Genomic DNA, 144,179 nt, shown 5'->3' with positions numbered 1-144,179 from the left:
CAGGTCATGAAAGTCAGTTTTAGGAAAAAGTCTATATGGAAGTTAAGGACCTGGAAAGTTATTCTCCTATTCCCTAGGAGTGTGTGTGTCATAATTTGAAAATCCCTACGTGATTCTATATTGACCTCTGAATAATTTGAGATGAATGAATGTATTAAGAACTAAACTCAATGGATTCACTAGAAATTTTTTTTTTTTTTTTTTTTTGTGGTACGCAGGCCTCTCCTGTTGTGGCCTCTCCCGTTGTGGAGCACAGGCTCCGGACGCGCAGGCTCAGCGGCCATGGCTCACGGGCCCAGCCGCTCCGTGGCATGTGGGATCTTCCCAAACCGGGTCACGAACCCGTGTCCCCTGCATCGGCAGGCGGACTCTCGACCGCTGCGCCACCAGGGAAGCCCGAAATTTTGTTTTTAACTCCATTTAATGTAACAGTGCAATGGTGTTAGTAACTCGAAATGGATTATGATTACTAGTATAACAAAAAAAATTAAGTTTTTAAAAACAAGTTTACACATTATTTTAATGTTTAGTTTAATGTTTTCTAGGAGTAGTTAATTTTATTTCAAAAGAAAGTAGAAAGAAAATATAAGGCAGTTTGCAGTTGAATTCAAATGATGCTTAGTTTTAAGAAAGGAAGCTATATCAATAGCAGAAGTTTTTCTGGAGAAAAAGTCAATTTATGAGTCACTATATGTATCATTGTTTCATTACTGAAATCAAATGCATGTAACCATTTATTCTCTGTCTGTTTAGAACTACAAAGAGGGATATAACTCATAACATATTTAAAATAAAGTGAATTCATATAGTCACATAGTCATTAAATAGACTAGTCAGTAGTAAAATTTTAAAAATATAGTTGTATGCATGAAATAGCCACAGCCTCTTTTCTTTATTGTATATTTGATCTTGTTACATCAAGATAAATTTTAAGAGCATATACATTATTATAGCCATCCCTTTTCTTTAGGAGAAAATTTAGAATTATCATGAAAAAATATAATAACATGTTGAAGATCTTGACACGAAGCAGAAGGCTAAAGGGTATATTCATTGTGATTTTCATTTAAATGGAAGCTCATACAAAGCTGACAGTACAAAAACAATAGCAACAGTGAAAACAGAACCCCAAGGGTTTGCTTCTAAACACTGTTTATCTAGTTTTAATTTACTTTGATGTAATTTTTGTGGTCACTCATGAAAATATTAATCACATCTAATTTAAAACTGAAATCACATTTAAATAATTCACAAACATACTTTTTAAGTTCTTTTGAAAGATAATCAAGTTTAAATGCCAGTTTAAGTGCCTTCCTGTCCCTTAAGAAACCTCAGTATCAGTCTAAACTGTTCCTAGCAACAGAAACAGAAAAATAAATGGTGTATCACTGGTTTGATGAAGATTCAGCAGAGAAAATAGATGGAGGTCTTCTTTCCCACAACAAAAATAATTATTAACTCTCTCATAGCCGTAGGTATCTAATAGCTCAAATTTCTCAGGTTTTTAAAGGTTTTCTCATAAATGGAGTCAATTGAAAAAGTAAGTGGAATCTGCTTTTTCCGTTGAAACCATTGTGTCTTCAGCTCATAGTTTTTCCACAGAGAAGTGTGCAAAATGACCTCTGAACTATGTAAAATATTGTTGTATTCTCTTAATCAATTTCATTTAAAATGTGGTTTAGCTTGAGAGGCTTTTGAAAACTTTTAAGATAAAATCAGGTCACTTGAGAATTTAACATGGAAATGTAAGTTATAACAATAAAAAACTATATATAATAGAATAAAGTTAATATTTTGGTCAGCCTATTTGTTCAAACTAAAAGTATATTATTTTCACTCTCTTTTCAATAACTGGTTCTCCCTTTTTATCCTTTTTTTTTGCAAACTCGGGTGAGTGACTATTTAATTTCAAAAACAAAATGATCTAAATATTTGGTACATTGCTTATTTGGATGTTAAGCGTATTCTCCATGGAAAAGGTTTATAGCCTTCACTTTATAGGTTCCTTTCAGTTATAATTATTATAATTATATTATAATTATTAAGCTTTCATTACCTCCTCTTTATTGATTTATATTTGTTTTTTAAACTGTTATATGGCTTCCCAACTAAAATCCATTTTGTAGTCTGAGAAAGCATCAATTTAAAAATATTCTTTACACCTTTACTCTGAGCATTTAATCTATTGAAATTTTATCTCCTTTAATTCATTATTTTCCAGTTTTTGGAAAGTTCAGGTCCTTCTTGTTTTAATTTGCCTTATAGGCTTTGAAACACTCAACCATACCTAAAATATATGATGCTTAAGAAATATTCAGTATGTAATTGCTGCTTTATACAAATCTTGATGTGAGTTATCACGTACTGAAGTTGCGATGGTTAAATTTTACATGTCAGTGTGGCTAGGTTATGGTGCCCAGTTGTATTTGGTCAAACACTAGACGTTGTTTTGGTGGTATTTGTAGATGGAATTAACATCTACGACTGGTTTACTTTAGGTAAAGGTGATTATCATTGGCAATGCAGGTGGGCCTCATCCAATCAGTTGAAAACCTTAATCACAAAAACTGAGGTTTCTCTGAGAAGAAGGAACTCTGCCTTACAACTGTATCGTAGAATTCTTGCCTGAATTTCCAACCTGCCTGCCCATTCTACAGATTGCAGACTCAAGAGTACAACATCAACCCTTGCCTGACTTTCCATCCTGCTGATTTGTCCTATGAATTTCACACTTGCCAGCCCCAACAATCAAGTGAACCAATTTCCAAAATAATGTATTTTTAAAATAAAATAATTCATTATATGTACATGCATCCTATTGGTTATGTTTTTCTGGAGGATCCTGATGGATACAGAAGTATGTTAAAGTATGTTTAATATCTGTATTTGTATGCATTTCTATCATCCTTGTTACCTAAGTTCCTTATAAATTACTATATATCACAGGCTAAACTATGATATGGATTTTACTTCCATGTAAAATAGGTGGTCTGCATTCAAATCCTCCATCACCTTTTACTTCCCCCTCCCCTAAGATGTTTTATTAGCTCAGTTACCTTCTAGTTGAGATGGGTCAGCACACAATTTCCTGTTAACAGTAAAGATTGAATGAACACATCTTACCTGTCAGGCACAGCTTTGATCTCATTCTTCATGGTGAGGTAAAAGCCACTGCAAGAAGACATCATTTGCCATATTTCTCGTATGAAACTGTAGGCACACATGGATGGAATGCTTTAAGCTTTTTCCAAGAAAACAGAAAGAGTCAAAAAAGAAAATCGAAGTGTTCTTGAAAGCAGTGAGAGATTCTGGATTCCTAATATTAGATTGGGGTCTTTTTTTTTTTTAATTCACATAACACCAAAGGAACTCTGTAGAAGATGTATGCATTTTTTTCATTCCTGCTATAATATAAAGCATGTACTACACCTGAAAAAAAAAAAACCATAAAGAACATACTTTTACTGTACTGACTAAATCAATATTGGTGAAACTCATTCTAAGACTACTTAGAAGAAGCTAAATGCCCATGTTATTCTTTAACTGTACAGGAGTAAAAACTGAATATAAATTGCTTTTACAAAGGATTTAAAGCTTCTCTGTAACTATCTTGTCAATTTTATTGGCAGAGATACCTACTTAAGGCATTTTATTCAAAATTTCTCTGTGAGCAAAAGACTAATTACGGCAAGAATATTGAAACCCTATCTTAGGAGATCCTAGTCTGTTTTTCCCCAGTGCTGTGAACATTGATTTGTTTGTTGTTTGTTTGTTTAGTACTATCAAAGCTTTCTCTTTATATGGATTAAAATGAATTTTGATGTCCTTTTGTATTCTTTCAGATTTTCTTTATACTGTAACAATGCTTCACTGGGTTCATTACCATTATGTCTAATTACTATTTAGAATTTTTCCTATTTACATAGGCCAGAAGAAAACCAATAATGAGTTCTACAAAATGTGCACAACATTTTACCCTTTATAAAACAATTATTAGAATAAAAGAAAGCTGATTTTTATGACTGGCTTGAATTAATAAATGTAACTCAAATTATTATTGGTATAGTCAAGAAAGAAATGGAAAATCACAAGTACTTTAGGAATATAGGATTAATCTCTTTAATTGTATAAAAAAGAATGTGGAATTAATTTCTTTAATCATATAAATAATTTTCTATGAAATAAAAAATATGTAAGCAGGCATTTCATAGAAAAATAAATACGTACGGCCAATAGCAATGTTTAAAACAATGAAAAATCTTCATTATTAATAAAACATTTAGCAACAAATATTAAATTATATAGCCTGTCTTCCAAAATAGCAAAATTTGATAAATACATAAGAACCACTGTGGTCTATTAGGTAGGCAAAGAGACACTCTTAAATGTTTCTTTTTTTTTTTTTGAATTGAAGTATAGTTGATTTACAATGTTAATTTCTGCTGTACAGCAAAGTGATTCAGTTATACATATATACATTCTTTTTTAAAATATATTCTTCTCATCATGGTTTATCACAGGATATTGAATATAGCTCCCTGTGCTATACAGTAGGACCTTGCTGTTTATCCATTCTATAAACAACATAGTTTGCATCTGCTAACCTCAAACTCCCACTCATTCCCTCCCCCAGCCCACCTCCCCCTTGGCAACCACAAGTCTGTTATCTGTCTGTGAGTCTGTTTCTGTTTCATAGATAAGTTCATTTGTGTCATATTTTAGACTCCACATAAAAGTGACATCATATGGTATTTTTCTTTCTCTTTCTGACTTAGTATGATAATCTCTAGTTCCATGCATGTTGCTGCAAATGGCATTATTTCATTCTTATTTATGGCTGAGTAGTATTCCATCGTATAAATGTACCACATCTTCTTTATCCATTCCTCTGTCAATAGCCATTTAGGTTGTTTTCATGTCTTGGCTATTGTAAATAGTGCTGCTGTGAACATAGGGGTGCATGTATCTTTTTTACTTATAATTTTGTCCAGATATGTGACCAGGAGTGGGATTGCTGGGTCATATGGTAGTTCTATTTTTAGTTTTTTGAGGAACCTCCATACTGTTCTCCATAGTGGCTGCACCAACTTACATTCCCACCAACAGTGTAGGAGGATTTCCTTTTTTCCACACCATCTCCAGAATTTGTTATTTGTAGACTTTTCAGTGATGGCCATTCTGACCAGTGTGAGGTGGTACCTCATTGTAGTTTTGATTTGCATTTCTCTAATAATTAGTGATGTTGAGCATCTTTTCATGTGCCTGTCAGCCATCTGTATGTCTTCTTTGGAAAAATGTCTATTTAGTTCTTCTGCCCATTTTTTGATTGGGTGGTTTGTTTTGTTTTTGTTATTGAGTTGTGTGTGAGCTGTTTGTATATTTTGGAAATTAAGCCCTTGTCCCTTGCATCATTTGCAAATATTTTCTCCCAGTTGTCTTTTCTTTTTGTTTATGGTTTTCTTTGCTATACAAAAACTTGTAAGCTTGATTAGGTCCCATTTGTTTATTTTTGCTTTTATTTCTATTGCCTTGGGAGACTGATGTAAGAAAATATTTGTATGATTTATATCAAAGAATGTTTTGCGTATGTTCTCTTCTAGGAGTTTTATGGCGTCATGTCTTATGTTTAAGTCTTTAAGCCATTAAAATGTTTCTTATGGCAATGTAAATTGATTCTACACTCTGATATGTTGATAGTAACAGAGAAAATTCCTTAATTTTTTCTATATCTTGAGAAAATAATTTAAAATGATAGAGTTAGATACAAGCATGTGTGATATAGAGTTTATCCACTCTTTTATTTCAGTATGTTCTGAACGGAGAATAAGTACAGGCACTGATGCTGTGGATCTTGTGGTCAAATAACAAACTTTCCTCATCCTCACCAAGATTCAACTCAGCTAAGGAACAGTTGCCTTTTAAAAAGTAATTATACATAGTAATTTCTGTTTTATTTAAGCTCCATTACTTATCTCTTGAGTGACTTTGGGCAAGTTATGTATTCTCTACATGCTTCAGGTTCCTCAAGTATGTGTGTGTGTGTATATATATATATATATATATATATATATATGTCAGACAGATGAACACAGAGAATCACAAGCAGAAACCTCTGCAGGAACCAGTGCCGGGTTAGGAAAAGCTGACCTGCAATTGACAAATTGCTGAAGGCTCAGTGAAGCTGGAGTTCTGAAGGTTAAAAACTTAAGGAAGAACCAGTCATAGGTGGCCTCCCATACATTTTGTGAGCTTTACCTCCAGAAGCCCAACCTGGTTCTCATAATGAAGATTAGAGAAAAATCCCCTCATGCTTCCAGAACAGAGGGAGAGAAAAAAGGAACCATTTTAAAATACACCAGAGCATTCTGTTCTCCTAACAAGGCTTCCCTTTGAAAGAAAACTATTTTACCAGAGCCTAAACTGCTGGGATTTTGTCAAAGCTTAACTGACTTGGGAGAAGGCAAGTACCCAACTCCAGCCAACTCTAGCCATCCCGTTCCACCTACAGGGAGGGAGAGGGAATAAAAAACTGTGAGGCTCGAAGGCAGAGGCATAGATTCTCCAAAGGACAGTGACCTAATCTTGAGACTGTGAAATGCTTCCCCTTTCCAACACATTACTAATGGCCTATTTACTGTAGTTCCTTTTACCAATACATCATGTCTGGCTATCAAGAAAAATTACAAGCATGCTATAAGGTAAAAAAAAAAACCTTGAAGAGACAGAGCAAGTATCAGGGTCAGACTCAGTTATGGCAGAAATGTAGGAATTATCAGACTGGGAATTTGAAACAACTATGATTAATATGGTAAGGATAATAATGGAGAAAGTAGAAAGCATGCAAGAACAGGTCAACAATATAAGGAGAGATATGGAAATTCTAAGAAAGAATGAAAAAGATGTCCTGGAAATCAAATTAAGAATGTTTTTGATGGGCTCACGAGTAGACTGGAGTTGGCTGACGGAAGAATCTCTGAGTGTGAACATATCTCAATAGAAATTTCTCAAATGAAAAATGAAAGAAGAAAGATGGAGGGAAAAAAAAAAGAAAGAAACAATATCTAAGCACTATAGACAACTACAAAAGGTGTAACATGCATGTATTGGGGATACCAGAAAGAGAAGAACAAAAGCAAGAGAATAAATATTTCAAGCAATAATGACTGAGAGCTAATTAATGACATTAATATCAGACACTAAACCACAAATCCAGGTAGATCAGACAACAGAAAGTGGAAAAATACCAAAACAAGTACACCTAGGCATATGATTTTCAAACTGCAGGGAAATAAATAAATAAATAAATAAAACTTTAAAGAAACCAGAGGAAAAAAGCACCTTATCTAATGGAGGAACAAAGATAAAATTCTCCTCTGATTTCTGCTCAGAAACCATGTAAGCAAGAAAAGAGAGAAGTTATACTTAAAGTTCTGAGAGAAAAAGAAAATAACCCGAGAGTTCTGTACCCTGCAAAATGATCCTCCCTAAATCAAGTCTTTCTCAGACTAACAAAAATTGGGAGAATTTGTTGCCAGTAGACTTGCCTTGCAAGAGATGTTGAAAGAAGTTCTTCAGGGAATTCCCTGGCGGTCCAGTGGTTAGGGCTCGGCACTTCCACTGCTCTGGGCCCTGCTTCCATCCCTGTTAGGGGAACTAAGATCCCACAAGATGTGTGGCGCGACCACAAAAAAAAAGTTCTTCAGAAAGAAAGCGCTATGGGTTGAATTGTGTCCTCCTAAAATTCATGTGTTGAAGCCTTAACCCTCAGCGTGACTCTATTTGAAGGTAGGGTTTAGGAGGTAATTGAGACTTAAAAAAATCATAAGCATGGGGCCCTAATCCGATAGGAATACTGACCTTATAAGAAAAGGAAGAGAGGAAGATCTCTCTCTCTCTCTCTCTCTCTCTCTCTCTCTCTATCTCTATCTATCTATCTATCTATCTTTGTGTGCTCAGAAGGACATGTTAGGAAAAAGTGGCCGTCTGCAATCCAGTTCTCACCAAAAACCAAACACTGCCAGAACCTAAGTCTTGGACTTTCTTATCTCTAGAACTCTGAGAAAATAAATTTCTGTTTTTTAAGTCATCCAGTCTGTGGTATTTAGTTATGACAGCCTGAGTGGACTCATAGAATTTGGAACGTAGAAGTAAGGTACTGCTGTAACAAATACAATGAGAAAGTAGCTTTGGCATTGGGAATTAGGCAGAGGCTAGGGGAGTTTGAGATGAGTGCTAGAAAAAGCCCACATTGCTCTGAAGGGACTGTTGGGAGAAATATGGATATTAAATTTGATTCTCCTTAGGGGTGTAAAAGAAATAAGAGCTGAAGAGCAAGCCTCTATTGTCTTAGAGAATACATCATATATGATCATGAACAAAATGTTGGTAGAAATGAATTTTAAAGGCAAATCTGATGAGATCTCAAATGGTGATGGGGAACATATTATTGGAAACTGGAGGAAAGACAATCCTTATCATAAAGTGACAAGGAATTTGACAGAACTATGTTGTAATGTTTTGTGGAAGTGGAACTTGAAAGAGATGAAACTGATATGTAACTGAGGGGATTTCTAAGCAAAGTGTTGAAAGTGGGGCCTTTTTCTCCTTTCTGCTGATATTAAAATGTGAGGAGAGAAAGATAAATGGAAGGAATTGTTAAGCAAAAAGTAACCAGAACTTGAAGATTTAGAAAATTCTCAGCATATCCATGTTGTAAAAAATGAGAAAGATTTTTCTGAAGAAAACACTAAGGGCATTGACTGAACAATGTGTTGATAAGGAGATTAGTATGGGTGTGAATCCCAGATCTAATCAGCCATTTCAGTAGAAGGCAACATGAGAGATGGGATTATAGCAGCAGAGACACTGCCAGGTTAAATCAAAGAGAACACAGATGGGATACATAAAAGGGAAAGCTTTCATACTTCTGGGATTCCACAACACTGGATGACAGAGCTATTTGGCTGCAATAGCGCACTATACTTTGAGAAAAGGAAGAAAGACACCAAAGGTAATTCAGAGGTCATCAGGCTGTCTCCTCAGTTTCAAAGAGTGGGACTACCACCTCCACTTTGGCAGGCCAGGCTGCCACCAAGAGAAGCCTGAGGGTTGGGTTGCCCAGCACTTCCATAAGGACTGGAACTTCCAGCAGAGCCATGGGAGTGAGGCCGTCACATAGGGCCCTGGGGTAATGCTGCCATCCCACTAGGACTGTAGGGCAGAGCGTCTAATCAAAGAGGATTATTTTCCAGTTTTAAGATTCAGTTTAATTTTCACTGCTTGTTTTGGATTTGCATAGGACTCATCCATTATCACTTTCTTTTTTCCATTTTCTCCCTTCTGGAATGGGAATGTCTATTTTATGCCTGTCCCACCATTTTGTTTTGGAAGCACATGACTTGTCTGATTTCATAGGTTCACAGCTAGAGAGGAATTTTGTCTCAGATGAATTGTACCTCAAATCTCACCTGATTTAGATGATATTTAGAAAGACTTTGCACTTTAGACTTTAGAGTTGATGCTGGGATGAGTTAAGACTTTTGTGACTTTTGGAATAGAATCTTGTGTGAGGTAAGAACATGGATTTTGGGAGATCAGGGATGGAATGCCATGAACTGAATTGTGACCCCTCCAGAGTAATATGTCGAAGCCTTAACCTTCAGTGCATACTGTATTTGGACCTAGGGTTTAGGAGGTGATGAAGGTTAAATGTAGTCATACGGGTGAGTCCAATAAGGCCAATAAGACTATTGGCCTTATAAGAGGAAAAGAAAGAGATTTCTCTCTCTCTCTCCCTCCCTTGCTTTCTCTCCATGCGCACTCAGAGGAAAGACCATGTGAGGACAAAGTATCCATCTCCAAGCCAGTAATAGAGTCCTCCTAAGAAACTGAGTCCTGCTAGAACTCCAGTATTGGACTTCCTGGTCTCCAGAACTGTGAGAAAATAAATTTATATTGTTTAAGCCATGCAATATGTGATATTTGTTATGGCAGATTGAGCAGATAGTGCAGAAGGAAAATGATACTAGTCAGAAACTCAGATCTAAATAAAGAACAGAAAATCATTAGAACAGGAATAAGTAAAGGTAAAATAAAAATGTTTACCTTTCTTATTCTTTTTTTTACTGAGTTATATAGTTGATGTACAATATTATATAGGTTACAGGTATTCAATGCAGTGATTCACAATTTTTGAAGGTTATACTCCATTTACAGTTATTATGAAATATTGGCTGTATTTCCTGTGTTGTACATTTTATCCTTATAGTTTATTTTATACATAAAGTTTGTACCTCGTAATCCCCTACCCCTCTATTGCCCCTCCCCTCTTCCCTCTTCCTACTGGTAACCACTAGTATGTTCTCTATGTCTGTGAGTCTGCTTCTTTTCTGGTATATTCACTGGTTTGTTGTATTCTTTAGAGTCTACATATAAAGTGAGATCATACAGTATTTGTGTTTCTCTAACTTATTTTACTTAGCATAATACCCTCCAAATCCATCCATGTTCTTGCAAGTGGCAAAATTTCCTTCTTTTTTATGGCTGAGTGGTACTCCATTGTATATATATACCATATCTTCTTTATCCATTTATCTGTTGGGTACTTAGGTTGCTTCCATGCGTTGGCTGTTGTAAATAGTGCTTCTTTGAACATTGGGGTGCATGTATCTTTTAGAATTAGTGGTTTTTAAAGCCAAAGGAATTTATCTATATGACAATGTTTTCAACATAGAGTGCCAAGTAGGAATGTGTTTGTAGATCAGGATTCAATTAGTTGTGAACAAGAGACAAAGCATTTCAGCAAACTAGGATTAAAGGGATTTTTACACATTAGAATATGCAGAAATGCTATTTAATTGATATAAAAACAGAGTGCAGTCAGTGTAGGAAGCAATCCTATTTTATTGAGGGAGCAAAGGCTGACCATATCAGTGACACTGTTACTGAGCATACTTTTATAGGCTTTGAAAATGCATAGCACTCTACTAGATCATTTTGCAATTAATATAGACTGTTGCTGTTTTGAGTTTTGTTTTTGTCATGTATTGGAGAATAAAAAAAAAGTTTTGTAAGTTGAGTTCTATTTCCAGGATGACAGAGTTAGTAGCTCAGCAGACTCATTCCCCAGCAAAACAAACAACATGGAAAAAACTATTAAAACAAAACCAAAAGGAAAAAAACTCCACTATTCTAAATCTCTGGAAATTGTACTAAGGGCATAGAATAAATAAAGTGTTTCTCTAGGATAATCTACTAAAACTCAGTAAGATCAGTGAGATTCTGACATTTGAGCCACCACCCACTTTTTCTTCTGCCTCTTCCTACCTACTAGCCATAGATCAGCTGGATGGAAGTTTCACTTAGGGTGAAAATATCTAAGATGAAGACAGCCCTTTTCTACTCTCATGTCTCAGTCAAGGCTTACTCTATATCTCCAAGAGGGACAGACCACCAGCATTTCTCATCCCTTCTGACTCAAAGTTGAAGAGGCTAAATTCCTGGTGAGTATAGCAGAGGTCGGGGGCTCCCATCTTCAATTAGCCCCTTACTATCAGGACAAAATCTCTTCTCCAGGCACAGCAGACCAACAATACTGGGGCCTCAAATGCTCTCTTCCCAGCTTATTCACAGGGTGGAGGCACTGCACCTGGAGAAATGGGGAGAGGAAAGCCAGGAAGAACAGAGGCTACTCTTGGCCCAGAACACAGACTAGAGGCTCAGATAGTTTGCCTAGGACAAGAAGCCATGCATAAAATAAAAGAGCCCTGAAGCTCTCCTCAAGGCACTAACTTTATTTGAAACAGAGTGTGAAAATTACAGCCTAAGAGCACTCTTAAAACAAGAGTTCCTTTTAATTAAGAGCAACACACTAAACCACAGGCCATTGAATTCACCACAGAAAACCAGGGCAAGAGACAGAGAGAAGAGCCCTCCTTGAGTTTAAACCTGAAAGGCTGGCCTCAAAAACTACTCATGCCAAATATAATTTGATCAGACTACTGAATATTTTTCATGTCATAAGGCACTGTCACTAAAGAAATCAGTGATAATTAGTAGAGCCTAAGAAGCAGGTGTGTAATACCAAATAAAGTAGACAGTTTACCAGAGAGATCAGAAAAAAAGGAAGTGAAAAGCTGCCTTGCTAAAATCACTGTCATATCAGTGTGGTCATAGCACACCCAAGACTGCTTTCTTTAAGAAGCCACATCAAAGTCTTCAGACTACAGGGGAAGTAGACTTCAGTAAAATAGCCTAGCTAAGTCACAAAACAAATAAACAAAGAGCAACACAAACAAATCCCAGAGAATGGCAGAGGGAAATTAGTATGAAGAGTTGCTATAATGTATTACCTAAAATGTCCAGTTTTCAACAACAACAACAAAAAATATAAGACATACAAATACATATCAACATGAACCATTACAGGAAAAAATGAACAAAGAAACAACAGGCCAAAAAAAAAAAAAAAAGCAGACAAAAGAAATTGCCAGTAAGAGGGTACAGATATCACATTTAACAAACAAAATTTCAAGTTAGCTTTATAAATATGTTCAAATTGGAATATACCCAAATGGAAATTCTGTAGTAAAAAGTACAATAACTGACTCAAAAATTTTTATTAGAGGGACTAACAGTGGACTTGAACTGCCAGAAGATAAAATATGTGAATTGGGAGATAGATCAATAGAAAATACGCAACCTGGAAAAATAGAGAGAAAATAGAATGAAGAAAAATAAACAGAGCCTCAAAGAAATGTGGGACATTTTTAAGTGCACCAATGTACACATAATGAGAGTACCAGAAGGAGAGGAGGAAAAGAAAATATCAAAAACAAATATTAGAAGAAATAATGGCTGATGAAAAACATTAACTTACACATCCAATAAGCTCAATAAACTCCAAGTAGGATAAATGCAAAATGATTCACACTCAGACATATTATAGTAAAATTGCTAAAACCCAAAAACAAAAATAAAGTAATGAAAATAGCAAGAGAAAAACAGCTTATTGTGTATGAAGGAAGCCCAGTAAGATTAAAACCTGACTTTTCATCAGAAACACTAGAGGCCAGACAGCAGTGGGATGACATAGTTAAAGTGCTGAAAGAACAAATGTCAACCAAAAAACTTATATACAGCAAAATACTTTTCAAAACTTAATGCAAAATAAATACTCAGATAAACAAAAACTGAGAGAATTTGGTGCTATCATTCCTGCCTTACAAAAAGCACCAAAGGAAGTTCTCCAGGCCATTAACAAGTATATCTGGATGGAATTCAAGTCTACAGAAAAATCAAAGAATACTTTTAAAGGGAATTATATAATTACAAAGACAGTATATATGAATTTTTTATTCACCATTTTCTTATCTTATTTAAACAGGAATTGTATAAACATACGTGTAGAATTATACTGTTGGCTCTATAACATAATGAAATGTAATAGTATCTGACAAGCTCACGAGGGAAGTCAGTGGGAGCAGAGCTGTAATTGGAGTAAAGATATGATACTAGATGGTATTTTGAACGATGAGAACAAATAAATAGAATCAGAAATGATAAATAAGTTAAACAGAACAAAGTTTATGAAGATATACTTAATTTCATTTCTTTTTCAATTACTTTAATAGACATAAAATATACAAAGTAAAAATTTATAACAGTATATTTAGGAATTGTAACGTATGTAAATATATACGTATGCATATACTCATGTATAGGTACAGAGACAAATTATATATATATATTATTTTATATGTAACATAATTATATATGTGATATACAAACAAATAGCACTGAAAGGGAGAAGAGGAAACAGGGTTATAAAGGAGTGACATTTCTATATCTCACTGTAATCAAGTTAGTATAAATCTGAAGTAGTTTGTGATAAATTGAGAGGTATAGAATAAGCTCTGGAGCAAAACATATAATCGAAAATTGGAAAAGAGATCAGGATTGAGTAGTTTCTTCAAAAATGTCCATTCATTTTTCATAATACATATCATATAAAATATTCACTTTTAAAATTTAAATAGAATTAACTAAAGTGTTAATCTTTTCAAGAACGAATTTTGTTTTAAAATATTTTAAAACTCAGATGAAGTTTTGTGCCTAAAATGTCTAGTTCTGCACTCTTTATTATATGTTAAACTGATCTGGTGGCCTTCAACTGTCAGTTCCTCTATAATTTTCTTATCACAAAATTTTATTTTAATTAATTTCTTGTTTCTGGTTTACATCTCCAATAGAATTTGTGGGAAGTCATATGACTTTTGGCATGAACTTGAGCCCTTATGTATTTGAGAATGTCTTTTTGTTTTGTTTTCATGGTGGTGATGGTGGTAGTTTTTGTTTTGTTTCATATTTCTCAAGTAAATACATAGGACTGAAATGATCAAATCATAGGGTAAATGTATGTTTTATTCTATTAGAAACTTCTAGTTTTCAGTGGAGAGGGCTTGTTCATCTTTCATTAAATTTATTCATATGAATGTTATATTTCATGATGCTGTTATAAATGTTTTAATTTCATTTTCAAATTATTTATTTTTGGCTATGGACTTGGCTTTTCTGTAGTGACCACGTCTTGTGTAGTTATAAAATGTACTTATTATTTTTAATATAATCACTATAAATTTTTAAGGATTTCTTAGAATTTTCTGCATACAACATCACAAAGAGACATTAGAGACAGTTTATAGAAATGTTTTTAAACTTCCAAATATTTGAATATTTAAAAGTACTTGCTGTCAATTTCTGCTTTATTTTAATCTTAAAACATAGGAAGTTTTCTTTGATTTTATAGTGGTTTTGTCTGGTTTTGATATCAGGGTAATGATAATATCATAATATAAAGTGAGAAATAATTCCTCCTCATCAATTTTCTGAAAGAGATTGTGTAGAATTTATGTTAATTCTTAAATGTTTGTTCATAGTCTTGTGAAAAACCATATGGGCCTCCTGATTTCTGTTTCGAGTGTTTTCATTAAAGACTCAATTTACTTAAAAGTCGTAGGACTACTCACTGTATCCATTTATTATTGAATGAATTGTGGTAGTTTGTATTCAATGAATTGCCCCATTTTTTGTCTAATTTATCAAATTCATGTGTGTAGCATTTTTTGTATTATTCCCATATTCCTGTCATGTATGCAGGGTATGTAATGGTACCCCTGTTTCTCTCCTGATAGTGGGAATTTGTCTTCTCTCTTTTCTTCTTTGTTAGTCTTGCTAGAGGTTTCTCAATTTTATTAACCTTTTTAAAAATATAACTCTGTTTTATTGATTTTATCTATTGTATTTCTGTTTTTAATTTCAGTAATTTCTGCTCTTATGTTTATTTTTGCCTTCCTTCTTCTTGATTTGGGCTTATTTTGCCCCTCTTTTGTTAGGTTCTTGAGGTGGGAGCTTCAATTATTGATTCAATTATTTGATATTTTTTTCTAACATAGGCATTTAGTGCTACACATTTTCCTGTCAGCATCTCTTAAGCTATGTTCCATAGATTTGTTCTCCTGTATTTTCATTTTTATTCAGTTCAATGAATTATTTGATATTCCTGAGACTTTCTCTTTGACCCATAGGTCAACTAGATATGTGCTATTTAGAACCCATGTGTTTGGATATTTTCATGTTATCGATAATAACAGATTTCTTTGTTTCCATGGTGGTTGGACAACACACTCCACATGATTTTATTTATTTATTTTTTTACATTTGTTGAGGTTTGCTCTATGGTCCAGAACATGGTCTATCTTGTTGCATGTTTCATAGGCAATTGAAATGAGTATTGTTCTCCTCTTCATTGGAATGTTCTATAAACATAAATAAGTATTCTATACATATCAATTGGATTCTCCTTTTTTGATAGTGGTGTTGAGTTCTTACACATTTTTGCTGATTTTCTGTCTAGCTGTTCTAGGAACTGTTCAGAGAGGAGTGTTGATGTCTACAATCATAATTGTATATTTGTCCATTTCTTTCAATTCAATCAGTATTTGTTTCACATATTTTGCAGCTCTGTTGTTTGGTATATATTCACTTAGAATTTCCATTTCTTTTTCATGGCTTTACCCTTCTATCATTATATGTTATCCATTTCTGTCTCAGGTATTTTATTTGCTCTGTTTCTACTTTATCTGACATTAACATACCCACTCTTATTTTCCTTTGATCACTATTTATATATTTGTTCCATCCCTTTACTTTCAACTTGCCTATACCATTATATTTGAAGCAAATTGCTGTGGATAACATATAGTTCAGTCATATTGTTTAATCTGCCTTGACATATGTGTCTTTAATAGGTGTATTTTGATAATTTGCTTTTAAAAAGTCAAACAGAACATTAAAAATAAAATATGAAAAGGTAGTGTTCAATAATTTAAAAATCAATTTTACATTAATCCTTTAATATTTTTCACATAAGAACACTATGAGGTAGTTGTTTGTTTTTTGTTAATATCATACAATTTTAATGTGTTTGGAAACAAAGTCCCTGACTTGATTTGAATGAGGCAGTGTTCTATCATTGAAAATACATGGGATAAGGAGCCAGACCTGAATTCTATTGAATATTTTGCTAATGTTTTATAATGTTTATATATATTATTTAATATTCTAAATCTCAGTTTGTTCTTTCTTAACTAGTGTTTTGCGAGGACCTAATGCAATGTTTGAAAGAGTTTCTAAACTATAAAATGCTTTGAATATATTACTAATTATTATTAAGCTTAATAATACTGTGTATTACTGTGACACAGAATACTGTGACACAGAATGTCACAGTAGCTCAGTCTGGCCAGAACATGGGGTTTTGCCTTCCTAGATTTTTCTATAAAAACTCTTTTCCTAATTAAAAGCATGAAACACCTCTGCAGTTGTTTCAAGGTACATTTTAGAAATTGAATACTTTCAATTTCCCAGTATGTAACTTTAAAAAATAATTTATAATGGACTAATTTTACTTAAGTTTTCTTATATTTTCATAGAATTAGTAAAAATATCATACAAAATAGCATTGCTTATTACTTTTAAAACATCAAAAAGACATAAAAAAGCACATCAGGTCAGTTGTTTATAACCTTATAATTTTTATTAAAACCCAATTCAACTTAATTAATCAGATTTTTTCAAGTGAATAAATACAACTCTATGGAAATAAATGTGCATTATATGTGCAATATTATATATACAAGTATTAAAGATAAAAGACAGGTTAGCAAGTGGAAAACTTGAAATTGAGGAGAAAAAATAATAATGTCCCATGATAACGTAAAGAAGACAAAAAATGACAATCTAGTTTAGTAATAAGATATTTCATTTTCTCCACAAAAGCTGTGAAACTTTTGAGAGGTGTAGGACAATAAAATATAAAATTATGGATGAAATAAAGAATTATTGACCTCCTGTGTCAGAAATCCTAATAGGACTGGTCCTATCCAATCTCAGAGAAAATGTGCAGTTAGTAGATTAGAAACAGCATAACTACTTGGTTCAAGTGACCCCATGATTAAATTCAATATAGCTTAGAACAGTGACCTAAATGCTCTATCAGTCTAGAGTTTGAATTCTCAAAGACATATTTTCAAGGTGTAAGAAAAGGAATGGAGAAAGTAGTCTAGGAAATAATAAAGTAAAGCTAGAGCAGGAGAGGATAGGTGAAAAAAAATCAGCATTACCCAAAGAGGATAAAATTTTTTAAAAAGAAAACAATATAGGTACAGTAACTTTACTTGGGCAGCTGCTTTCAGCATACATATTACTTTACTTTAAGGTAGATGAAGTGTTCCTATGTTATTCTTTTCTGTTCTTTTTTTTTTTTTCCTGCAATGATTTATTCTCTTAGTGGTCATCACATATTAATGCTAGTAATAATTAAATTTCATGTTAAGCCAGGCTGTATGCTCTTTCCCTGAAGAATGAATGCAGGTTAGCAATAATTCTTGTTGGATCATAAAACTGTTCCTTAGGAAATGGATCAAAGAAATTATTCCCTAAAGCCTATCCAAAGGAAAAACCTCACAAGTTTTGTTAAGTTGTTAAATAAAACAGTAGGCAGAATTGGGAAACTCAGTAAATGAAATAAAGAAATTTAGAAATGTAAAAATATTAACTTTGTATTGAAGGTAAAATTGCATTATGATGTACAATGATACCTGACTTAACCAATACCTGTCCAAGCAAGTCTCCATCAAATAGCTGGTGTTGCCACGTAACTAGAAGCCCTAAGTATAAATGAGGATAGCTGTAGACTGCTCAGAAGTTCCACAAATCAGAGCTTTATACTAAAGTAAAAGGTATGTGCTCATAAAGTTACATAATCTACTTCATCAAAGATCAAACAGTAAGGAACCTATAACAAGGAGATCTTTTTCAACAGACCAACAAGGTCTAAACTAACAACTGAATTCACCTGATTATCTGCCATTTCCTAAAAACTGCTGAAAGGTTTTTTTGTTTGTTTGTTTTTTTAACTCTAGTGCACCAAAGTAATGAAAGCCTGTTTTAGCAATTTGATTCTCGTTGCTTTAACATCTATGTTCAAATGCCAGCATTCAACTTCAGAAGGATCTTGATTCTCTATTAAAACCCGTTTTGTAATTTCTGTTGAATTTCTTTTTTTTTTAACCTTTCATAACTAAATTTTGGGGACAGTTTATATTTTTCTCTACAGTTTTATGCTCTTCAGGAGTAGTAAAGAGCAACTCATGATTATGTAGTTTTATATACTTTTTTCAAATTCCATTGAAGTTGCCCTTGATTTCCTGAGCTAACGTAACTGTGAAGGACTGTGTTATAGATTAATTAGTGATAATTGATGTACAAATGAAAGTTGATATTATTGTTTTAGGGCTCTGTATCATCAGAGATGTTCTTGTCAGAGGCGGTTTCACTACATAAATAATAGAATCTGAATTTATGGGGAATTTTGGTAATCAGAACACATGGTTCTACATCATGCTATATGAATACTCACTATTCAGAAACTGTTTTTTGAAATTTCAGAACAAATCTAATTTCATCCACATTACACTCTTATTGGATTGGAATGATTATTATGTTTTCCCATAGCTTAAGAATCTGAGAATATTACCCACAGAACTAAACCGAGAGATGGAGTCTAAGTAAATTGTGCAGAATCACACAGCCTTGGCAGAGAATATAGATCTTATTCTTTCAAGGTACTTCTTGTTATGAATCATTAACATTTTAAAAGTGTTTTTTGTGGTGTCACTTATATGCCATCTTCATGATTTTTGCCATATCCATGTATCATCCATATGGTTATTTATTCAATATTGTTATTTAGGTTGACCCACTTTTTACTCCAAAAAAATCTAAGTTTGAATTTTTTTTTTTTTTTTTTTTTTTTTTTTTGTGGTACGTGGGCCTCTCACTGCTGTGGCCTCTCCCATTGCAGAGCACAGGCTCCGGACGCGCAGGCTCAGCGGCCATGGCTCACGGGCCCAGCCGCTCCGCGGCATGTGGGATCTTCCCGGACCGGGGCACGAACCCGTGTCCCCTGCATTGGCAGGCGGACTCTCAACCACTGCGCCACCAGGGAAGTCCTAAGTATGAATATTTTACATCACCATCATGAAGGAAAAAGCAACATACCTTGGTATAATATGAGGGTAACTATAAAACATAAGCATAATGAAAACTGTTATTAAATTAAAAATTATAAATTTGTATTTTAAAACATGATAATAAAAGTAACTTGTTTTTTAAAAATCACTCACTGTCACTATTTATAATATAAAAATAAGAGCATTTCTGATTATTTATTATCAGCTTTATGCTACTAAATTAGAAATAATATGAGGATTTTTGTATTATTAGAGTACTGCCTAAACTGTGTTATTAGAAAATAAGACATTAGAATATAATGACTTCAAAACAGAGAAGTTTATCTCTCTCATAGAAGAGTCTGAGGGTGCACGTAAAGGGCTGAGAGTACAGTTGGCTTCTATCTTTGACTCCACGGTGGCCAATACAGTTGTCACTCAAGCAGTGAGACATAACAGGAATGGAGAACATCCATATGCCTTTAAGTTCATGACCTTAAAGTGGCACACGTCATTTCAGAATTTTACATGCTATTGGGTAGAACTTAAATTCCAATGAAACATGGGAAGTGTAATTCTAGTTTGATGACCACATGCCCAGCTAAAACTCAGAAGGAGAACCACTGATAATCAGCTAGCAGTGCTATCACAAGTTTAAGTAAGGCAACTGAACTCTGTAATTTTGTTGCTATTGGGATGCACAATCCAAACTCACATACATGTGACCAGAAAGGGTAAAATATAATAAATGCCTTCTCGAAAAATATTGCATATTGAGAACTACCTCCTAAACATAAAGTTATGGTAAAAATGCATTCCATTATGTTTTTTTTCAATAATTTATCTGAATCAATCTCCAAAACCTGTTCTTTTGAATGTGTTTATTTAGTTATATTTTCAAAGTGGTAAAAATGGCATTCTTTCACTAACTGTTGCCATCAGGTTTGGAAAACATTTTAGAATACCTTTTAGGCACTCTCAAGTATTTCTTCATAATATTCAAAAATTCTTCAGATGAAAATAACCTTGCCATTTAGATAATGAAAGAGACTAACTTAACATAATCAGGGTCTATAAGCTGTGGTTCCATATTTTTATCATGTTCATTCTTCCTTGGAGAGTCAATACAGAGAGATTGCTTTGTATGGACACATTAAGATTTTCAAATGAGCAACTATATTTACCAAATATGCAGTTTTCAAAGGCAGTTCTACTTATGCATATATTCTTGCATAATGAAGATTTTTTTCCCCAGGAAGAATTGAAGTGCCTCTCTCATTAGAAAATATGAGTGAAGAATTTGGAATACCACAGATAGTAGCCTCAGTTTGAAAAACAGATGTTTGTAGTCACTGGCCCAGTCTTTACAAATAGAGAAAAGGTTCAAGAATGCTATGACCTGCACCAAATTTAAAAGCTGGAAAGATTTATCTGCCTAATTGAAGACAGTGATATGAAAGCAGCAGAAAAACATATACATACACTACCTGTAGGAAATTAGATGTACTGAATGTTCATATTAATTTACATATTACCTATCATATACTTCTGGGTTACATAACAGGGACAGAGTAAAACTCTTAAAAACTCGTTCCTGGACTGAGAGATGGTAGTCTTTGTGGGCGAGTGACAGTAATTAAATAAGCACACTAACTTTTGTAAAATTGCATTCATGACAAATGCAAAGAAAAAAAGGCTGATAGTGCTGAAAGAGACTGTATTATTTTGAGGAACAGTTGACGTAGGCAGGACAAGGAGATATCTCTCATTGCGTGATGAATGGGGTTAGACATGAAGAATAAAATAAATATCTAGGTGAAGAGGGAAGATAAGAACACCTCAGGCATAATAATACACAATTTTATACACATAGACATACACATATATATATGTATAAGTTTAGATATATATGTGGTTGCCTATATTTGGCTTTCAAGTCCTATACTCTAGAGGTAGGTAAAATTTATGATTAGACAAAAGTTCTGCTTGGAAAAATCTGGACCAACCACTTTGGCTGGATAGATGAGATCCCACCAGTCAGGCTCCATTGCTGCACAGGGATCAATAGCACAGAAAATTCATCAATGCTATGTACTAATTAATGGATAGTTCTGCTAAAGATGATCTGGGCATGTTAGGAATAGAAAAAGAGGAAGAATGAATGCTGCCTGAGAAACCATTCATTCATTAATATAGTTTTCTCTAGTCTTTTAAGAAATTGGACGCTTTTCCTGCTCTGTTACCACTTTGGACATTCTGTAGCAGTTGCGCCTTGCTAAAATTACTTGCATCCTGTTTTGTCCCTTACATTAGAATGTGGATTTCTTGAGTGTAGGAAACTGTATTTATATTGTTTTTATGATTTATTTCATTTATTTTTTAATTTGTAAATAACAGGTTTTTGTGCATGTGATATGTAGACATCAAATGTTAATTAAAGACTATTATTAAAGGAATGGAGGGCTTCCCTGGTGGAGCAGTGGTTAAGAATCCACCTGCCAATACAGGGGACACAGGTTTGATCCCTGGTCCGGGAAGATGCCACAGAGCAACTAAGCCCATGTGCCACAACTACTAAGCCGGCACTCTAGAGTCCATGAGCCACAACTACTGAGCCCTCATGCCTAGAGCTCATGCTCAGAAACAAGAGAAGCCACCACAATGAGAAGCCCACGCACTGCATGGAAGAGTAGCCCCCGCTCACCACAACTAGAGAAAGCCTGCCCCACGCGCAGCAACAAAGTCCCAACTCAGCCAAAAATAAATAAATAAACAAATTAATTAATTAATTAAAGGAATGGAATATTTCACTAAACTGGGTAAGATTGTGACTGGCAAAATCAAATGTAAATAATTTACTTAGAAAAAAAAGATGTTTATAGGGACTGGGCAGCATGTATACAGTATTTTTTACACTGAAATATAGATCATTAAAATCTGAATTTAAGATTTTCTCAATGTATTATACTTTACTTAGACTCTATCAGCTAGCTGGAAATCATGAAAATTACCTTATAAACTGCAATGTATTAATTCAAAAATTTTCATCAATATGCTAATATATTAGCTCTTTTCTAAAACACTAAGAAATTGTTACAGACACACATCTCAGTGCCATAACTTTCTCAAGGACTACTTGTTGGCTTATATTTCTGATTTGGATCATGGATAACGAAGACATGTTTAAAAACTACCAGGCACTGTAAATTGAACCTATGCAAATACATACGATTCACTGAATTTAATGGACTTTCTGTTAAAAAAATAAAAAGAGAGACAACTATCTTTTACAGCTCACTAGAAATTATGTAATACTCTATGATATTAATAGTCACAAATATAATGTACCTCAGGAAATACAGTCAGAAAAAAAAAGAATGATAATAACACTTTTATGATTATGTAGAATAGAAGGTAACACTTTTCAAATTAGAAAATGGTTTCTTTTTTATTTTTTGAACTAGGACATTTACACCTTAGAAAATCATACTTCCCTCAAAGAAAAACCAAATAATTATTTACATATATAGAAATGTTTTCTCTGTCCTTCAACCTGTTAAAATTTCTTTAAATCTATAGATATTAACATATGCTTTAAATATAATATTATATTGAAATATAGAAATTAACTATAGGAAATTGATACCTTAAAATTAATCTTCCAATTCTATTTGTGCTAATATGCCTTAGTTTTTGGTTTGCTTTGTTTTGTTTTTCATGTGTGTGTGTGGTATGTGTGTGTTTTGTCATCCTTGTAGTAACTCAAGAACCATGAGGTCACGAATAGATATGGATATATAGATATATAGGGTTTGGTATTTGATTAGATAGATGTAGATAGGTATATATATAGATAGGTAGATGGATAAATAGGTGTAGATGTAGCGACACACATATACGCATAAACATACATACATCTCTATATAAACACCTATGTATATACACACATAAATCTTTTTCTCAGTGTCATTGCAATTAGTGATTAATTTCTCTGCTTTACACTGATCAAATATATGCTGTTTAGCAATAGTAAAACCTAAAAAAAAAAACTTTACTGTTTATAAGACAACTCAAAAATTTATTCTAACTCAGTGCTCTAGCATCAAGTAAAACGATTTCTTTCATTTTTGTATTTCAGTAAGATATAATTTTTAAAATTTTCTGAGGCTAGAGAGTTACAATACCATAAACCATCACAGGACCATTTTCCCACAATAGCTATGCCAAAATTGCATGAAAACTGAGGCTTAGGATAATGCATGCATTCTGAAAGGTGACATGAGAAATCTGGTCATTTAATCAAGACCATCCCCCAGAGTTGATTTCATAACTAGCTTTCTGTTTGCTCTAAAACGTCTTGGGTAAAAGAGCAAGAAAAAATAAGGGATATCTGCTACCACCATAGCAACTTAGTAGGAACTCAATTTCTGTTGGCATGTGACTTGATCTGCAACTTGAATATAGGTATTGGAATGGTAAGGAATGAGCAAGAGAAAAGTAAAGAAAAGGTGAGTTTTCAGGATACAAAAATAAGTATAAATACATAAAAGTAGACTGTTTTAATGTTTTCATAGTATGACAATCAAAGGGCAGGGTTAGGGGTCAGAAAGGTGAGACCTTCAGCCATACACAGTGAAGGTAGAGCTGGACCACATACACACTTTGCTCGAGTCCTAATATTTACATTATGTTATTTATGTTGTATTAAAACCACTTCACTCTCCTAATTTTCTTCTGAGAAAAATCAGTCCTGAACCGGAATATCAGATTTAGCAATGCCAAGTAGGCACAAGGAAAGTGAATTTAATCACCTAAAGAAACAGAGAAAAGGCAGGTTCTTCACAGATGTGAGAAGCTATGAAGCTCATTTTGCTGGCCTTGTACACCTACCTCCTCATTTCCTGTATTTTTCTCAAAGACACTGACCACTTGTACTGTTCCATAGTTTTGCTTCCAGCATTGCCACACTCAAAGGCATTTCCAACGCTTTTCAAATCCATTACTTTGTTCCTGATTTCTTTTTCTTTTCTCTCACCACGGCTTTGTTAGGTTAGTGTGACTAAAAATATCACAGTATTTTGGATATTTCCATTTTACCAGAGTACTCCTTAAAAAGTAGAAGTATAATTTGTCTTGTTACAGGTTGAAAAATATTTGTAGAAGGTAGCTTTGTACATACTTCCCATTGTTTATCAAGCACATTATGAAATGCTAGAAGCCCCTCTAACACTAAGCCATCCCCCTGCTAAAATTGCTGGTCACGGTGTTTGAAGTATCTGCTTGACAGTCTTCACAGGTATCTTTTATGTGTACTTGTGCCTAACATTATTCTTATCACCACAATATCAGACTAAGCTAATTTACTTCATTGTTGAATATGTTCCCTATATCCTTGTATAGTTATAATTGAAGTGAGACTTCACCAGTCATGACTGTCAAATTTAAGAAAAGGACATTAAAAGAGAGCTTTCTCTTCTAGCCTTCATATAATTATTTCATTCAGTTGACATCACAGTAATGGAAAAGCATTAGAGAGTTTTAATTAAAGGAATAATATGGCATAATTTTATGCTTAAAACTATCTCTCAGGCTAGTTTATAGATATGAACAAAGATCAGACTGTAAGAGAAAGTGGGGGTGGGTATATAATTTAGGCGCTTAAGAAAATAGCCCAAGGAAATAGTTATAGTAGCTTGAAATAAGGTTATATCAATGGCAGTACTGAGAGGGTCTATACTTGGGGATATATTTAAGTGGTAGGACCAATAGATCTTTCAAGTTAACTTTATATCGTTTATTTGGGGAGATGACAAGGATGATTTCTAAGTCTGGGTAGCTGGATAGATAAATCTAGCATTTAGTAATAGGAGGAAGAATTGGGTAGAAGCAAATTTAGCAGTGGACTATAAAAATCCATGGCTCTGTTCATATCATGTTAAGTTTGAGATGCCTTTTAGACACCCAAATGGAGATTTCACATGGGTTTATAAGTCAGGTACTGCAGTCAATATCTGTGTTAAAAAGAGAGATTTTGGAGTTAATATTTATAAAACTGGTATGTTAATTCATGGGAAAAATGAACTATCCCAGGGAAAAAATGTGGAATAAAAAAATAATGAAGACGGAGATTCACCCATACCAAGGTTACTGAAGGCTGACTTAGATACAAACTGAACATAAGTCATGGGTGTTGGTGAGTTTAGTGTGAGAATTTTCAGTGGAATTATGAGAAGGCACACCTGCTTGGAAACTAGAGAAGAGAATATCAGGTACAGTTGGAGACAATTAAGGCAGATGACTTTTTGTTTTAAGCAAAATATGATGCTACGGGGAGTAGATAAAGGAGTTAAAATGAAATGAATGGAAAATTTACTTACATTAAAGTGTATTCAGTGTAATATAACCAATAATAATACATGTTTTTATATAAAAGTTACTGATAAAATAGATGAGAAAATAATTGAAAAGAAATGAGATAATTATGAAGCAAAATTATTTATATGTTTAAGAACAGTGAAGAGGAAATGAGGAAGAATTTAGTCTAGCTAGAGTCGTCTTCAACTACGGTAATTGCAGTAGAGATGGCGGCAACTGGATTTACTGAAGATCAATTTTAGAGTTAGAGGCAATACAACTTGTAGAAATATACATTACGAGGTGTGATGGTAAGGCAGAAATTCAGGATGAGCCAGAATGACTTTACAAAGGAGAGAGGTTACTTGTTGCAAAGAATATGGCTTTGGCTCCATGATGCTTTCCATCCTCACAGAATTTTAAAATTGCCTCTGATAGTCAGAGGAGTTGACCCTAATGATCTCAGCTTGAAGCACTGAAGAGAGTGGTTTTCAAGGTCTTTCTAGAAACTTCTGTAGTTACCAAAAATCTGAGATTGTAACAGCCTTCATTGGCAGTGTCAGGGTTCACTTGAGCCTCGTCCACACAAAGGGCTCCAGCCACCCTCAACGAACCAATGGCTTCTGCTTCACTGCCACATTCTAAAACTTGCAGGACTTGCTCTCCTTGGCTAAGTCTAGCACAAAACCATTCAGAGAAAAGGATTCTGTAGCATTTGAAGCCAAAGAAAAGAATGGTAGTATTATGGAGTTGACTATAGAAAATCCAGCACATAATTAAATAATTTAAACATCTGTTTAAATTGTTAAACATAATTTAAACATCTGTTTCTGAGGTAGCATTTAGGCCATGAGAATGAGAGATTTCTAGGAAGAGAGAGAACAGCAGTAAAGAATGAGCCTTGAGATAGAAGAGACTAGGAATAGCCAGCAAATTAGCTTAAAATAAGTAGCCAGTGAGTTGGGAAGAAATTAATAATTTAATTGATTACACAAAATACAAGAGAAAATGTTTGTTTCTTGATGGAGGAGTAGACTGTCATTTCTAAAACTACTGGAAGTTATTAAGACAAGGATAGAGAAGTGTTGATTATTTTGAGCAATAGCGAAATAGTGACCTAAAAAAATAATTTCAGTGATGGAATTAGGACATAAGCCAGAGAGCACTGGAATTAGAAAATTGATTATGAGTAAGTGTAGTCACAAAATATGAAGTGGTTGTTTGATTTTTTTCTAGGAGAAAACTGGGAAAGAAGCTATAGTTGCATAGAGGGTCAGAAAGATTGTTATTACTTATTAGATCTTAGATGACTCAAATATGTTTGTATGTTATTAGGAATAAGACCTTTGAAAGAAAGAAAATTGATGCCAAAGGAATGGGATAGAATATTATAAATGGATTCCTTGAGAAATTGAGAATTGAAGGGCTTAGCTACAAATTTTATAAACTTAGGTTCAATGAGCAATTGCTGTGTGAATGACATGACCTAGAGAAATCTATTCAAGTTCAAATATTCAGTAAGCCTGACCTCTCCTTCCTGCATGTGGATATGGGAGATGCCTGCAAAGATAGCTCAGAATAATGGAACGATTTCTACTCACTCTAATATATTCAGTCCCTTTTTAACTCTTTTATTTACAGTAGAGTTTCGCAGTGAGGATATTGCACAAAATTGCATGAGTTTTAGCTAGAGACTTTGTGAGAGATGATGACTGAAAAATAAATTTTTTTTTAGTTTTACATACTGCAAAATATAAGAGCTTGCCCTAGTGGACTTTGACTAAGCAGGCTTTTTAGCAATTCTGATGAAAATCTTTCAGTTTCCTTTGGCAGTGCACAGTAAGTAGGGACCATGTTCATTTGCTGAGTCAATTCTCAGAATTTGACCTGAGAAAGATGTGGCAGCTGATTTTTGTTAAACTCTGTCTTGAACAGAGGGGAAAACAAGTCAGCTGATGATGTCATGCCCTCCCTCCTTCCCCTGACCTCTTTTATTTGCCACCAACTGACTCACAAGAGCAAACAAACTCTACTGTGGTCATAGGAAATTAAAGTATGGTTTCATTATAAAAAATGACTTGTTTTACATTCCTCAACTCAGCTCTCCCATAGTGCTTTGCTGTTATTAATGTTGGAAAGTGTGGATTGTATAAGTTAGACATATAAGCTAAAACTCTCATATGTATGTGGGTTTCTCATTTAGTTTCATATAATGCTAATGCCCTTCTGTTTTTTGTTTGATTACTGTTTGTGTTTTACAAAGACCTCTGATGGTTCAATGTTGCAATTTTTGAAGATGAGGTAGATTTTAGAAGAGGAAGATTCTAAGCCTAGGCTTACGGGTAATACTGATGAGGTTAGCGGTGAAGGACTACAATCTTCTGAGTTATTTCTATAGAACAAAAAGGGATACATACAGAGATAGATCTTTACAATGAAAGCAAATGATCAGTGAATTTTATGTATGCTCTGAATCTAAGTTATCCTTTTCTATTTTGCAAAATTGAAAGCACATTTACCTAAAATCACTGTCATTTAACAAGCAAATGTACAGATTATTATTTTAATTATAATTTTATTATTATTGCATAATAATAATAATAACCTCACAAATATATGATTATACCTTGTGGTAGCAACTATAGGGAAAGGAATCTTCCTTTGAGAATAGATTACAGAAGTTCTGTTTGACATGCAAGTGTCAGAGAAGGTTCAGGGAAGTCCAAAAAGTGGCTTTTCAGTAAAGATCTGCAGAATGAATAGGAGTGTGTGGGCAAATTTTGGATGGAAGGGTTTTTAGTGTACAAAATGCCCGGTGGAATAAAAACACTTTATGCATTAGAGAAATCTGAGAGAAGAGTGGCATTCCCAGAGAATATTTGTCCTATATACAAATATTTGTTGAGACCTTGTCATTTTTGTTGTTTGGGAAAGAAATCTTTCTCATCATAATGAAGCTTATGATGAAGGTGGACTAGAAGATTAGAGATGGCAAGGGAGGAAATATAAAGTGGAAAAGGAAATATGAAGTGGTTATAGCCGTTGTCTTGATAAAAGACAATCTTGAATTATGAGTGTATAGGCAGTAGAAAAGGAGAGGAATGGATGAATTTGAGATATATTTTATAAGCTCAGTTTGATATTTTTTATATTTAAGATAAAAGAAGTGAAAATGTAACAGAGAAGAAAAATGTTATGGGTGAAATACAGGTCACAGGCTTAAATAACTTAAGCAATGCATATGCCAAGCTGGTTACCAGAGGATGTTCAGTTTGGAGTTTTTTAAGGTTGATATAGCTAAAGGTAGTCAAGAGTGAACCTTAAGCAAGTATTAGGTTATAAATCCTTGATCTCTGAAGAAAGATTTAGATCATATTTTTAAATTTAGAATTGCTGAAATAGGGAAATTAGTTAAAGCCATTTGAATGAGTGAGTTTTGCAAATGAAAAGTGTATAAAGAGTGAGAAAAGAAGAAAGTCCAAGACACAGCTTTGAAGAACAGATGTAACGGTTTGATTAGAGAAGTAAATTGATAAAACTCAAGTAGCCAGAGAGTAAGAAGAAGCCAGAACTGTGTGTTGTCATTAAATAAGGAGAAGAAAGAGAGCATGTGTTGTTCAGAATGCTGTTGAAAGACTTAAAGCAGAACTAAAATTAAACATTGTAAAGATCAGTGTGAAGATCGTGTTGGCAGTGTAAAGACAATGGTAAACTTAGCAAGAAAAATGTTGAAATACTCAAGTACAGAATCCCAACATAAGTGAATGGAATAAAGTAGCAGATATGAACATTTTCTTTCTCAGTTCCTCCATAACCACCTTATTTTGTGTTAAGTAGCTATTTCCTAGGGTATCTTTTCTATTCTCTTGTCATTTTTTTTTTGTACTACATATTTTGAATTTGTTTCTTCGTGGTTTCCCTGGGAATTATTACAGTAAACTATTTGGTACATAATAATATAGTTTATATTAGTAACAACTTAATTACAAAAACATAAAAATATTTGTTTCTACATAATTCCACTCCTCTTTATGCTGTTATATTCACAAATTACATCTTTATACATTGTGTGTCCATTAACATATATTCACAAGCATTTCTTTATGCAGTTTTCTTTTAAATAAGATAGGAAAAAAACCAAAAAAGTACAGTCATACTATCTTTTTTTTTTACACATGTAGTTACCTATACTACAATTCCTTATTTTTTTCTTAGTTTCAAGTTACTGCCTAATTTCTCAGCATTTTTTGTAGAGTAGGTAAGCTGGCAATAAAAGTATCCCTTTTTTTTTTTTTAAATCTCAGAATGTCTTAATTCCTCCCTCATTTTGAAAGATATTTTTTACAAATATAGAATTTAGGTTTTGCAGTTTTTTACTTTTCTTTAAGCAGTTTGAATATGTCTTCTCTTTGACATCTGGCCTTCATGATTTCTCATGAGAAATCAGGTGTAATTTGATAAAATCAAATCTTACTATGGATCCCCTAGCATGTGAGGAGTCACTTCTTCCTTGCTGCTTTCAAGATTCCCTCATTGTTTTGGCTTTCATCAGTTGATTTTTTTTTTCATCAGTTGATTTTGATGTGTTTGAGCATAGCTTCTTTTTAGTTTATTCCACTTGAAGTTTGTTGAGCGTCTAGGATCTATTGGTTAATGAATCTCTTTCATCAAATTTGGAACGTTTTCTGCCATTATTTCTTCAAATACTCTTCTGCTCCTTTCTCTCTCTGAACTCCTTCAGGACTTCCATTATGCATATGTTAGTATGCTTTAAGTTGTGACACAGGTCTTTGAGGTTATGTTCATTTTTCTTCAGATGAAAATCTCAGCTGACTCATCTCCAAGTACAATAATTCTTTCTTCTGCATGCTTACAGAATATTAGTCCCTCTAGTGGATTTTTCATTTTAGTTGTATTTTTCAACTCCACTATTTGTGTTCAATTTCTCTTTAAACTTTATATGTCTTTATTAATATTCTTTATTTAATGAGGCAACATTTTAATGCATTCTGTTAGTACTTTTAACAAGGTTTCTTTTAGCTCTTTGCACATACTAGAAATAACTGAGTTTGTCTACTAAATATGATGTCTGTGGTTCCTCAGATTGTTTTTATCACTACTATTTTTGTGTATGTGCCACAACACTGGTTTCTTTGTGTGCCTCATAATTTTTGGTTAAATTTTAGACATTTTGAATATTATAATGTGGCAACTCTGGAAATCAGAGTTTCCTTCCTCTGCATAGTTTGTTGTTGCTGCTTGTTGTACTTGTTGGTTGTTTGTTTGTTTAATGAATTCTCTACATTAATTTTATAAAGTGTATATTCTTTCTCATATACAGCCACTGAAGTCTCTCCTCTGTTAGCTTATTGTCTAATGATTGAACAGAGTACTCCTCAAATGCTTTAAACCAAAAGTTCTCCCAGTTCTGTGTGTGGGTTTGCAGAGGGGTTCTGTGTTTGTTAGGGAACACCTTTAAGACTCGGCCAAGAAGTTTATAACTTTACCTTAGCCTTCAAATTCTGCACATGCAGAGTCTCAAGGTCAACCAGATATGAGAGGTCAGGGGGTTTTTAGGTCTTTCCCAAGCATGTGCACAGCCCTGGGCATGTGTATGTCCTTCTAGTTGCCCAAAAATATGTCAAGCCTTTTCAGAGGCCTTATTCCCCAAGGAATCTCACTCTCCAGCCTTTCCTTCCAAGCTTTTTGGCTGGTTAAGTATCTGCCTCTACTACTAACCATTGACTCAGCAGCAGTGACTAAAACATTTTTCTCTAAGCATTTTGAACAAATGTCCCTAGGCAGCAGCTTTAAAAAAGGCAAGTTCTGGTTTGGTGAAATAAAGACAAGCCTTTTGAGTGGGTTTTCCAGGAAATCACCAGACATATCAAATAAGGACAATTTGTGAATGAGTTTCATTCTTCTCTTACATGTCCCAGTTCTGGGAATATGGCCTGTTATTTTCAAGGTTACCACTGAACTGAGGAGCAAAACGGGAATCTAGGGTTAGTTAAAACACCACAAAGCTCACTGTTCTTAAAAATATTCAATGTTTTGTTTTGTTCCAAAGGAAGTGCTCCCCACAAGCTTTTGATTAGTTTCCAAGGCTCTGATCATGTTGATTCTGACAGTTTTGCCAGGTTTTTAAAATTACTTTTGTATATGAGATGGCTTTTGGATTTCTTACTCAGAAATAAGGATATCAACAAAAACCACATGATCACATCAATAGATGCAAAAAATGCATTTGATAAAATTCAATGTCCATTCATGATAAAAACTCTTACCAAAGTGATATAGAGGGAACATATCTCAACAATAAAAGCTATTTATGACAAGCCCATTGCCAACATAATACTCCATGGTAAAAAACTGAAAGCCTTCCCACTAAGATCTGGAACAAGACAAGGATGCCTACTGTCACCACTTCTATTCAACATAGTATTGAAAGCCCTAGCCACAGCAATCACACAAGAAAAAGCAATAAAATATATCCAAATTGGATGAGAAGAGGGAAAGTTGTCATTAAATGCTGATGACATGACAATATGTATATAGAAAACCCTAAAGCATTCACACAAAAACTACTAGAACTGATAAACGAATTTAGCAAGGTAACAGGATACACGATTAACATACAGAAATCTGTTGCATATCTTTACACTAACAATGAAATATCAGAAAGGGAAAGTGAAAAAACAACCCCTTTTACAATCACATCCAAAAAAAAACCAAATTACTTAAGAATAAACTTGACCAAGCAGGTTTATAAAACATTGATCAAGGAAACTGAAGGTGATTCAAAGAAATGGAAAGATATCCCATGCTCTTGATTTGGAAGAATTAATGTTGTTAAAATGGTCATACTATCCAAAGCAATCTGCAGATTTAATGTGATCCCTATCAAATTACCTATGACATTTTTCACAGAGCTAGAACAAATACTGCTAAAATTTATATGGAACCATAAAAGACCCAGGATCACCAAAGCACTCCTGAGGAAAAAGAACAAATCTAGAGGCATAACCCTCTCCCACTTCAGACAATACTACAAGGCTACAGGAATCAAAACTTCATGGTACTGGCACAAAAACAGACATATGGTTCAATGGAACAGAATAGAGAGCCCAGAAATAAACCCACACATCTACGGTCTATTAATCATTGACAAAGAAGGCAAGAATATACAATGGAGAAAAGACAGTCTCTTCAGCAAGTGGTGTTGGAGAATTTGAACAGCTGCATGTAAATCAACAAAGTTAGAACACACCCTCTCACAATACACAAAAATAAACACAAAATGGCTTAAAGACTTAAATATAGGACATGACCCCATAAAACTCCTAGAAAAGAACATAAGCAAAACATTTTCTGACATAAATCATACCAATGTTTTCTTAGGCCAATCTCCCAAGGCAATAGAAAGAAAAGCAACAATAAACAAATGAGACCTTATCAAACTAATAAACTTTTGCACAACAAAGGAAACAAAACAAAAAGACAATCTATGGACTGGGAGAAAATATCTGCAAACAATGTGACTGACAAGGGCTTAATTTCCAAATTATACAATCAGCTCATACAATTCAATAACAAAAAAAGCAACCTAATCAAACAATGGGCAGAAGACCTAAATAGACATTTCTCCAAAGAAGACATACAGATGGCCAACAGGCACATGAAAAAATGCTCAACATCACTAATTATTAGAGAAATATAAATCAAAACTACAATGAGGTATCACCTCACACCAGTCAAAATAGTCATCATTGAAAGGTCTACAAACAACAAATGCTGGAGAGGGTGTAGAGAAATGGAACCCTCCTAACCTGTTGGTGAGAATGTAAATTGGTACAGCCACTATGGAAAACGGTATGGAGGTTCCTTAAAAACCCAAAAATAGAGCTACCATATGATCCAGCAATCCCACTCCTGGGCATATAGCTGGAGAAAACTTTAATTTGAAAAGATACATGCAACCCAATGTTCATAGCAGCACTATTCACAGTAGCCAAGACATGGAAGCAACCTAAAAGTCCATCAACAGATGAATGGATAAAGAAGATGTGGTATGTTTATGCAATGGAATATTACTCAGCCATAAAAAAATGAAATAATGCCATTTGCAGCAACATGAATGAACCTAGAGATTATCATACTAAGTGAAGTAAGTCAGAAAGAGAAAGATACCATATGATATCACTTATATGTGGACTGTAAAATGTGACACAAATGAACTTATTTATGAGCCAAAATAGACCCACAGACATAGGAAACAAACTTATGGTTACCAAAGGGGAAAGGGGGTGAGGGAGGGATAAATTAGGAGTTTCGGATTAGCAGATACAAACTACTCTATATAAAATAAATAAATGATATGGTCCTAAATTTTTTTTTTAAAATAGGGACATCACTGACATCACTCTATTAATACATTAGTGTTAAAGAAATGTTAAAGATGAGTAATATAGAGGATTATTATTATTATTATTATGTCTACTAATCTTTTATTTTTTTCCACACAGAAACAATCTTACTGAAATAAATTACACAGAGCATCTTAACTATTCTTATTTTTTTTTTGGCCATACCACACGACCTGTGGGATCTTAGTTCCCCTACCAGGGATTGAACCCAGGCCACGGCAGTGAAAGTGCCAAATCCTAACCACTGGACCACCAGGGAATTCCCTTAACTATACTTGAAATAAGTGTTATTATTATTATTTATGACTGAGCATTTAAATGGCTGGCTACTATCATAGTTTATGAGCTAAACTGACCTTTCTTCTTTTCTTTTCTTTTAACTTGCACAACTTATTTTCAAACTGGTTTGGGGACAGAGACAGGTTTACCATAGTTAGGCTGTGAAAATTGTACTCGTGATAACTGTACTGAGATCTTAAAAGCCATACTGGTGTTATTGGCAGCCATGTACTGCATTTATATGGATGGTTCCACTCCAAATAACTCTGAGCCCAATTTGGGGAAATTATGTAAAATTGATAATAAAATTATGAGAAGTTATGTGTATAGACATAACACATTATTATATTTTCATCAAGAAATCATTCTTACAAGTATTAGGTGTGTGAGAGAATTCAATAAATGCTACAGTATTTTTATTTTATGTTTGGAAAATAATTAGATTCCATGTTTTTACCAAAATTGTGTAGAGTTTCAGGAAGAACGAATCATCACATATTTAACAGAAGACAAAATACAATGATTCTTTTAAACTTTTAATACAATAGCCACAAGTTATAAGAAACATTTTAATGGTTATTTCTTTCTTTCTTTTTTTTTTTTTTTTTTTGCGGTACACGGGCGTCTCTCTGTTGTGGCCTCTCCCGTTGTGGAGCACAGGCTCCGGACGCGCAGGCTCAGAGGCCATGGCTCACGGGCCCAGCCTCTCCGCGGTGTGTGGGATCCTCCCAGACCGGGGCGCGAACCCGTGTCCCTTTCATCGGCAGGTGGACTCTCAACCACTGCACCACCAGGGAAGCCCCCTAATGGTTATTTCTTGAAGGTAATTTATCAGTTATTATAAAATATATTGCTTCCTTTATCATCATCGTTATATTAATCATATTCATCTTCATCGTTACATTACTAAAAATTTTAAAGACAACACTAGAAATTTGTTTCCTCAAACCTTTGTCCAAGATTCACTTTAATGCTCTACATGGCACTGATATTCCTAAATTTTGTATTGCACTGCAAAACGGTGCATATGAACATCAATTCATGGACTGAATTATACAGAAAAGGAGAATGAATTATTTAGTGATTAGAACACGAATAAGTCTACAAAATGCTGGACTATCCTCAGTAAAACGTGAACTTTTACTTATCTAATCTCATTCTCTTGCCAATATTTCCAGCTGTGAAATGGATGTACCTGTTTCTGACTATGAAAATATTTTCCCTGAGAACAGTATTTTCCCATTTATTTTTAATTGCCTTGAGAGACTCTGATGAGATGCAGTATAGAAAGAGCTATATTGTCGTTTCAGGAGATGTTATCACACTTTCTTCACACTGAAACTTCACAGCTTACTACTATGTAGAAATGGGGATTTATCTTTGGTGATGATGAAAGGCATCATATTCAATAGAAATAGCGATGTTAAAAAGATTCTCAAGAATACTACAAGGAGGAAAACTATTATAATATAACTTAAGATAAAAATACATTCTTGTTCTTTATGTACATTTTCTACTAAAATATTATTTAACATAAACTTGAGACTGTTGAGAGCATTAAAGGGAAAAATATGTATAATGAAAACATTAGTTATCTTTTTCCTTTATATTTTTTAATGGTAATAAATATTTCCTGACTCAGTTCAGAAAATTTGATTAACTCAAAAATCAAAATGCTTGGAGAATAAAAATGTCCAGAAGTAGTTTAAACAGGGAGCTTCATGTGGAAAGAGATGGTCTATTGACAGTTTTTTAGGTTGACACACTGCCATTCACACACCTTTCAGTGGAAAAACAGCTGCCACGTTTTAACTTATTCTATTAAAAAAAAAATAAGGAAAGTCAAAAATAAGCAAGCTGCCCTACTGAAAAGAAATCTTATCACATTTATTGCTTTAAAATGACAGATAAGAGTAAAGGTCTATTTTCTCTGTTCACAGATAAGTGAACTTCTGATGATTCAAGGGTGAAAACTCTAAAGTTTGATAAGAAATGGTAATTCCTATAGGTTTCTGGCACTTGTGTTGCTAATATAAAAAGATGCTGGGATATCAGAGAAGTTTCTGATTCATCACAAAACAATATCTATGTTTGCTGACTTATCAGAAAGCAGCATTGCATAGTGCTTACCAATGCAGGGTGCCTAGGCTGGGAATTCAGCTCTGCCACCCACTGATTTTACACAACTTGAGAGCAGTTTTAATAACATCTGTGTCTCAGTTTCTTCACTTGTATAATGAAAAAATAACCTATTTCATAATACTGTGATACAAATTAAATTAGTTAGTACATGTTAATTGTTTAGAACAATGCCTATAAGTCAGGATAGTTATTTGAAACCCTATAGACTATAGTAGCTTGAAATTGTATTTTACTTCTTTTATGTATGTAATTCTTATTTCACCAACTCCTAAGTGTTGACGTATGGCTTTTAGTCAGAATCACATCTTTGTTGTTGTTGTTTAACTTTTATTTTATTTATTTTTGTACAGCGGGTTCTTACTAGTTATCTATTTTACACATATTAGTGTATACATGTCAATCCCCATCTCCCAATTCATCCCACCACCACCACCCCACTGCTTTCCCCCCTTGGTGTCCATACATTTGTTCTCTACATTTGCATCTCTATTTCTGCCTTGCAAACCGGTTCATCTCTACCATTTTTTCTAGACAGAATCACATTTTATGTAAGAAAAATAAATGGCTGCCTTAAGGATTTCATGTCCAGGAAACCTGAAGGTCTCAAATACCCAATAGTTAACAACTCTCCCTCAATGGAAATATATTAGTTGGAGTAAAAGTACTGTCGATTTTTTTTTTAATTTTTGAATTTTATTTTATTTATTTTTTATACAGCAGGTTCTTATTAGTTATCCATTTTATACATATTAGTGTATATCAATTTTCTAATTCATAGAATTCAGTATTAAATATTCATTTTTTAAGATAAGTTTTTCTTCTCTGATAAAATGCAAATATTTCAGGAAGCTATTGAGTCAAGGATGCTTTAATGTAAATAAACATATCACCTCCTGTTTATATACCAGAATTTATGTATTTATTATTTATTCAATTGTATTTAGAGAGAGATTCTCTTTTTTCTTCTTTTCTTTTCCATTTTCTTTGTGAACAATAAAGTCCTAAGATCACTAGATTTGGGACAACACAAGGTTGGCTCATTTCTGGTAGTGGATAGGGAAAATGGTGTTGCCCAGAGTAGAGTATGAGAGCCCCAGCAGGATAAGGAAGGCATCCAGTTAATTTTTCAAGGAGATGAGACAACATGTTGGCAGTTTACTACCATTAGTAATGATTTTACTTAGTTATTCATGGGACTTTATGGAATAAGAGTGAAGAAATATGAAAAGTGAAGATATGAGTGAGAAAACAAATTTTAAGATTTTATTAATTCATATATTGTTGCCCATCTTTCTATTTCTTTAGTCCACATAACTTGGACTTCCATGTCTTATAGATTGACTACTCAATGTTAATAATCAATATGTACATACAATGCATAGATTACATTGTCTAATGTCATCCTCTCCAATAATTGAAAGATCAATATTATTTTCCAAAAGTTAAAAAAAAAAATTCAAGCTTAGAAAGATGGGGGAATGCCAGAAAATCCTGATTTCTCACCTGAACACTTTCTGTCACACCGTTTGGCCTTATGTCACTATTTAAATCACCATTATATAGTACAATAAATAGGCACAAGGAGTTAAATAATACCTCATGATATGATAAAGGCATTATTTAAGAAATCACTTCAGTATGTCATATTATTGACCCATTTAAGATGAAAGGGTAATATTTATAAATTTGTGATCTGAAGTAAAACTACCTGAATTTACATTTCAATTCTAATGTTTTCTCATTGTACAATTTGGGATGATCAATTTAAACTTTCTAAGACTCAGTCATTACATCTGTAAAAGGAAAATAATAGTAGTATTCCATTCATAGGATTGTGGTAAGGATCAAATGAGTTAATACAGTTAACAAATTTAGCTCAAAATCCAGCAAATGGTATATGCCAAAAAAATATAGAAATTAGTACCATTATTAGTGTTATAATTAAGATAGACATTTATGTAATAATAACTGTTGGTGTATTTCTTGTAAAGTGAGTTATTCCAAAGGAGAAACACTATGAGGCAATTAATAAGTGGACTGATATAGAGGGGAAATTTGCAAAAGTAATTACATGCTTGCCTCTGCATAAATGAGAACAGAATGAGTAACATAACCAAATTTTAAGATTAATTTGTAATTTAGACTGTCTAGATTTCAATTACTTAAACTTTTATTATATTTCAGGAGCAGAAATGAATTTGAATGTAGTACATTCATAAATTTTCCATAAAATTCTATAGGTGCAGCTTCTAATCATTCTTGAGAATTCTTTCATAGTAAGACTTTATAAAATTATTATTGTATCAGTAATTTTTCATACCTTTAAAGTTTCTTTAATGTTTTGACTGTAGAGTTATTGACATGGTGACTTAAGAAACAGTAAAAGCACAAAAAAGGATATTCTCACCAAGAAACTACACTATGTTATGAGAGCCACATTCAAATGTGATGAGAGTTTGAGACATATCTCATAGAGAAAAGGCCATTGAGAGAGAAATTAATCCAAATTTGTACAAAGATGCTAATGATGGGGTGAAGAATCAAGATATACTTTTCTATGGTGGTATCATGGCTACTAGAAACCAGATCAAAACGTAGAGAAAACTGAGATGAGTGTTTTTGTTAATTCTGTAAACATCTTTGATGACGTACTATAGGAAGCATTGTTACTGTATGGGAGCTGAATTAAGCTCTTCCATGAATCTGTACCACTCTATGGACCTTAATTTTCTCTGCTTATGTGCTAACGAGAACTCTAGCACTATCTAGTTAGTAAAAGAATAGTTCACTTTCTTTCCGGCTCAGGGAATTTATGTGTTTTATCTTTCCTAAATTTATCTTTACTGGGTCTTTTACTCTAATTGTGTAAAGGTGTATTTTGTAACCTGATAAAGAATTATCAGGCATCTTTGAACAGAGTGGAGTGGATATTTCCTGGTCAGAAGCCAAAGATCAAACAGTTATTTTAGGAATAAAAAGAAAAAGAGAACCTAGGAAATTTGAATTTTACTTCTGTTTCTTGCATTGCATCACCTTGCTAGACTCTAGTGATTCATTCTATAGTATGTAATTCTAATACTCAAAACAAACTCAATATACAAAACACATTGGTAATAGAAAGTATTTCATAATTATTCTATAGAAAGAACGAGATATGGTATATTTATATGATGTGTAGATAGATTTAAGGGATACTAATTTAGAAACAGATAAATACCAAGAAAGTTGTTGAAAACTAATTAATTTAACATTGCTGTAAAAAACTAAATAGTCATTTTAAAGAAAAGAATTAAACTCACACATTTTGAAGTTACCTACTAAACATAGTTACCATTTATTTATTAAAAAAAATATCAGCCATACTCAAAATTTGCTACAAATAAGATCACTTTATTTTGATTTTTTTAAAAGGATTGGAGCATAATAGCTAAAGGATTTCAGTAGTTCAGGAAAAATTCTCTTCTGGAAAACAATAAACACAGAATATTAAAAAATACATTAAACATAGCATGAATATTTATTTCAATCTGGAGAACTTTAATGCTATTTTTCTATATTAATAATATACATTGTATATTTTTATACTTACATTTTAAACCAATTTATACTTTGCAGTATTTTAAACACCAAAATATGGGAGGAGGTGTATTTTGTGACCATCATGATAGACAACATTGATTTTCAAATAAAATTATCTATGGATAATTCTCAACAAATTATCTATGGATAATTCTCAACAAATTCTCAACAAATGCTTTGGGGGTTGAAAAATTTAAAAAAGAACTTGTATATTTACTCATCATCTTCCCCCAAAGTTTTCCTTTAATACATTCCGTTTAAAATAAATGGATAAGGTAGAAATTGTTCATGCTTTTAAGTTTGGTGCTTGGTGCTTTTTGCATGTAGATTATCCTTAATTTTTGTGAGTTTAAATCCATTTTACCAGACATAGGTAGAAACTGACACCAAGTAAATGGGACTTTATCCCCACCCAACACTTTGGAAACAATGTAAATTTTTCAGCGTCCAAAACTCTTCAATAAGACTCTTTATGTAGTTTTGAAAATACCTCACCAAATCAGCAAGGCTGCGGACAGAGCAAAATGCCAGCCCCTGTCAGGCCTGACTGGCTGGGCAGCCACTTAGAATCACTCTTCACAGCCTGCTGGTTTCCATCCCTGAAGATCAAAGGAAAATGAGATTCTAGCCACAGCTGAATTCAGAGTAACCTGTTTATACCATCTAAAGATCACTGAAATGTGTTAGCCTGACAAATAGCTAAGTACGTCAAGACTGTCTTGCTCATTTCCTTAGTCTCAACACAAATTTCAAGCCCTCACTCTCCACTCTGATCATCTTATCCTCTCTCTGGTCATCACCAATTATTTTACTCTTCCATTTTCTTTGACCAAAATCCTTAGTCTCTCTCTCTCTCCAACATGCCCTCTTAAGCTTCTTATTAATGAAACATAAACTCACTTCTCTAAACTTTCGCTGCTCAAAATGAAATCTAGTTTTCACTAAGGACTTTGTTTCCCTAAGAGCTTCCACAAAAGGAGACTGCCCTTTGACCACACAAAAAATAGCTCAAGTTTACCACACAAATGTATCTCAGGTTCTGGTGATGAATTCTGTGTCATTCAGTCACCCTTCCCCTTGCTCCAAGACCCCAGGCTGACAATTTGATAACTATTTTCTTTAAAAACAAAATAAAATAATAATCAAGAAAAATTATGATGTTGGGCTTGTTTCATTTAGTTTACTATTCTCTACTTTTAAAACTTATTTTGTTATCTACTGATAATCTCTTCAAATCTACCAATAAGATTAAAGATCTTGAAATCTGAATCACAATATCTCTTTCTCCACCCCCAAACTATAGAATTGATTTGTATGAATGACCAATTCCTTAACAGCGATGATCATTTCCTAGATCTGCTTATTTCTTCTATTCTACATCTATCTGCTATGCCCAGTCATCACTCCAAACTGCTAAACTTCTAAAAGTTTCAATAAGTTCTGGACCAGCAGTCTTTTAATGCTATTACATTTTTTTTTTCCCATCTGTCAACCTCCTTTTGGCTTGATGTTCCACTCTCTGCAGTTTGAAGTCCCTGGTCAATCTACTAACTCTCATTTGACTAAGACACCTGTCATTTCACTTGGATTCTCATAGTATTCTTATATTTCAAACAAAATCCTTCTATAAATAAGCTAGGATTCCAGACTACTTGACACTTCTGCAGAGGATCAATGAAAGTAGTAGACTGATTTCATTATAATGCATACCAATCTACCATATATAATGTACATCACTGTATACTTTTCAATAAGTCTACTTTTGCCTATTCAGCTCTTTTAATTTTCTACAACTGTTTCAATTATCTTACACTTTACTTAAAAGTTTGATTTTCCAACTCCCAGCTAATTCTAAGGCTATGATTACATTGTCAAAGTAGGCAGAGAACAAAAGAAACTTTCAAATGATAAATTTCTCAACATCTAGCCACTAAATCTATAAACTACATATATCCATAAACATCCTTTTTTTCCATCCTCTTATTAAAATGGGAGTATGGTCCTTCCTTCTGATGTCATCTCTCTACCAATGCTCTGCAAGTAACAATTTTTCATATTCCCAGATATCTTAACATATCCTCCCTTTCTTTTCATCCTTTTCCAGTCTATTGGTACCATTTCAGTAACATTTTGTTTATTATCTTAAACACATAATCATTAATATCAACAAAAACCTTGGCCACATATTCATTTACTCAAAAAAAACTCATTTGGTAGTTATTATTTGTCAAAGAATAATCTATATCATGCAGATACAGCAGTAGACACAGTAAATAACAATCTCTGCCTTCTTTGAAAAAGAAGCAAAATAAAAAATTAATTCTGTAGCAATTTAGAAGGTGATGAATTAGGTTTTATTTAAGGAACCTCCATACTGTTCTCCATAATGGCTGTACCGATTAATTGTACCAGTACATTCCCACCAATAGTGTAGGAGGATTCCCTTTTCTCCACACCCTCTCCAGCATTTGTTGTTTGTAGATTTTTTGATGATGGCCATTTTGGCCAGTGTGAGGTGATACCTCATTGCACTTTTGATTTTCATTTCACTAATAATTAGTCATGTTGAGCATCTTTTCATGTGCCTATTGGCCATTTGTATGTCTTCTTTGGAGAAATGTCTTTTTGGTCTTCTGCCCATTTTTTGATTGGGTTGTTTGTTTTTTTGATATAGGGCTGCATGAGCTGTTTGTATATTTTGGAGATTAATCCCTTGTCAGTTGTCTCATTTGCAAATATTTTCTCCCATTCTGTGGGTTGTCTTTTCATTTTGTTTATGGTTTCCTTTGCTGTGCAAAAGCTTTTAAGTTTCATTAGGTCCCATTTGTTTATTTTTGTTTTTACTTTCATTACTCTAGATGGTGGATCGTAAAAGATCTTGCTGTGATTATGTCAAAGAGTGTTCTGCCTATGTTTTCCTCTAAGAGTTTTATAGTATCCAGCCTTACATTTAGGTAAAAATAGAGCTGCCATATGACCCAGGAATCCCACTCCTGGACATATATCTGGAGAACACCATAATTCTAAAGGATGCATGCACGCTGGTGTTCATTGCAACACTATTTACAATAGCCAGGACATAGAAGCAACCTAAATGTCCATCAACAGAGGAATGGATAAAGAAGATGTGGTACATATATACTATGGAATATTACTGAGACATAAAAAGGAACAAAATAATGTCATTTGCAGCAACTTGGGTGGACCTAGAGATTGTCCTACAGAGTTAAGTAAGTCTGAAAGAGAAAGACAAAATCATATAATATTGCTTATCTGTGGAATCTAGAAAAATGGTACAGATGAACTTATTTGCAAAGGAGAAATAGAGTCACAGATGTAGAAAACAAACTTATGGTTACCAAGGGGGGAAGTGGGGGATGGGATGGATTGGAAGATTGAGATTGACATATATACACTAATATGTGTAAAATAGGTAACTAATAAGAACCTACTGTTTAAAAAAATAAAATAAAATTCAAAAAAAATGTTCATAGTCCAAGGAAAAATTTTAAATATATTAAATTTCAATTTACATATTTTTAAATAAAGTGGTGTGATAGAGTGGTCAGAAAATGACAAGAAAAAATATATATATTATATGAGGATTAAATACTGCAGGTTAGAAGAATATAATTAGGAGTTTATACTGTACATAATATCACCTGGCATTTTTTAGTTAACAATCACCTTTTTGCATGCCAATACTTTTTCATTTTCCAATACCTAATCCATATTCATATTTCCCCATTGTCTTAAAAATATTCTTAACAGCTATTTTTGTCCCAAACGGGATGCAATTCAATATCATATTTTATATTTTTAGGTTTCTTTAAGTCTCCAGCAAATACACCTCCTCCAATAAGATTGTCAGGTACAATTAGGATGCCTACTTAAATTTTAATTTCCAGTGAACAATGATTATTATTTTGATAGTATAAGTGTGTCCCAAACATAAAAAATGGATTATGAAAGCATTTAGAAGGTTAGGTTTTTGGTTTTGTTTTTGTTATCATTTGTGACTATCATTATTACTACAATTATTTTGCTGCTTAATAAGTACAGAAAGCATGCTTATGTCTGTTTTACATCTCTTAGCTCAAAATTGTGTTATTTATATTGTCAAAACAATTATATCTTATATCCAGGCCCACAATTGTTTTCTCTCTTTAGTACTTGAATGTCTTAAATGCCAATACTAGTCAATTTAGTAAGGTCCCCCATTTCCATATTTTTTGTTACGATTCCCCTCTTGTTATGTTGGATTTTGTCATTACCATCCTTTTTTTAATTAAAATCAAGATTGACTCAAGGCTGACATATTTCCTAAATTCTTACGTGATTTAAAATTTCCATCAGTTCCTTTTGTGACCTTTTATTTGGATGACAATTTGACTGGGAACCAAAGTCATGTGTCATGTTTGTTCTCCCTCAAAATTTTGTAGAATTTGCTCGACAATTTTCTGGACTTGAATGTGCTCTGGGATGTTTTCCCATTTATTTAATAACAAATATCTCCAGGATTCTTCCCTTTACATCAAAATTCAGTAAATACTCTAGGTGTTTCTTTGTTGCTTACAGGTTAAGTCATAAGTATCCATCAAAGAAAGTAATCAATGTGTAGTGGGTGGAGGAGACCAGAGGTAGTCTGAAACTTCACCAGTTTTAATTTTCTGCCCTACCCACTAGGTAACCCATCCATTATATCCTCCATTCCAGATAGACCATCTTCCCTCATTTTCCCCTCTTTCATTAGGTCAATATAGTTCACAGAAAAAACCTTTGCTCTGAATTCTCAATACTGTGTTGTGATCAATGCTTTCTCCTCCTTTTATACTGCCTTCAGATAAGAGAAATGTCAATATACTCAGAGTGTTTTCTTCTTAGACAATGAAAGCTAGCTGGTCTTTCAGGTTCCCTCTTGCAATTCAGCCGTGGGCTATTTTGCATCTCTATGAGAACAGTCTCTTTTTTTTTTTTTTTTCTGTTCCCTAGGTCATTCACCTGAAAATTAAATTTTGAGAAAGTTTGCATCATCTCTCAGTTTTCACCCAAGATTTGGTCCAAACTTTCTAGGTTTTAGAAAAAAATTTTGTTAGTAGGGGTTATTTCACTTTTTGATTGAAGTAAGTATTTCTAGACCTTTAAAAATTTCTTGTAAGAATATTTGCAATGATTTTTAAAGAAATAAAATGGTGTAAAATATCTTCATACCAAATTTTCACTGCAAGTTCTTTTTGTATTGTTATTATTGTTCTTCTTCTTCTTCTTAATTATACAAGCAATGCAGGCTAGTTTGACAAGATAAATAAATGTTGTGTAAAAATTAATAATCTTATCTTCAATCCAGTTCTTCTGACCCACCATCACCACTATTTCCTTTTTCATATAAACCAAAATTAAAGTTTGGTTCTTTTCTATACCTATAATTCTTAGTACTCATACACATTCAAAACACATATACATACAAATATTTTTCACACATTTTTAAAAGAAAGGTCAGAATTTAGAGACTACTCTTAAGTTGCACATTATAATTACACACACACATGCACACATACAAATACATATATTGTCATATCTCTTTGTTACTATATATCATATGTCTACTTATTTCAATAGGTTTAGAATATGTCATTGTAGGATTGTTAGCCTTTGGGACAAAAGCAAATAACCACCGAATCTCTGTGTCTTACAGCAACAAAATCTTATTTCTAACTCACTTTATATGAAAGCTACAGTCAACTGAAATTCTGCTCCAGGCTGTAGGTCACTTGGCATTTAGTGTCCATGTGTTCTTATTCTGTGACCTAGGCTGAATGCTGAGTCCCTGCGCTACACTGTCCTCATATATGAGCAAAGGGCATATCGTAAGACACTGAGCCATATCACAGGTGGTCAAGTCCAACAATGGGGCACATGTGAATACAGCATGATTACTCTAACCATTTCTCTATTATCATGCATTCAAGTTGCTTTTGAGTTTTGTCCTTTCTCTCCTTCTTTCTCTCTCTCTTCATTTTATTTGTCTATTTTTTTTTATCAGTACAGACTGTAGTAAAAATCCTTAAATATATCTCTTATGGAGACATGTTTAATTCCAAATAGATTCTCAAGGGCGTGGTTACTTGGTCAAAGTCTTTAGCAAGCATAAAATTGAATAGAAACTTCCAAATTCCAAAAATGTTGTAGAAATTCCAGTCTTTAATGTTGTCAATCTAATCAAAGAGAATTTTCTCGGTTCTATGTTTCCTTATCTCTTAATTGCATTCTTATATGCCCTTTGCTCACTTTTCCAAGATGTTTTTCTTAATGATTTGTAAGAATTCTAAAAGCTAACACATAAGTAATAAGATTAACAAGTATTAAACATTTACCATCTGCCATGCATAATACTGACATACAATTTCAAACAGAGCTCTAAGTTATATATATATGTGAATTATTATCCTCATTCTCAAATGAGAAACCTGACAGGCTAATTAACTTGTATATATCACAAAACAAATAAATTGAATCATTATATAAACTTATGCAGCCAATCCTAGAGTCTGTTCTTTTAAATTCAATGTTATCCTATATGTTAGTATATAACTTTAATGGTAAAGCAATCCAACTTCAGACATACATTTTCTCCCACCTTAGAGGGGATTTTTTGTTTTAACTTATTAAATGTTTACTTTCCAGAAAATATACTATTTTCTTAAAAAGTGTACAACCTACACATCTTGATTTTACACAGTTCTTATATTTATTGAATAGATTGTTAGTTTGTTTACACTAAAGTTAACAATTTTAAATTTACTTTAGTACTTTTGTGGTTATGTTCTATGTTTTATTCCAGATATATATGCAATTAGTCTGAGGCATTTTTATATATGATCTCATTTTTCAATTAAATTGAAAGGTAATTTTTGTCATTTGTTATAATTTTTTAATATTTATTGAGTTATTTCATGATATAGTTTAATGAATTAGATCATGCTTTTCATTTTTCACTCTATTTAAATATTTTTCATAGAAATAAGCATGTTCCTTCATATGAACTATAAACTATTTGGCACTTTTTTGTCATATTTTCTCAAAATTTTGTGCAGACACACTTACGTTAATTTGAGGAAACTAGACATTTTTATGAAAGGAAGTAATGTGATTCAAGAACATGATGTATTTCTGCATTTATTCATATCTTGTTATCTGTCTCTCAGTATAATGGTTTAGGGTGATTTTAATTTATTTGTCTATTTTTTTACAAATCATGTCTTGGTATTTTATAATCTGTAGACAAAACTAGGAATTTAACCACCATTAACATACTCTATAGAAATTTCTGCAACAACAAAAAATATGGTTAATTAGTTCAGTTTGCCTTTCTATATTTGGTCAGAAGAATGTAGTTTACTATCTATAAATCCTTCTTTATTCACTACTCATTCTTTTTTTGTTTTAATTGGAGTATAATTGCTTTACAATGTTGTGTTAGTTTCTGCTGTACAATAAAGTGAATCAGCTATATGTATACATATATCCCCTCCCTCTTGGACCTCCCTCTCCCCATGCCACCCATCTAGGTCATCACAGAGCACCAAGCTGAGCTCCCTGTGCTATACAGCACGTTCCCACTAGCTATCTATTTTACACGTGGTAGTGTATTGTATCACACTTTTCCTCATCCAGTACCACAGCTGCTTAGAGCTTTTTTAACTGTAACTCGAAAAACTGAGTATTTTGGAAATTATTCAAATATTTTGAGAAATACTGTGACTATAATTATTTATTTTATTTTTCTATTTGGTAATTTTTGTTAATTAATACAAATAGATTTGTACATATATGTGATTCATTAGTACTCACATTTTCGTTTTTAATTGATAGTAATTGCAAGCAGTAATGTACTTTCTTTGTAAGTAAAGCATATTCAATTTAAAAACAGAATCAACTTTTGTTCCTAAGTAGTATTTTTCTATGACTGTTGGAATTTTTACAGATTATATTTTTTCTATAGAATGAAGGTAAACTGTGGCTCTGGCCTTCCCAGGCAGTAATGAAGAGACAAGCGAGAAGAGGGATTTAGGAGAGAAGTTTTGGGTAGAGTAGATACAACATTTTTCTTCCTTTTTCTTTTTTCTAATCAATTTTTTAAAAATTACACAGTTTGATTCTTTGCATATCTCAGAGAATGCTGTTGACAACAGTGCTGACCAAACTGCTTCTTCACAAAGGAAAACAAATCATAAAAATGCAGGAATACACTAAGTAGTACAAAATAAGGTGGATCAGCAGTGGGGAAACTGGGAAACAGGCTTGGGCTAAAGTAATTAAATTCACTGGGTATGCATTATTTTTTTTAACCTGAGAGAGAAGGATAATAATTTTGCCAAAGTACTTTTTTATTTTATTTCCTTGAGTAGTTTATGAAATAAAAATACAGGAATAGATTAGACACTCAGAAATCTGATTTTATTTTTAGTTAAATTTTTTCAATTAATCAAAGAAGAAAAAGATTATTTCAATTTTCAGGCACCTTTGTGAATTATTTAATTGTATATTTTATATAGGTACTCCAAAAATATAATATAAAAATATCAAGATAAACAATTTCCTCTACTTTTCCTCAATAAATACTCATATGTCATATCTGTATTCCTGTCATTTGAATTTTAATAAGAAGTGTTATTATAACCTCATTTCTCATTTGAGTTGTGTTTTCTAAGCTACAATGCATATATACAAACACACACGTGCACAAACACATACAGAAATATGGTGCTGTCAAATGTGGATGACCTCCATTAATAAGCCATTAAATTACTTTATCCATACTAAATTAACCAAAAACTACAGACTATTCTGATTATTAGTTTTGATCTAGATTACAATACTACATGTATACTGTTCAAAGTAGTGCAGTTTTGAATGGGAAAACGCATATGATAAAGTTTACTCTAAAGTACATTTATTTTAAATTATCCAGTGACCTAATAGTGAGTTCATGTACTTCAGATGGTTTAGTTTAGCTTTTGCATCATTTACACAATTAAATATGGGTGGCCTTGGATAATATTTGAAGAGAATATATGTTTATATATAAATTTGACATTATTATAAATGAATAAGAAAGTTGCATTATATGCATCTAGCTATTGAATGAAAGACAGTTAGTTGTTACTATAATAATTGATAAAATTTTACTATTTTTGACTCAGTGAGGCCACCAAGAAAAGCAATGATACAAAAGAATGTGAACAGTTTAGTTTTTATATTGATTTTTTCTATTTATGTCTATAGATAGAAATCTATTACTTCCTTCCTATTTAAACAAGGTGATGTGAAAATTAAGTGCCATGATTAATAAGCTCTGATTTTTTTGGCCACAAAAGTAAATGATAGGATGGTATGAAATTCTATTGATGTAGAATTTCTTTTGAAATTTATTTCTGTTGTTAAGTAACTTTCTATAGTAAGTTGCTTTTCTTTAGAAGATAACTCTATAAAAAATTCTCAGTTCTTCACAGTGTTGTAAAATTGTTTCAGTTACTTTTAAACAGCAAGTGATACCTTTTCTGTTTGAGTCATTAAAATACTTCTCTGAATTCCCTAACATAACTCTGAGTTATCTTGGAAATAGTTAAAATTGCTTTTAACACTTTTAAATTGTTTGATTGATATTTCAAAAATGTGTTCCAATACTCTGTAGTTGTATTGTTTTTAATTAGTGCAAGTTTTTCCACGATTTCTGGTCTGGATATTTTCATGGTTGTGCTGCTGGATATACATCCTTTAATTAATGCAGCCTGTGTTCCCCATTTCAAAATGTTTGACGTTAGTAATCTGCTTTAATGTGAATTATCTGTATTGCACCTCAAATTTTAACCCTACGGACAATTTTAGAACAGATATAATTTGAATTTAATAATTTTAAATGATTGATTATTCTGACCTTTGAAAATTGACCGTACCAAAATTTATTCATAAGCATTTATTTTCATTATATCAAGACGGCACCAGTTACTAGTGATTTTATGTACTTGTAAACTCCAAGGATGGACATTGATCAATGATGAATTTCTTTTATGTTGTTTTTTACAGCAAGTATTAAATTCCAAAACTATCAGTAAGTCTTCAGTTTGTTGTACAGCTTAAAAGCATAGTACTATCTATAAATGATGATTTGTTTTTGTTGTTTCACATTCCGTTTATTACATTTCTAAAGCTTTCTCTAAAATAACACGGTAAAAATCCTATGATAATGTTTTAAATGATTTTTAGATGTTTAATAAGCAGTGATTTTTTTTTTTCAGACAGTGATTGCTTTTGAAAAACATCCTGAATATGTTTTTATTTTAAAGCCATTTTTAAGAATGCTTTTGTTTGGCAAAAAATAGAGCTTTCAAGATGATTTTGTGGGCTTCCCTGGTGGCGCAGTGGTTGAGGGTCCACCTGCCGGTGCAGGGGACACGGGTTCGTGCCCCGGTCCGGGAAGATCCTACATGCCGCGGAGCGGCTGGGCCCATGAGCCATGGCTGCTGAGCCTGCGCGTCCGAAGCCTGTCCTCCGCAACGGCAGAGGCCACAACAGTGAGAGGCCCGCGTACCACAAAAAAAAAAAAAGATGGTTTTCTGCTTACAAAATTAAAACATATGCATGCCCGTATTGTTTTTGTGGCATGAGCTTTGTCCACCTGGTCACCACAGCTGACTCTGCCAAGGACTCTATTTTCACTAAATAGACTCTTTGTGAAACTGACGGCACTCGTGTATGCTTCCTATCTGGGTCTGAGCCTCTGTCCATATCCAAAATGCATTTAAGTTTGTTTCCGTCTACATCCTTATTTTTTATTATCCTGAAAGTTGTATTATTTCAACATATCAAGATTAAATATGGAAGGCACTTAACTAAGATACCGGAAATGAATGGCTTTAAAATGGAATCCCACCTTACTATCATTGGCAAAAAATTGCCCATTCGGTAAAATGAATCTAGATTTTTAAAGATTTCTGTCAAGATTAAGATGTAGAAAAATATACAAGGTAATTAATAAATTGATCCTTTAGAAATTGAATAAGGTGGGACTTCCCTGGTGGTCCAGTGGTTAAGACAACGTGCTCCCAATGTAGGAGGGCACGGGTTTGACCCCTGGTCATGGAGGTTCCCCGACCTCATGCCATGGAGCATGGCCAAAGGAAAAAAAAAAAAAATTGAACAAGGCAAGGAAACAAATCCTCCCCTAGAACCTCTAGAAGGAACAAATCTGGATTAGTAAATTCAGGATGCCATAACAAACCATAGACTGAGTGGCTTAAACAACAGAATTTCTTCTCTCACAATCTGGAGACTGGGAAGTCCCAGATCAAGAGTTATTTTAGCCCAATGAGACCTATTTTAGATTTGTGACCTTCAGAATTATAAAATAATAAATTTGTGTTATTGTTACCCACTATAAATAAATAAAATAAATTGATAAATGTTCTAAGATAAGAGAAATCTAGTAGTGCACAATCTTTACTAGACTCGACCGAAATTATTCATTCATATTTAATAACATAATATTAAATAAGAGATACTATTGTTTATTAAGTTATCTTGAAGAAAATGTGGAACATGTATTTTAAATTATAACATGAATGTAATTTGTAATATAATAGGTGAGGAGCACAAAATCATGAGAGCATAATCTTTTGCATAATTGTTCAATATATAATAAAAATAAAATATCATAATTTTACACTAAAATCACAATAAGAGCTAACATCTCAAGGCTTACTGTGTTCTCTTCAGTTTGTAAAGATTAACTATTTTATTCTGAAATAACGTTATGAGATAGATATTAATGTCATTCTCTTACAAATGAAGAAATAGAGACACAACAAATGCTAAGTAACTTGCTGGAGCCAACCTATTAAATATTGGAAGTAGGAGCTGAAATGAGGCAGTTTTTCTCCAGTACAGAACCTCTTAACCATGTGACGATGGGTGCTGAATATTAAAAATGACGATGACACTGAAAAATATACATAAACTAATTTCAAATTAAATAAAATTTAAATTAATTGATTAAAGTGAGCAGTCTGGATGACATGGAAAATTTAAAAATACTTGTTGACATTTTATGACTAGACTGGTCAATCAGATATGCCCTTGGGTCCAGAAAGGGTCAATTCAGCCTGTTTGTAAAGTTAACACAAAGTAGGAAATATGAGGGCTGACATCTGGGTTGCAGCAGGAATACTCAACAATCTGTAAATTTAGAGAGACAGAATACAATTAAATTTCAAATCCATGATCAAGATTTACATCTCAATTCCATACTCTGAAAAAGCTGAGATGAAAAGGTAAATCATATTACAGAGCATTGCCAGGTTTCCAGTACTTATTTTTATTTTTAACAAATAAGGTCTTAATTTTCCTTACTGACTATTTCACCCAGCAGAAAGGAGAAATAATTGTGGGGTTCACTATGTTCATAAACAAAGAGAATTGTTGACCAAGAAGAGCTGTTGGGGACTAGACAAAAACCATCTGTCATTTTAGAATTTCTAATGGCCAGAGAGAGATCTGGGCAGACCAGATACAATCCTCCCTCAATATCCTCAGAAGATTGGTTCCAGGATTCACCACCTCCACACACACCTGGTACAGATACCAAAATCCACAGATGCTCAAGTCCCTTATGTAAAGTGGCATAGTACTCGCATAGAACCTAAGCACATCCTCCCATATACTTTAAGTCATCTCTAGATTACTTATAATACCTAATACAGTGCAAATGCTATGTAAGTAGTTGGTGGTGCACAGCAAATTCAAGTTTGACTTTTGGAACTTTCTAGAATTTTTTTTCCTAGTATTTTCAATCCTTGGTTGGTTGAATTTGAGGATGCAGAACCCGCAGAAGTGAAACCTGTGGATGTGGAGGGCCCACTGTATGTAGACTTTTATAAGGCTTGGTGCTATAAAGTTTATCCTAATGAGAGAGGTGTCATTCCATGGCTGATGGAGTGCTCTGACTAAAGTGGTGAGAGACTGTCATCAAAGGCATAAAGGGATTTTCTGAAAATTTAAATATATAAGTCTTAGGTAACTGAAATAGTCAAATTTCAACCTATTCTGTTTCCCAGTAATAGCAGTTGCAGGTTGAACTGGTTCAACTTTTCCTACTGCAAACAAGGAAGAACGATCAGTAAAATAGCTTTTAAAGAATCTTAAAAGCATTGAAGATTGGAAAACTAATTTCCTCCTGAACACTTGTAACCACAGATAAGTTTTACATACATGAAAGAACTTGACGAATGCCCTGAGGGCATGTGCTGATATTAATTAGGAGTAGGGCCTAAATCTTCCTTCAGTTTCATATTCTGGCCTCTTAGGCTTAAGGAAGAGAATTCAATGCCCAGATTGAGGAAATGGGCGCTCTTCTAAGGGATCCCTTGATACCCGTAACAGGGCCCTGCTCCCCTCTGCAGGCCCTGGGGCAGCTTGCCTGTGCACCAAGCTGATCTCCAGCCTCTGCTCCCTCTGTATCCCTATGAGCTCCCCTGCTGACCCCCAGGCTTTCCAAAGCCTCTGTGGCCCACACCAGTTGCTGACTGGCAGCTACCCTTTTGAATTCCAGAGAATTAATTACATTCGTAGGAATCACTTACTGTTATTATATTAACTTTTATTCCTCTTCCTGTATGTATATTTTAAAACTTTTTTTTGTACTGGAAATTTCTCTTCAGTTTATGAATAGGTTAAACTGTTTTTCATTCTAAAGAAGCTCTTCCATTATCCACTAATCCTCTTAATCTACCTTCTATCACTTTTCCATTTCTCATGTAAACTTCTTGTCACTAGTTCTTTTTTCTCACTTACTTGTCAATACACTTAGATCTGATTTTTACCTGCTAAATTTAGTTCTAAGAAGATCACTAATGTTCTCCTGTTTTTCAGAATCCAATGGGGCATTTAAAATTCCTTATTTTAATTAATCTCTTTGCCAATTTTAAGTCTCTTTATCACATCTTTTTGAAATGTTTTATTCTGTTTGGTTTTTTGAAACTGTATTATGCTCCTGGTTGCTTTGGTAATAGTTTTTCATGTTTCAAAAGCTTATTTCTGGGCTTCCCTGGTGGCGCGGTGGTTGAGAGTCCGCCTGCCGATGCAGGGGACACGGGTTCGTGCCCCGGTCTGGGAGGATCCCACGTGCCGCGGAGTGGCTGGGCCCATGAGCCATGGCCGCTGGGCCTGCGCGTCCGGAGCCTGTGCTCTGCGATGGGAGAGGCCACAGCAGTGAGAGGCCCGCGTACCAAAAAAAAAAAAAAAAAAAGCTTATTTCTTGTCCAGACTCTGTTAATAAACTGCTCTAAAGTAATTTTTTAAGTCTGTCTTCTTTAAATCCATTTCCAAGTTTGTGGTCATATTTTCCCATCTCAAAGACAAATATAAAAATTTAGGACCATTGCTTTAAAGCCTTTAATACCCTGGCTCAGGTATTAGTGTTCTCTTTATCAATGATCGTTTATTATTTATTCATCAGAGTAAAATAAATTGGAACACATTATCGCAACAGAATTTTACTGGCAACTTGAACTTTATTTCCTCTCAAACAAAAAGTAATTGTCTTACCTCCAGGAGATGGTAAAAAGAAGAAATTTCAAAGTAATATGGTTCAACATGATTGACGTTTCTCCTACTCCTGCATGTGTAGGAGAGTGACACTTTGCTTTCATCAGAACCTTGTTCTGTGTATTAACAAAAAATGAAAATCAAAGAGTATGGGAGAATACAGAGCTGGGGAAGAGTTTGCTATGTTTGGTGTATTCGTTTTGTTTTCTCTTTTTTTAAAATTTTTATTGGAGTACAGTTGATTTACAATGTTGTGTCAGGTTCAGGGGTACAGCAAAGTGACTCAGTTATACATATACATATATCCACTCTTTTTTAGATCCGTTTCCTATATAAGTCATTACAGAGTGTTGAGTAGAGTTCCCTGTGCTCTACCGTAGGTTGTTATTATTGGATTGGCAAAAAGATTCATTCGTTTTTTTCTGTAAGATGGCTCTAGTAGCGCTTAGTTGTCTTTAATTCATTCGAAACAATTTTGTTAGATTGTATTGTGACAGCTGTCATATCAGTGTGCATTTTTTTAATAACTTATCAAAATTGGTGAATTTTTGTGTAGCCATTTTAATATTTAAGATGGAAGAAAAAGAGTAACATTTTCGGCATATTATGTTTTATTATTTCAAGAAAGGTAAAACACAACTGAAAAGCAAAAAAAGATTTGTGCAGTGTATGGAGAAGGTGCTGTGATGGATCAAACATGTCAAAAGTGGCTTGTGAAGTTTTATGCCGGAGATTTCTCGCTGGACGATGCTCCATGGTCGGGTAGACCAGTTGAAGTTGATAGTGATCAAATCGAGACATTAATTGAGAACAATCAACGTTATACCACGAGGGAGGTAGCCGACATACTTAAAATATCCAAATCAAGTTTGAAAATCATTTGCACCAACTTGGTTATGTTCATCGCTTTGATGTTTGAGTTCCACATAAGTTAAGCAAAAAAACCCTTCTTAACAGTACTTCCGCATGTGATTCTCTGCTGAAACATAATGAAAATATTCAGTTTTTAAAACAAATTGTGACGGACAATGAAAAGTGGATACTGTACAATAACATGGAATGGAAGACCTCATGGGGCAAGCGGAATGAACCACTGCCAACCACACCAAAGGCCGGTCTTCATCCAAAGAAGGTGATGTATATATGGTGGGATTCGAAGGGAGTCCTCTATTATGAGCTCTGTCCCGAAAACCAAATGATTAATTCTAAGAAGTACTGCTCCCAATTAGACCAACTGAAAGCAGCACTCGACGAAAAGTGTCTGGAATTAGTCAACAGAAAACGCATAATCTTCCATCAGGATAACGCAAGACCGCATGCTTCTTTTTTTTTTTTTTAATTGGAGTATAGTTGCTTTACAATGTTGTATTAGTTTCTACTGTACAGCAAAGTGAATCAGCTATACGTATACATATATCTCCTCTTTTTTGGATTTCCTTCCCATTTAGGTCACCACAGAGCACTGAGTAGAGTTCCCTGTGCTATACACTATGTTCTCATTAGTTATCTATTTTATACATAGTATCAATGGTGTATATATGTCAATCCCAATCTTCCAATTCATCCCACCACTCCCCTTTCCCCTTTGGTATCCATACGCTTGTTCTCTACATCTGTGTCTCTATTTCTGCTTTGTAAATAAGACTGTCTATACCAATTTTTTCAGATTCCACATATATGCGTTAATATTTGATATTTGTTTTTCTCTTTCTGACTTACGTCACTCTGTATAACAGTCTCTAGGTCCATCCACGTCTCTACAAATGACCCAATTTTGTTCCTTTTTATGGCTGAGTAATATTTATCCATTCCTCTGTTGATGAACATTGATTACCAGGCAAAAACTGTTACAGCTTGTCTGGGAAGTTCTGATTCACCAGACATCGCACCTTCAGATTTCCATTTATTTCGGTCTTTACAAAATTCTCTCAATGGAAAAATTTCAATTCCCTGGAAGACTGTAAAAGGTGCCTGGAACAGTTCTTTGCTCAAAAGGATAAAACGTTTTGGGAAGATGGAACTATGAAGTTGCCTGAAAAATGGCAGAAAGTAGTGGAACAAAACAGTGAATACATTGTTCAATAAAGTTCTTGGTGAAAATGAAAATGTGTCTTTTATTTTTACTTAAAAACAAAAGGAACTTTTTTGCCAACCCAATAGTCATCTATTATATATATAGTAGTGTGTACATGTCAATCCCAGTCTCCCAATGTATCCCTCCCCCCTCCCCATTTCCCCCCGGTAACCATAAGTTTGTTTTTTACATCTGTGACTCTAGTTCTGTTTTGTAAATAAGTTCATTTGTACCATTCTTTTAGATTCTACATATAAGCAATATCATATGATATTTGTCTTTTGCTGCCTGACTTATTTCACTCAGTATGACAATCTCTAGGTCCCACTGTAACAAGTTACACAGCCTTAGCAGTGTAAAGCAGCACCCCCTGTCATCTCACAGTTGCATGGGTTAGAAATCTGAGCACAGAGTAGCTCAGTTAGTTCTGAGAACGTGTCCCAAGGCAGACATCAGGGTGCCGGCAGGGCTGCATTCCTTTCTGGAAACTGAGGGGAAGAACCTGCTCTCAAGGTTACTGCAGAGGTTGGCAGAATTTACTACAATGGGGTTGTCAGACTGAGTTTCCTGTATCCCTTTCTTACTATCAACCAGGGGATCATTCCAGCTTCTGGAGATAGACTGCCTTCCTTGGTCATGACTCCCTTTCTCCATCTTCAAAGTCGACAATAGCAGATTGATTCCTTGTCCTGTTTTAAACTTCTCTGACTTCTGACTCATCTCTTCTGCCTTCCTATTCTGTTTTTAGGGGCTAATGTGATTGTTTTGTACTTACTCAGATAATCCAAGATAATATCGCAATTTTTAAGTCAGCTAATTAGTAACATGAATTACACCAAAGTTCCTTTGTCGTAGTACCTAGATCAAGAGACAGAAATTCGGGCTTCCCTAGTGGTGCAGTGGTTGAGAGTCCGCCTGGCGATGCAGGGGAAACGGGTTCGTGCCCCGGTCCAGGAAGATCCCACATGCCGTGGAGCGGCTGGGCCCGTGAGCCATGGCCGCTGAACCTGCGCGTCCAGAGCCTGTGCTCCGCAGCAGGAGAGGCCACAACAGTGAGAGGCCCGCGTACCGCAAAAAAAAAAAAAAAAAAAAAAAGAGAGAGACAGAAATTTGAGGGGATAACATTAAAATTCTGCTTACCATATCTGGCTAAATTCCACTCTTCTAAGAGCAGAAGTGGAAGGAGGGAGTTTCACAAAATGGAAATAATAAAAGCAGAGGATTCCTGGGAACTCATCTCATTCTTTTTTGGATTCATGTTTCCGGAGTACAGATTAAATTTGCCTAAATTTATTTTCTAATTAAAAGAAGGACTCAGTTTGCATAACATATAAATATTCTTCAAAACTTTTTTAAATGCTTTCAAAAATGTTTATAGAACATTTATTTATAGAAAATAGCTATAGAAAAGAACTGGTTTGACTATGTAAGGATATCATATTAAAGAAGAACATGAATTACATATGAATCGCCTCAGCCTCCAAAAGCTGTGTCCTAATCAACGTTTACACTATATTCTAGATAGCACCTTCTGCAAAAGGATGCTCATTTTCCTCCCCATGCCCCAGATGTCATTAATTACCTCATCAGACTACTTCTGTAGTTCCTTGTACATACCCCTCTTGATATAGAATGCTTTTCAAGCTGTTATTTGTGCAATTTTGTTGCCCATCAGAATAATACCTACTTGAGACCATAGCTTTATCTCTTAATTACTCGTTGTTTAAATAAGTGCATCAAGTACTGCAGATAATATGAATGGTAGAGATCTAAAAATCTGGATCTCAGCTTTTGTTTATTGTCTTCATTTCTTAAGAACATGTAAATAAATGGTCTTTATAGTCAATGGTGAGTGCAAGGAAATGGATGAAAGTATATGAAATCTGGGGTTTTTAACAGATGTTCTTATAGATTTTTGACATCAAAATCTGTTAGCATGAGACTGTGATTATAATGGTGCATTATTATCACATATGTCAATCACTGCCACATCCAACTCCTGCTAAAATGTCTAGTTATTGTTCACTATTTCAGAAACTGTAAGACTATTAGAGGAGATAAAATATGATCAGAGATTGAATATTATGTGTGTGTGTGACAGATCCCTTTAAATATCAGCTAATAAATGATTATTTCAAGCATCTTTATAATGCTGCAGACTTCAAGTTGGTGGTGAAATCATAAAAAAACCAAGCCATCAAAAAGAAGACCATATATAAAAAATAACAACCAGAAAAAGGTGTCTATGAACATTGTAGAAACTGAGAAATTTGCAAAAACCTTCTCACCCTACCTCCTTACAACATTTTGGTGTCTTCTTGCCAGCCAGGGCTTACAAGTTCTTCTGTCACATGCAGTTGCTATTTTATAAAAAAATCCTCTCGTTCTCTTCTCTGTTTCTGCTAACTATCAGTTTTCCTCTCGTTCATTCCTGTGTGAGGAAGACGAGTGGATTGTGATAGGATGAATCAAGGTAGCAGGCTGTGAACAGGATTAGCACCTCACAAATGTCAGTTACAGATTTGGGACAGCTGGTCAAGGACCAGCTTGTCTGGACCTTGGATGGCAACGTGGAGGAAAAAGTTACACTTTTCTGCTTCATTCCAGGCACTTAGCTCCTCAAAGCAGAGGTTAGAGTTGGGAACTACCTGACCATGAGCCTTGGATTTTCTATGTAACAGAGAAGAGGCTTTGAGCTCAAGAGAAGCTGAATTACACAGATGTACTTTCTGTGATGCCAGGGTAACCGGTGGACGGCTGTAGGAGCTGCTGTTTGTTGGCTTTTATCACAAGCTATTAGAAGCAAGAGTAAAGGTGTTCATCACTAACAGAGTGAACTGAGTCTGAATGAGGTCAGTAAATGTTTGCAATATTTTATTTTATGCAATTGGAACCTAATGCGTTATGTCTATTTGCATAATTCTTGTGTCATACATAATGTGTTCCTGAAAATATGTATGAAATTATGTGTTGATTTCAAACTAGAGAAAAAATTTATCATAATATTAGCTCTTTCACCTCTATAATTCTAGTTACAAATGAAGTTAGTATCTTGGATAATATTGACACCAATTTGGGGGATAGAGGAAGAGACATGGAATAATAGAGATCTTAGATGAGTGAATTCGAATCCCCAAAAGATTTTGTCATATTGGGGTGACATAATGGGCCATATAAGATGAAATTTAGCTAGACTGAGAAGTGATTTAGAAACTTTAAGCTCCAGTCTAGTCTATAATCGAAAAAAGAAGAAGGAGAAGGAGGGGAAGGGAAAGGAGAAGAAGGGAAGGAAGGAAGGGAGGGAAGGAAGGAAGAAAAATAATAAATTATAGATATTAGATATTTAATTTATTCTAGTATTAACATAAGATAGGATCTAGAATAAAAACACTTAGAACGCTTATCTATAGCAATTTTCAGAGTTACGGCAGTATTGCAATCGCATCTCTGGGACACAATTGGTAGCAATAATTATTGAATTCTAAGGGAAGGAACTAACATAATGAATATACTTAACACTTCTCTCACAAATTATCTTTGTAAAAGAACTGTGATTAAGAAGTGAAGAAATTCTTATCATTCGATTTAAAATTGGTTAGATGTCCACTAGCTAGGATATTTTTTAAAATCATATTATGATTTAAAATAAAAGACTAAATGAATTTTGGAACACATTATAATTCTGATAATAAAATTATTATTCATTCATTACTTAACTCAGATATACAGATGTTTTGTGAAAATACAGTTATTTTCATTCATTCATTCATTTATTTGACAGTTATTATTGGGAACTTACTCTGAGTATGTACTGTTCCAATCCCAGCAAATACCAGAGTAAATAAAAGAGTCAGGGAATCTCTTGTTGAGCTAACGTTCTAGCTGAGGAAGACATAAATGCAAAATATTTATATAAATAAGATAATTCCAAATAGTGGTTAGTGCCATAAAGGGAAAGATCTGCATAAAATAACAGGTATTTGTCTGTATGTTGGAGAAGATAACTAATTAAAATAGCATTTTTGGTGAAGGTTTCCTGAGGTGATGAAATTTGAAGGATGCCAGCCAAGTGAAGTTACTAGCAAAGAGTTACTAATAGAAAGAAGAGCAAGCCCTGAAATGAAAGTTAGCTTAGTGTCTTTATGGAAAAATCAGACATAAGTTTGTGAATGGAACTTAGTTAAGGAGTCAGTTATGAGAAAAGGTCAGAAGAATCCAATCATACAGCACCTTGTAAGCTATGATTAGGAATTCAGGTTTTCTTCAAGCGAATTAGAAAGCTGTTAGAGAATTTCAAGCTGGGGCATACTATGAATTGAATTATAAGTTAGAGCACATTGCTTTGTAGAGAATGGATTGTAGAAAGCCAAGAATGTCAAATAACAAATTGGTAGACTAGGAGACGAAAGTTGTTGAGATAAGGGTGACAGCATTGAAGACGCAGTAAAATGAATGAATCTGGGGTATATTGTGGAAGCAGAAATTACAAGGCTTTCCGAGGTCTGTATGTGAGTGACAGAGGAAAGAGTTAAGGGAGAGATAGCTGAGAAGTCATGACTGGCAATCCACTGAAGGATAAATTTAACCACAAGACTTTTCTGTGACTGTGCTGTAACAGGAATTGAAAAAAAGGGGAAGGAAAATATAAATAATCTGATTGACCTTATTGCAGGCTGTACAACTGGTATTATAAGAGAGTCTAAGATAAAGTCAAGACTTCTTAAATGCCTATATATATAGTGAGAGAAAGAATAGAAAATTATGAAATCCATGCCACTAGGTATGGTATCCAGAAGGCAACAATGAGGCATGACCTGTCAGCTTTCAAATTTCCTGAGTTGTCTGATGCATCCACTGTGAGACTGAGGTTAGCAAGACATCATTCTGATGTCATTATCTGATCTTGTGTAAAAGTCATACATTTGTTGTTTATTTCACTCATCAATGCATGTTAACTTTCTATATTAGTTAATAATTTTAAACAAACATAAAAGAATCACCTATTTCTCTTTGATTAGTGGCATTTAGAGAATCTAAGTGTGAAATCTTTACTTGTTATCATAAAACTGAAATGACTTATAAATTGGTAGAAACCATATTCTTATTTAGATATCTAAATTCTGTACAGAATGCTATTTTTAAGCACATTTTCTTGGATTTCGTCCTTTATGTAACTTCTTTAAAATGTACTTGCTTGTTTTTCATTTAAGAATGTGAGTTATTAATATTAATATAAAAATATTAATATATTTTTAATATATTTTCATTTAATAAAACACTCTTCAATGTTACTAAACTGTGCACTTTTAAAAATAATTTGTCCACTGTAGTGGTGCTGCCATGATTTTCTTAATTTACTACATTTTTTTAATCCACAAAGCCACTTTACATGCTTCCAAATTAAAATTTGTCATTGAGCTTTTCTTGTAGCAACTCCTTAACCCTGAGGGCTTTCCTGTTAGGAGATGACAATAAACCCATAACTGCACCATTGTCTTTTCTTTGTTCATGGATCCACCGATATGCCTTACCTCCCTTGTCAAGTAATTGTTCCCTTAAGTTCTTTTAAAAGCTAAACTCGTGATTCTATGTATCTGGAAGTTGCCCATGTTCTCTTGTGCCTGTTGTCACCTTCTGTTCTTACTTAATGGCCACTTTCCAACAATAGTTTGATAGCAGTCTCTCAAGACACGGGTAACATCTTGATAGGAACAGATAATGGAATTGTAATCTTCTCTTACCTTCTGGAATTACTAAAAACAACTCTTGAGGGACCTTCAAGATGGCGAAGAAGTAAGACAGGGAGATCATCTTCCTCCCCACAAATACATCAAAAATACTTCTACATGTGGAACAACTCCTACAGAACACCTACTGAATGCTGGCAGAAGACCTCAGACTTCCCCAAAGGCAAGAAACTCCCCACGTACCTGGGTAGGGCAAAAGAAAAAAGAAAAAACAGAGACAAAAGAATAGAGATGGGATCTGCACCTCTGGGAGGGAGCTGTGAAGGAGGAAAAGTTTCCACACACTAGGAAGCCACTTTGCGGGTAGAGACTGCGGGTGGTGGAAGGCAGGGAGCTTCGGAGCTGCGGAGGAGAGCACAGCAACAGGGGTGCAGAGGGCAAAGTGGAGAGATGCCCGCGTGGAGGATTGGTGCTGACCAGCACTCACCAGCCTGAGAGGTTGTCTGCTCAGCTGCTGGGGCGGGTGGGGGCTGGGAGCTGAGGCTTGGGATTTGGAGGTCAGATACCAGGGAGAAGATTGGGGTTGGCTGTGTGAACACAGCCAGAAGGGGGCTACTGCACCACAGCTAGCAGGAAGAGAGTCCGGGAAAAAGTCTGAAACTGACTAAGAGGCAAGAGACCATTGTTTCGGGGTGCGCGAGGAGAGGGGATTCAGAGCACCACTTAAGCAAGCTCCAGAGACAGGCGCGAGCTGCAGCTATCAGCATGGACACCAGAGACGGGCATAGAACTCTAAGGCTGCTGCTGCAGCCACCAAGAAACCTGTGTGCAAGCGCAGGTCACTATCCACACCTCCCCTACCGGGAGCCTGTGCAGCCCACCACTGCCAGGGTCCCATGATCCAGGGACAACTTATCCAGGAGAACACATAGCATGCCTTAAGCTGTTGCAATGTCACGCTGGCCTATGCCACCGCAGGCTTGCCCTGTATTCCATAACTCTCCCTCCCCACAGCCAGAGTGAGCCAGAGCCCCCTAATCAGCTGCTACTTTAACTCTGTCCTGTCTGGGCAGGGAACAGATGCCCTTAAGCAACCTACATGCAGAGGTGGGGCCAAATCCACAGCTGAACCCCAGGGGCTGTGCGAACAAAAAAGAGAAAGGGAAATTTCTCCCAGAAGCCTCAGGAGCAGCGGATTAAAACTCCACAATCAGAGTGATGTATCTATTTGTGGAATACCTGAATAGACAACAAATCAACACAAAACTGAGGCAGTGGACTTTGGGAGCAACTGTAGACTTTGGGGTTTACTTTCTGCATCTAATTTGTTTCTGGTTTTATGTTTATCTTAGTTTAGTATTTAGAGCTTATTGTCATTGGTAGGTTCGTTTATTGATTTTGTTGTTCTCTTCCTTTTTTATTTTTATACATATAGATATATTTTTTTCCTTTTTCTCTTTTGGGGCGTGTGTATGTGTGTGCTTCTTTGTGTGATTTTGTCTGAAAAACTTTGCATTTAGCATTTGTCTTAGGGTTGTTTCTGTCAGGGTTTTTTTTTTTTTAGTAGTTTTCAGCACTTGTTATCATTGGTGGATTTGGTTTGGATGCTCTCTTCTTTCTTTCTTTTTTATTACTTTTTATTTTTAATAATTTTTATTATTTATTTTAATAACTTTATTTTATGTTTATTTATTTATTTATATATTTTTCTTTCTTTTTCTTTCTCCCCTTTTTTCTGAGCCATGTGGCTAACAGTGTCTTGATGCTCTGGCTCAGTGTCAGGCCTGGGCCTCTAAGGTGAGAGAGCCGAGTTCAGGCCATTGGTCCACCAGAGACCTTCCAGCCCCATGTACTATCAAACAGCCAAAGCTCTCCCAGAGATCTCCATCCCAATGTTAAGACCCAGCTCCACTCAACGACCAGCAAGCTACAGTGCTAGACACTCTATGCCAAACAACTAGCAAGGCAGTAACACAACCCGACCAATTAACAGAGTGTTTGCCTAAAATCGTAATAAATTCACAGACAACCCAAAACACGCCACCAGACATGGTCCTGCCTACCAGAAAGACAAGATCCAGCCTCATCTGCCAGAGCACAGGGACCAGTCCCCTCCACAAGGAAGCCTATACAACCCTCTGAACCAAGCTTACCCACTGGGGGCAGACACCAAAAACAACAGGAACTACGAACTTGCAGCCTGTGAAAAGGAGAGCCCAAACACAGTAAGTTAAGCAAAATGAGAAGACAAAGAAATACACAACAGATGAAGGAGCAAGGTAAAAAACCAGCAGACCAAACAAATGAAGAGGAAATAGGCAGTCTACCTGAAAAAGAATTCAGAGTAATGATAGTAAAGATGATCCAAAATCTTGGAAATAGAATGGAGAAAATACAAGAAACATTTAACAAAGACCTAGAAGAACTAAAGAGCAAACAAACAATGATGAAGAACACAATAAATGAAATAAAAAATTCTCTAGCAGGAATCAATTGCAGAAAAACTGAGGCAGAAGAACAGATAAGTGACCTGGAAGATCAAGTAGTGGAAATAGCTACCACAGAGCAGAATAAAGAAAAAAGAATGAAAAGAATTGAGGACAGTCTCAGAGAACTCTGGGACAACATTAAATGTACCAACATTAGAATTATAGGGGTCCCAGAAGAAGAAGGGAAAAAGAAAGGGGCTGAGAAAATATTTGAACAGATTATGTTGAAAACTTCCCTAATATGGGAAAGGAGATAGTCAATCAAGTCTAGGAAGCACAGAGAGTCCCATAGAGGATAAATCCAAGGAGAAACATGCCAAGACACATATTAATCAAACTATCAAAAATTAAATACAAAGAAAAAATATTAAAAACAGCAAGGGAAAAGCAGCAAATAACATACAAGGGAATCCCCATAAGCTTAACAGCTGATCTTTCAGCAGAAAGTCTGCAAGCCAGAAGGGAGTGGCAGGACATATTTAAAGTGATGAAAGGGAAAAAGTTACAACCAAGATTACTCTACCCAGCAAGGTTCTCATCCAGTTTTGATGGAGAATTTAAAACCTTTACAGACAAGCAAAAGCTAAGAGAATTCAGCACCACCAAACCAGCTTTACAACAAATGCTAAAGGAACTTCTCTAGGCAGGAAACAGAAGAAAAGGATAAGATCTACAATAACAAACCCAAAGCAATTAGGAGAATGGTAATTGGAACATACATATTGATAATTACCTTAAATGTAAATGGATAAAATGCTCCAACCAAAAGCTATAGACTGGCTGAATATATACAAAAACAAGACCCATATATATGCTGTCTACAAGAGACCCACTTCAGACCTAGGGACACATACAGACTGAAAGTGAGGGTTGGAAAAAAATATTCCATGCAAATGGAAATCAAAAGAAAGCTGGAGTAACAATTCTCATATCAGACAAAATAGACTTTAAAATAAAGACTATTACAAGAGACAAAGAGGGACACTACATAATCATCAAGGGATCAATCCAAGAAGAAGATACAATAATTGTAAATATTTATACACCCAACATAGGAGCACCTCAATACATAAGGCAAATGCTAACAGCCATAAAAGGAGAAATCGACAGTAACACAATCATAGTAGGGGACTTTAACACCCCACTTTCACCAATGGACAGATCATCCAAAATGAAAATAAATAAGAAAACACAAGCTTTAAATGATACATTAAACAAGATGGACTTAATTGATATTTATAGGACATTCCATCCAAAAACAACAGAATACACTTTCTTCTCAAGTGCTCATGGAACATACACTAGGATAGATCATATCTTGAGTCACAAATCTAACCTTGGTAAATTTAAGAAAATTGAAATCATATCAAGTATCTTTTCTGACCACAACGCTATGAGACTAGATATCAGTTACAGGAAAAAATCTGTAAAAAATATAAACACATGGAGGCTAAACAATACACTACTTAAAACTAAGAGATCACTGAAGAAATCAAAGAGTAAATCAAAAAATACCTAGAAAGAAGTGACAATGAAAACACGATGACCCAAAACCTATGGGATGCAGCAAAAGCAGTTCTAAGAGGGAAGTTTATAGCAATACAATCCTACCTCAAGAAGCAAGAAACATCTCAAATAAACAACCTAACCTTACACCTAAAGCAATTAGAGAAAGAAGAACAAAAAACCCCAAAGTTAGCAGAGGGAAAGAAATCATAAAGATCAGAGGAGAAATAAATGAAAAAGAAATGAAGGAGATGATAGCAAAGATCAAGAAAACTAAAAGCTGGTTCTTTGAGAAGATAAACAAAATGGATACACCATTAGCCAGACTAATCAAGATAAAAGAGAGAAGACTCAAATCAATAGAATTCAAAATGAAAAAAGAGAAGTAACAACTGACCCTTCAGAAATACAAAGGATCATGAGAGATGACTACAAGCAACTATATGCCAATAAAATGGACAACCTGGAAGAAATAGACAAATTCTTAAGCTCAACCTTATGAGACTGAACCAGGAAGAAATAGAAAATATAGACAGACCAAACACAATCACTGAAATTGAGAGTGTGATTAAAAATCTTCCAAAGAACAAAAGCCCAGGAACAGATGGCTTCACAGGCAAATTCTATCAAACTTTAGAGAAGAGCTAACACCTATCTTTCTCAAACTCTTCCAAAATATAGCAGAGGGAGGAACACTCCCAAACTCATTCTACGAGGCTACGATCACCCTGATACCAAAGCCAGACAAAGATGTGGCAAAAAAAAGAAAACTACAGGCCAATATCACTGATAAACATAGATGCAAAAATCCTCAACAAAATACTAGCAAATAGAATCCAACAGCACATTAAAAGGATCATACACCATGATCAAGTGGGGTTTATCCCAGGAATGCAAGGATTCTTCAATATATGCAAATCAATCTATGTGATACACCATATTAACAAACTGAGAGAGAAAAACCATATGATCATCTCCGTAGATGCAGAAAAAGCTTTTGACTAAATTCAACACCCATTTATGATAAAACCCCTCCAGAAACTAGGCATAGAGGGAACTTACCTCAACATAATAAAGGCCATATGTGACAAACCCACAGCCAACATCGTTCTCAATGGTGAAAAACTGAAAACATTTCCACTAAGATCAGGAACAAGACAAGGTTGCCCACTCTCATCACTATTATTCAACATAGTTTTGGAAGTTTTAGCCACAGCAATCAGAGAAGAAAAAGAAATAAAAGGAATCCAAACTCGAAAAGAATTAAACTGTCACTGTTTGCAGATGACATGATACAGTACATGGAGAATCCTAAAGACGCTACCAGAAAACTGCTAAAGCTAATCAATTAACTTGGTAAAATAGCAGGATACAAAATTAATGCACAGAAATCACTTGCATTCCTATACACTAATGATGAAAAATCTGAAGGAGAAATTAAGGGAACACTCCCATTTACCACTGCAACAAAAAGAATGAAATACCTAGGGATAAACCTACCTAAGGAGACAAAAGACCTGTATGCAGAAAACTATAAGACACTGATGAAAGAAATTTAAAATGTTACAAACAGATGGAGAGATACACCATGTTCTTGAACTGGAAGAATCAACATTGTGAAAATGACTCTACTACCCAAAGCAATCTACAGATTCAATGCAATCCCTATCAAACTACCAATGGCATTTTTCACAGAACTAGAACAAAACATTTCACAATTTGTATGGAAATACAAAAGACCCCGAATATCCAAAGCAATCTTGAGAAAGAAAAACGGAGCTGGAGGAATCAGGCTCCAGGACTTCAGACTATACTACAAACCTACAGTAATCAAGAGAGTATGATACTGGTACAAAAACAGAAATGTAGATCAATGGAACAGGATAGAAAGCCCAGAGATAAACCCAACTACATATGGTCACCTTATTTTTGATAAAGGAGGCAAGAATATACAATGGAGAAAAGATATCCTCTTCAATAAGTGGTGCTGGGAAAACTGGGCAGCTACATATAAAAGAATGAAATTAGAACACTTCCTAACACCGTACACAAAATAAACTCAAAATGGATTAAAGACCTAAATGTAAGACTGGACACTATAAAACTCTTAGAGGAAAACATAGGAAGGACACTCTTTGACATAAATCACAGCAAAATCCTTTTTGACCCACCTACTAGAGAAATGGAAATAAAAACAAAAATAAACAAATGAGACCTAATGAAACTTAAAAGCTTTTGCACAGCAAAGGAAACCATAATTAAAACAAAAAGACAACCCTCAGAATGGGAGAAAATATTTGCCAATGAAGCAATTTACAGAGGATTAATCTCCAAATTTTACAAGCAGCTCATGCAGCTCAATATCAAAAAAAAAAAAAACAGCCCAATCCAAAAATGGGCAGAAGACCTAAATGGACATTTCTCCAGTGAAGATATACAGATTGCCAACAAACACATGAAAGGATGCTCAACATCACTAATCATTAGGGAAATGCAAATCAAAACTACCAAGACGTATCACCTCATGCCAGTCAGAATGGCCATCATCAAAAAATCTATAAACAATAAATGCTGGAGAGGGTGTGGAGAAAAGGGAACCCTCTTGCGCTGTTGGTGGGAATATCAATTGCTACAGCCACTATGGAGAACAATATGGAGGTTCCTTAGAAAACTAAAAATAGAACTACCATATGACCCAGCAATCCCACTACTGGACATTTACCCTGAGAAAACCATAGTTCAAAAAGAGTCATGTACCACAGTGTTCATTGCAGCTCTATTTACAATAGCCAGGACATGGAAGTAACCTAAGTGTCCATTGACAGATGAATGGATAAAGAAGATGTGGCGCATATATACAATGGAATATTACTCAGACAAAAAAGAAAGAAAATTGAGTTATTTGTAGTGAGGTGGATGGACCTAGAGACTGTCATACAGAGTGAAGTAAGTCAGAAAGAGAAAAACAAATACCATATGCTAAAATATATATATGGAATCTAAAAAAAAAATGGTTCTGATGAACCTAGAGTGAGGACAGGAATAAAGACACAGATATAGCGAATGGACTTGAGGACACGGGGAGGAGGAGGGGTAAGCTGGGATGAAGTGAGAGAGTGACATGGACATATATACACTACCAAATTTAAAACAGATAACTAGTGGGAAGCAGCCGCATAGCACAGGGAGATCAGTTTGGTGCTTTGTGTCCACCTAGAGGGGTGGGATAGGGAGGGTGGGAGGGAGATGAAAGAGGGAGGAGATATGGGGATATATGTATATCAATAGCTGATTCACTTTGTTATACAGCAGAAACTAACACACCATTGTAAAGCTATTATACTCCGATAAAGATGTTAAAAAAAAAGTCTTTCAGGCAGAGGAGGAACACTTAGTTTCAACTTCCTTGCTAGAGGCAAAACTCCCTCTTTGCTTATCCAGTAGAGTCTCTACAAGTGGTCACAAATCCATCAGCACAGTCAACTTGCACAATTGTAGAACAAGTGAACTTATTTTACAGTAGTCTTTGGTTATTTTTGAAGCAATCTGGCCACCAAACATAAGAAATTTTACGCATCCGAAATTGTAGATTGCCTATTTCATCACAAAGTTCATAGTAAATGTCTAAAGAGATAAAGGAAAGGTATATAAAAATGGAATTTTTATTCCTAAAACGAATTGAAATATACATCTTTCTATATAATTTAATTACTTTTCATTTAAATTCATTTTTGATGGTATATTTGTAATCAATAACAATCTTAGTAGCAATCTTGCACAGTTAGGCTTTAGTAAAGCTGTTTTCCCTTAGTGACACAATTCAAGCTAATGTGCCACAGAAAATGTAGACTAATTAGTACAAATGAAGGAAAGGAGTCAATTAGCCAAGAGGGAATAATGAGCAAAGGGAACTGTTATGTAAATCTAGATTATCCTGAAAACTTCCAGTCGGGAAGCAGACAGCTAGATGTAATCACCTGTTATTCAAAACACACCTTGGAAAATGAGGGTTTTAATGCATCCTTAGCTTGATTTTAACTTGCTGATATTTACTCAGAATTATGCTTGAGTTGATGTTTTTATTAGTAACTGGTATGATTCATAGGCCACACAGATTTTTAGTAGAAATATGTTATGCATATTATCACAATTTTCATTAAATATGTGATAAAAACACTACAGTATTCTAAAGGGTCTTAGCAAAAAAATTAAGACTGAAAATGCCTAACACAACAGAAACGTATTATTTATCATACTGTGATCTATATTTAAAGAAAACAGAACAAATATATTTAGTTTAACTCATCTCACATTTCTTGAAAAATCTCTGATATTAGCTCTTCAAAACAATATATTTGAATGATACATGCAATATAGTCAATATATTTGAATAAAGGCTCCCCTGTTGGTCCTTTCAGTCACAGTTGATGATTTTGGTATTTTGGAATTTTTCAATTCCTCTGCAATCTAGAGGAATATTTGGAGGCAAGAGTAGAGAATGAGAAAGGTAGAAATATTTGTTTGTGTTTTTCCACTACCCGATAGGAAATTATGACGTTCTGTGAATGAGATATCAAGGGATATCAAAGAGGTGAGGCATGAGGACAAAACAGACACTGGAAACCTCCAGTGCAACTTGTTATTATAGTATTAGGAGAAGGTGGAATTGGGGAGAGTATTTACAATACACTTGAGGTCTATACAATCTGAGAAGTGTTCATTAAGTCTGGCTCAGATTAGGGCGTTGGTTGACTCACACTTGGTGAATGTCACACAGCCAATGCATTTCTAAGCCTTTGCCACAGGTGACCCCTGCCTCCTGATGTGATCACCAGATCTCAGAAGGCCAGGACCACTTGGGCTTTGAGTCAATTCCAAAACCTCTTATGTTGGTAGATAATCGTGGAAGTTGAGAATTTATCATTTTTGGCTCAAAGATATGGGAGTTTTCATAAGAAACTCACACATTTTTATAATATTAGAAAATACATGAAAAACTATGGTTTTCATCATTTTCCTTTCTGCACTAGTGTTATATAATAGTCATGAGAAGGATAATAATGATGATAATAATAATAATGACAACTACCTGGGGAAGTGAGACTACCCATTTAATTGATGAATTTGGAAAAATAAACTGGGAGTATTTAACCAACGCGCTTTCTTTTTCCTTTCCTAGAACCCAGTGTGTGCACATAGAAAAGGAGCTCTTGCCAAATCCACATCATTGGTCTTCTGTGGACAAGTCCTCTATCCAAGGTGAGCTCTACCCAAGTTTAGCGTCATCTCTAGATGGATAAATCTGCCTTTCTGGGAAGCAGCTCTTCCACTGGTTTAGCCTTTATTAGTAACAAAAGTGAGTTTGGCTTCTATATGCCAGTCTCAATTCTCATTTTCTTTTTCAGAATTTAGGCAGCAAAGTGGTATGCTGTTTTTGAGGGCCCTCAGAGACCCCAATATTTAGTACATATTCTTGACATATTTAGATATGAGTGGACCTTAGGAAAGCACATTAAATGCATGGAGAAGCTTTGAGTGAGTCCAGGGCATGTGGCTTTTAGGCTTGACATTCCATGTGTGGCAAGATGTTTTTGCCTGGGTATCTGGTAGAAACTAACATTTGAAGCACTGCAGTTCTACAGATGTGCGGCAGACTTTCAATGTCTGTGGACTCAGCATGGTTGAGAGGGTGATTACACACCGAGTGGCCTGGCTCTCGCTTGAAAAGCTCCTCCTAGAGAACGAGGACTACAGTGCCTACAAGTGAATGATACATGAGCTATGATGACCTAAAACAAGGGTCGATAGGCCATAGCAATGTTAGGGCTCAGGAAAGATTCTCAGGCTTAGTAACATCTTGAAGCTCAGGAGAGATTGAACCTTTGAAAATTTTGCCGGCTATAAGGATGACCTTGGCAGACACTGTCTACAATTTTCAGCCACCTCTGTCTCAGCAAAAGCATAAGACTTTAGCAGGAGGAGATGATCCAAAGGGTTCTGGCTGCTTAAGCATGACTTGAACTATATATGATATATGTATTTGGACAGCAAGGGCCTCACCAAGTACGTGGGAGCCTTGGAATACAGTTTCAGCTTTTCCCAGCAGGTATAGCTGAGAAATATTGTGATTATAGGAAATATAAACGTTCTATACATGGGACTTTTCAGCCCTTGGGGACATAGCAATATGCTTGCAATCTAACTACAAGGCAGCTGACTTCCTTGCGTGCTACAGCGGATGGGATCTAGCTTTAAGTTGTTATTGCCAAGGCTGGGTGGGAAGCGCTGGCTCAGTAGTTTAAAATCCCGTTATGTAATCAGGGCCAAGGAGGAAACTGCGAAGGGACTAACTTTGAATTCCTGTGGTTTCTTCTGGGTTCCAGATTGGAAAATATCACAGTAACCCCCCCTCACTGGGACCTCTCCAGTTTCTAGATTCTTCCAACAATATGAGCCAACCTTGCCATGTCCTCTAAAATTTATAAGAGCTATTCTCCCTTTGCCTGGTTAAAATATTTTTCATCAACTAAACATGGGTAAGATTCCCAGAATCTTTTCTACCAACATTCTACAGTGGAAAAATTTTATCCTAATCACTAAGTCCCCTACACACAAACCTTCAAGTTGCAAACTTTCAAAGATGTGAACATGCCTTTGCATGTCCAATCACGTAAGTTAGTTCACGAGTCTGGTGTACATTGACACAGGCGTGGATCCTCTACAAGTAGTTGTGATTTTGTGTACTTTACTGTACGGTACTGTATAGAGGACAGTAGTACAGTATCTTTATTTCAAGCCCAGGATGTCCGGAAGCAAGCGTGAAAGCAGTGGTATGTAGCCGACTGTGTTAGTTGGGTGCCTAGGCTAACTTTGTTGGACTTAACGAACAAATTGGACTTAACAAAAGTGCTCTCAGAACGGAACTCGTTCGTATCTAGGGGACTTACTGTAACTGCTACTTATCCAGTCCACATGACATTTTATTGCATGTATGCCTTAGAATAAAACTTTTAGGTACAAATACTAAGGCACACAAAATTCTTCTTATGAACTGAAATACAAGAGCAATCTAATTTTACATTGTTAGATCACAAAAGTTAAAGTACATCCCTAATTGCTTAAGACATCACTGAAGAATGACATATATTTGGGTTATTATCAAGAACATGAAATTATAGGAGATGAACATTAACTTGAAAAAACTGAAACCAAGTTAAATCCAAATATTTTCTTTTGATTGCACTGCCACTGGATAAATGTGTGCCGATTTGAGTCTTTCCTGAAAGTATATATACATTTCTAAATTGGAACAGGCCAGAATATGAATAAGTTTTCTAAATTCCTTTTCAACTAATGTTCTATTTAAGTCCTGGCCTATTATATAAATATATTTAAATTATACTGAAATGCCTTGGTTGAGATGTAGTAAAACCAAATCCTAATATATCACTGATCTATTTGCCAATTTAATACAGAAACACAGAAATGCTTCTGCGTGCAGAAAGATTTACTCAAATGTAGATGTTTATAGCATATTATATGTATATTATAGTAATATATTAGTCAGAGAAATAGTATTTTCAAAATTTTTATATATTATATATTGCTATGTTGTATATTGGGAAGTATAGTAAAGCACATTTGCTATTGTAACGTACTTTTTGTACCTGCTTTCACAGAAGTTAACATTTAACCAAAAGCCACTTTACTTCTATTTGCAGAGAAGTAAATATTTTAGTAATAGCATGTCTGAACATAAAAACTGTTTACAGCTACTATTATAGTCTTTGTTCTTAGATTAGTAGTTGCTGGTAAATTTATCTTACTTTTTTTCTTTTTACAAGTACTTGTAAATGCTGGTTATTTGTCTAAGTGAACTCCTGCTGTTTTGTAAAAACAAACAACTAATTATTCCCAACCCCAAACACTTTACTGTCACTATAAAAATACACAGTACTTTCCCCTTTCTTTGCTTATATTTAAGCCAGATTTTAATAACACTTTGTACGCAGTAGAGAGTCACTGTGTCAACTGAAAGTTACATTATAGCAACTTTCTATGTTCTGCTTCATCTTGACATGGTGTCACATTCATACATGATGGAAAACACCTCTATCAAATGGGTCCCTTTCCTGATCAAATTGAGAAGGAAAGACTATAATAATTGTTTAAAGTGTCTCATTCAATACTATCAAGACAAAGACAAAAATGAGGTTTGTATGTTATAAATTTTCTTTCAGTTAGATGATGCAGTGAAATGGTGAATAAATCTTTACTCCTGTAAAAGCATGAAGTGTAATTTTATTTAGTCATATTTATGTCCTTTTATATTTATGCTTTTATTAAGCTTGCCTTTTGACACCACGTCTTTAAACAGCAGTTTCTACATGGTTAAACAGGAGAACTGAACAGAAAGGCATACAGAAAAATAAAATCTTGCTAAATGACCATAGAAAATACATTACTGCAAATTTAGATTTTAAATATTCCACATGCAAAAGACAAAAATAGCTGGAACCAATCATAGATATGCTTATACAATTATCACAAAACACAGAAACTGCAAAGTGTTATTGGATATTAACTAATTTACAGAAACTACCATGGATAAGTACTCCAAACAAAAACCCAGGGTGTTCCTCTATGCTTTGGTTTGTGCCTTAAATATTTTCAAGTTGGATGCTACAAATCAGGAAATGTTGAATCCAGATCTATGAAATTTACCAAACAGAAATTTAGCATAGGGGAAAAATGCCAACAGTTGTATATTAAAAAAAATACAAATTCCTGTCCATGAGAACAAATATATGTGAAAGTTATCTGCATATTGTACATCTCTAGATATCTGACATTTACTTATGCGGGGAAAAAAAAACACCTCTATATATCTATATTCTGTACATTTTTTTCATATGGCATATATATACATATAGACCCTAAATATATTCTGGAAAATTCACTGAAATTATACATGTGATCAAGGACATGTGCACTGTAGGGTAGGCAGATGAGAGCGGTTATAACTGTCCCCCCAAACTGTCCTACATATCCAGGTGCTGACCGCGTGTGTGTGAAGTTACCTTAGAAATATCAGCAAATATGAGAGCACATTAGAGATATTCAAACAAAAAAATAATCTTTGGACATAGTATGCCAGACCCCAGAATATTATTTTGGTGCCTGAGTTGCTAATACTGTCCTATATTTTTCTCTCTTCTTTGAGATAACATAATGAAAGGAAAGAGCAGTGTTTAAATGGAAGAAAAAAATACCTCTGCTGATCTCTACCCTTTGGAACAAAAAATCTTAATAATACCTGAGTTCCCATTTGCTAGGGCAACAGCAGAAAAATTAATTTCAGTTCCTACTCAATAAAAGGGCTTTATATGTAGTACGTAGAAATAGAAGACTGCTGTCAGAAAAAGTGCCATGTGTGTCAAAGCACGTAGGAGGGAGAATTTGAATGGGTCCAATGAAAAAACTGACTTGAATGCATGGCATCTTTCATTAATGACAATAGAAGTGGAAATACTTGTGTGCATGTGTGTTTCTAACACTAAAACTATTTTAAAGGGCAAAAATCATTTGGAAGACAAAATTCAGACATCAGATTATCAAAGATTACTGGCCTGGATGCTTCAAGAAAAGGTCATGAAAAAACGTTTCTCTCTTCTCTCTGTCTCTCTCTCTATATGTATATATATGTATTGAATATATATACATATATACACTGTACATTTAAAAAGGCAAAAGTAAAATCACAACCAAATACAATGTGTAAAGTTGGATAGGATCTTAGACTGAGAGGAGGGATAATTATTGGGGAAATTAAAATACAGGTTCATTATTCTGTGAGATTATTGAATTATAATTTAGGTGTTATATTTTAGGGGTTATGACTGTACTGTATTTATGTAACAGGATGCTGAATTTCTTAAGAGATGTGAACTGAAGCATTTGAGTGAAGAGTCATGATGTCCATAGTTTGCTTTCCATTGGTACATATAAATAGAAACATACACACACACACACACACACACACACACACAGAGGCAGTCCTTGTTTTGTACAGTACCACATTAATTGAGACATGCAGATCAGAATGCAGTCCATGATTTCCAAGTTTTAGTGGTAATTGAGATAAAATTCCTGTTACCATCTGACTGCAAAGTGAGGACTGAGTATACATCAAAAGTAGCAAAATATTAGTAATAGGTTAGTCTACTTGGTGGATATATTGATGCATTGTTTATTATTTTTTATTCTGTATTTATAAAAAATTCAAATCAAATATAAAAAAATAATTTCTTTGACTTACTTATATTCAGATAAAATCTGAAAAATTATCCCTGTGATAGGCACTCTCTCTCTCTCTCTCTCTCTCTCGGGAGGAAACAAAGTTAAATAGATATTAGAGAAAGTATAATTACAAAAACTTATTAGAGGTATATATATATAAAGCTTCATGAAATTGCTATTACAATAATTTGCATTAGCGAATACAAATAATTTGAGTTAATTAGAAATATATATGACTCAAACTTGTCAGAAAAGTACTTGCATAGGAGTCATTTCCATGTAAATACTTATTTATGAGTCAGTTTCAAATGTGTCACTGTCAATTACAGCTGTATTATCGTGATCATTTAAACTAATGGATCAAATATAAAAATTTAGAAATCATATAGATAATGTTATCTATGAAATTTTTGTCCTACATACATCCTTCTACTTGTAATACCTTTCCTCACTCTTATTTGCATTTCCACCTAAACACATACACATACTTCTATGTGAGAGAATTATGTTACAGAAAATTTTTTTAATTTAACTAAAACTATAGGTCTTGCATAATTGCTAAAGGTAATGAAACATATGGAATATATAAAGTGGTCATAAATAATTTTATGTAACTAAATATATCAAATGCTGAGGAAAGAGTTCGTTATAAACTAGAGAACATCAACAGGCAAAATTATTATATCTCAGCTTAGTCTAATTAAATATGGAAATCCCAGCAAAATTAGGAGAGGAGGAAAACTGAAATTGAGTCAAAGAATGTTCATTGCAGGTTACATTCTCTGAGATGCCGATTCTGAGATGTAGTTTAGTGTGTAGGATAAATATTCAGGATCACCCTTGAGATCAATACCTATGGATGGGAGAGGGAGGGAGCAGGTTTGGACAAAGGAAGAGTTGAGGTGTCATGCAAGCCCAGCAGCCTTGGACAACCCATTATGAACTGTGAAGCTAGAATGGGCCCTTCAGAGTTGACCTTAACGTTAGAAAGAGATGGCTTGGTCTTTAGACTAGTACACAGATCACTTGTTAGACTAGATCCACCCCAGGAAAGGGATGTGATTTGGGGCAAGGCAGCTCTGCAACTGTTGCAATTCCTGGAGGGGATGACAGCTGATGGTTAAAGGGTGGTGCATCACAACATCCCCCATTTGCAGCTTTTGAATCCACAACTTCAAATATGCTCTGAAACTTCAGTGGGATTCCAGTGGACTCTCCTCCTGGAGGAATCCTTTGAGAGGAAGATTAGCACTTTGTTCACTGCTTCTGCAGTTGGCCAAAACTGACATTCATTGTTTCTCTCCTTCATTATCCCCTATAGTTTCCCCTCCTCCTCAGCTATCACCTTTGCTGGTCTCAATGGCTTACCTCTGGTGTGACTTAAATGATCATTTCTAGGTTCTGAGCCCATGCATGCCCTACTCAAGCCAGAATTGCTACACTTTCCCATTTACAATCAAACTACAGCAAGGACATAAGAACAAATACCTAAATGAATCACCTGTGTGCAAAACAAATTCCTCCTTGAACCCAGGTATAACAGCAGTCCTAACTCCTCTTGGTAAACAAGATCAATTATCTCTTCAAGGATATCACATATCTCACATCTTCTTGCTGATTGTCATTTCCCACAAGTAGCCCATAATGAAAAGTGACACTCTTACCTTCTAGTTAGATGGGATTCTCCCTGGGTTTCCTGGATCCTGTGGACATGTTCTGCTTTTGAGAACCAAGACCTCTAAACCTACAGAACTTAAAGTTCAAGATACAGGAAGCACAAATGTCCTAACTGGGTTATTGGGAGTGAAGGTAAGTGGGGCCACTCCTATTTCAACTCTCTGGTTCCCAAGCCCATGATAGAAGATCCATGTAGTAAAGTTATCCCTAAGTGGCCAGTTAGTATGATCAAGGAATGGTGCCACAATGGGGACTGGATGTTGGTTTTTCTTGCTGCCAGGTTAGACATTTGACAGCAGCAGGAGCTACAAGAGGCTTGGTAAGCAAAAGCCCATCCTTCTGGGTCCATGCATAGCCTCCATTTCTGCCAGCACTGTGATGGCCAATGAGAGAGGCCAGCAGATGTTAACAGGTTGAGTCACTTTTTCTACTTGTTTATTGCCTGTTTCATGGTAGAAGCTCTCCGGTTGGCATTAACATGTGATATGAAAATCTTCATAGTTTATGCCCACTCTCATATATAATACTTTTTTCTCTAATCTACACCTTTCTGTCCATGATCTTTCATTTTTTTCCCCTACCATTTGCTAGTGTCCACAAGTAAGTAAAAATTCTAACCTTGGGCCACATCTCTTTCCACACAAAGTAGACACCAGGTGTTCTGCTCATTAAGGGAATTTTCTCTTGCCACTGTCTTTCAAGGTCACCACTGGGTGAATCTGTAGAGAATTCCATCTATTTTTGGCTTACATCCACATACAAAGTTTGCTTTTTTTCCTCCTCCATCAGGTCATCATAAAAGTCCCTGCATACTGCCATAAGTGTTAGCTGGGGGAGGGGAGCTGGTACAACAATGGTGGATCATAAGGGACCCAGCTTATGCAGCTACTTTCTTAGCCCACATCTGGTACAACTATCACTGGGGTTATTCCCCAGAGAGCAGACTAAACTGAGATGAAGTTTAGTGTACTAGATATTTACTAAGGCATGCCCTTCCTTGAAATCAATAACTGTGGAAGAGAGAGGAAAGAAACAGATTGGGCAAAGGGAGATGTCACACTGTAATACAGGTCCAATGGCTGTATCACCAAATGCACTGGAGTTAATGGAACTAGAATGGTCCTTCGAATTGTTCATTTGAATTGAAATGGTCAGGAATTGATATGTGGTTGAGTGGGGGGCGCCCCAGGAAGGAGAATGATCTGAAAGAAGCGACTCTCTTCAGCTGAGACAATCTCTACAGGGAAGTTGAAGGCTTTTGGCCACCAGAGCTCCAAGCAGCTAGATCAACAAACATTTCATTGAAGGTAGATCTCAGTGGCACATCACAGAATCCAATACAGATTAATGACAGGCTAAATGTTTAGGCTCCATAAAATTAAAGTAAAAATGGGGAAAAAAAGGGGATCTTACACTATTTAAATGTTGCATAATTTTAAATGTGATTTAAAGAATTCTTTGTAGACATAACCCTGATGGTACATTAAATGAATATTAGCATTATATTCATTTTCTGGTATTTGGGGAAGAGAGAGCAATCACAGCAGAAACTCTGAATTGAAAAATTACCTCTGCCACTTTTTAGATACTTAGTCTTAAGCAAATCCCTTAAATTTGTTTGAGAATCATTTTCCTTTTCTGTAAAAATATATACATCTAATAAGATTATACAAATTATGCAGAGTATAGCACTCACCCCCCAAAAAGCATACATATACAAACACACAAAGATAAAGGTGGTAATATTACCATGTGCAAACACTAGAGGAAAACTTGGCCTAATTCTCTCATTATATGGAAAGTATGTATTTGAAAATAAATACTTCTTACATACTTCAAGTGTTTCTTCTCTTGTACTCTACATTTATTCTAGATAAATTTATTTTAATCACTTATCTTAATAGTTATCTTTCTGATAGATTTTGTGTTAGATTTCATGCTAGAGATCTCTCGTGTTCATGTTGTATCATCAGTGTTTTGAGCCTGATGCATAGTTATTTAATAGATTCATGTTGAATGAACAGATGAAAAGAATAAATAAATAAGATAATTTATTAAAAAGTAATCATTCTAATATCATGAGATCCAAAAGAAGCAAGCCTGGTAATTAAGGAAACACAGATAACTCCAACAAGGCAATGTCAATGATAAGCAAGTCATGATTTGATTAATGATTTTTTTAAAATAAATTTATTTATTTATTTTTGGCTGCTTTGGGTCTTTGTTGCTGTGCGCGGGCTTTCTCTAGTTGCAGTGAGCGGGGCTACTCTTCATTGCGATGTGCACGCTTCTCATTGCGATGGCTTCTCTTGTTGCGGAGCACGGGCTGTAGGCATGTGGGCTTCAGTAGTTGTGGCACACAGGCTCAGTAGTTGTGGCTCACGGGCTCTAGAGCACAGGCTCAGTAGTTGTGGCACACGGGATTAGTTGCTCTGCAGCATGTGGGATCTTCCCGGACCAGGGCTTGAACCCATGTCCCTGCATTGGCAGGCGGATTCTTAACCGCTGCACCACCAGGGAAGCCCTGATTAATGATTATCTTCCCCATACTGTCAGATCAATAGGGCTAAGAAAAAAATATGATTTTATACAGCTTTTTGTCCTCATAACCTGTCTGTGTCTGGCAATTGATTGGTAATCTATAAATTTTTCTTGAAGAAATGGACAAATGAATAAATTAGTAAACTGAGTCAGGAACTACAACTGATATGTAAGAATTTGAGAGGTTAACTGCAATGACTAGTTATTGCCAGAGGAGGGAAGCAAAGTGTAACAGAGCAGCTGGTACCCCTCACAAAGTCTTCAAAACAGGAGTTACCGCGGTGGCAAGTTGTGGTCAACAATTAGAAGAGTGGTTTATGTGCCCGGAATTATGTAAGAGTCAAGAGGAAAGTTACTCCCGAAAGCCAAGTCAAGCCATTAGTCAAGACCAAAGAGCACTGTGTGAAACTGGAAAAGGAAGGCTAAAATATGACACGCTGAGAAAGAGCCATGCATCAGACTACAAAACAAAGAATAACAAGGCTTCAGAAATGTAGTCAGGTGGAACATCTCTTCTGACAGTTCTTGCATTGATCTGTGAGTCTTTAAACCTCTTGGTTTGGGGTTGGGACTAAAATCTCTGCTTCTTAATGTTAAAGGATTCCAGACCTATTCTTGGGGATGATTATCTAACATAGAGTATATAGTTTGAATTTTTAAAGATGTTAAATATTGAAGGAAACAAGAGTTAAGGAGTTAATCTCTAACCCTTTGATTATAGATTTAAGAACTTCTGCATGGAGAGAGGATGCTAGCAGTCAGAAACCAATGATGAAGTTTTAGATCAGAAATCTGGAAAGATGGGCAGTTTTACCTAATAGTGCTTATGTCTTCTGGTTGTTCTCAAATGGAATAAATGGAGCTCAGTGTCTCTTGCAGATACAGTGACAACTGCAAACAAGGAAATGGGTTTATAGAAGATTTGTTTGAGTACAGACTTTCCCCATAACCTTGGCTGTGCCTCCTAATTTATAAATTCATTTATTTATTTATTTGGCTGCATTGGGTCTTCGTTGTTGTGCACGGCTTTCTCTAGTTGTGGCGAGTGAGGGCTTGGGCAATGCGCTGCTTCTCATTGCAGTGGCTTCTCTTGCGGTGCGCGGGCTTCTCATTGTGGTGGCTTCTCTTGTTGTGGAGCACGGGCTCTAGGCACGCGGGCTTCAGTAGTTGTGGCATGCGGGCTCAGTAGTTGTGGCACATGGGATTAGTTGCTCCACGGCATGTGGGATCTTCCCGAACCAGGGCTGGAACCCGTGTCCCCTGCATTGGCAGGTGGATTCTTAACCACTGCGACACCAGGGAAGTCCTGTGCTTCCTAATTTAAATAGCTGTCACTCTGACTTAATCTGGTTTTTACTCTTGGTTTCTTTATTTCTAGAATTCTGATGTAAACTTCAAAATGCAGTTTAACTTTACTGTAATTACATTCAGCACACGACTGGGTCCATGCATGAATTAGAAAAATGATGCAGATTTATGATGCTGGCTCATCCCATGTCCCTGATTCTTGGACACCAAAACAAATACAGATGAAACTTTGAGTTCATCACTTCATTTTGGATAATGATTTAAACTTGAAAATTCAAAATTCCTAAACTAGAATCCCAGCTCTGTTAATGATTAATATGACTCTGGATAAGTCACATGGCCTTTTTTGGCCTACATTTCATTACCTTTTAACTGAATATTTAGATTATGTCAGAAGTTCTTAAATTGGAGCTTTGGTAGGAAAGACTAAAGTGAGGGCTGTGTTTGGGCAGAAGTTATTTTAAGTTTTCCCTTTCATCTGTCCCACTCTAAGGGGATAGGTTAAGTCTCAAAGAGGGAAAGAAAGGGCTTCTAAGTACTACTTGTAGCATTTTGTGTAAAAATAATGTTATAGGTCCAATCGTGTACCTAAGAAAATACTTTGAATTCCTAACGCCCAGTACCTCTGAATATGAATTTATTTGGGAATGGAATCATTGCAAATGTAATTAGTTAGGATAAAGTTACACTGGAGTAGGATGGGATCTAATCCAATATGACTGGTGTCCTTGTAGGAAGAAGAAAATTCCATGTGTATACGGAGACACACAGGGAGAAAACCCTGTGGCCAGAGAGGCAGAGATTAGAACAGTGCAGATGCAAGTCAAGGAGTAACAAGGTTTAGCGGTGATCGGAAGCTAGGAAGATGCAAGAATCTCAGAGGAAGCATGGCCCTGTTGATACCTTGATTTTGGACTTAATGTTTCCAGAGCTGTGAGAGAGTATAATTCTGTTGCTTTAAGCCACCTGGTTTGTGGTACTTTGTTAAGAACAGCCTCAGGAAACGAATACAGGCAAAGACAATATTAACTTATTTGTGCAAAAACAAGAACAGTATTAACTTATTTATGCAGAGGTGAAGATGCTGAGGAAAACAATAAAAAACACATTTTGATTAAAGATTTAAGAAACCATACAAAAGAGAAGTTAGTTTCAACCCACATGTCCTTAAAGACTTTTTCCATATACTGTTGGCTGTATTGATCAATTTAAATCAATGATATTCTGACTTAACTTTGTTTTTTAATTTGTTTTGAAAGGTCTAAAGCAGGAGAAAGTGGTTAATGTGTTAGTTCTAGTTAAGTTGCAAATAAAGCATTCAACAAATCACACACAGACTCATCAATATAAGGCAGAAGCCCCACCTGTATGGGGGCTTGAACACAATCCCAGAGCGTATACTAAGTAATAAGCTACTCTGACCCAGAGGCAACTCCTCTAAAGCCAATTCCTATAAACTCTTATAAATAAAATCATACTCACCCTTGGCAATCTGGAAGACTCAGGGAATGTCCAAGGCTATGTCCTCTCTAGAGTGATTGGAGAGGAGATATACAAACTACTAGGCCTTGTCTGAAAATGGGGCAAACACAGCTCCTTGAACTATAATAGTAGCATCCAAGGCATATACATATCCAGTGGTAAATGGTAAAGATCTAACTGGTTAAGGAAGTTTAAGTATAACTTTTGACCAATAAAGAACGCATAATTACCCATGAGTGAGCCATAAGTAACCAAGCTAAAAATTAAAAAAACCAAACAGGTGGTTTTCAAGGGGAAAGGAGTCGGGGGAGGAAAGAAGTAGGTGAGGGAGATTGAGGTACAAGCTTCCAGTTGCAAAATAAATGAATCATCGTTATGCAACGTACTGCATGGGGAATATTGTCAATAACTATGTAACATATTTGTATGGTGACATATTGTAGCTGGACTTATCCTGGTGATCATTTTAAAATGTATAGAAATATCAAATCATTATGTTATGTAACAGGAACTAACATAGCGTTGAAGGTTACTTATACTTCAAAAATAAACAAACAAGAAAACTCATAGAAAAAGAGATCAGTCAGGGGGTGGGGAGAGGGGGAGTTCAATGAAGGTAGTCAAAAGATAAAAACTTCCAGTTATATGACACATAAGTATCAATACTAGGGATGTAAGGCACAACATGATAAATATTGAATAATACTGTTATGTTATATATGAAAATTAAGAGAGTAAATCCTAAGAATTCTCATCACAAGGCAAAATGGTTTTTTTTAAACAATTTTGTATCTATACTAGATGATGGACGTTCACTAAACTTATTGTGATAATCACTTCATGATATATGTAGATCAAATCATAAATTTATACAGTGCTGTATGTCAATTATACTTCAGTAAAACTGGAAGAAAACATGAATAGGGAAATCAGAATTATACAAAAAAACGCAAGCTGAACGACCACATTATAAGTGAAGGTATAATTTATAATGCACATTTTAAAAATTTGATGTATTACATAGATTAAGAAAGTGCAGATTGTACAAAAGCTTTCAGAGTTTGATTCATGTTTATAATTAAGCACAGAGTTGGTTGTGATGATTCTTTCAGAGGATAAAGTTTTCAAATAAAGAAATTTACTAAGCCGAGAGAGCCAGAAGGGGTTTATTTCTTCACTGAATTAGAGAAAAGTTCCAAAGACCCCAGGCCTAACTTGATCTACAAGTAATTGAAGTGTTCCTTCAATAGAGGCATTATACAAATATACTCTGCTCTGATCATTGCTCATAGTATTAATATAATTAACATTGATTATAAAATAATAATAATAAAGCAATCCTGCAAATAATGGGACGTGTAATAATGAAACTGCTGACTAATGATGACTTACAATACTTGGGGCAAGACTGATTGGTCTGGGGAAAAGAGGATATGAAAGGAATAGTGATGGAACAGAGCTTATATGTTTGTTCACTTAGGAAGAAATGTAAGCTTGATGAGGATAGCTTTTTGTGCACATTATCTTCATTTGTGAGACATTTTGAGCAAAAGAGCATCGTGGAGTTTAATGCCTTACTATGTTGTCTCCAATGCACAGTTCATGTCTGAAGCATGAAAAGTTGTGACAACTTAAACAACTGCCTTCATGGGGCCATTCTCAAGATTGACTTAGTAGATACAGTAGTAAATAAAAGATATGAAAATCCTGGACTATTTTCATGGGCATTGTTCAAATGACTAATAGGAATCCACTTTTGGTATGTCAAGAATTAATGATGTAAAGTTAATTGTCTTTGAAAACGGTACATTGGTAAGGATCTGAATTTTACAATAAGGAGGCAGAGACAAATCACTAAGTATAAAGATGTGGGAGAGTTGGGAAGATCATACACTCTAAAATTAAAATCTTTATTCTAGCAGTTCTAGGAGATGATGATATCTGTGATATAGCTATCAACAAAGATAAAAGAATATGATTTTGGGACTTCCCTGGCGGTCCAGTGCTTATGACTCTGGGCTTCCACTGCAGGGCGCATGGGTTCAATTCCTGGTCAGAGAACTAATACCCCTCATGCTGCATGGCATGGCCAAAAAATAAAATAATAATAATAAAATAAAAATAACAATTGGACAAAAAATAATACGATTTGGATGAAGTTCTCCTGTATTTAGGAAATTGCAGAGCTCTGAGATCAATGAATCACGAGGGTCATCAATTTCCATGTTAGAAGTGATGCTGTTAGTAGTTACATGGAAAAGTACTTTCCTATTTCTACATTCAGAAAGCAAACATGTTTGCACACACAAATACACACAAATCCATCTCAAAGACTGAAAGCTCACTTGAATTTTGAAGAAAATTGGATTTAGAAGTTAGTACAGGTTTGTATTCAGTTAAATGATTAAAGTGTAAAATGAAAATGTGTTAAGAACTATGGTGAGAATGATGTCATAAAAAGAGTAAAAAATATTGGGTTTTGTTTTCACATCAGAAACTCATAAAAAGAGATTAATTTAACCAGATTTACTCTAGGTAGTAAGCTCAATGAGTGTGTGTCAATGAGAAATTCCTGAATCTGTAGCAAGAAGTTAATATGTCTCATCAAGAATGGATCTAGTGAGTGTGCATTGGCGGACAACCAGCAAGAGTATAGCACACAGCTGCAACAGCATACAATTCTGATTGTCTAGACTCAGATAGCCCATAATTTTCCTCTTTTTCTGTACAGCTTTGAATAGGTTAATGGCATCAGTGTGACATAAATACTGCCTGGGAAACTTACAGTAACGTTTTCTAGTCTTCTGTACTGAGGTTTTTGTTCAAAGATTCATTCTCTGCTTAAAGATATTACTTCTAATAGCCGGTGCTCTAACTTTTCTGTGTTTTTTGTGTGTGTGTCTTTTTTTTTTTTTTAACTACAGTTGCCTTTTTCTCTGCAGTTGCAGGGCATAGAGATATCTACTCACATCCAAAGAAGACATTCCAGTTTCACTTCTGATTTCTTGTCTATTTATAACTTTTTTGTTGCAGCTATCTTAACCTTACTGTTTGATAAGTCCATCAACTGATGATTTGGAAACTTACACCCCTTATCTCTTATTTTGACTTTTACATTAAAATAAATCCCAGTCTCTCCTAACCAAATTATTAATGGGACAACATCACTGTCATTTATCTTATCTTTTCATCTTAACCTGTTATGTTTCATTATCATGTATTATTATTTTTATTCCTTCCCGAAGTTGATTGTTAATGTCTTTAAACCTTTTCTCTTTATAGATTAATCCCAAGTTCTTAGGAGAATTCTCTTCACCCAAGTGCTCAGCAATCCAAATAAAGAGGTTTCATTGAAAAAGAGGTTAGACTTCCCAGGTATTCCAGAATATAGATCTATATCTTCTTTTCTTATGTCCATTTGCCGTAGAATGTTATCTTCTCTTTTTCTGTCCTCTAGGTTCTACATGTCAATTCTCTCGATTCAGGAATACTACGGATCTTTAAGTAAATATAACATTACTTCGGATTAGTGAACTTTTCTAGGGCCAAGACACCCACACCAGACATCAAAATTAAGGTATTTCACAAGCTGTGAAATTTTATTTGGGGTTGAAAAATATAGAGAACACTTCTCTTTATTTTACATATGAATTTATATAGTTAATCTTACAAAAGGGTTTGAATTATTGTGGTAAGCCTTAAACCATTGTTACTTCAGCTATTTCCTCCATATAAGTAATAATATTGAATGTAATAGATGGTGCTTTTTTCTATCTATACAGCACCAGGCAGTGAACAAATATATTTTTAGTTTAAGAAATGCATTATATGACTTTTTTTCCCCATTTTTGAACTAAATAAGAGGAACAGAATATAAATGACCAAAAGTGTGTAAATGATATTCAGTATTATGAAAAGTTGAGAAATACCACAGCTAAATCAGTAGTCTGGATGTTCTTTTATCAGTGCAAATAAAACTTAAAAGATGAAGGCTAAGATAAATATCATGAGATGTAGGATACTATTATAGGTACAATGGTATATTAGGAAATGCTTCTCTCTTTTTCTGTGTTTGATAACTAAGTGGTAGCTGAAATGTACTCCAATTGTGATTGTTTGGTAGTTACATTTGTTTTATACTTAAGACTATTACAATCTGTTAATGATAATGATGATAATAGAAACTTAGCAGATTTATTTTTGGCCTCTGTTATCAAAAGCTATTTTTCTCATAAAATGCACTGCACTACACTATTTTCATAGCACTTGACTATTGACTGTACTTTTTTGTTTAAGAAATTGTACTATATTATTCACATTACTCACTTAGGAGATAGTATAATTTGTCCAAAATAATGTTTGTGACATAAACAAACAAAAAAGCGCCCTCTCCTTCCATCTCCCACTTTCGCCTTTTGGGGAGATAAACATCCAGAAGGAAAAAAAAAAAAAAAATTTGTTCTTGTAGTTCCTGGTGACTTCCACCAGGTGGCGGTTTTTCACAGGCATCATAATACTTTTTCATTTATAGTCTGCCTAAAATAACTCAAAAAAGTATATGTAAAAGAGGCTTATAAATGATTCATGCTATTTGACAATTCCTGTAAAGTGTAGGTGAAAATAATAAATTAACTTTCCTTTCTTCCTTTTTCTAATGTGCAGTGTGGTGGCCGACTCTTTCAAATAAAAAAGAAAACATGTCATTTAGCAGCTTTTTTTCTTCCAAATTCCAATGCAGTAGAATTTTGCTAAATTTTTATTATCACGTGTAAAACAGTGATATAATATTTTAGCCCAATAACACAATGGAGTTTATTTTCTTATATATCCACAAGGCAGGCACAAAAATTTCTGAAAGTCTATTCTAAAATCATATTGAATGAAACAAAATTCTATTGTAAACATAAACGTATTTCATTATTCATGAACACAATACAAATCAGTTGCATTTTAAAAAATTTATTTATTTATTTTGGTTGCACCAGGTCTTAGTTGCAGCACGCAGGATCTTGGTTGTGGCATGCGGGATCTTCTAGTTGCAGTATGCATGCAGGATCTAGTTCCCTGACCAGGGATTGAACCCAGGCCCTCTGCATTGGGAGCCTGCAGTCTTATTCACTGGGCCACCAGGGAAGTCCCTCAGTTACATTTTAATAAATTACATTCTTTAAAAATTTGAGGTGTCTGACCACATTACCCTATCTTCCTGTACTCCAGAGACAACAATTTCCATGATTTTATGCTTTTATTCTTATAAATTTCCTTAAATTTTTCCACAAATTTCTATCCCTAAACAACATATTGCTTAGTTTTTCATATCATTCATTTATTTTAGTGTAAAGAATCTTTTATGCCTTCTTTTTTTATTTCTTTGTTTTTTTTGCGGTACGCGGGCCTCTCACTGCTGTGGCCTCTCCTGTTGCAGAGTACAGGCTCCGGATGCGCAGGCTCAGCAGCCACGGCTCATGGGCCCAGCCTCTCCGCGGCATGTGGGATCTTCCCGGACCGGGGCACGAACCCGTGTCCCCTGCATCGGCAGGTGGACTCTCAACCACTGCGCCACCAGGGAAGCCCTACTTTTTCTTTTGCTCTGTTTCTCTCCCTCGTAGGGAAATTGCTCTTCTTCAGTTTTGTTGGTTTTAATGAGAGGAAACAGATAACAGGGGTTGAAATTTTTAATATGAATTAATGGTAGTTGAAGAGAACCTACGAACCTGGATCTCTTCCTAGGTTAGAAGAGCCTGTTGCAGACCTGAGAAGGAGGCCTAAACAGCCAGTGTGGGAATAATATGTTAGAGACTTCACTTCCAGAAAAAAAAAAGTGCTGATAACTGCTGAAAAATTGAGTCCTTGCACTGTAGCACATCACAAGAAGATTTGATTCTAATAATTAGAATACGGCAGACCTAAAACAATTCTCATGAGGCCACATAGTTTATCTAATCTAAATTTATAGAAGTCTACTATTTTCTGCCCACAATTTCTCTTTCCAACTTCTCCATTTTGTCAATTTAAAAGGACAGAAGCAACATTCACAAAATGCATAGATTGTATCTGAAGAAGTTGCAATGTGTATCCAAGAAAAATAGCTCATTTCTCTTTATGTAGCTCTCCAAAATCTTGATCATATTAGTAATATTTTCACCAATATTTGTTAAAACCTACCATTTATTTGCACTTAGAAGCAATTATTAACACTAATATTAGAGTTAATCATGATAGTAAGTGAATTTGAGCATTAAGTTAATTGAGGGAAATTCATATGCAAATATTTATTAGTTTTTGTGTAAACTATATTTTGTAGGAACAGCATTTTACTAACTTAATATTATAATACACTTTACGTTAATACACATCTTTAATTTCCTTCACCATTAATTACCACCACAACATTGTTAGTTTAAGTTTCCTAGAATATAAGCAACTAAAATGGAAAGCTTTCATTAAAGTGTAATTTCATATTTGAGCACTATATTTTAACAATGCATATGTATTTTAAATTAGAATTTTTGATACTGACATGCCAGAATTTTATTAATTAGTAAAAGCATTAAAATGTACCTGAAATCATCTATTTAATTAACAAAGAAACAAATAGTGTTAGAAAGTAAGAGCCTAGATGTGTAGAAAAACACAGATTGAATATGTGATGGAAAATGAAGGTAAAATTTAATTATCAGTGTAATATAATTAAAATTGTAAAATACATTCTATATTTTATGAATTAAGTATTATAATTAATAAATGCCTCTTAAAATCCTCATAAATAAAAGACACTAGCTATCCTTGAAAATTAGAAAATCATGTCTTAGTTTCAATACACTTAAAGAGCAAGCTTTGATTTCATTTGAAATTCATCTACTATGATAAGCTTAACCTAATGGGAGGATGCATGAATGAATTCTCTGAATCCCATAGAAAGAGGCTTCGGTAAACTATATTTGAGTGAAGTACAGGTTTTGATGTTAAGAATGAAATAGAATCCTTGACCAATTTTGTATTTTTGAGCTAGTTTGAACAATCAGTTTGAAGTGTGTCTTTGGGGAATGTCCCAATGTGAATTTTCATTTTATTACTTTTACTATTGGGAATAATAAGTTCACCAGAAAAAGATATTTGATATTTAGAATTAATAAAGTGAATTTAGGGCTTCCCTGGTGGTGCAGTGGTTGGGAGTCTGCCTGCCGGTGCAGGGGACACGGGTTCGTGCCCCAGTCAGGGAAGATCCCTCATGCCGCGGAGCGGTTGGGCCCGTGAGCCATGGCTGCTGAGCCTGCGCGTCTGGAGCCTGTGCTCCGCAGCGGGAGGGGCCACAGCAGTGAGAGGCCCGCGTACTGCAAAATAAAAATAAAAATAATAAAAATAAAGTGAATTTATCCACAGACAGTGAGAATTGTATTTTTCCAGTTTCCTCCAGAACCTGAAATGGACTTTCCATTGACAACATAGTGTTCCTTTACCATCATCTCTCTATTAGCCTCTGCTTCTCCCGTGTCCCTTCAGCTCTTAGGGGGAAAAACATTGATAGACTTATCCCACTGCATATTTAATACCCTTAACACGCTATTCTTTGTTCTCAAATGGCAGTCTACCCAGTAAGTCTGCAACCATATAATTAGAAATCACTTTGGCAAGAGTGGCAGTGGCTCTCAACAGCCATTCAGTATTAGAAACTAGCCACACCTGAGCTCGCTACACCCAATCTGTAAACAGCTGTTTCTCAAACCTTCATATGCATATGCATTACTCATTCTCATCACTTTTAAAAACTTAAACTTGAGAATTTCAGTCTCTGACCACAGCCTACAATTCTTTCATTTTATCTCTTAAGTGTCATTCAATAAGGTCATCATCGCACTCCAAACATGAGGAAGACCTACTCCTCGTCTCACAAGTGGACCTGCTTAGCTTTGTCTCTCTGTCAGAATTTGGTGTCTGTACGTCTTCGTGTGACGGCATGGAGAGGATCTACCATTAAATATTCAATTTTCCACTGTTATTCTGTTGTAACTATTTTGATAACTTTTTTCCCTTATGCAGACTTCATTCAGGTTTAATTGACTACTTATTATGCTCTTAAATGTCTGACGCTAAAATGCGTTCAGAGCTTAGGTGAGCAAAATAAATGTTAGACGTTGCAAAGGTGACTGGAGAGTATATGTTCCACCTGAATGCATAAAATATTTTTTTTAAAAGTTGTTATACTGGCTTTAATAATACAGGTTGGTAGCTGCCAGTGAGAAACACCTGTCCATCCTTTTTTCCTACACTTTGAACTCTGTATGCTATCCCTGGACTGTGCCTTTTTTCTTGCTGGAATGACTTTGCTTCCATCTGCTTATGTCCAAATAGAAATTGAATCAATTAGGCTTGACTTGGCTGTATAAAAGTGAGAAATAATAAAAAGAATCTTTAAACCAAGAAGAAGTTTGCTCTTCTTTCACACACACAAATCAGAGAGAGGAATACAAGGTCAGTGTGGTAGCTCTATGCACATGAGAAACCAAGTCTTTTAATTGTACACTACTGAAAATGGCATGAGACTCAAACTCAAGGTTGCTTCATAAGATAATTGTCCACAGACTTGGCAGAAAAGAAGTAAAAAGAGATCATGAAAATAGTGCCCTTTCAGCTGAGTCAGAGCATACTTAATAATGTTACAGTAAGACTCATCCTGGCTGCAGTGGAGGCTGCAAAACAAAGCCCTTAATTTTGGCACTTAGTTGCCTGGAATAAAATTGGAGCTCCATTTTTAAAGAAGGGGAGAATGGATACTTCCTAGGCAACTAGTAGTCACGGCCACAGCATCCAGGCACACACACTTCTGCTTTCTGTAATTTCCTATACCCAATTCTCCAGGTACAGATATTGAGAGTCCCTCGAGGATTTCACAGCTACAGGAGTCTATAATGGGTTTGCTCTTCATTCTTGTTCTAAGTCATACAGCTGTCTAAGCTAAAGAAGATCTTAACTATAGCATCTTGAAATGATCTAAAAATTTGTGGCTGCCACTAAAGGTATCTGAGTATGCAATACACATCATCCACTTTCTTGGGGAGTTTCAACTTTCTGTTTCAACGTGCCATGGATATGAAGGTGTGAGTAAATATTTGCCAGATGCAACTAACCACTTTTGGAGACTTCAGAGTGACTTAAAGTCGCACTTGTTGATATAGTCAACATTTTCACAGTGTAGTACTTCTAGACAGAACCAGAACATAAAGGGAGGAAGGAGTTCTTTTTTGTTTTATTTTGTATTTGTTTCTTTTCTTTTCTTCCTTTCTTTTTGAAATTTTTTACTTTCAGGGCCTTAATGACTCAGTATTTACAAGTTTTGACTTTGGAAATTGGACCCTGTTGGCATTGCTACTCCTACTATCCCCAATTAAATGGTTAGACATCAGTCATTACAATAAGAGTAAAGTGGTACAAATTCCTGACAAATCAGATGATCAAAAGGCAGGTGATACTGCTAAGGAAAAAAAGAAAACACAAGGAAGGGTTAAGAAGAAAGTGAGCGCCCCTGAATACAGTCATATGATAGGATTTTTCTATGCTTTTTTTAAAAAATTTTTATTGGAGTAGAGTTGCTTTACAATATTGTGTTAGTTTCTGCTGTACAGTGAAGTGAATCAGCTATACGCATACATATATCCCCTCTTTTCTGGATTTCCTTCCCATTTAGGTCACCACAGAGCATTGAGTAGAGTCCCCTGTGCTGTACAGTAGGTTCTCATTAGTTATCTCTTTTATACATAGTATCAATAGTGTATATGTGTCAATCCCAATCTCCCAATTCCTCCCACCCCACCCCTTTCCCCCTTGGTATCCATACGTTCGTTCTCTACGTGTGTCTCTATTCCTGCCCTGCAATAAGATCATCTATACCATTTTTCTAAATTCCATATATGTGCGTTAATATGTGGTATTTGCTTTTCTCTTTCTGACTTACTTCACTCTGTATGACAGTCTCTAGGTCCATCCATGTCTCTAAAAATGATCCAAATCCGTTCTTTTTATGGCTGAGTAATATTCCATTGTATATATGTACCACATCTTCTTTATCCATTCCTCTGCTGATGGAAATTTAGGTTCTGCGGCTGTCAGAGGAGGGTGAAATGGCCCGTCTATGCTTACTTTATATATGATATATATATATGTTTTGAAATCCATTTTACTGGATTTGAATAGAGGCAGGAAACTCTGAGGTGTTGAAGCAAATCTATCGCCACTAGCTATAAGCAGCTGTCCACTGCCTTAATCCCAGTTTTTATTCTGCCAGAAGCTAAAGATTCATAGGCCTGAGGCACTGGCATTTATTGGACACCCACAGAGCTTAGGAACTAAACTGACTCCTTGTGTTCTGATCCTGTGGTCCTCTGTGCCCTTGTCCTTTCCAATACCGCCACTCAATCCTAAGATTTAGCTGACAATTGAATAAAGCCTTATTTTCTTAATTGTTCTTTGTTTTTCTCTAAGAAACATTTTTTTCCTGGTAAGTATAAAAGTAGATCATTTGTACTAATTTTATTAGAAGAAATCTACTTACCTTCTAGCATTTAAAATTTTTATAAATGTCCTAAATTTTCCTCTCTTTCTGTGAAAGTCCTATTCTCAGTCTATGATTTTGGCCTTTTAAAAAAATACACCTGTGGGCTTCCCTGGTGGCGCAGTGGTTGAGAGTCTGCCTGCCGATGCAGGGGACACGGGTTCGTGCCCCAGCCCGGGAGGCTCCCACATACCGTGGAGCAGCTGGGCCCGTGAGCCATGGCTGCTGAGCCTGCGCGTCCAGAGCCTGTGCTCCGCAACGGGAGGGGCCACAACAGTGAGAGGCCCGCGTACCGAAAAAAAAAAATACACCTGTGTAATTATTTTTTTAAGGACAACTCTGGTAATAACAACACTGTGCACTTAGGAAAGGGAAACGTAAGTATATATATAAATGCCTGGGCCACAATGTTATACTGGTTAATGGTTTGATACAGATAGTCTTCCTTGGGCATTTGCTAATATCAGAGTGAAGTTGAATAATAATCAACTCATGTGTAAACGCAGCTTTCATTTCTGCTTACAATGTATCATAATCTCATAAACATTAAATTCAATGGCTAATTCATTTTAAAGTGTTTAAATGCATAAGTAATATATTTATTCTTCTAGAGCTCTGATACAAGTACTTTCTTTTATTTGAAATGACATTTGTTAATTTCATATTTAATCAATATTTTGTTACATTATATGTACACATGTATGATCTCACCCAATATAACATATACTGTATATAAGATAAATATCTCATATACAGTCTGATATCAAGTTATTGACATTATATATAATATAGTTACAAAATTATCTATACGTTATAGTGGATATAGTTCATAGAACTCTATAAATATTCTAATAAATATACAGTGGTATATCTGGTTTCAAATACAGCACATTTTAACATCAAGTTATAATGACATCAAATGAAAATAATTTCACTGACCTGAGGCAACTGCAAAATTTCCTAATATGATAAAGATTAAACTGAACTTTATAAGATAATTTTAATAGACTAATGCTTAGGGTAGTTCATGAAAAAAAAATTTCTTAATGATGCTATTACCCTCCATCCTCTCCAATCTCTTCCTCTTCGTATTTAACCTCATTCTTGTGAATCTGCCCATGGCAATCTGGATTTAACCTCAATAATTCTCATAAAACAGCTCTCTACAGTTTGCGATTATGTTCAAACTGAAAAATCCTGTAAGATTTTCTGTTTGATTCTTGTTATATCTCTCAACATTATTCAACACTCGTAGCCACTCCTTTATCTCTTGAACCATTCTCTTTTTTTGTTTTTATGACTTTGCATTCAGCTGATTTTCCTCCTACCTTCTTGCTGATCCATCCTCCTCAATTTCCTTAGTAGGCTTATTTCATCTGTCAGATAAGGGTTTGTATCCCTAAAGGTTTAATAGCAGTCTTCCTCTTGTCATTCTGTCTTCTCCTTGTAGATGATGTTTCTTGTGTCCATGACTCTGATGACCACCTACATACATGAATTATCTTCGATCCAAACTTCTCCTCCAAGCTCTAAATCCCTATATCCAACTTCTTATGTGAAAAATCTTCCTACATATTTCACAAGACCTTAAAATCTCTGATGGACTTCCCCAAACCTGGCTGCCCTCTACTCCATTCTGATTGAATTGAGTCATTTAAGTCAGAATCCTAGCATTCGTTCTCTGGACCATCGCGTCTCTTCTTTCACATATTCAAGTCTTCACCATGACATCCTGCCATCTGAATCCTCAAAATGTTTTTTCAGTCCCTCTCTTCTCCGTTTCAGTCATCACAATCCTAAACCAAATTACCGTCTTGCTGTGATGGTATCATAGCTATCATAGCTGTCATAGCTGTGACCCCATAAAAGCCTAATTGATGCACAGAGATTCATTCTTGCCTTACTCAGATTCATTCTCCACACAAATCAGAGTGATGTTTATAAGAATGAAGCCTGTTTATGTCACACGTGAATGTTTTTATTACATAAATATACCAATCTCCAAGTTTAAACTGCTGCAATTGCTTCACAATAGCCTTAGGGGAAAAAAACACAACTCTTTACCACCACTCCCCTTCTTCCCTCTTTAACATCATGACACACTCATTTTCCTCTTTGCTCTAATTTGCTCCAATTTCTTTTACCTGACATGCATCACTCAACAAGAGGTATTTACACACCCTCTAGCCCCTGATTGGAATTTTCTTTACACTTATCCTTGCTCGGTATACAAATCAAGGGGATTTTTGCCTAGTGTATCAATAATTATTCTCTGCCACTTTTCTCAGTTTTATCATAACCAAGTAAAATAGAATCTTAATATTGCCAACCTTTATATCAGGTTACCTTGGCATTATCCCAAATTTGGAGGAAAATGAATGCATAATACTACAGCCTAAAATTTCCAAATTAAAATGCAGAAAAGGATTACTTCACAGCAGTTGTTACATGTAAAATGACTATTATAGTAACACACAACCACTTTGAAAAATATGACTAGCTAAAATGTCACCTTTGCATACCACATCTGCAGAACAAGCTGCTTAAACATGAAAATTATTGCATATCCTACATTGTTTTATTCATGAATTTTTCTCTCAAATAGTTGAGTGAAAATATTTTGTAAAGGCTAAATGTGTTAGATTTGAAAATATAGGAGAACATGAGTGTTATGGATGGAATGTTTATGCCTCCCCCCCTCCAATTCATTATGTTGAATTTCTAGCCCAGGTTGTGACAGGGTGGAGTCCTCATGAGAAGGATTAGTTCCCTTATAAATGGGACCTGAGAGAGATCTTTCACTCTCTTTCTGCCATGCGAAGACACAACAAAAAGACAGCAGTCTGCTACCCAGAACAAGGCTCTCACCAGAACCCAACCATACTGGCATCCTGATCTTGGCCTTCCAGTCTCCAGACCTGTGAGAAATAAATTTCTGTTGTTTATAAGCTATCCAGTCTATGGTACTTTGTTATAGCAGCCTGAACTAAGACAATGGGAAAACCTAAAAATAAAAGTGGTGGTTAGAAATTGGAGAATAAAAAAGATTAAAAAAAGTGTCACTTTAATGGAAAGAATAAAATACCATACAAAATGAGAAAATTTTCAGTAACAACTTCAATTGTTTTAAAAAAAATGTAATTTATTTTGTTTTGCGGTATGCGGGCCTCTCACTGTTGTGGCCTCTCCCGTTGTGGAGCATAGGCTCCGGACATGCAGGCTCAGCGGCCATGGCCCACGGGCCCAGCCGCTCCATAGCATGTGGATCTTTCTGGCCCGGGGCACGAACCCACGTCCCCTGCATCGGCAGGAGGACTCTCAACCACTGCACCACCAGGGAAGCCCCAAAATTGTAATTTAGATAAAATATTTTAAATGTCTGTAGTGTAAATTGCCTGACAATTAGCTTTTTTGATTGTAAGGCAAGTGCCTAACCTTAAGCTTTTGTTTGCCCAGGCACCCATTCAGAGGCACCCATCTTGAATAAACACATTGCCAGCTACTCAACTAGATAAAGAGACAGGCTGCCCCACCCATGAAGTTCCCCTTTTAGAAACCCATGCATGACCTAGATAATTGATCATTTGTTTTTCCCTTCCTGCACGTTAATTCTTTTTCTTATGTATTAAATTAACCAGTAAACAGTGAACCCCTGAAACTTCAAGTACCCCAACCTTGACCCTAACAAAGGCAGAGACCTGGTCCAGGCTTTCTCTTTCTCTTTACCCAAGACCTCCCTGTGTGACCCTTGGGCATGCAAGTCCATGACCTGTTAGCAATAAACCTCTATTTTTCAAAGTTCTCCAACGGCAGTTGCTATGGTGCATCTTGCAATCACAAGAAGAACCAGTCAGACCACAACTTGGGCTCTGATGGAAGGTCTCTGGGGGTTTCCCACGAATAGTATGAGTCCAGGGGAGTTCCCTCCCCCAATCATCTCTAGCTGATAGCACTGAAACTGAGCAGGACTCTATGGGACTCCTGGGCACAAAAGCCTTTCTGTGTCCCCTTCTCTGAGTCCCAAAGAGCAGGTTCAAACAGTTGTTAATCAGGGAAGAGAGAGGATGTGGAGACCAGGGAAGAGCAGTCAAGAAACAAGAGTACAGCCTTGCGGGCAGGGTCCTGGTTCCGCCTCAAGGGATAGTCATAACAATATCTTTGAGGTCTCCTGCAGAGCTAAAACCCCCAAGAAATGGAAGATGCTAACTAGTAGATGAAGCACTCTTCATTCCAGAGAAGGTCACGGATCGCCCATCAGCACCTGACGCCAGATGATCTGTGGATTGAAGGAATGCAGGCCATGCACTCACCCTGATTCCCCTCATCAACCCAACCCTGGACTATAAGACTCCTCACAAAGCCCCCCAGGTTGGGACACAGTTTTGAGGGCATTAGCCCTCTGTGGCCCCCTTTGCCTGGAAAAGCAATAAAGCTATTCTTTTCTACTTCACCCAAAACTGTCTCTGAGATTTAATTCGGTGTCGGGGTACAGAGGCCGGATTCAGCTTCAAGCATCACTATCTAGCCTAAGACGTGTACAAAACAATTTCTCTTGGTGAAATAATACATTCTTTAGAATACATGTGTACTGTTGAAATAATTTATAATATTTTAAGAGTAGCAGTTATATTTTATGTGGGCATTTCTAGGTATTAGCATTGTTTATTTTTTTTTCAATTCACTTATGCCGATTGAATAATTCTCATTTAAACACTATCTGCTGAAGACAAGATCTGTGGATTTTGCATTCTTTGATGTGGGAGAAAACCAATTTAAAGATATACTTCCTTCAAATGAAGAAAGTACAACTAGAAATTGTAAGCCTTAATAAATTTTTTCTCAGGATATTAATTTACTGATGACAGACTACATTGTATTAAAAACATAAAAATATATATTTTTAGATTATGAAAACCTATTATTCAAACATTGAAAGTAGTATTTCATGTGAAAAATAAATCTATTTTTTCCCAAACAGCTAATAAATCATTAACCAAAAAATGAAAACACCAGACCAAAATGGGCTCACAGTCAGTGAGGATCAGTGGTATCATAAAAGTCAACAAACATTTTGGTACAGTGCATGCACATCAATGAAATACTTAAATTTCCCTTAAATATCAACCTTATTTTTATACATTTATTTGCATTAAAATAATTTATTGTAAATTTTTAAAAATCAAACTTTAAAATAAATAAATATTTGTAAATTTCCACTATATAATAAATTTAAAAACAACCACAGCAAGATATATGTTCTGAAATGGTATTCCTTAGTCTCTACTTTCTACATAAATTTCCTGTACAGTCAACCTAGAAGTTCTTACCTTTCCCACTGATCCCCACTGACTACCCACCTTGAGGCTCCATGCATGAGCCAAAGCATGACTAGCTGGTGCATCCAGTGACTGGCAGGGGCGGAAAGCATGATCCTACCTCTGTGTCATATCTGGGGGGAGCTCTAGCTCCTCCTCTCCACACCGCTCAGCATACTGGCTCCAGAAGGAAGCTTCAGTTTCATTGTCTCAGGAAAGGGCAGAGTAAACAAGAAATGGGTACATCTTTCATATTAACAAGGTCTTAAAGTGAAAACTCTGTTCATCATCCAGAACGGATCCTATACACAATAAGGCAAAAAATGGAAGAAACTGGAAGTACAAATTGTAAGTCAATGAAATCCTCACCTGTTTATTTTTCACATGGATTAATAATGATACTCCATTACAAAATTGAAAATATAGTACAAATGGTAATGAGACCAGATGCTAGGATATCAAGTGTAAATCAGACCTATGCCAGGCAAACTAAGCTATATGGTCCCCTCAGGGGTATGTGTGTGTGTGTGTGTGTGTGTGTATGTCTGTGCATTTCCCGAGTGTTAATATTGTTTAAATTGATTTTACTGCAGAGCTTGGATAGGCCATTCACCCTATTTAATTCTTCTAGGGCAGTGGTTCTCGACTGAATGTAATTTTGTCCTGCAGGGGACAATTGGTAACGTCAAAACTGGAGACATTTTTGAACATCAGCCATGGGGGGTTGTTACTGGCATCTAGTGAGTAAAGGCCAAGGATGCTGCTAAACATCCTATAATGCACAGGAAAGTCATCCCAAAACAAATTAGTCTAGATTCAGTATGCCAGTAGTGCTGAAGTCGAAGAACCCTTCTCTAGATAGATCACAGCAGCTTTTGGTATCTAACTATTGGATTAAAAAAGTAAAAAGAAAATTTTGAAAGTTTGAACTTCTAGAAAACAAGATCACTTACCCAAAAGAATGTTCAATTTAAAATACACGTATTCTCTCCTGCATTCCTATACACTAACAACAAAAGATCAGAAAGAGAAAGCAAGGAAACAGTCCCATTTACCATCCCAACAAAAAGAATAAAATACCTAGGGACACAAACAGATGGAGAGATATACCATGCTCCTGGATTGGAAGAATCAATATTGTGAAAATGACTCTACTACCCAAAGCAATCTACAGGTTCAGTACAATCCCTATCAAATTACCAATGGAATTTTTCACAGAATTAAAACAAAAAAATTTACAATTTGTATGGAAACACAAAAGACCCTGAATAGGCAAAGCAATCCTGAGAAAGAAAAACAGAGCTGGAAGAATCAGGTTCCCTGACTTCAGACTATACTACAAAGCTACCATAATCAAGACAGTATGGTACTGGCACAAAAACAGAAATATAGATCCATGGTACAGGATAGGAAGCCCAGAGATAAACCCATGCACCTATGGTCACCTAGTCTATGACAAAGAAGGCAAGAATATACAGTGGAGAAAAGACAGTCTCTTCAATAAATGGTGCTGGGAAAACTACATGTAAAAGAATGAAATTAGAACACTATCTAACACCATATACAAAACTAAACTCAAAATGGATTGAAGACCTAAATGTAAGGCCAGACACTATAAAACTTTTAGAGGAAAACCTAGGAAAAACACCCTTTGACATAAATCACAGCAAGATCTTTTATGACACACCTCCTAGAATAATAAAAATAAAAACAGAAATAAGGAAATGGGACCTAATGAAACTTAAAAGCTTTTGCACAGCAAAGGAAACCATAAACAAGATGAAAAGACAACCCTCAGAATGGGAGAAAATATTTGCAAATGAAGCAGTGGACAAAGGATTTATCTCCAAAATATACAAACAGCTCATGCAGCTCAGTATCAAAAAACAAAAAAACCCAATCAAAAAAGGGGTGGAAGACCTAAATAGACATTTCTCCAAAGAAGATATACAGATTGCCAACAAACGCATGAAAGGATACTCAACATCACTAATCATTAGAGAAATGCAAATCAAAACTACAAAGAGGTATCACCTCACACCAGTCAGAATGGCCATCATCAAAAAATCTACAAACAATAAATGCTGAAGAGGGTGCGGAGAAAAGGCAGCCCTCTTGCACTGTTGGTGGGAATGTCAATTGATATAGCCACTGTAGAGAACAGTATGGAGGTTCCTTAAAAAACTAAAAATAGAACTACCAAACAACCGAGTAATCCCACTACTGGACATATACCCTGAGAATGCCATAATTCAAAAAGACACATGTATCCCAATGTTCATTGCAGCACTATTTACAATAGCCAGGACATGGAAACAACCTAAATGTCCATTGACAGTTGAATGGATAAAGAAGATGTGGTACATATATACTATGGAATGTTAGCCATAAAAAGAAATGCAATTGGGTCATTTGTAGAGATGTGAATGGACCTAGAGTCTGTCATACAGAGTAAAGTAAGTCAGAAAGAGAAAAACAAATGTCGTATATTAACGTATATATGTGGAATCTAGAAAAATGATACAGATGAACCTATTTGCAGGGCAGGAATAGAAACGCAGATGTAGAGAATGGACATGTGGACACAGGGTGGGGGGGGAAGGGAGGGTGGGATGAATTGGGAGATTAGGTTTAACACAAATATGCTACCATGTGTAAAATAGATAGCTAGTGGGAACCTGCTGTATAGCACAGGAAGCTCAGCTAGGTGCTCTGTGATGACCTAGATGGGTGGGATTGTGGGGGAGGGAGGTCAAAAAGGGAGGGGGTATATGTATACATATAGCTGATTCGCATCACTGTATAGCAGAAACTAACACAACATTGTAAAGCAATTATACTCCAATAAAATAAAATAAAATACATATAAAACACTACAGAGGGAATTCCCTGGATGTCCAATGGTTAGGGATCCACACATCCACTGCATGGGGCACAGGTTAGACCCTTGGTCAGGGAACTAAGATCCTGCATGCCACACAGTGCAGCCAAAAAAGAAAAAAAAACAACAACTACAGGGATATATTGTACATCACAAATATATAGCCAATAAAAAAAACCACTACAGAAATATTAGTTAAGATTTCAATTATTATTGCTACATTTCAACTCTCGTTGAGCCATCAGGTCTCTGTTAGTGGTAATTGGTCAACTTAAAATTAAAAGACTTAAACCTTAAAACTTAAAATTATTTTGTAAAACATTTAGACTTTGATTTTATATGATGAAAATAAAACAAATAGCCTGGGACAGAAAGATGTTATAAATATAAATACCTTTCAAGCAACTAGCTTTTAGAAATTACCTCATTAATCCTCACACTATGCCCACAGGGTAGGCAATAATAATTATTGTATCTGCTTTACAGATGAGAGAACTTGGTCACCCAGAGATTAATTACTTACACAAGTGTAATTTGAGAGTTAGTTATAGGACTGGGGATAACACACCAATCTTATAACTTCAAACTATAAAGCTATACATTTTTACTCTAAAAAGGTATAGTTAAAATACTGTAGTTTTCATTATGATATTAGCAATTAAATTTTATCATGTACCCTAGAACTAATTTTATTTATCAATTCAATATATTTTGATTGAATGGCTATTAGATACAGGGTATTGTGCTAAGTATTGTGAGAATCTATCAGTAATGATTGGAGGAAGGATCTTGCAACTCAAGATGGGATTGTTCTCCAAATTTACCTTGTCCTCCTCAAAGGAAGAGTTCCTTGTGTTCAGTAAGTTACCCGTGCATGTGGTCTCCACAGATCCAAATCTTTGGAAAGGTCAATGCATGTATTTGGTTTTTCTATTGTAGCATAAATCTAGGTATTCACTAGCTAGTACTGATTTTTAGAATACTCATTATTCATAGATTTATCCCTTTATAAGTGGAAGTTTGAATAGAAAAATGTCTTTCCATAATTATGTTCTAAGAGAGCCTCTCCGATGTTGAAGACATGGTAGCAATCAGCAACACGTACAACTTAAGAAGTGTGGCTTACATGTTCATTATTATTGTTATTATCAAAACTCCCTGGGCTTTCCTGGTGCGCAGTGGTTGAGAGTCTGCCTGCCGACGCAGGGGACACGGGTTCGTGTCCTGGTCCGGGAAGATCCCACGTGCCACGGAGCGGCTGGGCCCGTGAGCCATGGCCGCTGAGCCTGCACGTCCGGAGCCTGCGCTCCGCAACGGGAGTGGCCACAACAGTGAGAGGCCCGCGTACCGCAAAAAACAAACAAACAAACAAAGAAAAAACTTCCTAGGCCAGGAATTGAATGAGTGCTTATTGAATTAAATTTTGGCTACTAAAGTTACCTCTACCCCCCTGCTCCCAAACTACTTTCCAGGTGGAATAACAACCCATTATCTGTTCCAGTTGCTTTAACACTGGGCCAGGTTTCCATTAGCATATAGATCATATATTGAATTGATCTTTCTCCTTGACTTCTAAAGATACTTCACAGCAAGTAAAATTCAAGTTCTCCAATTAAACTACCAAACCAAAATTAATCTAAACTTTCTAAAATGTATGATTTTATAATGAAGCAAAATGGAGGAACAGCATTTACCACCTCTTTTAAATGATTATATTAGACACACAGTTTACATTCTATTAATATTTATATATAATTTTATCAACTGAGGTAATAGTGTATTGGGTACATTTTTAGGTTCTAGAGAAGTCAAATAACCAACTTGGAACTGTATGTGTTTTGGACGTTGGGCAACGTCTTTAATCTCTCTGTGCTATTTCCTTATCTGTAAAGCAGAGCTGATGATGATAATATTACTCACATCACACAGTTTTAGTGGGAATTAATTGAGTCAATCTATCATAATGAACTTAGAATTGTACCTGACATGAAATGAGCAATAAATATTATAAACTAATATGATCTTAGTGTTACAATATTTTCTAATATAAAATGCCAGTTTAATTAGTTAAAATGCTTCTGTGTTTCCACTCTTGCTTTGGCATCTTTATGTCATGTGTAATGGACACTGATTTTTCAAAAGAAAATTAATATGATGAAAGTAGTATTTTTGGTTGTTCAATATGGTTGTTGAAGGATATCCAATAAAGGACACACTAGAACAAGAGAGACTAGGTTAGGGGTTAATAACATAGTGTAGGTGTGGAGCATAAGAGATTAAAATGGGATGATAAAAGATTAAGTGGTCTAAAAATAGCCTGCAGAGAGAAAGCTGTGGAATGTAACCACTTCCTCTTTTGTTTGATCCCCAAATATGAAAGCAAATGCCTCCTTGGGGCTCAATCTGAAGAGATAATTTCTCTCTTCCCAGATGTCTTCTTTTGTGTGTGTGGTTGGAAAAGACCAATGTGATGAAACTGTTTGATAGTGAAGACAGCTTACTGGTATTTTGATAAGAGCATGATTTTTCCCCATCATTGCTTTGCTAATATGTTTGCAAAAACCAATCCCCTAAGAAGTCAGTGTTCAAAACAGCATTTCAATTTAGGCACTCACATTGAAAAATATTACGAATATGTGTAGTTCACTTATAGTTGACTTTGTCTAGTGAATTTCAAAAAGATTTTACAGATGCAAACGTAGCAACAACAAAAATTAAATTTAAAATAACTGAGAACATGTTCTGCTTCCAGTTTGGATACGGAAATTTGCAAGACTGCAGGTTCACACTAACAAACATTACAATCTAAGTTTTCTTTAAAATGAGGAAAATTTGAAGACTCAAAGAAACCTAAATAAAATAAATTCCAGAAAGTGAAAAGCTTTTCAGTTGAGAGCTTCATTAATAATTGTGGAACTGTGAGTAGATAACCCAAGGCCACTATGATGAAGGTCTGTGAAAGCAGCAGAACTCAAGAGACTTTAGTTATCTGCTCCTGGGCTGGCAAGAGAGATTAAAATCCCAGAGTCCAGGCACAAAGTGAGTCTGCACCCACCGGCTACCTCTTACATAGTTACTCACTAAATGTTCAGCAGAAGCACGCCAAAAGCTGCAGCAGAAAAGGGGAGTTGAGTGTCCCCACGTGTTATGGACACTCTATCCAGCAGGTGCAAGGGAGCTAGTCTCAGAATGCAACTGAGCAGAACAGGAGAGCTGAGAAAAATAGATCAGAGAAACTCCAGACTTTCATTTAAAAAAAAACAATGGTGGAGGCGCTAGACCACAAAGAGCCTACCCCAGTGACACAAACCCTAGCAAGTGTTCTGAAAAATATGGAGAAATCGCCTACTATTCTGCAGACTGCTGGTTTGGCTACATTTAAATAGATATCTGGAATCCCCTCAGTGCTCAGTTCCCTGGCCTGGTAAAGGGAAAGTTCTAATTTAACCATTAAAATATCCAAAGTAACAAAGAGGACCTCTTCCTACTTAGGACATAGAAGTCTACAAAGACTTTTGCTCTCAATCTAACAGTGAAAAAAAAGCCAGATAAAATTCAAAATTATATATTTTCTTGAATCCATCAGAGAGCTGAAGTCATAAGGCAACCAAGTAAAACATTATCATGGAGAAAGTTCAAATTATTATATGAAATATCCTCAGATTTCTACCATATAATCTCAATTGGCATGAAACCCATATCTATGTTTTATCATTTTCTCTCTTAACTTTGAAGCATTAGCCCTTATCTGCCATCCTCCCCACAACACCATTCAGTTACCATTCTTTTTCTGTTCATTTTATGTGAAAGATCTTTCAAAACACATATTTGGGTTCCAGTGACAAAAGTGATAAAGAAAATCAGTCTGTCTGTACTAGGGTGAATTACCAAATTAAAAAAGAAAACAGGCAGAGAATTAGGGATTATTTCAGGACATGATCCAGGCTCTAGGAAAAGAATATAAAGATTTTTGAAAAAAAATTTCCAATAAACTAGCACAGATATCCAGGGTTATTTAGATTTTATACATTATCGATATTATATCACTTGATAGAATCATTTCGAGTATCTTTTGTTTTTGTTTTTGTTTTTGCGGTAGCGGGCATCTCACTGCTGTGGCCCCTCCCATTGCAGAGCACAGCCTCCGGACGCGCAGGCTCAGCGGCCATGGCTCACGGGCCCAGCCGCTCCACGGCATGTGGGATCTTCCCAGACCGGGGCACGAAGCCGTGCCCCCTGCATCGGCAGGTGGACTCTCAACCACTGCGCCACCAGGGAAGCCCCAAGTATCTTTTTTTATAGTCTGAAAATGAACGGGATTTTTTTACTTTCATGTGGCTAAAAACTTTTAATGCTAATTTCTAACAGCATAGAAATCTTGACACTTGAAAATGACAACTTTTAAGTTCTGACACTTATAAAATTTGCATTATATAATAGCAAACATTCTGAAATTAATTACATATTATGAAAACACAATTCTTTGTTTGAAGTTACATAAATTGATCATTTTTATTATTTAGTTAGCATAAAGAAGTTGACTTAGTCATAATTGCTAAAACCTGGGAGCGATCAAGATATTTTTCAATAAGTGAATGGATAAATAAGTGTGGTACACCCAGACAGTGGAATATTATTCAGTACTAAAAAGAAATGAACCATCAAGATGTGAAAAAACATCAAGAAACAAATGCATACTACTAAGTGAAAGAAACTAATCATATATACTGTTGGATTTCAACTCCATGACATTCTGGCAAAGGTAAAACTATGGGGATGATAAAAAGATCAGTGGTTGTCATGAGTTAAGAAGGAGAGAGGGATGATTAGGTAGAGCACAGAGGATTTTTAGAGCAGTGGAACTTCTCTGTACAATAATACTATGATGATGGATACATGTAGTTATACATCAGTCCAAACTCACAGAATGTACACCACCAAGAGTGAACCATAATGTAAACTATGACTTTGGGTGGTTATGATGTGTTAATGTAGGTTCATCAGTTGTAACAGACGTGGGGGATATTGATAATGGGGGGAGGTTTTGCATGTGTGTGGGCAGCGGGCCTATGAGAACGCTCTGTAATTTACACTCAGTTATTCTGTGAACTTTAAACTGACCTAAAAATAATTCTATTAAAAACTATAGATCAATTTCAAAAGAGAGAAGATGACTAAGGAACTCCATAGAGTAATTTGTATTCAGATTATGTCACACATATTGTCATTTGATAAAAATAAAAGGCCTCTTTATCACCAAGGGTGTTGGCAAGAAGACCTTATTCCTTGCCATACTGTCCTCTCCACAAGGTTACCTGAATGTTTTTATGACGTGGCAGTTGACTTCCCCCATGGCAAGTGATCCGAGAGAGAGAGAGCAAGGAGGAAACAGAAATGCCTTTTACGACCTGATCTTGGAAATGACATAGCATCATTTCTAACAGAATCTATTGGTCACACAGAACCATCTTGATACAGAACAGGAGAAAACTACACAAGTCTATGAGTATCAAGAGGCAAAAATCATTGGGCACCATCTTGGAGTCTCGCTACCACAACGTCAAGTACAAAATGTCATATAAGTGTGTATTTTTTTACCTTGTTTGCTATTCACATGGTTCCATTCTCTCAAATGTCAAGAAATATCTCTGTTTCTTTAGTACAAAATCTTCAGCGTTTTTTCCTATTTTTATTGAGATGTGATTGACACACAGCACTGTGTAAATTTAAGGTGTACAACGTAATGACTCGATTTGCATATACTGTGAAATGAATGATTACCACGGTAAGTTTAGTTAACATCCATCATGTCATAAAGATACTTAAAAATAAAAAGAGAGAGAGAGAGAAGAAATGTTTTTTTTCCTTGTGCTGAGAACTCTCAGGATTTATTCTCTTAACAACTTTCAAGTGTGCCATACAGCAGTGTTTCCTATAGTCATCACGTACATTACAACCCCAGTCCTTATTTATCTTATAACTGTAAGTTTGTACCTTTTGTCCACTTCTGTCAAATGCCCCCCATCCCTCACCTCTGGTAATCACAAATCTGATCTCTTTTTTAATGAGTTTGGGGGTGTTTGGGGTTTTATTTTTCGTGTGTTTTTTTTGCTGATTTGGCTGGTTGGTTTTTGCCTTTTTTTTTAGCTTCCACATATAAATGACATTATACGGTAGTTGTCTTTTTCTGACTTATTTCATTTATCATAATGCCCTCAAGGTCTACCCAGATTGTTGCAAATTTCCTTCTTTTTTATTACTGAATAATATTCATATATTCTCATATATATATATATTTCACCTCACACCTGTTAAAATGGCTATCATCAAAAAACGAAAGAACAAATACTGGTGAGGATGTGAAGAAAATGTCACTATGGAAAATAATATGGAGGTTTCTCAAAGAATTATAAAAATAGAACTACCATATGATCCAGCAATTCCACTTCTGGGAATATATCTGAAGGAAACAAAACACTATGCCATAAAGAGATGCCAACACCTGCATATCATAGCAACATTATTTATAATAGCCAAGACATGGAAACGACCTAAGTGAGCACTGAGGGATGAATGGAGTTAGATATTTTTAATTGATATATTTGGAAGATGAGTCAACTTGAAGAAATTTTGGATTTTATTATTTTACATTGTATAATTATATAAAACCTCACAGCTGCCTTTAATTTTGTTTCTTAAAAAGTGACAATATACTGCCAATAGTACATTCCCATCAGAAGTTGTTGATAAAGCTTCTGGTGTTATAAAAGACTTTTTATGTCATCTAACATTTTGTATATTTAGAAGAAATTGCAGATACTTACTAATACATCTTATGAATGTATTTCAATATTTTCTTTTTAAATCCACAGGAGAAACTGATTTTTCAGCTTAAGAAAGAGCTCCTACAGTGTTAATCTACTATGTTAATCCATTAATAATGCACAAGTTACTAATAAGCACCATTAATGAATGTTAATGTCATTAAGTTTATAGTGAGATTTTGACTTAATTATATAACATGACAAAAGGATCTAAAAGGCCATTAAACAAAATTCTAGTTAAGACAGATTAAATTTCTGCATTTAACAACAAATGTTTTATAATACATAATAAATGATTGCATATATACTATTAGAAATCCCCCCAAAAATGCTATCCAACAGTATAGTTACATTTTTTAAAAATCTCACCAGGAAAGAAAACTTTGATAAAGCTTTTATGTTGAATTTTTAAAGTCACTTTTAAATAAAATAAAGGCTCCTCATTCTCAGGTTTGTGTTTCTGACACAATAAATATTGCTCAATTGTGAACCTGTATTAACAAAATGATTCACAATTTATCTGAACAGTTTGCGAGATAATAAGCTTGAGAAGATCATTTGTGATTTCATCAGCTGAGACACCATTCAGGCAGATTGAAATTTATAGGGTCTTTTTGATATTCACAGTCACTGAGTTGGCACCACAGTCTCCAGAGATTCTTGATATCCTCCAATGCAGTGAGTCACCAATGAAGATTTGCTCCCCACCCTGCACAAGGTCTGTATATCCTATAAGTCATTCATGTATATGAAAATCAGCTATTAATTATCTTCACCTAGGACATTATTCTGATTTATATGTAAACACAGTATCATGCATAAACTATTGTGTGCATAATTTTAATATAAACAGAATTATCCAGGAATTCAATCCTATATAAATTTAAGAAAGATTATACTTAATTTTATTGGCAGTGTTACCAAAATTGTTCGTCATTTAGCAGATGATCCCAGATCACACTATTTATGGTGTTTGAATTACCAGGAAAATAAATCTTTATTGGTCTGCATTTGTAGCTTTTACATTTAGGGTTAATCCACATATGGGTGCAAGCACCTGACTACTTTATTATATTATTTATGTAGTTCACTGTAGGCATTCATCCACTGAAATATAACTTATCTCCCTTTTATTTCCCTTTTTAGTTAAAATTAGTGCATCATTCTGATTTAAAACGCTTGAATGATCTTAGGTGATCATTTCTATGCATCTCAGTTCAGTGTAGTAAAAGGAATTCTAAATATATTTGTTGTAAGGAAGAGACTTTGGGTCTGATAGGATTGAGAAGCGATTTAAAAGTTGTATTCGTGCAATATGGAACTAGCACAAGCTCTTTTCTGGGAAATATTATACAGAGCAAATAAATGCTACTATGTTGAACTTTCTGTCCTTTGATTTTAAAAATACATAAATAAGCAGTTACTATACAAAATGCACCAAATTGCTGTTTTTAATTTCTTAGATTGGCCTGCAAGACTGGCTTAAAACATGGCACGGAGAACTTTGTATCCATGTTTTCCCTACATTCCACCAGACATTCTAAGCTCAGATGACCATGTGACAATCTCCCCCAATTTCCCCATAGATCCTTACTCACTCTGATTGCTGTTTCCTCTTCACACAAAGCTCTTCTTTCTAGTCTCTGCATCCTGAACTTTCACCCATCTTTCAACACTAACAACAAAATAATTTTTTCCATGCACAGCTTTCCCATACCCACATTCAAAATTAATTCAAATCTCTTCTTAGACAAGAAAGCAATTTATTTTTTCTTCTGCTATTAAAATAATGTACTGTCATATAATAGCTCTATTATTTCGTTCTTTCCTGCAGATCTGGAACTAGATCTGAAGAATCAAAAAGTCAATAAACAGCAGGGCCATCTAACTCTTGCTGTTCAAACTGAGGTCTTTAGACCAAGACCATTGACGTTACCTCGAGGTCTGTTAGAAATGCAGACTCGCAAACTCCATCCCAGACCCACTAAATCAGAAAACGCATTTTAACAAGACAGCTAGGTTATATGTTTACACATTAACATTTGAGGGCACTGTTCTAGTCTACCTTAATCAATTTGCATGTAAAGACCCTTTGTCCATAGAGATTCATGGACATCTTCAGGACCACCATTACCTTCTACATAGACTTTAACATACAGTTATTAAGTTGAAAGGCTATTATAAAAATTATCAATATCACTGTCCTTTTTCAATAGTGGAAAATGCTTTAAAATTGGCTGTCTTGTTGTTTCTTTATAATTTTTAATTTATATCTATCTAATTTACTTATTTAAATTTATGCTGTAATAATGGTCAGATGATCACAGTACTAGATTTACTTTCCCCAAATTTTAATTCATACCAGCTCATTTGAGAAGAATGGTTCAATGTCATTTTGGAACATGGTGTATTATTTGGATTTTCATTAAATCAATTAAAATAAATAATATTTTAAAAAATCTAATTAATTCTTACATTTATGCAGCAAACATTCGATTTAAATTTTTTTCAATGTCTGATTGTTTATATTAATACACTATAGAAAACATTAAATTGTACCGGTAAGGATTTACTTAATTACCACTAGATGGGCTATATTTCTTTTTGTTGTTGTTGGGCTATATATCTTTGAGAACTCTTTTTGCATTAAAAAAAGAATGATGAGACATATTTTTTGTTTAGTATTGTATAAAAATATAATGATAGTTTAAAACATTCATTCACAGATTTGGGATAGCTTACATATGGGCACCTGAAAAGGTAGTTTTTTGGTAATAATTTTTTAATAGAATATTAACATGGCTTCACAGCTTTTTCGTTCAAGGTGATTTTGCTTTTTGGCAACTTGCTAGGAGTAGGAAATTGAAAATTAAGTAGTGGCAGTAGAGTTTCAAGCACAGGGAAAGAAAATAACCTTACTCTCATCTCTCCTTTTTTTTTTTTTTTTTTTTTTTTTTTTTTGCGGTACGTGGGCTTCTCATTATTGTGGCCTCTCCCCATGGCTCACGGGCCCAGCCGCTCCGCGGCATGTGGGATTCTCCCGAACCGGGGCACGAACCTGCGTCCCCTGCATCGGCAACCGGATTCTCAACCACTGCGCCACCAGGGAAGCCACGTCTCTACTTTTTAAAAATAGTTCTATTTAGCATCACTAGAAGCTAAATTGCAACCAGTTTCAGTTTAGCTTATTAAAGATACCAGGAAATTTCAACTATCAGTTTTATGTAACACAGGAGAAGATCAATGTAACATGATGAAATAGAAAACATTATTTTTAATGTTCCTTTGGCTTTAGAGATTTTGAGGGTATGCTTTCTCTCACACAAATATACACACACAAACAAAAAACATACCCCTCTTTTATGAAGCATGATTTTCTTAGAGGTATTTTGCCTCAATAAGCTCTCTCTTCCAGAATTCCCTCTAGAAATGGTCTGAATCAGCTTTTGAAACAAAAGCAAGGTAAGAGTTACCAAAGAAAAACTGAACTAGTACTTATGTTCTTTGTAAAGCTTATCTGAGTCATAGTATTCCAGGGGCAAGGAAGTAATTGCTTGAGGCTTAAAATCTTTTTCTAACACTTTCTTCTATGAAGGTATAAACAAAATTGTTATTCTAATGAATAAATACCAAACAAGACAGAGTAGGCAATATTTTTAGTACTGCATAAATAAATAAAAGGTTTAATTTAAAATATACATAAATCAGATTGTCATCATTTAACTGTGTGGATGTATATCTAGTTTATAATAAGATATGAATTCCACTAATAAATTTACTTTAAAAATGGGCCACTACCTGTTATTTTTTGCGTTCACTTATAGTACCATACCTTTTACTGCTAATCACTCTCTCCACATCTTTGCTGAAGTCATGGCCACTGAATGATCCATAATACAAACATATTACTTATAAAGTACATGAACAAAATTAAAGTTTAATAGTTAGGTATCGTACGACAGAAGTAAATACTGACTATCACTGAAAAGTATACTTCACAATTCAAATTCACTGACATCATTATAATCAATATTCTGAGGTACATTATACCAAATACAAGAATAATTACTGGAAGCAAAGACTCCAGAGGCAGTTCTGCCTAATAACACTGATTTTTAGGGAATGATCAGATTTTCTCAATTTATATAATAGAACAATCACATTATGGATTTTAACCTCATAGAGTAAAGAACCCTTTATCATGTAAAGCTCTTGTCATGGTGCTTAGAAAACAGAACTCACTCAGATGTTAGCTATGTTTTGTTATATTTCCAATTTATTGAAATCATTATCAAGTTAGTAATAACTGATTTTTAAAACAGCCTTTGTAATCCTAGTCTCATATACATTAGAATTATATAGTTTAGTAAATAAGGCAAGAAAAAATTTTACATTGGGTTGAGAGATCTCAAAACCATTCACAGTTACCACGATTTTCAAGAAGCTTCTAAAAAAAAACGTGATTATATTCATGGTTATGGCTAACTACAGTGCAAAGATACAGCTTAAAGTCTGCAAAGTGAAAGATGCATGATGAAAATTCCAAGAAAAACAAGAAGCAAGCATCCAGGTGTCTTATCCCAGTAGAGTCACATGGAAGCATTTACTTCTCGCAACAACTATATATGATATGTTTGGAGTATTGCCAAACAGAAAAGCTCACCTAAGCTCCAGGGTATTTACTGGGGTCAGTCATGTAGGCATGCAGCACTGCGTGACTGAGGTTGGCTTCTCACATGTCGACACTACAGAGCAAAAATAAGTGTCCCCTCTAAATCACAATTTAGCAACAGGCATACAACAATGATCACGTCAGGCACACGATTGACGGGCTTAGACCTCATCTCCCAGGAGCCAGACAATAGGCAGTTCTGAAGACAGTCTGTGCAGGCAATGTGCAGGTTTTGAGCTACTCAGGTGTGCTGAGTTAATCCTTTCCTGCAAAACACTTTTTTAAAAACACATGTTACTACTACCACTAATAATAATAATAATAACAACAACACAGGGAAAATACTTATGCAATAGATTGTTGCTTACCCGTGGATTTATTTATAAAAAAAGAATCAATCAAAAACTGCACATTATTTATGGAAGAAAGTATAATCCCCACATTTTATCATTCTAATCTATGGATTATTTTTTAAACCTGCATGTTGCAAATTTATGCTCTCATTTGTTTTTTGTTTTTCTTTTCCCCTCAAAGATGGGGACAAGTAATGCAATGCATGACTACCTATGGTTGCAACATATATTGATTAAAATATAAGAATAATAACTCAAATGGACATTAACATGTGCATTAGTTTCTTATTGCAGCTGTGACAAACTTCACAAAGTTGGTGGTTTATAATAAAAAGTTATTATCTCACATTTCTAGAGTTCATGAGTTCGAAATGAGTCTCACTGAGATAAAATCAAGGTGAGAGCAGGGCTGCATTCCTTGTGGAGACTCCAGGGAAGGAATCAACTGGCTTGCCTTTTCCATTTTCTAGATGTGACCTGCATTCCTCGGCTTGGAGCCCCACGTTCCCTCAGCTATCAAATCACTGTGACCTTTGTTTCTATCATTATGTTCCCTTCTCTGTCTCTTCTGCCTCTTTTTCATCTTTCAATGACCCTCATGATTACACTAGAAATGCAGAGAAGACCAAGCACGATCTCCTTATTTTAAAGTTCTTAATTTAATCACATTTGCAAAGTCTTTTTTGCCATATAAGGTAACATATTCACACATTCTGGGTGTTGGAACGCGGACATCTCTGGAGAGCCATTATTCTGCCTACCATAATATGTAAATCTCCTTTCTAAAATATCCTGTATTTCCTTGATTTAAATCTTAATTCCTCTCATCTGGCATTTTGAACCAATATTTAATTTAAAACTGATAGTTTTGCAAACAATTTAATTTTTTGCGAAAGTTGATTCTAAATTTCTGTTATTTCTCATTCTTAAGTTAACCAGTTCTCATCTATATGCTATTTTCTTATGCATTTATTCTAAAATCTTCATTGCATATATTTTATATATTTTTATTACATATATAGTGTATGTATATACATGCAGATAACATTCTTGATGATGTGATTGTTTTGTGTTTTTTTTTGCGGTACGCGGGCCTCTCACTGTTGTGGCCTCTCCCGTTGTGGAGCACAGGCTCCGGACGCCCAGGCTCAGCAGCCATGGCTCACGGGCCCAGCCGCTCCACGGCATGTGGGATCTTCTCGGACCGGGGCACGAACCCGTGTCCCCTGCATCGGCAGGCGGACTCTCAACCACTGCACCACCAGGGAAGCCCAATGTGATTGTTTTGAAAAAAGTTTTTATACTGTCCTGGAGCTTTTGTAACTCAAAACAAAATTGGAAAATACGCAGTGGTGATAAATGCTATATTATTTATAATATGAGTTCATGTGACAGGGAGGAACAGGAGGGAAGGGTCCACTTTAGGTTGGGGTGTCACGAAAGACTTCTGTGAGAACTGAGGGACTTGAAGAGACTCTAGATTCACAAAATTCCATAGAGAAAACTCTTTTATTTTGGGGGGTGGGGGGTGTGACAACCCCTTTCTTAAACCTTTTCTTTAAACCTGCATGTTGCAAAGATGCAACATAAAGAACCTTCGCTAGCTGAGGTTAGGGAGAAACTTTCAACAAATTTTGATGGCTATGTGTGGGTGATATGATAAATTTAATAATCTAGGGTCCCTAGTTATAGAGTGAGTCTGCACCCATCTGCCACTTCTTTCTAACGTGGTCTTCTCCAAGAGTATAACAGCAGTGTGCTGAAAGTTTGGGACAGGGCTGGAGGGCTAAGGAGAGAAACCATAGAGGGAATACAGCCATTCACTGAGTGTGGAATAGCTCCTCAACAAAGGATAATTGAGGAATCAGCTGTGAGAGTGAGAAACAACCTTAGCAGTGAGAGATATCTCTAGGCATAGAAAACTGAGGGTAAGCCTTAAGAGAAATAACTCACTAGCATCTAGTTACTGGGCAGCACTGTGCTCACTTTGATGAAGAGACTTTGTTGCTCTTGACTTAAACACATTTAAAATCAGTGGGAAACTGAATCTAACTAAAACTGAAACAGAGCTCAAAACCAACTCAACTCTAGAGTAGACTGACTCAGTACTCTTTCACCCTAATGGCATAACAAATATAGGGCCACACATGTGTTTGGGTTAAATATTGTTAATTTCAATTTCTATGTTCTTTTGTACAAAAGCTCTGCCATATAATAAAAAATATGATTGGAAATAAGTAGAAATGTATGAACCATAATTAAAATAAAAACAGTTAATAGAAGAATATAGTTTTGACTTCCCTGGTAGTCCAGTGGTTGAGTCCTCCTTCCAGTGCAGGGGATGCAGTTTCAATCCCTGGTCTTGGAACTAATATCCCACACAGCGTGGGGCAACTAAGCCCACATGCTGCAACGACAGAGCCCATGCACTCTGGAACCCACACGCCACAACTAGGGAGCCTACGCGCCACAACAAGAGAGCCCATGCACCGCAACTACTGAGCCCACGCGCCACACAAATAGCCCTCACACCTCAGTGAAAGATCCCGCATGCCACAGCTGAGACCCAATACAGCCAAAAAGAAATAAATATTTTAAAAAGAATAAGAAGAAGAATATATTTTGGGAATCAAGAAGGGCCCAGCAACCTTGGCAGGAAGGGGAAGGTGAGGAGAGGCCCTGCACTCAGAAAAGCCCCCTCATGGAGGGGAAATCAGCTGGGACAGAAAGGGATCTCCTGAGGAATAAAAGGAGACCACAGCAGATGGTCTTGGAAGGCAGGACAGAGTAAGAACTACGCACATGGTCTGTGCTGCAGCCCCATGCACCACAGCCTAAGTCTTGTTTCTCCTGTTGCGGAGGGGTCTGGGTGCTGGAAAGTGGGGGTTGGAGTGTGAGCCCGGGGGGGACCACCTGTAAAGACAGCCTGAAGGGACAGGAGTAAGGAGCTCCACAACCAGGAAAATTTTCAGACAAAGCCCAGGACATCATAGAAGCAAGTTGTCATTGTTGAGTGGTACACAAGTGGTAGGTTCCCATGGCAACCCCTTTCTCCACCTATCAACTCTTTGGTCTCCAGGAGCACTAGGAGGGACACTCATCTGAGCAGGTTCACCTGCCCCTCAAACCAAGGCCTCCTGCATAGTCTCCGGGGTCCTGAGGGCTGCCCATCCCAAACGCTCCTTGGGAATCAGCCTGGGCAGCCCTGCCTGAGATGGGAATCACCAACGCTGAGAGGGGCTGAGTGCTAACGTGTAAGGTTAAGAGAGAAGATCTGGAGAGAGGAACGCTGTTGGCTGCGCAGATACGACAGAGGGGTCAGGAGTGAGTGGCTCTGTGACTGGGAATGCCCCTAGAGGAAGCGTGGTCTACCTAGGAAATGAGGCTCCATTGTTGAGTGGCACACAAGGGGCGGGGCTGCTATTCCTTCTACATGCTGTTCCCTGCCTGTACGGGCACTGGGAGGGACTCCCACCAGAGTGAGCATGCCCCAGTCTGTTGCAACTGCCTGCCAGTCTGTACCACTGCAGGCAATTCACACACACCCCGGTTGTGACTGCCATACCCCTCCGAGGCCTGAGTAAGTATGCCCCAATCAGCCACTGTTTTTGCTCCCTCAATGAACCCCAGCCAACCCCTACCTCCCTCTTGCCTGGGTGGGGAAGAGATGCCTGAGGGTGGTGCACACACAGAGGTGGGTGCAAACCCAAAGCTGAGTGCAGAAATCTCTCCTTGCAGCTGAACAAGCCGTGGATTAGATCCCTGCAGTCTGCTTAATAAATCCTGTGGAATAAATCTGTGGAATATCTGAATAGACGAGCGTTCCCACAACTAAGACCAGTCTAGCTTTTGCTGCAGTGTACTTTGGGGACAAGTACACATGGGAGTTGGGCCAGGTCAGAGTTTGAGCTGGCCTCACAGTGCCAACAGCAGACCCAGAGACCTAACTAGATATATTGCAGAGCTTGCTGGGGGGATGGGGGTTGGCTGTGTCTCACTGTGGGAGCCAGAACATGGACAGAGGAAGCCTCAGTAAAATATTCTTATTACTATTATTCTTTTTTGTTTGTTTCAGTTTGTTCAGTTGGCGGTGGTGTTTTTATTATTTTTTATTTTTCTATTTTTTAATATATCTTTTTAATTTTTCTATTTTTACTTTATTTTTGTTGTTTTGTATTGTCCTTTGTTTATATATACATATAAAAATTTTATATTTATCTACTTTTTATCATTTTAATGTGTTTGTTTTATGTTTTCTTTGCTTTTTTTTAGTTTACTTTCTGTTTTTGTTTTATTTTTCATTTTTTGTTTTTGTTAGCTTAGTCCTTATTGATTGCTCTGATTTTTGAGATCATTTCACTGTTTGTTTGTGCTTGGTTTTTTTGTTTGGTTTGGTTTTCTTTTCTTCTCTGTCTGCTTCTTTGTTTCTGTTAGCTTGGCTTTATTCTTATCATTTGTCTTGGATTTGGTATATCTGTTTGTGTTCTTTCTTTTGTGTGTGTGTGTGTGTGTGTGTGTGTGTGTGTGTGTGTGTTGTGCTGTTGTTGCTCTCTGTTTTTGTTTTTGCTATTTCTCTTGGGTTTTGGGTTTTTTTCTTTTCTTTTACTTTTTTAAAATTTTCTTTTTCTTTTCTTTTCTTTCTTTTTTCTCTGGCCATGCTGCACAGCTTGCAGGTTCTTAGTTCCCTAGCCAGGGTTCAGGCCTGGGACTCCAGATGGGAGCCCTGAGACCAAGATGCTGGACCACCAGAGAATTCCCAGGCCCAAGGAATATTAATTGTGGTTGCTCTCCTAGAGGTATCTATCTCGACACCAAGGCTGGGCTTTACCTAAGTGCTTGCAGGCTCCAGTGCTGGACACCTAACCCCAAACAACCAGCAAGATATGAACACAGTGCCACCCAACAGCAGACAGGCTGCCTAAAGTCATACTAAGCTCACAGGCACCCCAAAACACACCACCTGACACGGTCTTGCCCATCAGAGGGAAAAGACTCAGCTCCACCCACCAGAGGGAAGGGACAAGTCCCTCCCACCAGGAAGCCTACACAAGCCCTAGGACCAACCTCACCCACCAGGGGGCAGACAGCAGAAGCAAGAGGAACTATGACCCTGGAGCCTGCAGAAAAGAGACAATAAGCACAGTAAGTTAGACAAAATGAGAAGACAGGGAAATATGTTGCAGATGAAGGAGCAAGGTAAAAACCCACAAGACCAAATGAATGAAGATGAAATAGGCAATCTACCTGAAAAAAAATTTAGAGTAATGACAGTAAAGATGATCTAAGATCTCAGAAACAGAATGGAAGCATGAATCAAGAAGATACAAGAAATGATTAACAAGGACCTAGAAGAACTAAAGAACAAACAAACAGTGATGAATAGCAGAATAACTGAAATGAAAAATGCACAAGAAGGAATCAATAGCAGAATAACTGAGGCAGAAAAATGCATGAATGAGCTGGAAGATAGAATGGTGGAAATAACTCCTGCAGAGCAGAATAAAGAAAAAGAAATTAAAAGAAATGAGGACAGTCTCAGAGACCTCTGGGACAACATTAAATGCCCCAACATTCGAATTATAGGGGTCTCAGAAGAAGAAGAGAAAGAGAAAGTGTCAGAAAATATTTGACGAGATTATAGTTGAAAATTTCCCAAACATGGGAAATGAAATAGTCACCTAAGTCAAGGAAGCACAGAGAGTCTCATACAGGATAAACCCAAGGAAAAACACACTAAGACACATATTAATCAAACTATCAAAAATTAAATACAAAGAAAAAATATTAAAAGAAGCAAGGGAAAAACAACAAATAACATACAAGGGAATCCCCATAAGGGTATTAGCTGATTTTTCAGCAGAAACTCTGCAGGCCAGAAGGGAGTGGCAGGATATATTTAAGGTGATGAAAGGGAAAGAACTACAACCAAGATTACTCTACCCAGCAGGGATCTCATTCAGGTTCAATGCAGAAATCAAAAGCTTTAGAGACAAGCAAAGGTTAAGATAATTCAGCACCACCAAATCAGCTTTACAACAAATGCTAAAAGAACTTCTTTAGGCAGGAAATACAACAGAATAAAAAGACCTACAAAAAGAAACACCAAACAATTAAGAAAATGGTAATAGGAGCATACATGTTGATAATCACCTTAAATGTAAATGGACTAAATGCTCCAACCAAAAGGCACAGACTGGCTGAATGGATACAAAAACAAGACCCATATATATGCTGTCTACAGGAGACCCACTTCAGACCTAGGGAAACATACAGACTGAATGTGAGGGGATGGAAAGAGGTATTCCATGCAAATGGAAATCAAAAGAAAACTGGAGTAGGAATACTCACATCAGTCAAAATATATTTTAAAATAAAGACTATTATAGGAGACAAGGAAGGACACTACGTAATGATCAAGGGATCAATCCAAGAAGAAAATATGACAATTGTAAATATTTATGCACACAACATAGGAGCACCTCAATACCTAAGGCAAAGGTTAACAGCCATAAAAGGGGAAATTGACAGTAACACAATAGTAGTGGGGGACTCTAACACTCCACTTACATCAATGGATAGATCAATCTGACAGAAAATTAATAAGGAAACAGAAGCCTTCAATGACACATTAAACCAGATAGACTTAATTGATATTTACAGGATTTTCCATCCAAAAGCAGCAGAATACACCTTCTTCTCAAATGCACATGAAACATACTCCAGGAGACACCAGATCTTGGGTCACATATCAAGCCTCAGTAAAATTAAGAAAACTGAAATCATATTAAGCATCTTTTCCAACCACAATGCTATGAGACTAGAAATAAATTACAGGAAGAAAACTGTAAAAAACACAAACACATGGAGGCTAAACAATATGCTACTAAATAACCAGTGGATCACTAAGAAATCAAAGAGGAAATCAAAAAATATCTAGAAACGAATGACAATGAAAACATGATGACCCAAAACCTATGGGATGCAGCAAAAGAAGTTCTAAGAGGGAAGTTTATAGCAATGCAATCCTACCTCAAGAAACAAGAAAAACCTCAAATAGACAATGTAATGTTACACCAAAAGCAACTAGAGAAAGAAGAAGAAAAACAAAAAAATCCAAATTTAGTAGAAGGAAAGAAATCATAAAGATCAGAGCAGAAATAAATTAAATAGAAACAAAGAAAACAATAGCAAAAATCAATGAAACTAAAAGCTGGTTCTATGAGAAGAAAAAGGAACAAAACTGATAAACCTTTAGCCAGTCTCATCAGGAAAAAAAATGAGAGGACTCAAATCAATAAAATTAAAAATGGACAAGGAGTTACAACGGACACAGCAGAAACATAAAGGATCATAAGAGACCACTACAAACAACAATATGCCAATAAAATGGACAACGTGAAAGAAATGGACAAATTCTTAGAAAAGTACAACCTTCCAAGGGTGAACTAGAAAAAAGAAATAGAAGGAAGAAGTAGAAGTGAATTAGAAGGAAGAAGTAGAAAATATGAACAGGCCAATCACAAGTAATGATATTGAAACTGTGATTAAAAATCTTCCAACAAACAAAAGTCCAGCATCAAGTGGCTTCACAGGCAAATTCTATCAAACATTTAGAGAAGAGTTAACACCTATCCTTCTCAGATTCTTCCAAAAAATTTCTGAGGGAGGACCACTCACAAACTCATTCTATGAGGTCACCATCACCTTTATATCAAAACCAGACAAAGAGATCACAAAAAAAGAATATTATAAGCCAATATCAATGATGAACATAGACACAAAAATCCTCAACAAAATACTAGCAAATTGAATCCAACACATTAAAAGGATCATACACCATAAGCAAATAGGATTTACCCCAGGGATGCAAAGATTCTTCAATATATGTAAATCAATCAATGTGATACACCATCTTTACAAACTGAAGAATAAAAACCATTGGAGCATCTCAATAGATGCCAAAAAAGCTTTTGGCAAAATTCAACACCCATTTATGATAAAAACTCTCCAGAAAGTGGGCATAGAGGGAACTTACCTCCACATGATAAAGGCCATATATGACAAATGCATAGCAAACATAATTCTCAGTGGTGAAAAACTGAAAGTATTTCCTCTAAGATCAGGAACAAGAAAAGGGTGTACACTCTAGCTACTATTATTCAACATAGTTTTTGAAGCCCTATCCGTGGCAATCAGAGAAGAAAAAGAAATAAAATGAATTCAAATTATAAAATAAGAGGTAAAACTGTCCCTCTTTGCAGATGACATGATACTATACATAGAAAATCCTAAAGATGCCACTAGAAAACTACTACAGTTAATCAATGAATATAGTAAAGTTACAGGATACAAAATTAATACACAAAAATCTCTTGAATTCCTATACACTAGCAACGAAAGATCAGGAAAAGATATTAAGGAAACAATCCCATTTACTATTGCAAGAAAAAGAATCAAATACCTAGGAATTAACCTACCTAAGGAGGGAAAAGACCTGTATGCAAAAAACTGTAAGATACTGATGAAAAACATCAATGATGACACAAACAGATGGAGAGATATACCATATTCTTGAATTGGAAGAATCAGTATTGTGAAAATGACTACACTACCTAAAGCAATCTACAGGTTCAATGTAATCCCTATTAAATTACCAATGGCATTTTTCACAGAATTATAACAAAAATTTTACAATTTGTATGGAAACACAAAAGACCCTGAATAGCCAAAGCAATCTTAGAAAGAAAAACAGAGCTGGAGGAATCAGGCTCCCTAACTTCAGACTATACTACAAAATGACAGTAATCAAGATAGTATGGTACCGGCACAAAAACAGAAATATAGATCAATGGAACAGGATAAAAAGCCCAGAGATAAACCCATGCACCTATGATCACCTAGTCTATGCCAAAGGAGGCAAGGATATACAATGGAGAAAAGACAGTCTCTTTAATAAGTGGTTCTGGGAAAACTGGACAGCTACATATAAAAGAAGGAAATTAGAACACTCCCTAACACCATACACAAAAATAAACTCAAAATGGATTAAATACCTAAATGTAAGGCCAGACAGTATAAAACTCTTAGAGGAAAACATAGGCAGAACACTCTTTGACATAAATTGCAGCAAGTTCTTTTTGACTGACCTCTCAGAGCAATGAAAAGAAAAAAAACAAATGGGACCTAATTAAACTTAAAATCTTTTGCACAGCAAAGGAAACCATAAACAAAAAGAAAAGACAACCCTCAGAATGGGAGAAAATATTTGCAAATGAAGTAACCAACAAAGAATTAATCTCCAAAATATACAAAGAGCTTATGCAGCTCAATATCAAAATAAATGAATAATCCAATCAAAAAATGGGTGGAAGACCTAAATAGACATTTCTCCAAAAATGACATACAGATGACCAACAAACACATGAAAAGATACTCAACATCACTAATTATTAGAGAAATGCAAATCAAAACTACAATGAGATAATACCTCACACAGGTCAGAACGGTCATCATCAAAATATCTACAAACAATAAATGCTGGAGAGGGTGTGGAGAAAAGGGATCCCTCTCACACTATTGGTGGGAATGTAAATTGGTACAGCCACTTAGAGAACATCATGGAGGTTCCTTAAATAACTAAAAATATAACTACCATATGACCCAGCAATCCCACTACTGGGCATATATCATGAGAAAACCATAATTCAAAAATACACATGCAACCCAATATTCATTGCAGCACTATTTACGATTGCCAGGACATGAAAGCAACCTAAATGTCCATCAACAGAGGAATGGATAAAGAAGATGTGGTACATATATACAATGGAATATTACTCAGCCATAAAAAGGAACAAAATATGGTTATTTGCAAAGAGGTGGATGGACCTAGAGACTGTCATACAGAGTGAAGTAAGTCAGGAAGAGGAAAATAAATATTGTATATTAACACATATATGTGGAATCTAGAAAAATGGTATAGAGGATCTTATTTGTAAAGCAGAAATAGAGACACAGACATAGAGAAAAAATACATGGTTACCAAGGGGTAAGTGGTGGTGGTGAGATGAATTGGGAGACTGGGATTGACATATATAACCTATTGATACTATGTATAAAATAGATAACTAATGAGAACATACTGTATAGCACAGTGAACTCTACTCAATGCTCTGTGGTGTCCTAAATGGGAAGGAAATCCAAAAGAAAGGGAATAAATGTATATGTATAGCTGATGCACTTTGCTGTACAGCAGAAACTAACACAACATTGTAAAGCAACTCTACTCCAATAAAAATGAATTAAAAAAAATTTTTTTAAGAATATATTTTGATGACCATAGGTTCAAATTAACAGATAAGTATCTTAAAATAAGTAATATAAGCTAACAAAATGATTAAATAATTTAGTGGAACAGAGAAAACTAATTCATCAGTAGATAGATACTTTTAGCAGATATCTAGAAACTCCAAGGAAGAATCACACAGAAATTACATATATATTATAAAATACATTTTGGAAATGAAGAAATCATTTGGTGATCGGGATATAGCTGGAGAAAGAGTAAGTGATCTTGAAAACAGTATAATAAGTATCATCCAAAAAGAAAGACAATGAAAAAAATAATTTCAAAATTAAAATTGACCAAGACTTGTGGGATAATATCAAATATCTTAATGTACTTACTGCATTTCAAGGACAGGAAAGTGACACAGAAGAAATATTTGATGAAATAATGACAGAGACCATTCTAAATTGATGGACATTTATTCACAGTTCCAAGGAGTTCAACACATCTCTAGTAAGATAAAAATAAAGAAAATCAGACCTAGACATATCAAAGAAAACGTTTTGAAAACCAAAGACAAAAAGAGAATCTTAAAAACAAATGAGAGGAGGACATATTTAATTCAGAGAACAACAATAAAAAAAAAATTGCTGATATCTGATCTGAAACAATGGAAGCTAGTGGCAATGGAATCACACCTTCAAAAGGATAAAAGAAAAATATGTCTAGAATTGTGCAACATGGAAGCATATCCCTCAAAAATAAAGAGGAATTAAATATATTTTCCAGATAAGCAAGAATTGAGAGGATTTATCTTCAGCAGATCCATATTACAAAAAATGTAATGTGCACTTCCATTAATGTAAATTTTTTTAATTGGTCAAAAAAGTCATAATTAGAGATAGATGGGGAGATGATATATCTATAAATATATGCAGAAAGTGACTATAATAAAAACCAGGAAAATGTGAGGCAATCATGATATGGAAAGGGAACAAGAGAACTTGGGGATCCTGGAGTCATATCAATTCTATTTCTAGACTGCAAATTGTGAAGTGGGTATCTAATTTATAATAATTCATTAATATGTACCTTAAATTTATGTATATTCTATACTATGGAGACAAACAAAGCCTTCACTTATTTGCAGAGCTCCTTAACCAAGCCTGAGCAAGGAAGCATAGTTGTGAGAAACATCCCTGGGCATAGAAAGCTGACAGTAGATTGGAGAGAAAAGTGTCACTAGTGTACACATTATGATTCATAATTAAATAAACGTTTTACTTTTTAAGTGCCTTAAAAGTCCTTTATTTACAAAAACAGTACATCAAAGACAATTTATCTATTTAAGTTATATACCTTATTTCAAAGAAATTGAGGTATCATAATAAAAGTCAGAGAAAAAAATATTTATGTGTTTGTGTGGGCTTATTGTTTTACCTCATTTTTTTATTTTAGTTTTTTATTGATAAAGATGTAAGGGGAAAATACCATTGACATGATAGTGTAAACAGAGATGTCATCGCCTTCTCAAAAAAATTTAAAACTAGTTAATGTAACACTAAAAATAGTGTACTGCTTCAATCTGTTTAGTTTGCTTAAGAATTTCATATACATACCACAATTCTTTAGGAATTTGTGAAAAATGTACTGCTGAAAGGAATAGACAGAATGAATAAGACAAGCTGGAATGATTACTAATATCCCTTAAACAAGAATATAGAATCTGGAGGCAAAAGGTGAACCATGAAGCAGATACGTCACACATCATTTGGAATCAATTTTGTGTGTGTTGATCCCTGGTATTTGGAAACAGCAGCACTGGGAGATTACACAATTCATGTCCAATGCCAGGAGCTACAGCAAAGAGAAACCTGACACAATATTAGAGTTATGCCCTTAATGTAGCACATAGCATCAGCCAAAATGAGATTGTATGCTGCCAAAAAGAGGGATAACTTGAGGATTTTCCCAGCAAAGGCAGTTTTAACAAAGAGGAAGAAAAATGTTTCACAGAAAAGATTAATTGCTTACACTGCTCACAGCCTACCCAATTTCCTCAAAATTCATACTGTTTGACCAAGGACTGTGATATAACATTACCAATAAAATCACTTTTTGATCATTTCTGTACCAGACCCAGAGTGCTGTAAAAAGTGGTTTTGTAACATTTGATATCTGTTGTGATAAAAATTCTATTTTTCTTTCTAGAATTGGCCATTTTTACATATTTTTCTTCCTAGATTAAATTTAGAATACAAATTTAAAGTTCCATTAAAAACCCCTCTAGGATTTTAATTAGGGCTGAATTATATTTATAATTCAATTGGGGGTAGAGCTATCATTTTTAAAATATTGAGTTTTCCCATAGAGAAACATAGTATGTCTCACCATATTTTTGAAGACAAGCATCTAAGTCAGATTAAAAAATATGAAAAAAATCATTTACTAATATATCTACTTTAACATCTCCACATAAATGCCAAGAAGACATCTTCAAAGTAAATATTCACATTGGAACTCTCTCCTCAAGTTTCTTCCTGTACCAAATTTTCTCATCAGTATATGACACTTCCATTGTTTTCAATAGTTTACACTAACGCCCTTCACGTCACCCTTGATTTTTTCCTTTTCACAACACTGCTAACATCTAATGATCAGTGCCTTTAAACAGTCTTGACATGTATCAAGTACTCAGTGAACATTTGTTAAAGGGATAAATCCAAAATTCCTATAGCTTTGCCCTCAAGATTTATCCCAAATTCATCAACTTTATTTCAGATTCATTGCCTCCATAGAGTCCATTTGTATTCATAATACAGATTATGTCATGCCACTGCTTAAACCACCATGTGTTTTATTTATTAGCTTTGTATTTTGTTAGCTTAAGACACACAAGGCAATAATGTAAGTCAAAATTAAATGTTAAAAATGCTAAATAATCAATATTTATTCTTATCACCTTTCTACCCAGTTGCCTGTTCCCATGCCCTCCTGAATTATATCAATCTGTCCACAGTTGCTTTATGTATATACAAGTAAACAAGTGTAGAGATTCTGACTCCTTCCGTATATTTTAACAAAGATAATAATTACATATACAGTGCATCACCTTACTTTTCTTTTCCCTTCCAAAATATGTAAAAAGCATTTCTATTTCAGGGCATAGAGACATTAATCATTCCTTTTTAGAGCTATAACATTTTCCAATGTTTGGATATATAAAAATTTAATTAATTCATTTAATTGTTTAGATTTCACTACTCTGGTATTACAAACAAGGTTGCAATGAATAGCATTCCTGAAAGTATACCTGTATGAAAAATTCTCTGAAGCAAAAATCTTTGGTTAAAGGTTATAGTCTTTTGTAACTTAGATATTACATATACAGGGACCCTTGAACTTAGTGGGGATAGGGGGGCACCCAACTTCCACACATCTGAAAATCTGCATATAACTTAGAGTCAACCCCCCAACATACAGCATGGGTTCCTCTATCCCTGGGGTTCCAATCCATGGATTCAACCAACCACAGACAGAGTGGTGCTGTAGTCTTTCTATTGAAAGTAATCCATGTATAAGTGGACCCGCATGGTTCAAACCCAAATTATCCAAGGGTCAAGTGTATATGATATTGCTCTCCATGGGTGTTGTATCAATTTGTATTCCTACCAAGCACAATATAGAACATGCTTTCCCCCAAGCCTCTTAAAAATAGATTCCCATTTAAAATTTGTTTTCAAGTTAATTTTGACTGTGTTTGAGTCAGTTTTCTCATTTCTGTTTTCCAAGTCACTTCTATATTTTCTTTGATGGATTCTCCCTGGTATCACTTCTAATTCCGTCTTCATTTGTCTGATGGTTTTATTTTTCTCCTTCAGCTTTTACCTAGGTCCTACAAATTCATGTTTCATGCCTTCATATTTTCTCATTATATCTTCTCTAACTCTTTACACTGCTTTGTGATCGCTCTTCATAAGACTGATTGCAAACTTCAGTGTGTGTGTGTTCATTAATTCATGGCAGAATATTTGCTTCCCACTTGCTCTGAAAAGGCTTTTCTATTTATATAATTATTTGGCAATATGAAAGTTTTGTTTCCCTTCTCCAGATTATTCTAATAACAATATTATAACAATAGACTATCATTTCCTATGTTGTTACTGAACATATTAGTTTTTATTGACTATTTGTTTGCAGAGATTTCCCATTTGGCATGAAGAGGTCAAAGCCCTTAATTATTCTTCAGACCTAGAGACAGATAGCTTCTTACAAATCATCCCTTTCGGTGTGTTCTTTGAAAATCCGGTGTGCTCTCTGAAAATCCGTCTCCCGTGTTCCTTTGTACAAAGTTGAACCTAGAGGACTTTTGCTGCCAACCCTAAACTTCTCGGTTTTATCAAAAGCCACTGCAAAATAAAATTCTTCAACTCCTGGTAAGCACATTAAGTTTAGGACATGCACTTTTCTGATGCTAAAAACCCTTTTCTGCTGAGTCTCTTGACCCTTTCCACTCTTCTGCCTCTTCTCTCCATCCTTCTGGGAAGATAGTCAACCTGGTCCTAATGTATTAAAGTTACTTACCTGGTTAGTAAAAATAAGAGATACACTGTTCACCCCTCAGGATGATTCCTTTATCTGTGGGAAGTATATTTTTGCAGTGTATCCTGGGATCTGCCACCCCTGGGCCAATTAAATAAACTTTACACTTATTTTTGCAAGGCATATGCAAGGATTCAATTGATTTTAGTAACCTTTACACTCTAGAATCTGTATATCACACCTGACTCCCAAGTTCCTGTAACCATAGAGAATGTAATTCATTTTTATTTTTAAAAAGTATGTTACATGATTTCTAGAAAAAGAGGAGAAAGGTAATAATCTACACAACTACCGTGTCATACCACAAGTCCCTAGGCTACATTATATCACTTAACTATCCCTGTAAACACCTTCTGTCAGTCACTTCTGAGGCACCCATGAACGTTAATAGCCACAATAGGCATTCAATGCAAGTTTATATTTCTAATTGGATTCCTTTCAGTGATTTGCTGTTTAGAATAATATTTGCTGTTGTCTTTCAGGAAATAGATTGTATATTTATGTAACTGTGCCTTTATTAAAAATGGCTTCAAAATTTTATCAACTGTATCTCAGCATCTATTGATGTGAACATATGATAACTCTTTTACTTTCTTACATTCTTGGAATAAACCCTAACTTGTCATAATATATTTTCATTTTGATACATTGTAATATTATAGCAGTGGCAAAGATGCTGAGAAAATAGTATTATATATAAATCTTGCATCCGCATTGTGTCAGTTGGAGACGTCTGAGAAACAGTTGCCAAGACAGGCTTATATATGCACAAGACTTATTGAGAGAAATGCCTTGTGAAGAGTAAAGAGGACGGTGCAGAAGGAGGCAGGAAAACCCTCAGACCACCAGGCAGGTCTGAAACTTGTGAGTACATAGGAAGAGTCTCTGTGTATACACATATTTTGCTCATTAGAGAGAACCTGTCTCTGAAGGAGCGAGCCTGCACCAGTTCCCCCAGTCATGCCAATTCATTTTGTAGGAGCAGACTGGAAGGTGAGGTCGAAAGGGGAAGTGTGGCCTGCAGGAAGTTAGTCTTGGATTCAGAGGGCAATATTTGGAGCTGTCATCAGCTATGTTCCCTGAGGCAGGAGATATCAGCATTTCCATGAGTGATACACCCATCATTCACCAAATCTTCTATCTACCTTTGTGGCTTTGTGCTTAGAGGGCAGTTGGGTTGAAATAAAACTCTTGGTGAGCTTTAGTGGGGAGAGTTGTGAGTGCTTTTCTTCCCTGTGGGATATGCAAGAGCTTGGAGACCAGCACATGAAAGTGTCAGGGTCATGGAATATGCCAATCCCAGGAAGAGTTTGATAAGCAGAAATCTGTAAACTCCCGTTTGTAAAGTTGACATCAGACCTATGGGAGAGTTCTTGACTTTCTTTTGCTTCAAATGTCTGAGAAGGAGCTAAAGGATTCATATGTCTACAAAAGTCCGAAGAAAGGAGAGTGTAAGAAACCAGGGAACAGGAAGTTTTCATTGTGGTCCATTGGCAAGGTAACGTTTAGCTTCATTGCTACTACATCAACAATCCACCACAGTCAAAATATTTGCCCTCAGTTAATTACCAGATTTGTAGCACATAATGTAGACCAACTGCCAATACTAACCCTCAGTGAATTATTAAGAAAATAATAATAATAATGAAGACACATATAAAGAGACTCCTTAGGTAGAAAGATGTAGGACAAATAAATACATCAATGAGTAAGTTAGAATCGTTGGAAGAAATAGATGACACATTTTACAAAATCTTTAAAATCACTTAAGATGATTTGATCATAGTGCACATACACAAAATTCTTTCTGGAAACAAAATTATTTTCTTACTTTAATTTTATTATTACTTTCACTGTATATGCACATATTTGAATAATTCTTAATCTCTGTTTCATGACACACTACAGTCATTGATCCATGCCTGGCCTTCTTTTATGTATTAGTTTTTTAGTTAGTTTTTTTTTTTAAAAAAACTCATATTTATCTAACTGTGAAAAGCACCCATGAACCCACCACACAAACAAATCTGAGACCAATAATTATTTATATAAACATATCGTTGCTGTCATCCCATCTACCTGGCTTCCTTTTAATGAAGTTAACATTTTCCTGAATCCTGTATTCATCATTCTCTTATTTTCTTTTTTAAGTAAAGCTTTATTGTTTTTATATGGATTTATGGATTTTCTTTTCTTTTTATTTTAATTTAACTAAAAATGTTTACATGCACATAAACATTAGGAAATATGGCCTTAAGTAAACACAGTAAATGTTAGACATAATATTTACTTATCAGAAATTCACATTGTGCTTCGTTGTATTAATATGATGAAAACTACAGTTTGCAACAAATCTTTTCTAATTTTTTAAACACAATGCCTCACGACCTTATTAGTCTAAGTGAAGCCAAATCCTGCGTGTGTACCCCAACACCGAATTAAATGATGGAGACAGCGTTTTGGGTGAAGTAGAAAAGAAGAGCTTTATTGCTTTTCCAGGCAAAGGGGGCCACAGTGGGCTAATGCTCTCACAACTGTGTGTCCTGATCTGGATGGGATTGTTAAGAGTTTTATGGTAATGGTTCCAAGAGGGCGTGATCAGCTCACGGACATTCTTCTGATTGGTTGGTGGTGAGGTAAGTGGGAGTCAGCATCTTCAACCTTCAGGTTCCAAATGGTCTGGGGTCCTGCTTGTGGGCAGCATACCTGTTAACTGTTAACTTCTCCCACCTGATGGGGGTTTTAGTATCTGCAAAACAGCTCAAAGATATTGTTATGTATTTCCCTGGAGGGGGAACCAGGACCCTTCCCCAAGGTATCACTATGGACTCTTCTTCCCTTATCTCCACATCCCCTCTCTTCCTTAATTAGTATCGGTTCGAACCTGCCCACTGGAACTCAGGGAAGGTCATGGAGGCTGAATGAAGCCTATTTCCTGTAATCAGGAAACAGGGGACACCGAAATGATTTTTGTCCAAGAGCCCCACAGGGTCTTGCTCTGTATCATAAGCACTACACTTCCTATAACAATTCCTCATGCAAAGGCCTAGGCAACATTAGTAAATGGTGCCATTTGCTCAGCTCTGTTCCTGTTCTTTGCGGCTTTTATTTCAGGTTTTCTCTAGCAACTTTCCACTTCTAACTTTCACACCTCTTTCCTCACTCAATAAGAAAATCTCACTTCTTTTTTCAGAATGGAAATAAATTTGTTAAATATGAGTCCTGGCATATCTATATCTTCTCCTAAACTATTCCCCATTCATTTTCTCTTGTTGTTAGAGTTGTCTTCAATGGGTAAAATTCTGTTTTTTTTGTACTATTGAAAACATTTCTTCCATTATTCCATTATCATAACATTTCTTCCATGTATTCCAGAATACGGAACTGTATTCTGCAGTTTAACTATATCTCATCATAACCTTGCCTTTCCTTACTGGTTACTCCACAGTGACTTAATTTATTCAGTTTTCCTTATACCTTTAAGATTCTGTTTCAACCTCCTGATTCTTGAGCCAGTCAGCAAATATTTCTTGAGCTCTTTGTCAGGTTCCTCAGAGATGGTTCTTGTCCTCATGGAATCTATGTAGTAGGAAAAATCAACAGTAAAAATTAATTAAAATTTTCAAATTGTATCTGTGCAAAGTGCTAATAAAGAGAAATTATGGTGTTATAGCAATACTTTCAGAAGAAAATTATTGGTCTTAGTGTACAAATAGTCTTCTATGAGAAAGTGCATTTATTGTTAATTAAACTTGGATCAACTTAGGTAATCAGATGCTAATAGACTCTGGGACACCACCAGATTTTACACCTGGAATAGAATTATTACAATCAAAGTGTAGACTTCAACAATGGAACAAAGATATGTGTTGAAAGGGAACCTGAGAATTTAGGAATAATCTTCTTTGTGTTTCCACCACTGCCACTGTCTCCAAGTCTGTAGACACTGCCAGCATTAGGACAAATTCCTCTCCATGAGGAAGCTCAGAGTCCCCTTGAGGTAGAGCTCTCGCAAGGAGCTGATGCACAGATACATTCTAGCTATAGGGACCTCCTTAATCTTAAAATTCTCTGCCCAACCCCCAGGCTCATCCAAATTCAGGTGCAAACATAAATCCACTTACAAAACAATTACAAAACAATGCTGACAGGCTGATACATCTTGCTCTAAACTACTCACAGACCCATAGTTACAGGATACCATTTTAGTTTAGCTTCAAAGGCAATGAAGAGGAAGATAATCATGATGCTGCAAAATGCAAACAAATCTCTAGACCAGGAGCCTGTGTACTGTGCCAGCGACACAGAGGGAAAATGCTGCAGAAAATGAGGAGGCTGATTTGTTTTGGAGGAAGTTGAGAAATCGAGAAAGAAGCAACTGTTAAAACAGAGACAATTCTTTCAGTTTTTTGTAACCCCTTTAGAAAGATGTGCCAACACACTGGAGCATCTTCAGGCTACATTGGACACTTGCTGAAAGTTGTTAAGTGATAAATTATTGCCCTAATAAACTTTAAGTAGAAATTGTACAAACAGAAGTCAAACACTCTAAAAAAATTCATAATCTTAATAAAGCTGGGCTCTTTCCAGCTTTTTTTGCAAAAAAAAATATTATATGATCAATTAAATGAATGGGTCTAGAAAATATGAATGTAAAAAAAACCCCAAAAATGGTTGGAAGGTAATTTCTGAGAAATGCAAGTTTGAGGAAAGTAAAACACATGAAGGAAAAGACTGCCCACAATGTGTTCCTTATTTTTTGTTGACTATTTTTAGAATGTTAATATGCACAAATATATGACTTGGGATATCTGAATATTCCTCTTCAAATTTGATTAACCTATTCCCAAACTCTTGAAAGATGTCCAACTTCTCAGATGTTGTCAAGCGTATGTGTTTTACAATAGAATTTCTTTTTGAACTTATTGAGTTATTTCCCAAATGAGATGCTAATGAAAACATAGAAAAGAGGCCAATTCAGATAATTCTAATACCTTCTTGTCCCATGGGCTAGAAATAATAGACATCATGGCAGGACAGGCAGGTAAACTGACAGCAAAGAAACAGATTATGAAAATCATTAAGCAGTAAAAAGAGCAGAAAGAGCACTCTTTCAAACTGCTTTTGTGTTCCTGTAACTCTTGAAGATGGAATGCTAATATATGTTTCCTTCAAGTGTTAAAATAGTTGATAATTAGCTATCGGAATAATTTTTAAATGAAAATTTAGTTTCATGAGTTATATTCTATTTCATGAAAAGAAGGCATCACATAAGATAACAAGGATGACAAAGTGGAAGAAATAGGTGTAGAAGAGGATGACATAGCAGAAGAACATGATTCACAATGCCGATATCTGGCAGAATGTAAGCTGCAGTGACTCTTGGCTGTATATAGTGTAAAGGATAATCGGCAGTGCGAAGGCCTAGGCACAAATATTAATTATTTAGCATCTTAAATTGTTTAATTTGCTAGGGTTTGAAATTGGATATTGCATAAATATTTTATAAACCAATTCATTATTTTTAGAATTTTACAGTAAGATTTTGTATGAGATATACCAGATGCAATAAATTATTGTGTATTCATTCGTTAATATAGACTTTGGGTTTTGTGAACTGCTTCTTCATATAGCAGCTGTGAAATGTATCAGAACTGTGACTGAGAGATGTAGGTGTTTAGAACATTTTCTTAAAAGAGCAACCAAGGTAATTTTCAAGTCAGCTTGCATGAGTGATTCTTTTGTCACTTTGTAGTAGAAATGTTATCTCTTGTATTAACTGAAAATGCCTTTTAAATGTTGAACTTAACATATTAGTAAAGAGTTAAAGATATCCCCTAAACTTATAATTGATGTTAAAATTATGATTTCATTTGGCAATTTTTACATTATGTGAAAATTGTTAATATCAAGATAGCTTATTGCTAGACCATTAATAAAATCTTAACTTCACCTGAAAAGAAAAATTCTGAATTTAAAGCATATAATTATAGAATTATAATTATACACAGGATCTCTGCTTATATTCATGTATTCACTTGGTTTTCTCCCTTTGTTTAGAGCAGTTGCATCAACACTCAATTGCATTAAAATCCCCTGGGACACTCTTTAAATGTACCAATATCCAAGCTCCACCCCAAATAACCAGAAACAGAATCTCTGGATATGGAATCTAAGAACTCTTCTGTTGGTGTCTACTATCTCTTTGGATGATTTTGATGTGTGGTAGAGATAGAAAACTGCAGACAAAAAGAAGTGACATGCAGTAATTCTTAAAAGAAAAGAGTACTTTCTTTCAAATTCATACTTGAAATCAAGGCTTCCATTTTTCCTTATGTGTCCTTTCCTCATTTATAAAGAGACTTATTAAATCACTTTGGAAAATATGTGTGGCTTGACGATGCTGCCATTACAGGATTATAGAGTAAATTTTATTTTAAATAAATGAAGCATTTTATTTTTATTTTAAGAATTGGGTTCTTAAGACAGTATTTATTTATCGAAATAGTAGCTTTGCTAGAGTGATATAGATTTAACAGAAGTACTATTTTTTTTCTTAATTGAAGAAATGTGTCATCCTAAAACTAGGTTGGTGTAAATGCTTACTGAATTTCAAATGTAAATAAACCCTACTTAGTTTAAAAACATATCTATCTTTTTCTTTATTTCAAGTTTAATGTAACAAGCTGAAAAGTGTTTCAAAAGATTTCATAGCAACAATTCCCTACACAAAACTGTGTTAATGGGAAAACATTTGGGGTTTCCCCTAATTTAATGGGACATTTTACTATGTTTAAATAAAAGGGTTCTTTACAAATGAGATGTCCTGCTGAATAGAATCATATTGAAAAAGAAGTAGAAACCTGTCAATAATGCCCATGAATCCTATTAAATATTTTTATTTCTTTCATGGTAGGTTATGCTTCATCAGATTCCTTAATCTGGGCTGCAGTTCACGTTGCCATTCTGAAACAGTTCACTGCTCAGTAATTTCACTTCTAGCTGTGGCATAACAACCACAAATGCAGGTTATTTTGGGCACTGGGGTTTGTTTTGCATAAATCAAATTTTAAAAATCATTTCCAAATGAGATTAATTTACGATGGGAAAATTATTCTTCAAAGAGTTACAAAAGTGGGCTTTGTTTTTTCTTGGTATAAGATCAAAATTGACACTTGGTGGTTATGGGTTTCACTGAGGGGGGAAAAATGACACCACAAGAGAAACCATGTGTTTCCCACATTGGCTTCAATAACTCTTTAAAATGACATTAGAAAAGAGAATGACAGATTATGTTTTCACTGAATTTTTCAGTGAAAAATTTTCAGTGCTTTAGATGACTTGTATTTCTTTTCCATTAGGCTGAATGGTTTAGAACAATAAGATGTAACTGAGTCTGCCCTCTGAAAGGTATTAGTACCAAAGTGAAGAATGGAGGGTGCGTGTCATCCTCTAGAAGATTATTGCAATTCTTTTTCCTAGGACAAGGGCTTTTCTTTGTACCTTGTTTTCATATGTTTTTGATGAGAGAAGTTTGTGTGTGTGTTGAAACGTTTCGGTTATTACTGTCACAGCAAGAAGATTTAAATGTCCATATACAGAATAATTCTAGAGTCTCTGAAGTGTTGCTTGGCTTTAAAATTATATTCTTAAAAAAGTTTTTTTAGTCTTTTACTAAATGGCATATATTGTTTATACAGGGGATTCAAGTATTTTCTCAAGTAGCTGTAAAGTACTAAAGTGATGAACAAACAACAAACAATTTTGATTACTGTTTTCTTCTTTAATGCATCACTATTTCTAATATGAATCAACTGTATTCTTCTATAATTTTCTCAATAGATTTCACTTAAATAATTTCTAAATTTATAATTCAAGTTTCTAAGTTTCTTCCATGGATAAAAATAGTCACTTTTAAACGATTATAACTTTTTAAAAATACATAAAGCTATGCAAATATTGTTGCTTTGACTTAAATAGCCACAGTACAGCTAAGATTGAATATTTTATTTTTAAGAATATTTAGCAGACATTTTCAAGTTAAAAGGCAAAATAGCAAAAGACTCATGGGTCATAAAATTAGACAGTTTGTTTTCTAAGGTGTGAAAATTGTAGTCTGTGTATATTCTGGGGCATTGAGGATTCTGTTTTTCTCTTGGTTACCTGATGGAACTTCCCGGTTCTTCTCCCTGTTCTACACACCCCTCACCACTCCCAATTCAATCTTCCCTTTGAGGAGGAGAGTCACTCCTAAAAGTTTTGGTCCTAGAATCTGAAGAGTTAATTACTATATATTATGGGATTGCTATATGTTATATTTCATTTATTGGAAGGCTGGAATTTCCCAGGAAGTAGAAGTTAAATTCAAACAGGAGAAGAGTTCAAAAATAGAATACACTTCTGATTGTATTAATACCAATTTCCTTACAGGAACTTGAGCACAGTCATTGTATATAGCACAAATAGTAGTAGGATTTCCTGATTTATGAGAAAAGTAAAAAAAAAGAAAAAACAAAAAACGACTGTGAGTGTATGTGAATTACTTCAAAAGATGGCTAAAATTTGTCAGGATTTATAATTTTTGAGCTCATAAAAATTATTTTACTATTCATATTTTAAATGTAAATTTAGTTTTATTTGCACAGCAAACCAGAAACATTTTGCCAGAAAGTAACTAGCTTTAACGGGCTCAAAGATATTCTAATGCTCCCCAGGACATCTTAAGAGAATGTATGAGAATAGAATGCACTGTACTTATGTTTAAAGACTTTTGTTTTTACTACTTTGGCAACAAAATGTATTAGGTAAGAGAAGGTGAGCTTTGCTCTTTTTGCTAATTTTTATACTTTAAATGTCTTTATACTTCTTCCCATGCTTCTATTCTTCTCAAATAAAGGTCAAAGTACCTTTTCATAGCTCTGCTTAAATAATCAATACATCTAATGATTGGATTAAATTCAATTAACAAAAAATAGAATAAGATAATATTCATAACAATTTTAAGTAGAAAGAGTGTGTATCATTGACAATTCTGTCACACTAATAGCCAGTTTGCTTCCACACAATGTCTGTTTTAAGAAACATTTTGTTTACTTTATCTTGTCTATTTTATGATGCCAGATATATTTATATTTGTAGGCCAAAAGCTTATATAATTCAGTTCATTTGTGGTTTTTTAAAAAATTTATTTATTTTATTTATTTATTTTTGGCTGTGTTGGGTCTTCATTGCAGTGTGTGGGCTTCTCATTGTGGTGGCTTCTCTTGTTGCAGAGCACAGGCTCTAGGCGCGCGGGCTTCAGTAGTTGTGGCACATGGGCTCAGTAGTTGTGGCTCGCGGGCTCTAGAGCACAGGCTCAGTAGTTGTGGTGCTCGGGATTAGTTGCTCCCTGTCATGTGGGATCTTCCCGGACCAGGGCTCGAACCCGTGTCCCCTGCATTGGCAGGCAGATTCTTAACCACTGCATCACCAGGGAAGCCCTCATTCATGTTTTTATCCAAGTCTCAGAACCAAATTTTGAGGATATCATCTTGATTCCTACAATACTCCAACATTGCTTTAGGTTAAAAACAAAAACAAAAAACTTCACTTTAAAAATTTTCCCATTTGCCAGGTCAGGCATATGGAAGGCTGGGGAAGGTAGAGGAAATGTCTGAGTGTATTATTTTTGTCTCTGCCACACTTGGTGTATATGAAATTCACATTGGTGATGCACTCAAAGAGGCAGGTGTTAAAAGATTAACTGAGGCAAATAAAATTTTTTAAGAATCTATTTCAGCAAAAAGCAATTGGAATAAGGCAATCCCAGTGTTTAGGAGTGCTCCATCTGTAGGAGCTGGGGGAAAGAACTTTTATAGAGAAAAGGCAGAAGCAAAGTAAGGAAATTGATTGGCTATGGCGTAAAGTCTAGTTGGCTGTTTGTGACTGGTTGTCCTGAGGTTTCAATTTTGTAACCTTGAGACATTTACAGTCTCAGATTTTAGTTTGCTTAAGTAGGCTGCCACTGCACTACAGCCACCTCAGTCTAATGGTTCCCTTGTTTAATTAATTTAACACAGGTAATACTTATACACTTTCACTATTGCTGATAAGTTGTAATTGATCTTCTGAAAACTATTTATGGTTGTAATATGATATAAGTTAAATAATCACATCTATATTTTATTTTAGTGATTTTTCTCTGAATTAAAAAGAATACAATTAATTTGTGTTATATTTGTAAAGTACAGAAAAGCATCAAGATTCTTTTTCGACTACTTCATTATCCTGAGTTCACTATTAATGGTTCAGTGCCTCCATTTTTTAGTCTTAAATGTATAGATACATGGCAACATTAGAGGAAGAAATAGAGACAGAAGGGAACAAAACATGCATATGTGAGAGAAATTTTAAAATCTATGTAGCAATGCTTAGGTGAATTTCTGTTGCTACTGAACTGTAAGTTCAGTAAATAATGACTAAATAATGTTGTTCATGTAAGAAGCAACTAGATTAAAAATAAAAGTCTACAATTAAAAGTAATTGTTCATATACTTTTAAATATAGTGGTCATATTATTAACAGTTATTTGTTTATTTTTATGTTATCTTAAAATATATAGCTTGCCTCATGAGGTCAGCAGTCACAAAAGAATCTCATACCTTGGATTGTTACTCTGTTCAAAATATCTTCTGTCCCTTTGAATGCAGCACTGATGTAAATTTCAAAGAGTCTATGTGTCACAGAGACAACACTATCTATTCACCACATTTTCCTCTTCCTGGGCATAGAGCAAGGTGACATTTTCTAGTGTTCCACATGACTAATCTGGCAAATGGGATAAAAATCAAACTTGAACAACAGGTGTGATTCCTACAGATCTCTGTTCTCTGCAACAGTGACCACAGATCATCTTTTAAGATGTCAGAGAATTTATACAGCACCCCGAATCTCTGAGAGACTACGCAGAGTAGAGTGCCACCTCCTGCAATTCCATCCATCAACCAGGAGGAACTACGTGGAATGAGTGAGAAATAAACTTTTCCTGTATTAAGCAAGGGAGGTTTAATTTTAAGATTCAATCAGTTGTCAGAGCACAAAGAAGGCTACCTAATTTATAAAGCATGTAGCCCAAACATATTCCCCAAATTAAATAAAAATCCAACTAATAGCATTTCTGTTATATATATTTCTTTCCACAAAAAGAAAAAAGCACTGAGTCTGGGTGGGTTAATGTCAGTTCCTTGATTGTAACAAATGTGCCGCTCTGATGGGAGATGTTGATAATGGAGGAGGCTATGCATGACTGGAGAAAAGGAGTATATGGGAAATCTCTGTGCCTTCCACTCAAGTTTTCTCTGAACCTACAACTCATCCAAAAAATAAAGCCTAGTTAAAAAGATCATTGTAGGGACATGGATGGACCTAGAGACTGTCATACAGAGTGAAGTAAGTCAAAAAGAGAAAAACAAATATTGTATATTAACACATTTATGTGGAATCTAGAATAATGGTATAGAGGACTTATTTGCAAAGCAGATATAGAGAACAAACGTATGGATACCAAGGGGGACAGGGTAGGAGGAAGAACTGGGAGACTGAGATTGACATATATACACTACTGATACTATGTATAAAATAGATAACTAATGAGAACCTACTGTAGAGCACAGGGAACTCTACTCAATACTCTGTGGTGACCTAAATGGGAAGGAAATCCAAAAAAGAGGGGATATATGTATTCATATAGCTGATTCACTTTGCTGTACAGTAGAAACTAACACAACACTGTAAAGCAACTATACTCCAATAAAAATTAATTATAAAAATATAAATTAAAAAAATCAAATAATCATTTATTTAAAACTTTTTTGTATTTTCTTATAAGCAATGTGCTTATATAACAGATTTATTAAGGTTTATCAATTTTAAATTTAGGGACTATCATAAATAATATTTTTAATTGTTTTTTTAAAAAATCTTAATGACGATTATTGTTTTCTTCCTAATTTTATAAGCAATACATATTCCCTGTTGACAACTAGAAATACATAAAAAGCATAAATTAAAAATGAGTTACCCATAATCCCTACCCCCCAGAAATAATCACCATTGGCATTTTTTATTTCAATTGATTTTTACATTTACTATATAATTTTTAAATTTCCATGTTATTAAATATTCTAATAAAATACAAACTTTATCATTACATAGTTTTTACAATTATATTGATGTATTAAAATTTCCTGATAGACATTTAACCTGATTAAAATGCCTTACGGTTTTACACAATGTGAAAATGAACTTGTGTATGTCTTCTGTGAATACATATGTCGTTATATTTATAGTAAGAGTGATTACCATAAAATTGAAGAAGCAGTTTAAATACTTAAGTACATTGTTCTCTTAGGCAAATATGCTCATTATACAGGTTGTTTTTATGATCAATTATAATAGAGTCATGCTTCAGTAATATGCACCTAGTCTATTTTTAATTTTGAGAAATATCATAGGTCTCACATTTCTTTACTATTAATTCCATATTACCATTAATAGCATTTGAATTAATCAAATGTGACTTCTAAGTAATGTTTATTTGTCATTAACAACACCCAATAATATATCACTATGTACTCTATTTTACAATGGCTACATAAATCATGAATGGTGTTGTTTTTCAATATTATTTTCATAGCAGATCCATTTCAGAAAAACATTATTAATTAATCAAATTTATAAAGAACTCCTTGATACAAAGACCCAAGTAAAGATGCACATATTTAATCTACTCACTCAAAAGTAAATCTCCCAAAAAATAAAGAGAGAAAATAAGCTCCATTTTCACTGACATCACCAATCCTGGCAAACTCTGAGTCATAATTGCCAAATATTGTAAAATGTAGAATGAAGTAAAAGTAGCTGATGAAAATTGGTATCTGGTTCTTCAAAATCCAACAGAGATTTTTCTAAATCTACCTTTTTATAATACTGAAAAGCCTTTCCAAATGATCTTTTGATTAGAGTGAAGATATCCAGAAGGAATAAAACCATGGATGAAAACAAGAATACTGTTGCAGAGATAATATTCAACAGGGTGAAGTGGCAGGGAGGTTAGCTGCTATTTTATTATCTACCACCCAACCTCCTGCCTAAGGTAAACTATTAGATGAGAAGTGGGGCGAAGCAGGAAGAAGTGTCAGCATAAAGCACTAACCACTGAATGGGCTTGCTTTTAGCCATCACATCATTTTGAATGCTGTTGAAAGTGAAGGGGAGACAAGTCCTTCCAAGGCACATAAAACATGTAGTTTTGTCTAATGTGTGCTCAAGATTAAAGTCGAAAGCTAAAGCTAAAACTAAAACATAAAAAAATCCCTAATTTTGTAAATCCTGTTTACCCCTACCACAAGAAGTTCTTTATGAATGTAATTTTTGCATTGTGGTCAGCTATTTTATTCATCAAATAGCTGACTTCAATGCTAAAATTACAATAACCACAAAGGAACAGCATGGTGACTATTATGGTTTCAGTTGTGTTCCCTGAATAGATATATGTTCAAGTCCTAAACTCTAGGATCTCCAAATGTGACCTTATTTGGAAATAGGATCATTCAGATATAATTAGTAAGGAGGAGGTCATCCTGAGATAACATGAGCCTTAATCCAGTATGGTTGTGCCTTATAACAGAAAAATGGCATGTGAAGACCCAGAAACACCAGAGAGAGTGCCATGTGTTGATAGAGGCAAAGATTAAAGTGTTATACCTGCAAACCAAGGAAAGCCAAGGCTTGACGATTACCATCAAGTTAGGTAGAAAAAAGGAAGGCTGTCCCCTACAGTTTTCAGAGGAAACATAGCTCTATGGACAACATTTTGCACTTCTAATCTCCAGAACTGTGGGAAAATAAATTTCTGTTGTTTTTTTAACCACCCGGTTTGTAGTACTTTATTACAGCAACACTAGGAAACTAATACAGGACCTATACATACAATTTTTGTAAGATGCATTAAGTATTATAATATAAAATATAAAGAAATTATCAACAGCTAATTAACATTAATTATACATCTTTATTTTCTCAAATAAATGCACTTAAAAGAGATACTTCAATGGATTTCAATAAATTACAAACAATAGAAATGTAAAAAGTATTTTAAATCAGATAAATCATACTTTCCCTCTTGGAGAGACAGAAAGGAGAGAAGAAAAATAAAATCAATCATACTTGGTGAAGTCTATTTCTTCTTGAGGAGTTGAGTGGAATTCAACTCATAGAAATGAAGAGACAAGAGACAGAGCTTTCATCTAAGATCCTGTACAGTATTTCTGGAATGATCTAAAGTCTTTAAAGTCCGTTGTTTATTGCAGAAAACATCACTTATGTTTTTAATCACAGCTGAAAAAACTACGATCATTTTGGTTACATCATGGAAAAGGAAAAAAAAAGGTATTTTCATCTTGAAACTCTGTTGGAGGGTTTTCTAAACATGGTGCCCTGGGCAAAGAAGCAGGAGACCAGGCTGCATTAAATTGTCATAAACAATATTATTAGAAGGCTGATTCTGAAATAACAACAACAAACCATTAAAGGGTAGTAGTATCATATTACCTATCTTTTCTTTAAAATTAATCTAACTTTGAAGAAAAATATTTTAAGAATCTATTTCTCATCATGGTTCTGAGTAACATTTACAAAATGT

At 35.1% G+C, this 144,179-nt stretch overlaps 1 long non-coding RNA gene across 3 annotated transcripts; it reads left to right on the top strand.

Annotated features, from left to right (window-relative positions):
• Positions 1 to 35,322: 35,322 nt before the first annotated feature.
• On the top strand, positions 35,323 to 92,426 carry LOC132425607 (uncharacterized). Of its 3 annotated transcripts, none has more exons than XR_009519470.1 (4): positions 35,323 to 35,453; positions 71,888 to 71,967; positions 87,473 to 87,592; positions 91,847 to 92,426. It is a non-coding gene; the product is annotated as an uncharacterized lncRNA (long non-coding RNA). The 3 variants fall into 3 exon arrangements; XR_009519468.1 differs by lacking the exon at positions 35,323 to 35,453 and adding an exon at positions 59,698 to 59,878; XR_009519469.1 differs by lacking the exons at positions 35,323 to 35,453; positions 71,888 to 71,967 and adding exons at positions 81,634 to 81,762; positions 87,298 to 87,376.
• Positions 92,427 to 144,179: the final 51,753 nt, after the last annotated feature.

The sequence above is a fragment of the Delphinus delphis genome, chromosome 5 (assembly GCF_949987515.2).
Source record: "Delphinus delphis chromosome 5, mDelDel1.2, whole genome shotgun sequence".
Lineage (NCBI taxonomy): Eukaryota > Metazoa > Chordata > Mammalia > Artiodactyla > Delphinidae > Delphinus > Delphinus delphis.
This window is presented reverse-complemented; position numbering and strand designations above follow the sequence as displayed.